This window comes from Opisthocomus hoazin, chromosome 10 (genome assembly GCF_030867145.1).
Source record: "Opisthocomus hoazin isolate bOpiHoa1 chromosome 10, bOpiHoa1.hap1, whole genome shotgun sequence".
NCBI classification, from domain to species: Eukaryota; Metazoa; Chordata; class Aves; order Opisthocomiformes; family Opisthocomidae; genus Opisthocomus; species Opisthocomus hoazin.
In genome coordinates, this window is record NC_134423.1 from 19,343,155 (window position 1) to 19,487,333 (window position 144,179).

Below are 144,179 nucleotides of genomic sequence, written 5' to 3' on the forward strand. Positions count from 1 at the left end.
AGAGATGCCAATATTCAAGTCTGCAAGCGGACCCCACCTGCAGCTCAGGAAGGCAAAGTGCAGACTTCATTCACTCTTTGCCCTGAGCTTACTGGATTAGCAGCTTCTTGTTAGGCATCCTGCAGTTTTTCCTCAAGTATTCAGTAAGCTTCACAAAACTCTTGTCAGTAAAGAATTGCTGGATCTCCACTGTGGCAGATGCTGTTTCCTATCTTTCAGCTCGTTTATACAGTTTATTGCTCCCTCAAAGCAAAAACTTTTTGCAATATGTTAAGATGGAAGCAATATAGAAAGTTACATTCATTTACTAAAACTAGGAATAAAAATTCAAAGCTAGACAGGAATTGGTATTTCCCTAGAGCTTGCAGGAACTCAGACCTAGCAGGCTCCTTCACGTCATCTCTAGCTCTGGTCCGAAGGAGGTCTGTGGTGGCACACAAACTAACAGGAACAAGGAGAGCTGAGAGTAAGGAAAAGGGAGCAGTGATTTTTCTTGAAGAGGCTGCTGAATTAGTTTTAGGCCTTGTATCTTTCTTAAATTGGGATTTGTATCTATTCCTTACAGGACAGTCATTTCTGTCATCAGTTAGTTTCAGCAGGACATTACCAGAGCTAGAATTAACTACTTTTCCAAAGGCCACCCTAGCTTCAAGCCCAGTTATATTTTATAATCCTACAGACAAAATTAATCCTTTTCTGCCAAAGGCCTGCTGTTGTGCTACCTTCGCCTGCCCAGCACGCACAGGACCAGGGTTCCTCGCGGAGCAGGTCCCAAGTGTGGCTGTCCGTGCCCTGCAGGCACCGCTCCTGGCAGCCGTGCGAGGCAGAGCCACGTCTCCCTGTCCTTCCCAGGAACGCCGCTGTGCTCGCGGGCTGGAGGAGCTCTGGGATGAGCATTGCGAGGTTGGTTGCTCCAGTTACATCTGCTTTTCCTGACAGAGAGCCGCACAGCGGTGCGAGGGAAGGAGCAGCTGTGCCAGCCTGAGCAAGCCAGAGCCGCAGCCTGGCAGAGAGCCGTGACCACGCGCCCTTCCCTTGGCGGCAGCGGGCACGCAGGCAGGTTCCAGCCCAGCAGCACCCTGGCCAGCCCATGGCTCCTCTCCTCGCTGGGAACCCTGCCGCACCCATCCTCGGCGTGGCACCCATCGGCACAGCCCGGCAGAGACACCCAGCCTGCCTCTTGCGCACAAGCTTCTCCCACAGGGAGGGTCTCGCGCCGCCATTACCCGCAGCGTAGGCTGCCTGCAGGAGGCCCGACCTCGCTGGCTGCGGCTCGGTGCAGGTCTCCGCGCCTTGCCTGCCGCACAAACACTCTTCACGGTGCCCCAAGGGCACAGTGCCAGGCCAGGAGAGACCTTAGTTTTTACTTCCGCGCCATCGTCCTCGGCTCTTCCAGTCCCATTTACCAACGCCCCCAGCGGGCGCTCACCCCTGCCCCAGGGAGGCTGCCTGTCATGGCCACAGGGCTGCTTGGGGCTGGCTGCGTCTCCTCAGCGGCGGCAGCTGCAGGCAGCCTGGCTTCTGCCCGAGCGCTGACTGAACGGGATTCCTTATCCCGGCAGCCTGGTGCAGCGTGGGCAAAAAGTTAGATCCCGTTGTGTTTAATTAATGCCTGCTCCTGGTTTTCGGGTAGATGGAGGTGGTGTTTCATAATCCCTAGGGATGCAGTGCCCGTTCTTAATGTAAGGGTAAAGTACTTGTAGAAATTGCTTCGCTGCGGGTCTGCAGGGTTCTGGCAGCCGTCGGCTGGCGAGAGGTGCTGGGTGCAGCCCCTGTGCAGGGCGCGGGGCAGAGCCCCAAGGACAGCGCTGCCTGGAGACAGGCTGCCTGAAACAATCAGGGTAATTCAGGACGGAGTTTTCCTACTCTCTCAGAAAGGGCTCTTCAGACTATGAGATAACAAATGTTTTAATATCTTTATCCATATTGTCATATTACTACTCAATAAAATCACAGTTTTTCCTGTGTATTTATATATATTTTTATACATTATCTGCTATATTTTGCTTTTCACACTGCCTTTATTCTTCCTACACTTGTAACTTCCATCTCTGTTTATATATGTCTACCAGTGCTAGAAGGTCTGGTCTAGGGCTGGAATAAGGCCATTTCGGGCAGAAGCAAAGCACGCAGCGCAGATAAAATTCCATGTCTTGCAGCTGTTCTGTGGTGGGGAACCTGCATGTTTGCAGTTTTGTTTTTACATAGTTCTTCAGCCAAAGCTTAAAAAGTCAAATCCTGGGTGGGCTTGGACTGGGACCTTTTTAGATGGAATATGGGACATATCTGATAAAAAGTTTCCACGTGGGACTCCTTTGTGAGGTGGCTGGAGGCTCCTAAACCCCTGTAAGCCCAGCTGACTCGGCCACCTCACGTGCACGGAGGGGCAGCCCCCTTCCTGTAGGCATGGCAATGCACTGCTATTGCTTCTTGGGGTGGGATGTCCTCAAAAAGCTGTGCAGAGAGTAGAAAAGATGCATTCTCTTCAACACACAAAAGCAGCCTCGTACTACTGTAGCTTGTAGTAAAGTGTTTAATCAAGTACAGTATCAGAAACAGTAGTATAATAGAAACGCTCAGAAGGTGAATACCGTATGTTTTGTACTTGTTACGTTTTCAGTGAAATGCAGGGAGTGAAAGGTTGCGGAAGGATCCAGCAGAGACACAAACATCACAGAAAATTATTTTTCTTAATGTAGAACCAGAGGTGTGCAGGTGTTGAAAACACCTTTCTCACCAGGAGAAAGGAAAGCACTGACAGAATGTGACTTACTACTAGGTACTAAACACCCTAGCAGTGGAGGGCCAGTGCTAATGTGCTCCGAGTGTCCCCTTCAGAAGGACTGATCTGCAGAGCAGGCTGCTCGCGTCACTCAGTCCGATTTCATTTAGCGTAAGTTACAGCCTTTTAGCAACGCAGGGTGAATCATCAGGCTGGCTGTGTTTTCGCTCTCTAGTTCTGGAAGGTGTGATGTACTCATTTGATGTACCAGCAATGAAACCAGTAACTGAAGCATGCAGGTAACGGGTGTAATGGGCGTGGGCAGGATGGGCAGTGACTGCAGTCTGAGGAGCGGTAGCTGCGGCTGCTCATCCACCCGTCAGAGGGCTTGCTCTGTTCTCAGCACGCCGTCAGTGGGGCGAACTGGCCTGCGTATGTACCCCAAGTGATGCACAGCAGCAGGGTATGCACAGAACAGGACCAAGAACGTGCGTGCTCTGAACTAGAACTGGGTCGTACCCATTGTTGGGCCTTTATTTTCCTAAACGGTTTCTTCTGTGCTTTGTTGAAGTTACAAAATTTGGAAAACGGAGAGGTTAAAAAGTACTGCACCAGCCGTTTTGTGGACACATACTGTTCATAATCAAGGCCGCTAGTTGATGACACCTTTCTGTTAGTACCAGACTCCTGAGAGGCCAAAGTAAGAACCTAAATTCCAGTGAAAATTAAAAATATTATTGTGCTATTCCTTATATTGTCAGGAGAAGAAAGTTGGGTTTTTTTTTCCAAGTAGCCCTTGGGAAAGGAACGTTTGTCCTTTCAGGTTCTGAAGTGCAGATCCTAGTTCAGTACCCCTGCCCCAGCTGTGACGGTCTGCGGTTAGTTATCTTTCTCCTGATGCCTTTTGTAAATGCAAATTTGGGAAACAGCCCACTGTTCCAGTGTGACAGCCACATAAGGAAGTCAGTCACGAGCTGTTGCAGAAAACAGCTGAGATCCATAGGGACTAGAAGAAATTCTGACCTTTGGGAACATTAGCAAATAACAATAAAAAAAATTAGAGGGTTTAGAAGAGAACAAATAAACTGATTCAAAATAACCAGCGTTCTTTTTTCCCAGTTATTTTCTCCAGCGGTTCTAAGGGACTGTATTTCAAACCGGAAGGTTACATTGACTGTGTTTCTGGATACAAGTTTTACCTTAAACAAGGGTCACCGTTAGTGACTGATACTGCAAGCCAACGATCTGTATCGGGACATGTATGAGCAGGCAGTGCCATACTTTTGGTGTGCCAGAGAGCATTCGTTGCCTTATGTGTCATCAGTTTTCAAACAGATACGCTCTTACACCTCATTGCTATCACACTCCTTTAATATTTGTTACCAATAGTGTTCTGTTGATAATTTACATTTTGCAGGGCTCCCAAAGTTTACTTCAGCTGGCTAAGCAGCATTGCTCAAGCCTCCCCCTCCTTAATCTCCAACTGTGCTGAGAACATGAGGAAGGAAATGATTTACGGAAATGATTTAACATGTACAGAACTTTGTGCTGTGCAGGCAGTGCTGTAAGTCAGTATCTCCCTTCACTGGCAGGCTGATACCAACCCCTGCATCAGCTAACATTTTTTGACTGTATCGATCTTGGAAGTATCATGAGTTTTTTAAAAAAATCAGAGGAGGGATAACCTACAATGAAGAACCTGGAAGTAAAGAGAACAGGGCTTTCCTGGAGTTCACTTAGACAAGTGACTGCTGCAGGATGTAAGTTTCAGGACTTACATCTTCTGCAACTCAGTTTGAAATTTACTTTTCTAAAAACTTCTGTGCCTTTGATCTTGCTTCATGAGTTCTTCATACATAAAATTATCCATTCATTTAAGTATAAAAGATTGCATAAACTATTCTTCAAAAAGTCTGTAAGTGGAGGAAGAAGAATGAGGGCAACATTTTTGTTTCCCTTTTTCATTCTTTGCGAGGTACCAAATTCTTGGCTAATGGTAGTGTATTTATGCAAAAAAAAAAAAAGGTTTTCCAAGATCCTACTGCTCAGCAGAGATGAGAAGTCAGTCAGCAGAGCACAGCCTTGATACTCAGGGATGCTGAGATACGATAGGTTAAGTCTGTCTGAAAAGCAGGGCCCCTGTTCCTAAAAACACCTCTAATTGCAAACTGCCCTTCCCATGCAGTGACGTGAATTGCTTTCCTTTTTTTATTCTTTAAAGAAACTAATGGCTATTTACACTTGTTATCAGGCTACTCACACCAGGAATTCAACTAATTATGCATGCACAATCATCAAATAGCGCACCAAAGAGAATGTTTATACATGCTGAATGAGGCAGCCATGGAGAGGATGCAGGTCTGCAATGTGGAAGGCAGCTGTAGCATGGACGATTTATCAGTTGGCTACGGACACCATAGTCCAACTTATAGAATACTACATAAAAAAGGGTCAAGGAAAAAAAAGGGTATTGGGATTTATGAACAAGATTTCTGGATATAAAATCATATTAAGATTAATGAAAACTTTAATAGGTAAATTATTTTCAAATATTTTATTTAGAGAACTATGAACTATCTTCTAATAATGCCCTTTACAGAGTTGCATCTACAGAAAGCTAGTGGGGTGAGAGCAGAAAGATGTAGCATTAAAAGAACTCTCCATCAGAAACGATTGGCTGATCTACAAAAGTAAACCAAACACAAACGATAAATCGAAGAGAGTGTTACATAAATATTTACCCTACCAAATAGAAATTCAGTGTCAGAATTTGGCGCTTAGGGTTGATTTGTGAGTGTCGGAAAATACAGTATGCAGTCAGTGTAGGGAGCGCTACAGCTCTTCATTTCTGTCTAGGAAGTTGTCGGTGCAATGTAAACAGAGCATTTCTAATGACATCCTCAAATTAACAGATCATAAGTCACTGAGCCGGGAGCGGGGGAAGCTACACTAGTTTTCTACATGTGTGGCAGCCACCGGCTTTTCACAGGCTGCCATATATGCGTTTAATTACATCAGCCTCTTCCTTGTCCAGGATGCCCTTGTCCACATAAGCATCAGCTTGCTGATCAATGAAATCTCTCAGCTTTGAAAGATCATAGTCTGAAAAACAAGAATTCATTTGCACACTGAGTCACTGCCATTTTACTGCTTCACCTAAGAGACAGCGTCGTTGGAAAGTTGGTCTGACAAATGCACTCCATCCAACATGAAGAGAATTCACTACAAGTGCAACTTGTGAAAGCAATTTAAAAAAAACTCAACTGCACAAAGTCTTTTTACACATCGTGGTGCTTTTAGTATTCAAGAGGAATAATCACCTCTTGCTCCTGACTGATTGCTGGCAAACGCTAAAGTAAGAATGTTTTCTGGTCCAGAGATTTGATATTCTAGTCTGCATGGCAAAAGCTGTTGTTAAAACCCTATTATTTTCACAACTGTCATGGACTCAAAGTATTAAATTGACTGTTCCCTGTTGAAATTCCAAGTAAAATTCAGACTTACTACAAACACCTGTAGTGAAAATTCAAGAAAGCAACTTCTGAAAATAAATCGCAATAATACAGTTATTTACCTTGACACAGAACATACTATCCTGACATGACAAACACTGCAGGGAGTATGTTAGTGTCAAAGTAGTCTTTGACAGTCTTGATACGTCAATCTGCAATAGAGTGCTGAAAGATCCTTCCTCCTTTTCCGATAGATGGGTGCATCTGTGCAGCACAATTCACACCATAGGCATTAAATAGGCTTTTCCTGTGGTGGAAAACTTCCCTGTCTTCCATGAAAAGAATTCTACTGCAGAGCGATCTTTCAAATAACATAAAAATGTAACGTATTGTGTAGTTGTAACTCTGGCAGCAGATCCATTGTATTCCCACATAATACAAGTTTCAGCTACATAATTTACTGCATAAAATGTAAAGCTTAATTTGTTAGAATCGTAAGTTAGTAGTCTGGAAAACATCAGTGTCTTAAGGGTTCATGCTAAGTTAAATTAATTAGTATCTTTCACAAAAACAGACACATCCTGAATTTTTCAGTATAAATCACTCCACAGACGGAACCGTCAGCATATATTACTAGTGGGTTTGTAATGGAGTCCAAGGCACATCATCACACAGCAGTAAGTGGAAGGACCTTCCTTCCAACTGCGCATTCCTAACAAAGCAGACAGTAACGACTTTCGGTCTTTTTATGGTTGAGTGACCAAAACTGGATAGAAATAGAAAGCCATTAAGAAGCAAATTAATGCTTGTGATCATTTTTATAACAGAATAAGGCAATTTCAAGTGAGTAGTACAGAAAATTGGTATTCAAAACTACCCACTCCTGCAGAGGTTTCCTCTCCACATCTGAGTTAATAGGAATTTTGCCATTTGCTGTACTGAGGCCACTATTTCACATCTGGTCTGTTACCGGCATTACTTCAGAGAAAGCAACCTGTTTGTCTCCCCATCCTAACCCAGTAATAGGGACAAATAGTACCTAGCAATTTAATAATAAGGTTGTGAGGTTTCATTCAGTCTCCAGTGAAAGACAGCATGAAGTGGAAATGAATGGAAGAACAAATATTAAATTATTATAATAGATATTATTCACATTAAAATTCCTGAGCTTATTTTTCTTCTAGGATAGTGTTTACGACTCCAAGATCATTACATGGAGATGTGAAGGTTTAAGTACTAAACATTCTGTACAAGATTACAGCCATTACGATAATATCCAATTCTGTCTAATTTGTATATCTCATGGCACTTTAATTAGATTTTTTTCTAGAAATTGGTAGCTGTTAATTTCTAATACTTATTTACAACCTATTAATTTGGACAAGTAATTAGAAAAATCAGCTTTGGTTTATATGTACCACAACAGCTGCAGCATTACACTGAACTGTGAAACTGCTACAGTAAATGATGTGAGGTCTTATTTGCATATTCAAATCAAGTCATTTGCCATTGCAGTTAATTACAGAATTTACTTTCATTCCTAAATGTCACTGTTAGTGTTACGAAACTATAAACTACCTAAGTATTTTGTGAAAAATCGGAACATGCTATTTGCACGTAGTAGTTAAATGACTCACAGTTCCGTTCTCTGGAGCTGCCTGCCGTAGTGTACCCAGCAGCCGACGTCTGCTGGCGGGAGTGATGTTTATCTACACAGGAGAGGAGCTGCTCTTAAAGAGCGCTGGTTTCAAAGATCAAGCCATGTCTAGGAGATACTAAAGACAGGTCCCACAGAGCCTAGAGATTTTTTATATGCAAAACAGACTTTGGACACAAAAGCCAGTCAGGCCAAAATCTAGGCTTTTGGTATGTATGTTTCTCTTTCAATTGTCCAGACCACTCAAGTTTACTTGCCTCCGTAACAGGCAATTGATATTTTTAAACTGGGAAAATGCAAATTAACATTTCCACGGTCACTAGTCACTGAATGAATAAAATAACAAAGTTAAAGATCTACAAACATTTGCCTGAAGAAAACCTATACCTCTTCAAGTATATTCAGTGAGTAAAACAATCCATGAATGGGGGTGGAAAAGACTGGCCATTTTAATACACAAATTACTTTGTGAATGACTTTTCTGCTAGCTGCCAGGTGCTAGCTGAAAATGGCGAAATGATTGATGAGCACATCAATACCACCTAATCTTGTACTGAAGAAACAGCGTGATGCATTCACGGTTAAATAAGCTTACCCTGACTGTACTTCCTTTAACATTATCCCAGGAGAACTGAATTAGCATTTTACAAAAATAAAAAGTATGGAAAGGCAAAATAAAGATAACGTATCAGAAGAGTAAGAACACTATTCCAATTTTGTCATAACTTACACTGACTTTAAGGCCCATTTCCATTGCCAGAGGACAATAAAGATATTTTAGTGCAAATAAAAATCCATCTCTGCAGAAAGCGTGTGTCTTACTGCATTCACAGGCAGATAAAATGCTATTGATCTGCAGTCACAGCCATTTTCAGGCTGCGGCAGTGCAGAGGAAAGGTTACTATGAAGAGGAGTGAGGGGCTGCCCAGTCAGTATGTGTGATGCAGAGAAATAATCACACATGACTGAGGTCTAATTACTATAATGAGTACACTGATAAACAGAAACATTCATTAGAATTGGCAGGAAAACTCTTGAGCAAATATGTATGCCTGCTGCTAAGGGCCATTGCTACCATTGTGTGGAAACGATTTTAGAGATGGAAAAAATTTTTAAAAAGTCCCTTCCTATTATGGAATTTATGTACAGGAAAATGGATGTGTTGGGCTGTAGGCATGCGCTCATCTCCGAAATGTAATTCCTACATGCTTCAACCCACAGAGAGAGCGGCTAGGTTGCCCAGGGCCAGTCTCAGCTCAGATCCCCCTCTGCCCCACTGGTGCAAGAAGGACCCTTCTCGCCAGGCGCCAGTCGTATCCCAGGGATGGATCACTCGGCTAGGAACCTTCACTTACAGAGCGGGTAACGGCAGAAGACCCAGCAATGGCAGACAGAGGGGATAGGAGGCTGGTCTTATGTAAGATTGTGAGGGCAAAAATGATATGGATAAATAAAGATCTGTGAAAAATAAGCTAGCTCCTGCTGCTGTTAGCTCCCTCCCTCCAGCTCTCATATAGGCCTGGCTCTGAGGAAGAGGCAAATGGCGGGGCAGCTGGTGAGCACACCCTGTGCAGCTGCTTTAGGCTCTGCTCCCCTTCTGCACAGCTTGGCGTGTGAGAGCTGCAAGTCATTAGAGTTGATTTGGGCTGTAATCCAATATCTTACAGTGGTAGTGACATAAGTTTGTATCTTAACTATTTATGGTTATGAAACAAAACTCACTGCTATTTGTGATGGCGTGCACAGGACTAGCCAGATGTGCTGAGCTTTTCTAGACACATCCAGACTTTTAAAATAGATTTACCTCATGTATAAAAGCATATTTAAAAGATACGTTGAACTAAGAAATGAAGCACTAGACAAAACTGACGTACTGTTAGCCAGTGACAGGCAGACCACCGTGACTATCTGGACAGCACATGACTAACTTCGAGCTGGTTAGTTAGTCACTGTGTGTTTCGTGGCCAATGGCTGTTCGAGCCAGTTTATGTGAATTTGCCTTAGTTTACTATTTTCATTCATTGACTTAAATTTCACATGACCTGTATTATTTAACACCATTGATTATCACTAGAAACCAGACAAGCACAGTTTTATATTACTATTACTTAACTTCTAACATAATGCTAAGTTATATAACACAATTTAAATTACTTGTTTTGTAGTGTATATGGTGCCCACCCCAGTGTCAAGGCTTTTTACTTCATACCTTCTTTGTTACCTTGTTTGTTGTGGTTTTTTAGCCATTCTATGTTCTTCCTGATTGCTTCCAAATACGCCTCAGCTTTCCCTAGAGGAAAGGATGAGAGAGAAATCAGGCGCTTACATCAGTGATTGATGCAGCTTGCTTAACTGGGTGAAGTTGGTCACAGCGAAGGCAGATTAAAACTATTCTTAGTTTCGGTTGAAACAGCTGAGTCCTGTCAACCTCAGTCAGGCAAAATTCCCACAGACGGCTAGCAGGTTTTCTCTGTGCAAGGTTAGTCATCCACAAACTTAGGATTATGGCTCTTTTGATCTTTATACATAACTTTTGGTGGTATCCCTAGATACTGCATATATGGATTAAAGGCAATCTGTAGCTTTTTGATCATAATAATTGTTCAGCAAAGATGAAGCTCTTAAGACAGCAAGGAATGACTTAAATAAGACTGAGACCTTTGAGTATCTGCTTATATACAAAGTGTCAGAAAACTCCTCCATACAGTAGTACTAAGCATACAGCAAATCTAAGATTGTGATATTTTGAAAAGATAAATTGAAATATAGCTACTAACATTTACTGAGAAAAAGGATGTATTAAAATTACCATGATAACTTCTTGTTACAGATGAAATTTTAAAGTGATGGCTATTTTTGGACCGAAAGCACACAGGACAGAATTAGTTCAAGGATTACCTAATAAGGCCCCTAAGGAAATACTCCAGCTAACAGATTCTGAATTCTCAACTTGGCTGGAGCTTTACTGATGTAATGTTCTTACATTTGTCAGGAAAAAAAAAAACCCTAGTGTGATTAGCATGTAGAAGGCTACTACTGCCAACTATGCCTGTCTGGTCCCATTAGTAAGTGCATACAGTATTAGAGATACTGTAATTTTTGAGCTGGGAGTGCAGAATTAGCTCTATAGTAAGTTACTCTGTGAAAGAGTAAAGGGCATTGCATCATGAGACAAAGAACTAAACACTGATCCAATTTAAATTTCTAAAAAGCTTTTGGGCTGAACATTTTTCTGAAGATAAAGGAAAATAACCTGAACCAATCTGAACAGACAAATCTTCAGCAGACAAGCGAAATATGTTATCCATCACTTCTCACGGGTATTGAGACAATTTTTCTTTACTGTGAAATTAGACAGCCATCTTGAAGCTATTTTCCTCTTCTATGCCCAAATAACCACTGCTGGAAAAAAAAGCCTCCTTCTAACTGTGAGGGGCTAATAGCTTATACGTCTGCACTGCCCACAGGGCTGAACCGGGTGACCAATGAACTACAATCTACTGTGGCAGAGGAGCGAACGAGGAGAGGTGTGCTGCTGGACCTTGTGCTGACAAATAGAGCAGGACTGGTTGAGGATGTGAAGGCTGGGGGCAGCCTTGGCTGCAGTGACCATGAGATGGTGGAGTTCAGGATCCTGCGTGGAGGAAGCAGGGCAATAAGTAGGATCACAGCCTTGGACTTCAAGAGAGCTAACTTTGGCCTCTTCAAGGACCTGCTTGGGGGAATTCCATGGATTAGGGCTCTAGAAGGTAACAGGGTCCAAGAGAGCCGGTCATTATTTAAGCATTACTTCCTCCATGCACAGTACTGGTGCACCCCCACGAGTAAGAAATCAAGCAAAGGAGGCAGGAGACCTGCATGGATGAGCAAGGAGCTTCTAGGAAAACTCAAATGGAAGAGGAAGGTCTACAGAATGTGGAAAGAGGGACAGGCCACTCGGCAGGAATACAGGAACGTTGTCAGAGCTTGCAGGGAAGCAACAAGTAAGGCTGAGGTCCACCTAGAATTAAATCTGGCAAGGGATGTCAAAAACAACAAGAAGGGCTTCTTCAAGTACATCAGTAGCAAACCAGGACTAGGGAAAACGTGGGGCCGCTGCTGAATGAGGTGGGTGCCCTGGTGGAGGATACAGAGAAGGCAGAGTTACTGAAGCCTTCTTGGCTTCAGTCTTTACTGCTAAGGCTGGCCCCCAGGCATCCCAGTCCCTGGAGAGAAGAGAAGAAGCCTGGAGAAAGAAAGACCTTTGCTTGGATCACTGTAGAGATCATTTAAGCAAACTGGACACCTACAAATCCATGGGACACACCCCTGAGTGCTGAGGGAGCTGGCAGATGTCATTGCTGAGCCACTCTCATCATCTTTGAAAGGTTCTGGAGAACAGGAGAAGTGCCTGAGGACTGGAGGAAAGCCAATGTCACTCCAGTCTTCAAAAAGGGCAAGAAGGAGGACCCAGGGAACTACAGGCCAGTCAGCCTCACCTCCATCCCTGGAAAGGTTATGGAACAGCTCATTCTGGATGTCACCTCTAAGCAAGTAGAGGAAAATAAGGTTATCAAGAGTAGTCAACACGGATTCACCAAGGGGAAATCATGCTTGATCTGATAGCCTTCCATGATGGCATGACAGAATCACAGAATCACAGAATAGTAGGGGTTGGAAGGGACCTCTGTGGGTCATCTAGTCCAACCCCCCCGCCGAAGCTGGGTAGAGCAGGGGATGAGGGGAGAGCAGTGGCTGTTGTCTACCTCGACTTCAGCAAGGCTTTTGACACTGTCTCCCATAACATCCTCATAGGGAAGCTCAGGAGGTGTGGGCTGGATAAGCAGACAGTGAGGTGGATTGAGAACTGGCTGAATGGCAGAGCTCAGAGGGTTGTCACCAGTGGTGCAGAGCCTGGTTGGAGGCCTGTAGCTAGTGGGGTTCCCCAGGGGTCAGTACTCGGCCCAGTCTTGTTCGATTTATTCATCCATGATCTGGATGAAGGGACAGAGTGTACCCTCAGCAAGTTTGCTGATGACACAAAACTGGGAGGAGTGGCTGATAACACCAGAAGGCTGTGCTGCCATTCAGTGAGACCTGGACAGGCTGGAGAGTTGGGTGGAGAGGAACTTCATGACAAGGGCAAGAAGTGCAGGGTTCTGCACCTGGGGAGGAACAACCCCATGCACCAGTACAGGCTTGGGGCGGACCTGCTGGAGAGCAGCTCTGTGGAGAGAGACCTGGGAGACCTGGTGGATGACAGGTTAACCACGAGCCAGCAGTGTGCCCTGGCTGCCAAGAAGGCCAGTGGGATCCTGGGGTGCATTAAGAAGAATGTGGCCAGCAGGTCAAGGGAGGTTCTCCTCCCCTTCTGCTCTGCCCTAGTGAGGCCCCATCTGGAGTCCTGTGTCCAGTTCTGGGCTCCCCAGTTCAAGAAAGGCGAGGAGCTACTGGAGAGTCCGGAGAAGGGCTATGAAGATGATGAGGGGACTGGAGCATCTCTCCTGTGAGGAAAGGCTGAGGGAGCTGGGCTTGTTTAGCCTGAAGAAGAGAAGGCTGCGAGGGGACCTTAGAAATGCTTTTAAATATCTTCAGGGTGGGTGTCGGGAGGATGGGCCCAGATTCTTTTCAGTGGTGCCCAGCAACAGGACAAGGGGCAACGGGCACAAACTGAAGCACAGGAAGTTCCAGCTGAACATGAGGAAGAATTTCTTCACTTTGAGGGTGACGGAGCACTGGAACAGGCTGCCCAGGGAGGTTGTGGAGTCTCCTTCTCTGGAGATATTCAAGACCCGCCTGGACAAGGTCCTGTGCAGCCTGCTGTAGGTGACCCTGCTTTGGCAGGAGGGTTGGACTAGATGACCCACAGAGGTCCCTTCCAACTCCTACTATTCTGTGATTCTGTGATTCTGAGATATTCAAAACCCACCTGGACGAGGTCCTGTGCAACCTGCTCCAGGTAAAGCTGCTTTAGCAGGGGTCAGACTAGATGATCTCCAGAGGTCCCTTCCAACCCCTACCATTCTGTGATTGCCTTGATTACTGCAGTACAGTACTGAGCATGTTTGGTGAGAACACATGCATCCAAAAAAGTACAAGCATAAAACAGCATCAGTGCAAACCAGACTATAAGGATTTTTTTTTTAACCAACTGACTGCAACATAGATGTTTGTGCTGGATCCTTAGCAGTAAGAACCCACTGACAGTTTTCTCCACCAACAAACATCCTCTTTCAAAAGTTCAGCATTGTAAGGAGACACATTGTCCTCTGCAGGTTTGTCTTGAGATATAGCAGCTGATTTGCACCCCATGGACAGAGCAACTTCAACTAGTACAGTAGCATGGCACATGGCATTATGTGTCATGCTGAGGCAGCTAGAAAAATAAAAGTGCTACTGTGCTACGTTTTCTTAATGAGACACTAACTTACTGTAATAGGTTTTCAAAGTTAGGTAAAACAGGTTAATTGCTGATGACCTTTAACCTCTGGCAGTGAGTAATGCAAATTGTTTCATTTTGCAGAACTTTTCAGTACCTTTCAGTACCAGCTTGTTCTAACACAGACTAGAGAAATCAATGGGCTCGCTCAGAATATTGAATATCCTGATGATCTGATTTCCCTGAAAAGCCACAGATGCAAAGAAGCAAAATCTCTCTGCATTACTGTTTCAAAATGCATTTCATATTGCTCTCAAAAGGGGCTATGAATTCTCTTGAAGATTATGGCCTTACTCTGCAAGGGATATAGTTTCATGTATTTAAAAGTAAGCAGATAAGTACACTTCTGAATCAAGCTGTTGTGCGTTGACTCCTGGTAACTATAAACTGAAGATATCTATGCTAACACAATGGAAAAACAATACCAAAGACAGGAAAAGATTCCAATCACTTAGAGCGTACATACGTAGCAAAAGTAACGGCTATTTTGTACCTCTGGGCTCTTCACTGTTTCCTGCTGCATTTTGTTCTTCATTTTTTGTAGAATCCTTTGAAATTTCATATTCCTTTTCCATTTTAGCTGCTTCTTCCTTCGTACTGTCTGCTTCTTCACTACTCTTGTCTAAAGAAATAACAATAAGAGCAATTTTTTTGTCTTCTACAAGCACTACAAGCTTGTAGAAGACAAAGCACATCTAAATCACAAGCACTTCTAAATTGCATCAATATGATCTTCAGGAAGTAAAACATTTTGACTGATTGAGGAAGAACCTCATTGGAGTATTGCTCAAAGCAGTTTCTAAAGGCCATCTCTACCCTAGACCTCTGGAAACAGGAATGCCTGCTTCTGCTTTTACAAATAGGTCACTAAAATGCAATAATATGTAGTTCATAAAGGCACATTCCTTTGTGCAGAGAAAAATTATAGGAAATTTGCATTCACTAGATCCAAAGTTGACAAAGAAAGATTTTTTAATTATTTAAGTCTTAAAAAGCATTGATACAGCTTGCTTTTGTATATGTGTAATGTCTGGACTCCACTGAAGAGAAGGACAGGGAATATACTTCTCAAAGATTGGACAATTAAGTAAAAATTCCTCTCTTGTTGTGCGTTTAGATATCCAAGCTGTCGCTACAAGTCCTTGAGGGACTGTATCTTTAACTAGCAGTCTAGCTTCTACAGCAATTAGCATGCTCTTAACAGAGTAAGTTAAAAAAATGTGTTATTCCAGGAGAGAAAATTGTAGAATAAGTACCTGCTGGTAGCTTTGTTCTGGTTTTAGTGGAAGGGTTCTCAAGCTTCTTCTTTGTCTGCTCAGCTATCATGGTATCTAAGTTTTCTAGAAATCAGGGCAAAACAAAACCAAACCCCAGTTATTCTTCAACAGATATGAAGTAGAATCTATACTATATTCTCTGCAACACCACTTTGAATGGTAAGTAGAAATCTAAAAGAACAGTCTTCATCCTTACCTCTGCAGAATTAGTGCAGAGCCAATACTAAAAGAACAAACAAATAGCTATGTGGAACTTTGATCAATCTTATAAAAAAAATTTAACAACTAAATCGTGACAATAGGTGTACCAAATAGACCCAATATTCACAAAGACAGTAAATGTGTGCATATATATGCTAATTATTTAAGTCACATCAGTCACAAAATGTAGTTAACAGTATTGTAGCAATTTATTCTGATGAAAGCAATGAAAGGCTTTAATTAACTTCATAAAGTATACAAGACTATGAAATATGTGCTTCATATTGGTAAGAAAATATTATCCTAAACCGCTTATCTGTCTGGATTTCATTGGAAAAGAAACCTAGTAAAATGTTTTAAATTGTATCTAGATGAAATAAATATGTAAATTGAACCGATTAAAACAAGTATTTTTTAAAGTTGCTGAAGTCAAGCATTTACTTGAAAACCCGTGACAGCCGTGGCCATCTATACAGCTCTAGAAGTCTAGAAAATGCTTTTCTATGCAAATTTCAGGGCTGAACTCACCTAATTTGAAAGTAAAAGCACCTTTTAATCAAGAGGAACATTTCAGATATAAACACTGTATGCTTAGGTTGGAAATAAAAATGTCCCTTTGTTACAACACTTAATAGATAGTCACAAATACAATCTGCATTTTTCCTCAGTCATATTATGGACGTGGTGTAGAATTTTCCTTCTTGTTATCAGCTTTTTTTAAAGCTTCAGTTCAACTTGGATCCAAAATTTGATAGATGTCAGCTAGGTGGTGGGGTATCTTTGAGACACTTGGTGTTGAACTGTCACTATTCCCTTTATACAAACAGCTGAAATACACAGTATGAGATGTGGTAACTGTGGCAGAATAGATATTATAGGGCTAGTAAACATTTTAGATCATATCTTCTGTGTAAGGCCAACATTTTATCCATCAGCCAGGAGCATCTTTTTCCATTGGAAAGATATTCAGCACTGAAACCTAAAGATTAGTTCTATAGCAAGCACATTTCTCTTCATGGCAGATCACCACAAGCAATTTTGCCTGCCATCTGATGAGAAATCACATAATCCTGTCTGCCTGAGTCCTCTATATTTTCTTATTTCCATAAAATTAAAATGTAAGCAGGTTTTTTTGGCAACTTGCCTGACTGCACCCTGTCAATTCTACATCACATTAGGGTTTTTCTGTGAAAACTTCTTCATTTGGTATGTCTCCTTTAATGTGATTTCTGACCTTGCCATACCAACAGGTTGGGGCTGGGTTACAAGCTGGATCAGACATACTGATGCAGAAAAAGCCAAGCTAGAATTATAGTGGTGGTATTGATGCCTCACTAATCATTTGATCCAAAGCTTATTGAAAGGACCGTAAACACTCCTTTTAGCTAAGCTTAAGATACTATTTTTTTATCCTGAATCAGTACCATACTAGTATTCCAGCAGGAATATATCAATTTCTCTGTTGCAAGAGGCACAGTTTTTAGGAGATTATACAACTAAGAACTTAAAAACCCTTTGTAAATTCAAGTGAATAGATTATTGTCCTTCACTAATTCATGCAGATGCAAAAATGTCACTGATTTTAGACCTTAAGCCAGCAAAATCCACTAAATTAGGTTTAATTTTAAGTGTAAACATAGTATTTTAAAATAAATAGGAGCATATAAATGTTTAAAATACCACACGTGAAGTGCATTGATTCACAAGTGCCCTTCATGTTCTGTCTTGAAAGTGCCTGCATTTAGGCACTGCTGCAGTAAGCTTGTATTAGCAGGCAACAAAAGGACTCTATCACAAGATGGATTTATAACCCACTTAGACATCTTTAGATTTAAATGTCTGCATACTGGTAATATTTCCAAATGTTTTTGTTGTTTCAAAGTTGTACACATATTCACATACACCATGTGCTACTTACTGAAGGCAATAGGATTTATACTCCTCCACCATTCAGTTACTTCTATAAATCCCATCATGAATTCTACAGTTTCTCTGAGTCTTTTGATTTGGCTAACAATTTCATTTGCGTTCAATATGTGAGTAATAAACAATATTTATTACTCCTCTGTCAAGTACGGTAACATGGTAATATGCATTGTTTTCCAGCTATATGCATTGAACAGCTACATCTGTATATGAAGGATAATCCACTAATGATCCAAGCTTTGCCACTAAAGCCAGACTGAATAGGATAATAACTATTCTCCATTTTCAAAGCTTTATTTTTCAGTAAAGATATGGACAAGTTTATATGACAGGTCTTTTAATCAGGACTACATTTTACAGGCGAAATATTGAAGCTAGCTTGCTAGCTGGATGGCACATCAACACAAATCTCAAGATTTCACAAGCAGCCCTATTTTCTGCATGACAGAGAAGAGTTAACTACGTAAGCCTGTTCATGTTTATGGGGATCATCTGGTGTACCTACGTATATATCACAGAGAGAATATTAGCAGAGAATCCCAGTTCTTCTTGAATGGGATTTATTGCCTTTTTCTCCCCCTTCAGAATTAATGTCTTTAACAGCTGGTGTTGTTTCAAAACATGTTTGTACTTGTCATATGTGGCTAGGCCAGGGCTGAACAATGTTTGCTCTGAGTTATACTGATGGAGTGAGTCATCTTCTCAACGGAGATGTGCCTGGCCAGCAGCTAAGCAACTGCATGTCATATGCGGAGGTCTAACAAGAACTAATTACTTTTCCGGTATCGTTTCCCTAGCAACATAACTTTTACAGAGGAAGAGTTTAGAAAGGTACTGACCTTTCCACAGAGCTGGCCACTTATTTGAAATGGCACTAATTAAAAAAACAGAACAATAACTACAGAGCTAATGGAAGTGACCTACGTTGGTAAAATAGGTCACTCCTCTGGCGGCTGGCTTTCCGCGGAGCAGTATAATCTCAGCACTCGAACCAGACCCCAGGAGTCAGAAGATCTGGTTTCTGCCTTGCCTCACGTTCTAACTTGCTCTTTGATCTGGGATGACTCACTGAAGCACTCATGCTGCAGGAGGGCTCCTATTTTGAGCAGGCATTCTGAGACATCCTAGGCCCAGTTTCTAAAGCAGCTACACACCAATAGATCCTATTAATTGCATCTGAAAATGCAAATTTCCAGCACTTTTTGAAACTCTGAAGTCCTTTGAGTTGGGCATTCAAAAATCGGAATCGTATAAAAGCAGAATGCTTATCTTTACTCTGGGAGAACGCACTGTGTTAATACCCTTTAAATCCATGAAAAAGGATAGTATGTGAAAAATACTGGAAATTAAATTACTTTGTTCTTATTAGAGAGGCAGAAACTAACATACTGTTGTAAGTATTTAACAGAATTGGTAATGGAAGCCTGAAATGGCCCCTTCTCTATAGACAGACAGATTCACAGTGTTTCCCGGGCTCTTGCAAATTTTCTTGTAAAGGTTTTTTTCATCTGCATAATTGTCTTGCACCCGGGAGGCAGTTTCACATTCTATCCTCATCAAATTGACTGAAGCTGACATTTCATGTCATTAGACTTCGACAGAAAGACCTGCTTTGCTGTTCTGTTTTCATACAGCATAGAAAGGCTGTGTTTATTAAAGGAGAAAAAGGGATAATCATGGTACCTGGAATCAATCTTAATGATAGCTAAAAAATGAGTTTACTTAATGAGTTCATATGCTACAGCAGACTCAGCTGGAAAGCTCTGTGCTGATGACTGCTTGTATGAGATGCATGTATTTCAGTCATTGGGCATTAAAAAAGCACAGATCTCCAAAGGCTCTTCTGTCTCCTGCAGCAGATGATCCTTAAGAGTCTGTAAGGCCTTTTTCCATCTGTGACAAAACTCGGGACATCTCAGCATTTGCCTGTGACTATTCTGCGGGCAATAGTGTACCTGATTAATTCTTTGGCCAAACTGTCCTTTTAGCTTACATGACTGCAGGTCCAAGAACTGTCAATATCCACCGGATTTTTTTTTTTGTAGCCAAAAGCAGAGTTTGACCTTTAGTGAGGTCACATATGTATCATGCATATGTCACATAAACTGCTTAAACTGTAACGAACAAGAGAAATCCCTCCATTGTGGAATTACAGATGGGTCTCTGCCTGACAAATCTCCTGTTCCTTTCTAAAACCCTACCTTACATCTCAAGATATGGCATTTTCTTTTTGAATCTTCCTGTTTGACTCCTTTGTCATGAGGATGTCTGAAGCCTGATGCTGCCATTAGGAATCACATGCCAGGTGACAAACACCAGGTAGTGGCATCACTTGTAAATGGGTTACAGGCAGGATGGTCAGAGTGATTTGAAATGAAACAGCAGCAGTGTGGCTTGGCAATAAGACTAAAAGCAACTCCAAAAGTAAAACACAATTAAACAGATTTGTTTTGAGGTCAACAAAGCTCTGACCAAGTCTCCTTTACTGCCCTTATTAAATTCCCTACCTCTTGGACTACCTCTCAGATTTATCTTTTCAATATTCTACAGGCCTTTCCTTTGCATTATTCCAGCTCTCCTAGAGCTGTGTGGTGCAGTCCTTTCCTAGCCCTTTCCCATCCTGAGGCTGCTAATGGCCTGCGCACACATTTTAGGTATTTTGATAGCATGCACTTTGTAAGCACGACGGTTTTGGACTGAAGCAGCACATAGCCGCCTCTACTGCAGGAGTGGGATGGAGCTTAGTTTTGAAAGTTCAGTGACACCCTGTTTACCCCGCACCCACATCATCATCTCAAATCATAACTCATGGTCTCAGTGCCCAGCTGTCAACAGAGAGATACTGAATTCAGAAGGTAAGGGGAGTTTATGCAACTATTAAATACAGTGAGAAAAAATAAAAGCATTGCTCTCCTTTCTTGAGAAACACAAACCACTCAGCAGGATGCAAAACCTAGATTCTCAGGAACTAAAGCAATATACTTGTCAAAAGAGACACTACAAGGAGATGAAGATTTCTTACAAAGTATCCAGTTGGGAAAGCATAGAGGAGGTAGTGAAGGGAAACAGAAGAAGAGGCAATATATTTGCAAGAAATAGCTGCAAATTTTAAGGTTAGATGACAGTGATAAGCAAAGGAAGGAACTGTAGTATATTCTTTTTGGTTCTTGTACGCATGATTTGATACTCATGTAATGTGATGGGAAAAAGAATTAGTAATATTAAAACTACTGGATCTCTCCCAAAAGATATCTGAGAAAATTTAGATCCTATGGATACTGGAAATACTATGCTCTCACATACATTGTCACCCTCAGGTGATGCCCATTTTACTGTAGCATGTAGTGGTCCTGTTTGTTAAGAACCACGAGGTTAGCTTTCGTAGACTTTTCACACCATAGCTATGCATTTTTTTTTTCCTATGCAGTAAGAGTCTGAATGGGCAAAAGAGGAGATAAGATCTCAGCAGGGGAGGCAAAAACCCATTCATGTGTTTGTGCAAAAGCAGAATTAGCATGGGACAGACATGGATGAGACGTGGGATGAGGCTACAGCAAAAAAAGCTATAAGGTTGCAGCCGGGGCTGTGATCAACATAATTCCTAGATTCCAGTCTTGTCTGGAACCATTGCACACTCTCTGTCCCCACATCCTTTTATCTTACCTCCATGCAAATTCATCTTGGGTTTAACTATTCACATATAGTTTACACTATCACTGCTGCTCCTCCGTATTTGGCCCACTGCCCCCACCTGAGGTACCCCTGATTTCTACTTTTCAGATATGTGAGAGTCCTTGATCTTCCTATGAACAGTACAGTACACTGGCATCTGTGTCACCTTAGCTCATCAGATACAAAATACAGAGCAGAGCAAAGAATGCTGCCTGAAATTAAGTAACTCCCACTGGCAGCTGTATGCATCAGTCATATGATTAAGTAATACTGGGCAAGGAAAATCACCAAAGGGAAATTCAGATAGGGCAAATCGATTAAAGATTTTAATGCTTATGAAGAAAACCTACAGTAGCAACAAAGACCCCTCTGAAAAAAAAAGGACATTGAAAAAGAAATTATTACGCATGAATAGTTCCCTGAATGAAATACTGTTAGTGCCCTTCATCTCCCAGGTCAAAATGAAGGAAAGAACAAAAGGTCCACACAACACTGCCCATCTATCACTTACAGCCTCTGGCACTGGTTTAGCCACACCTTCCCTCACCCCTTTGAAATCACAGTCTGCATCAGGGAGCATCTGCTTCTGGAGACAGCAAGTAGGGGAAGGACGATGCCAGTCAGTGCTGTGATCTGCTCTTTGCTTCACACTCTTGGCTCTGTGCCTGCTCTTGCCTAACTAAACAAATATCAGGATCAGACCTTTGGCCTGCAGCATCTGTGCTGATGAGAACATCAGGGATTTGTTGCAGTATTCAAACAAGTCCTCCTCTTCCAAGCAAAGGCTACGTTGTGCCTACTGCGCACTGGCCTATGCCGGGGAAACTGCAGAGCTCTGCCTTCATCAGAAGTGGAGCTGCAGAGGGTACTAAGCATGAATGTGAGGGGCAGAACAGCTATTCCATATTCCTTAGCATGGAGAGGCATGTTAAATATCAAGAGAGGACTTGCTGCCTCCACTAATTTCCCTGGATTTTTAACATGCAGCCTATGACTAAAAGAGAATATTATAGTAAAACAACAACCCAACAGTAACTTTAGAAAAGGACCAAACTAACGAGCGTACGTATACCTGGGCAATAGCTCACCAATGAACCACCCATCTCCCTGTTGCTAGCGTGTCTTGCAGTCTGGTCTTCTTTCCAGTTGTCCATGGAGAACAAATGATGAGTGGGCAGAAAAGGTAAACAGAGACATCTGTTCTACCCATCTCTAACCAACACAGTCTCCTACTCAGTCACGGGGGAGAGTGTGGATTCTGACAGTGAGTCAGAGCCAAAGGGAGGCGGTGTGAGAGGTGGCTTTGGTTTGGTCTGTGGAAGGAGACAGCTGTGACTCAAACACTGCATACTGATGAGGTGGAGTAATTTCTCTGTTTCCCTCCTAATTAAAAGGGGGTTTGCTCCCCAACTTGTCTGCTGTGGGCTGTGTGTTGTACACTGTGGCTCCAGTAAGCTAAATGCTCTACTACAAGGGGCTGAAAAGTCAGAACCCCCTCAGAAAGAGCAAAGCTACAGAGTGCTTAAACTTAATTTTCTTCCCACTCCTCTGCCTCTTTCTCTTCTCTGATATTGTTCAGTTGTGGAAGATTTAGAAGCCCTGATTTAGAAAATGAAAACAAAATGACCACCCTCAATCACAAGATGTGATAAAATATGCTTTGTATGCACCATCATGGTGAAGCTTCTATCTATCTGTGAGATAGAGAAGTACTGATGGCAAAAGTTTGTCCTACATGTACTAGTCAATAAATGAGAACTCCACACATGAATACAATGTGCATGTAACTAATCCACATTTCTAGGGTAATAGTTCATTGGATAACACAACTTTCATTTGGTTGGGGTGGCAATGGATAAATTTGCTACAAATCTACACTTGTAAGCAGTGTATAGCTTGAGAATGTAATCAATGTGTTGTGTAAAAAGAATTCATACATACACACTGGTGCCTCTTAAGAATTTGTCTATCATCTCTGAAAGCTCTATTTTTCTTATGGTCCACTAGGCTCTAATTACAAATATTTCCTAGAATGGTTCTAAATATCACTCATTATTTTGGTCTTATTAGTGGGAGATGATTTACAAATGTATTCGAACAAAGTGGCAGAAACCATTCGTTTCTGCTTCTAAGTTGACAACGATATTATTAAAATAAATGTATTACAAAACTATAGTCTACTTTACATAATTACTATCAATAGAGCTTTTACCAGGATGGTAGTGGACTGATATGCTTTTACTTTAAAATTGGCTAGATAGCCTGGCATATGCAGGAAAAGTCACTCAGCACACAAAAAATTAATCTTTTCTATATGGTATAGATGCAGCTTTTCCTTACTATTAATCTGGTCTGTGATAGATGGCTCTGATAAAACAGCTATGAATCTCCACCATGACAGTACTCAACAGACAGAAGGAAAATGAAGGAAAGTATGATATTATTCGCAAACTAATATTCAAACTGTACAAGTATCTATGCAATGCATTCCTTATTCTGCTCTGCTGAAATCAAAGTGAGTTTTGCTCTTGGCTCAAACAGCACCTTTTCATTTGAAGCACTCAGCACCACGAAGGATATAGTTCTTTCAGTTCTGCACAGAAAATTCAGTATCAGCTATTTATGCAACAGAAACAGTATGCATGCAATGAATAATGAAATGTTTTATGCTGAATCAGTCACAACTTCTCTGAAAGCTTCTTGCTGCCTTCCGCTGGTCATTACGTGGAGAGATTCCAACTCTTTCATTCCACTCTCTCACTGCACCCTTGCCAACAGCAATCGTTGTTTCAATAACTGACCTAAGTCCTTCCCAATGCTCAGCCTGCCCAGTGATAACAGCCTGTGCCTCCAGCAGGTTGGGGCAAGCAAGGAGAGTCCAGCTGTTTGGGGAGCATTTTCTGGATGCTGACAACCAACCCGTCGGTGGGTAAGTTGATACCACAGTTGGATCTAATTCACAAGCCACCCGTGTAACTGTAATCCTGTGTCATATGATTCATTACCTTATGCTTTCTGTACCAACGATGTTTGTCCATTCTTTAAACTGTGAAAATGATTTTAAAGCAGCTTTCACTCTTCAGAAGGCAGATAGGCTTTCTAGAAAGATTTCTGAACACCTTTGAACAGGCTAGAAACATAACACGAAGCTTTCACTCCACAGAGGAATTTGCTCCCAGTACATCAAAACACAGCATTCATAGTTAAGAAAGTAAAGAGTGATAGAAGATAGAGGCACTTTGCCACCAGCAGGTCAGTTATCAAATATGATGCATTTCAGCTGAATGCACATTTTACATCAGTTTGCTAAAACCTCTCTTCAATGCTTCCAGAGCTTTACTTTCTGATTACATACTGTAAAAGGTAGGCAGTACTTTTTCTCCTCTTTCACATGTATGAATACGTTGTTTTTGGTTTTCTGGGTTCTGTGTTACAGATTATATTTAGCATATGGAAAGCTTTTAAATATGTAATATCAAATATGTGTATTAAAACATGAACATCCTCTTCCTTACATTTGTATGTGTGTGCACGTGTGTTTATCTTGCACCCCACTGCAGCTAGATCCTTTATAACTTAAACCTAAACCTAATAACATCTTTCACTGCACAAGCAAGATACTTTCCCCTAGTCGGATACAATGACGATGACATAATGCTGTGGTTTCCAAATCCCAAACCAGCTGTTACCGGTATATGCACTCAAATTCACTGTCTCTGCATCTGTGTGAGAGGCACAAAAGCTTGTGACTTGATTCAGTAAATGATTTATTATTTCGAATGTATAATTCAAGGACATAGCTTACACATGGCTTCAGCCACAGAGTGGGGAAAAGTAATTTAGGCAGTTTCCTACTGTAATAAAACAGAGAAAGGATATAATCCACCTGCACAGACCCAGTAGGTATTTTCCACCAACTAGCATGAGTTCTGCTCACTAATTTTGGATTGAGGGAAAAAGTAAAACCTGCCAATTTTTTTAATTGTTTCTTCTCTCTAACAGACATTCATACTAATTCCTTTATCTGCCATAAATAAACACAGCTGGGCATCAATCCCCTAACCCAGACTGCTCTAAGAAACATGGTACCTATTCAAGCATTACTGGTTATATTACGTGATAAATTTTAGTTGAATAAGGGTGGCAATTAAAACTGCTGCCATGCTTATGGATACAGCAAGAAGCTAAGATTCTCCTGTGCTTGCTGTTCTGGAATATTTGAGAATATTATCTCAATAAATGAAGGTCAGCTTTAAAGTCATTTCTCAACAGCAAGTCTAAAAAAAGAATACCACAGAAGCAACTTGAGACCTATGAGAAAGCTTTTTCCACTACAGTAAGATGCTTCGATGGAGTACAAAATCTGTCTCTGCATAAATCACTCATTTGCAAGGCAGAGTCTGTATATATCAGTTGATAGTCTTACTTTAAATCCAGACTAAATCAGACCTCTGAAACTCTTAACCTAATCCTTGCCCTCTGTACTATGTCATCATGGCAATTTGTTTCCAGGGTTACAGTATTTATTTACTCAAAGTAAAGCCAATGTGAACAACTGCTCTGAATTTTAGTAGGAAAAATGCATCCCTAGTGTAATTCCATTATCTGAGTGGTCTTGCGTCAGGGATGAATTTAGCCTATTAACTTTTGGCACAACACTATCTGCGAGGACGATATCTGCTCAAGCCATATTATCTTCATTTGTAGAATGACTCTGAAACCACTGTGCTTGTAATCAACCATTTCTTTATGTGCATCTTTCTTTAAATGCACAGGCAGCCAGAGAAATTAAGAGCTGAACTGTAGCATAAGTTGTCCAAATATTCCAAAATTCAAGGACTTATTACAGAAAATAAAGGCATAAACTTGTTCAGGGATATAATGTATTCTTTAGAGAGGAGGTGCAGTCATGCATCATGAATCATGAATCATGATCCACTGGCTTTTTGTAGCCAAGTAATTGATTATCAGTCTGTACAGTTACAGTTGCATCAATCAATCACGCACCTGCAGTAGTCCATATCAAACAAGCCAGCAGAAGTCATGAAAGATCATTGCCAGTCCTATATCTGTGACAGGCTGATTTATTAAGCTAAGAAATTGCCCTGATGTAAACAAAAACTTTTCAGGCTAACCCAGACCAGGAGTACTTACGAAAAACGAAAAGGTTGTGCAGAGCTTATGCAGATAAGCCCTTTTTCTATAGCTCTGCTTGTTTAACTAGAAAGGCTATCAACGGTTAATATAAAAGAATTTCTAAAAGCCGAGAGAGGTGTGTGAGAAAACAAAACAAAAAGCCAAAACCAGGCTGTTCCAAAATCCCTCTTCAGAAAATTATAACAATTTTACAAAATCTGCATAGCCACAGACTCTAAAGTGCATTCAGGAAAGAGTGTTTCAAAAACTACTCCTGTGCCAAGATGTAACACTTTCCATAGATGGAAGGAGTTTTACTTGGCAGAAGACCATAGCACTAGATCCCGTCTACTCTACCTACTTTCAGATGACAGATTAAAGGTGCTGAAGTGCTGGATATTTTTTGGAAAATGCATGTACCTGATTCACCTCAACATAACTGAGCAAAACACTAATCCTCCTTTGACATAAAGCCATATAAAGACATAAAGTGGAAATCAAGCGTGCTTCACAGGTGTCAAAGCGGAATAGTCCTCTAAATACACATCTAACAAATAACCTTTCCTTCATTAGATGGAAATATTAAAGCACTGCAGAATTCAACATTACTATAATGAATGATCAATCATTTAGAAGGACAGCTTTAACAATTTGAATGAACAAATCTGAAATAGGACTCATAAGAACAAGGAAGATGAGAATATAATTATCACTTTTGGTAGAGTAAGACTTCACATTAATAACACTGATGCATAAAGTATGTACTCTCACCCAGATAGGAAACTCCCTCTTCTGGTGTGATTGTTCCATATTTAACCATCATCTTCACAAAATCAATCAGGGTTTTCATGATAGTTATCAAGGTCTCTTTCTCTTTTGCTTCTGTCTCTGTGTTAGGGGATAAAGCAAAACTAGTTAAAGACTTTAGGCAACTTGGAAAAACTCAGTTCTGCAAATTCTGCACAAACTTCATGCATAAAAAATGACCTATTCACTAAAAAGAAAATGCTGTGCTGGATTAGGAAAGAGAACTCCTATGTATGTTTCCCTTTAAACATACACAGCTGTATATACTTAAAGTATATACTTTAAGTACAGCTGAATATACTTTAAAACTTCAGGGTCTGGTTCACTTTTATAGCTTTTTTTCTTGAAGGTCTATGTTATGGACAGCAAATGATATTAATTCCATTTTACAGATAAGAACACTAAACACACTTAGATGAAGCAACTTGATGGAGTTCAAATTGCTGGTCAGAGGGCAGACACAGGCAGAGTTTTCTACAGTCTCTGTCTTTTTTATTTGTCTGCGAACTACTTAGCAGACTGGTCTAGCTCTGTATGAGGCAGATACTGCAGAAATCCCTTCTCCTACAAGATCCACGGGTTTCATGACGAAAATATAAAGTGTCTCAAATGAGACTGTTACCGTCCCCAAGACCATGACTGAGTCACTGGGAAAACGTAATGTTACATGGTTGGGAGGAGCATGACTCCAGAGTAGAATATGAACAATGAATTTTCATTATAAAAATCCACCTTTATTGCCTATAGCTATCTCTGACTATCTTCACGATCACTGCTTCTTAGCTTTCTTTCTCCACTGCATTTATCTGCTGAACAATATTACTGCTACTTCTGCATTAGCAGCACGAAACTCCCCCATCACAGTTACACAAGCTCTTCCCGCACCCCAGATTGTCACTGAAGGACCCAACAGAGCCAGAGGCACTGTCAGACAGGGACAGTCAGAAACACACTCCCAGCTCTGGCAGAAGGCCAGCCCCTTTAGAGAGCTGCTGAACAGCTTTTTTATTGCTGTCTGCAATTTAACACACTTCTGTAGGATGCAATTGAATCCCCCCTCCTCCAGCTCGAAACAAGCCAGCAGGTGAACAGCATAAACCAGAATTAGCATGCAAAACTACCATGGGAAAACAAAAAGAACAGAAAGAAGAATATGAAATTTGTAGACTGGACTTGAGCAAAATATGCCCTTGGGTTTTTCATTCTAGCTCTCCGCTCAGGTGTTTATGGGGACAGTTTGAAGCAAGATTAAGGCTCCTGCAGGACAAGGAATCTACTGAATAAATTGCCGCTGACTGTGCTGGAAAGAGCAGAAGATGTGCTGGCTGCAGAGAATGACAGTGGGTGTGTGGTACAGCATGCTGACAAAGGGGCTGTGGCGAGGTGCCACAATCTTGCCTGCAATAACTGGAAGGCAATGATGTCTAGCACCGGAATAGGAACAGACGTGCAGAGCTTTCATTGCAATAAACAGCAAACCTGTGGTTTGTGAAAAGGCTGGAAGGCTCAGACTCATTTACTGGTACCATCACTGTGAGGATTCTACTGTGGCTTACTTGTATCTCTGTTGGCTTAGAAGACATGCATGTTACTGGAAAGATCTCCAGAGGAAACAATTTGCCAGTTTTTCATCATGCCCTTACGGGAATGAAGAGAATTCAAGGCTACTGAATCGTACAGCACAAGATGGAAAGGGCTACCTGAGTGCTGTTCTTCCCAGTGTTTTGCCATACTCACTAAACAAATTAGTGTCTGCTATGCATCTTGGAGAATATTTTTAAAGCACATGGTCTCTTGCAACTAGGGAAGTTGTGGGGAAGGGAAAGGAGTAGGAGAAAACAGAGAGAATCCTAATTTTCTAATTTTTTTCCCCCAATATTCCTGTAAACACATGATAGGCTTACCTGAGTTAAGACTTTTTAGTAGTGCATAAAAGTTTGGAAAATACTGGAGGTCTTCAAAATTGTCTTCAGAAGGCAGCTCATTTCTTCTTTCCAAGATATTAGATGATGACCACGTGTTATCCAGTGTATCATCAGTTTCTCCATTAATGAAACTATCCTGATCAGCTTTGCTTAGTGTCTCCACAAAGGACATAAAAAAATAGTATCCTTAAGCACATTGCTTTTGGTGATAGAGTTAACAGAGCAATAAAAAGCATCATAATCTCATGCCAACGTTTTCCTAATTAGTTTGTGAAGACTATACTATTTTCTCAAAGTTATTTCAGTTTGGCATATGGCTTAAACCTCAAAGTAACTCATGATTCGTTTTTCTGTCTGATGGAATTTCTTTAACAACATTTTCAGTTTCCAGATTGAACTAATTATTCCCTAAAGCAAAGCAATGTATTGGTCTACTTGTACCATTTGGCAAGTGAGTCAAAATGATTAGCTAAGAAATTACCATTCTTTCCTGTTGCTTTTCTTTTGTATCACTGTCTGCTCTGCTTGGAGGGTAATCAAAATCTTCAGACTCTTTCTCACGATCCTTTGCTTCATTTGCAATTAGCTGTTGTAAAACCTCTGCCACTTCATCTTCCAGGGTATAGGCCTGACTCTCTGTGATCTGTTAAAATATTTGTGCAGAGACTTATAGAATACTGTGGTTTTCCTAGATTAAACATCAATATGAAACACGAGCTTTGTAAATAGGTTCCTTCAAATATATTTGCTTTAAAGTTGAGCACAGCCAAATTAGGTGTAATAAATGCCTTCACTGATATGTGTGTGTGTATACATGTACACAGACTTCTATACATGTCTATACTTATATAAATGTATAGATACACACATACAAACACACTTCAAATACGTGTGCACACATAAAAAACACTCACCCACACATCTAGCCTCCAATAGGAAAACAAACCGATACAGCACTTAATACGATAGAGTCCAGCTTGAAAGATGGAGCTGCATGTGGTATACCTATATGTGTGTACGTGTGTGTGTATATATATTCTGCAACATACCTATGCACAGCTGAATAACTACAACAGAAAACAGTGACACAGAAAGAGGAAAAGCAAATAGTTTTCTACAGGACCCTCAAAACATTTTCTCTTTGCTTTGTAACAGCTGTCACTTGAACAAGAACTCTACCACGCAGCTGTCCCACAGCTCCCTTTGTAATCAGCGAGATTCAGCATGAAATAGCTAATCACAAAATCTAGTGCAGAACAGAGAAGGTTAGTATTTTAAAATATAAGTATCCCATTCAGAAGTCAGAGACAAACCCAGTCTTGCTAAAAATCAGTAACAATGAGAAATGTATCCTCAACTAACCAGCATCATTATATGTCCGCTGATGACAATAATTAGTAGGTGGATAGGAATGAGCTCAGACCTTTCTCCATAAACATCCAAAAGAAAATGACAATACAAAAGAACTCAGTGAGAATCAGAAGAGAAATTAAAGGACAAATGAGGGCAGACATGGGAGGAGTAAAATCAGTGAATGTTTCCTCCACATCAGAAACATTCTGGAGTTTGGCCTATTTTGTTGCAAAGCAAACACAGCAACGACGCTATTGCAGAACTAAACCGATGTGCCCAGATGAGTCAAGAAGCTTGCCTAGAGCCTGAATCCCATTGATTTTCACTCAAGTCAGCATTCTTAGCTGGACACAGTGTTCACCCGAACTTCTTTTAAAAAGAGCATTAAACCAACCCACAAAATACCTAAATGAAGTATTAACAAGATACTTACTAGGCCCAGATTTAGAAGTTTTGAAACAATCTTGTCAAACACTCCTCTATCATTTTCCTCATAAATTCTTGCAGCAATTTTTTGAACAATGTCTTCAGCAGTCAAAGGAGTGCCATCTAGTTGATGGAGGCCATCTGGATCATCTAAAAGGATTACAGTTTAACTGTGTGCTGAATGTCCTTACTCATTTGGATTAGACATCTTGTAAAAAATATCTGCCCACATCTTTTTGTCTCCAGAACAAGGCCGCACTTTTAGACACATCAGGAATATACTTTGATACACACTTTGGAATCCACTACATCAGCCCAAATGAAAGGTTCTTCATGTCAATTTTCCACATCTGAAATACTTCTTTCTGACTGGCTCTACTGAAGAGCAGAGATGAATGTCAGGAGCATAGTCTCCTGTTTATTGGAAAATTTGTAAGAATGAGAGAACACTGTTCACATATCCACTTGTATGCATCTTCCTGGTATCTACTTTCATGGTACAATCACTTAGATCAAAACAGATCATGACAAACCACATACTATCTTCTTGTTTGGATTTCATCAAATGAAGTTATAATTATGTAACGATACCTATGGCAAATAATATCATCATGACCAATGGGAAAGTGAATATGCTGAGTAAGCTTTGGTCTGTGATCAGCATACTTTGATATAATTTAAAATATCCTGAGCTAAATGCTGCTTACAACTCTCAGAGGACTCGCTTAAACTACAAGTCAACTAACTACTCTTGTAGTAAAGGCAAGTATTCTTTGGCCTTTGGTAACTTGTCTTAGCTTTGTGATGAGGAGAATTATCTACATTGCACATAACATTTGGAAAAAATATATGTGATTTAGCTCTCTATAAAAGTGCTTCTTCCTTTTAAACCAGAATAAATGTATTCTCATTTAAAAACATGTCCCATTTTCTTCCATCAAATCTAAATTGCTAAAAAACATAATGCAGATTAAAGTTGGATTTTCCTCCACAGAAGACAACTGTGAAAATCAATAGCAATTCTTTTGTATTGCGTTTCAAAACCTAATTGTAATACCACAAGCTTCTACAACTGGAAATCATTGAAACTGCACTCCAGTAACAAGTAGAGCTCATGTTTAGTGGTGAGTACATTCATGACTGCATCAGTTTGCAAGAGAAGTCTAAACTAAAAGTCACTGAAAGAGCATCATAGAATACCTTGGAATTTATAATCCAGTCCACTTTTAGTGGAGTCATAGTCATCCACAAGCCTGCGGTTCTTGGTGGAGTCTGCATCATCAACGACCAGTTGCTGTTCATAGAAAGAGCTTCTAATTGACTCCCTCTCCTTTTCATTCCTCTCTCTTTCTGCTACTGATTTTAGCAGGTTCAGGTCATCAACAAAGGAATAATTCCTGAACTCTGGCTTATTTTCTGGAAAATATACCAATGAACACATGACATAAAATCTTACACTTCTTGGAATATCATTATGAATATTGCTATAAAACCAGGAAAGATGTTTTACCTGTGGAAGCTATTTTCCTATTCTTGTCTGCCTCAGCTTCAGCAATCTGATATACAAAACCAAAACAAACAAACAAACAAAACAACAAACAGGAAGAAGGAATAAATACACTAAAATGGGGGATCTCTTAATTTATCAGTATCAGCAGAAGCCTTAGCACCTGATCTTCACACTCAGTAAGAAGTTTGCCTTAATAAGTAGAAATGATCAAGTGCTTGGCACTTTTTGTCAGTACCACCGCATCCTCTGATCAGAATCAGACATTATAAGCAGCTGCAATACTTTACATTGAAAGACAAATGCCAGTTACTTTTTGCTTCTTCAATTCAAGCTCCTGCTATGTTCCCATAGGATGTGAATACGAGGGGACTACACACCTGTGAGCTGTTAGAGCTAATGACCTGCTTTTGGAATGCTGGACAGTAAAACTCTATATGTCATTTCTTAAAAATTATTTAAACTCTATTTTGTACCCAACCCCATCAATATTTACTGAAAAATATATTTTTTAATTAATTTGTTAAGCTATTAGGCTATTCATGGTTCTGGTACCTGAAGGCTCAAAATATTGTGAGAATACCAAACCCAAAAAACATTACAAATATTTTTTATTTCACTAACCTGTTCCTCCAAAGGTCTTTCTACACTCAGTTGTCTGTTGTGTACAGCTTTATCTAGAATAAACAAGCACACACATATATACTTAGTTATATGATACATGCAACTACAAAAAGACAGCACATTTTTTCTTAATTTAGTTTTCTCCCATAAAACATGGTGTATTCAATATAATGACAACTGCTAGTTCTTGTAAAAAAGTTCATTGTTCCTAGAAGAATGAGAACACAATTAAAAAGTCAAATATTTAAACAAAGCATGATTGTTTGGAGCAGAGGGAGAGATTCTGCAAAAGATGTAACAGAAATACGGACGCAGAGTCAGTAACCCCTTCCAATGAGAAAACTCACAAACAAATTGCAGGAAAAAATGCTACAAGAGATTGACTAAAATAGCAATAATCGGATTGGCACAACCAAGAGATTAAAAATCTCTTACATCCAGAATACCAGAGGAGACAGGAAGTGAGCGAGTGAGAGACTTGTGCAGAAACTGCTGTAGTATGGATGAAAACACTGCTTGGAATAGACTGAAAAAAATTCAGAGCTTTTCCCTCTACCAGCACCTATCTTTTCCCTTTAATACTAGATTGCAACTTCAGTGACCCAGCGTCTTGCGCCAGGAATATTGTTTCTTTAGGATCTAATTTCTTCCAGCCAAGCGGAAGGAAAGTTTTCGCTTTCCTTTACCCGTACCCTTCAAAACTTTCCCCACCTCGGAGAAAACGCGCTAACGACGGCGCCTACCTGTGCCCGCGGGTCTCGGGAAGCCGTGCACCCGGCTCGCCAGCAGCGACAGCACCTGCACCGCGACCGCCAGCCTGAGAAACATCCTGCTACTGCCCGGCCCCCGCCGAGGGCGAGCCCGGCCCAGCGACGGGGCCGCCACCCGCGGGGCTCCTGCCCGCGCCCCCCGTCCGCCTCGGCCCCGGGCCCGGCCCCGGCCCCGCGGGCGCTGTCCGCCGCCGCGGTGCTGAAGCTGGGGAAAGCTCGGCCCCTCGGCGCCGCGCCCGCAGAAATGGTCGAGGCCGTCCGCGCGGCCGGCCCCGGGCAGGGGGAGGAGACGGGGGAGGGCGGTGCCCGGCGGAGCATGCGCGCCCCGCCCCGCTCCGCGGCCCCGGCAGCCGCGGCGCCTTCGCTCCCGCTGCCGGGGAGGGGGTCGGACGCGGCAGCTCGGCGGCAAGGCGAGCTCGGGGGCAGGCGCGGGGAGAGGCGGCCGGCTGGGCCGCACACGCCGCAGGAGCCGTGGAAGCGGCGTTCGGCCCTGCGGAGGAGGCCTGCGAAGCACCCGTGTCTGTTCCGGCCCCTTGCAGGGCGCTGACCGCGCGGCAAAAGCACGGTCACCGATGACTCCTCTTACCACAGAGGGGACATCAAAACTTCAATTGCAGCACGTCTTCCTCTTCAAAATTTCGAGTTAAAAAAAGCAGTAGCACGAGTGACAATAAGCAGCATGTAAGCTAATTCTGATCATTTTCATAAATTAAAGTTTTGCCCTTGCAGACAGAGAACAGCAACAAATCCCTGGGGGTGGGAGGAAGGCGCTGTCACCGTTTTACGGCAGAACAAAGGACGGCAGCGGTAGCTCTCTCCAGAACTGTAGGGTCTGCTTCAAAACGGGAGATAAATCACAGTGGTTTTTTCTTCAAAAAAGACCTCATCATTTTGTAGCCATAAATGCATTCATGCAGGGTCAGCTGAAAATACTTCTAATGTTAGAAAACTCAATACTTACTAACTGCTAAAAAAGCCACCTAAAAACTATCTTTGAAGATACGGAGAGGATCAGTGCTTTTACAGCTGAAAACCCATAACACAGTGGAACTGTTCAATCCCTTATCAGTGTATAATATTATTACAGTATAAGCTGAGAAGAACACAAAAAAATAGGAGACTGATAATTAATTGGACCACAAGCACTAAAAAAATTGCAACCACTGTATTTAATACTCAAGCCTTTGCATATAATTTATATAAAATAGTGATAATAAAATCTGATGCTCTAGTTTACATCAGACTCACTTCCACAAATTAATGTGCCTGTGATCCACGGATCCAGAGCAATGAAAATAACTTTCAGGAATGCACTGATAACCCCAGAATCCTTACCTATAGCCAGGCTCCTATTCTTGGAGCTGTACCAGAGTTAGGAATTACAGGATATTTTGGATAAAAGCCTTTCAAGCATAGTTGCATGTAAGAACATAATAGCCTTATTTACACATTGCCTGGTAACTCACAAGGAAAATTATACTAAACAGAGCCTTCCCCTCACTCTAGAAGCACAGAAGACAAGCAGCTTCCACAAGAAAGCATAGAGTTACCTCTTCCCCTGCCATCTTTAGCATGTATACATCTACACCCCCCCCAATAAGGAACCTCAAAACTACACAATATTACTGATATAGAAAAACAAATGATCAATTCTTACTCCAACGTGGCTTACTATTCTATCCCAGTTTTATATTAATTCAACAGTTCATTGCCCATCTAATGTTCTCAACGTTCAAAAAATGTGTACTTTCTCTCCACCTACCCTTCCTGATGTTGACTTCTACACCACTTGAACGTTTCCTGCAATGCATTGTAAACGTGCATCCATTTATGGGACTCTACACATTTAGTCATTCAGACAAAAGTCACCATATAATACAAAAGCAGTAAATGTATTTTAAACATGCTGAAATCAAGATAACTGTAAAGCAGCGAGACCAGAAAAGGAACTCTAATTGGTGACAACTGTGCAAAGAAGTTGCTGGTTAAAAATACACCTATTTATGTGACATGTCTACATATGGCTTTTTGTGTATAATGATATGTCTAATTGTGTTCAAATATGTTTATTTTACACGATATGCTTATGCGATAAATGTTTCTATTTATGTGAAATCTTTTCTATACTATTTCCCGATTCCATACAGTTTGTTATTTCCTTAGTGCTAAATCTCCTCCTGCTTTGCCAAGCCTCTCTAACAAGCAATGATGCAGAAGGACTCTGTAGGGGCTGGGACCGATGGTGGGGAGAGAAAAGAACTCAAAACCTGCCATCATCAAAAGCGAGTATGACTGCAACAGCCACTCTAGTTCTTAAACTGCAAGCAAAAAAAAACCAAAAACATTCCAGGAAAGCCAAGCCTAAAACATCTGACACAAACCATTTCCCTGTTTGTGAATACTTCACACAGAGGCGACGGGCTCACAGACACCTGCTGTAACTGGCAAGCACAGAGCACACGGGCAATGCCCTGCTCTGCTTTTGCACATTTGGCCCAGTACCCCTTCCTAGTGCAGTGGTAAGCTTGTATGACACAAGTGACAGATAATACATAATCTCTGCTAATTATGATGAAATATGTTTAATCATCATGGAAAAATGACTGGGTAAAAGTGCCGCCTTTGTTTCTCACTACACCTCTGTTTTCATTTGGCATCGTTTACATCATCTACTACTGCACACTCCTCTTCCCAGCAGAGAGACAATACGGTGAAGAGCACAAGCTCTTCTATTTTGGATTCTATTTTGGCTCATACACAATCAACCCATTTTCTATTCTAGAACTATTTATTTCCAGTGATGATTCACGGACCAGAAAGAATACCACTTGCCTATCAGATGCCAAGGAGAACTTACAGGAATGGCAATTAGAACGTTTTTTATTGTGGTGAGTACAGCTGATATGGAGCCTAGAGGAATAACTGAAATGTAGCCTTTTGGTGCTATTTTTGTAGTTGTTGCATAACCACACTTCAAGGTTTTTCATCTAGCTGATCAAAACAGAAGGCAGATGAAAGCAGAAAAAACTGAACAACCCAACAACCCACCTTGCCAAGTTTATGCCTAGATGGTAGACACTCCTTACTTTTGTGGATTTGCTTTTTCTACTTTATCTCATGTTAAGCTAAATGATATACTAAATATTCCAGTGCTTACAAGGAAAAAAAATGTTGGAAGAGTTACTGGTGATTTTTATGCAAGGCATTAGATGTATCTATAATCATCTGACAATAAGTCACATATTTTGCACATGTGTACACTATGAACAGTCCTCTCAATTTCAATGCAGCCATCAACAGGATGAGAAAGTGATCACGCACAAGCTTGCAGGTTTGTGCTCTACAAGTCATTTTACATACAGCATTTATTTGTACACCACCTAAGGCAAAGAGAAGGACTTGAGACCCTGGAATCTATAAAAGAAAAAAGTCAATGCTATTCAGATATGAGCACTTCTTCAAGTTCCATCAGCTTTACCAGCAGCTTTTCCTATGCTTATTGAACTTCCATTTTCGGTCTGCTTAGAAGCTTTTCTAGCTTCTACAACATAGTATGATGTCTTTGCATGGGCAATTCTTAACTGAGATATTCTTAACAAATTCATTTTGTAAAACGAACTTTAAAAAATACCAGTCCAAATCCTTCAAATTAGCTTCAAGTAAATGCCAATTTTTAACACTTTTAAAACTACTGACCTCAGTTTGTTCCTATCTGGCTTTTTATTCTGACAATAAATCAATTTATAGCTTTGAACTTCAGCATATTTTCTGACCAGACATATGTTGGAGATGCAGGGATACTTCTTCCTTGGAAAGACATAGCTCAAAAGGGACTACTTCAGTTTCTTCCCCACCCTTTCTAGGAAAAAAAAAAAAATCACCTTTGAACTGAAATACAAACCAGAAAATGTCAAGAAATTTTGTTTCAGAAAAATACATGTAAGTGGAAAAGGTATTCGTGGGTTTCTAAAATGGAATTAAGCATCCAAACCCACACAGACACATTATTTTAGTCTGCTGTCTTTGGAGGGATGATTGGCTCAGATATTTAAGCGGGACTATGCTTTTTCCTTGTTCATAGGAAAAACAGTGAGAGAAAACCAATTCTGTTAAAAAAATACAGTAAAGGCTATCTGAATATATCCTGCTGCAATTGGCTGAAGATTTCATTATGCAAATTTGGAAAGGTGTATCCTAACAGATCAGGTAAAGATGATTGGGTTAGGTGCCCTTTCTCCTTTCTAGTGTGAAATATCTATGGAAGTTATCCGGCACCCTTCTTTCACGTGTTCATCTCATTGCTTTGCTGGTGAATGCCCAGTTTCATCCCGGGCACACAGCCCTGCGGCAGCCATGTGGGGACCAGCAGGCACGTCACAGTGTTTCAGAGCAGAGCTGGGATACGGCCGGTGTCTGACAAAGAAAGGACGAGCTTTTTCTGTTAATTGAAATCACTCCTCTGGGTACCAAATGACCAAAGTCACCAGGCTTCTGTTCATTTAGCATATATGCAACTACTCCTGTTCAGCTATGGCGACACAAAAGGAACATTCATTTGAAAGGCACAGTATTACAAAACGGCAGATATGGTATCTGGAGAGTCAGAAAACCCTGTAATCTTTAACCTTATAAATTCACACCTTCTTTTTCACGTGTAGGGAACCCTTTGTTTCGCAAGAGCCGTGAATGCAAAGGCAGTTCCCAGGAACTGCGGGATGAAAACCGTCCCCATCCGCCAAAGCCGCGCTGTCAGGGGAACGGGAATCGCCCCGGGAACTGCTCCGGCGGGAGCCTCTCTGCCAAGACCCATCTCTAGATGTTCCCACCCACACTGTTATATTTCTCATGAGCACCTACAAACCATCGCACTGCTCTCTCTTTCGAAACCCACCTTCAGAGGTCTTTGTTTTGTGGGGCGGACAAAGACCTCCCGCGGGCAGGCAGGCGGGCGGGCCGCTCCTGCTCCCGCACCCCTCGCCCGGGCAGTGCTCCCTCAGGGCCTTTATCTCCACGCGGCCCGTGACCGGGCAGGGGCTGCCGTGACGCCCCGCCGGGTGACCCGCTCTGAGCGCCGTGTTTTAGCTCCGCGGAGAGCGGAGACCGGCCGGCGCTCCCTCAGCCCCGGCAGGTCCAGCGCCCAGGCTGGCGGGCAGGCAGGCGAGGCCGGGCGCTGAGGGAGCGGCCGCTGAGGGAACGGCCCCGGGGCTCCCGCCTGCCGCGGCGCCATCACGGCGCCCCCTCGCGGGCTGGGGGCTACAGCGGGAGGGGCGGGGCGGCCACAGGCCGGGGAGCCTTTTCCGCCCCGCCCCGCCCCCCCAGCGGGCGGTGCAGCGCCCCCTGCCGCCCGGCGGGCGCTCCCCGTAGCCGGGGCGGCCCCGGAAGTGGGCGGCGGGGGCCGCGGCGCGGGCGGGTTCTTCCCTTCCGCTCGGTTCGGTTCGGTTCCGGGCGGCGGCGGGGAGCGGGCCGCGGCCGCCATGAGCGACGTGGTGGAGCGGACGCTGAGCGCGCTGCCCGGGCTGCTGGGGCATGAGCCGGGCGCCGGGCCGGGGGGAGCCGGCGGCCCTGGCAGGGTTTCGGCCACCTCGCGGCTCGGCAGCCTCATCCGGAGCATCACGGCGCTCACCTCCAAGCACGTACGGGCGGCGGCACGGGCCGGGCCGGGCCTCCTGCTCCCTTCCCGGCCTCCCTGAGGGGCCGTGAGGCGCGGCGCGGCCTGCTACGGACCCGCGGGCGGTGGCGGGGCGCCGGCGTCTTCCCTCGGCCGTGGGGCTGGGTCGTGCCGAGCTCCGGCAGCACACGCGTGGGGGCCGGGGGGGCCGTGTGGCGGGGCGGTGCCTGCAGGGCCGCCGCCGCCCCCGGGGCCCGCGCTGGGCCCGAGCGGGCTGCGGGGCGCTGCCGAATCGACGCGTCCTCTGTCGCCGCTGTTGCAGACGTTGCCTCCGACGTTTATTCGAGATGAAAATAGGAAGTTTAATTTTTCTAGGAAGAAGAGAAGTTAATCCAGCAGGAACTAACCAGTCTGAAAGCAGCAGTTTCTGCCCCCACCACAACACTTGTAAGTTCTGTTGGTGGCTGCAGGCTCTGGGAACAGCAGACCAGAGGTGAAGAAAAACAGTGTTCTCGCTCTTTTTCCTGGTGGAGTGTCCAGGTGACCTGCATTAGAGATATTTAATTCAGAGTGTCGAAAGGTACCAGCGTCTGTGGTTTTGCAGCACGGTTAAAATAGTGAGGACACTGTGATTCTCTTTGATGTGAATAAGCTGTAAGTGTATGGTGCCCAGAGTCTGTCGTTCTGTAGTTTCTGAAACAATGCAGACAAAAAAGCTAGGTGATAAACTGCTTCCATCAAATAATGTTCTTGGCATGCTGACGTTGTTATAGTTAATTTGCGCCGTATATGAAGCTGTGCATTGTTGTTTGCACATGCATTGCTCGTGTCTTGAGTTGCAGGAGTTGATATATTCTGGTTTGCGATAGTTAATGTGTATCTCAGTCCCACTAGTGAGAGTTTTCGAATAAAAAATTTTAACACATAGTGAAAACCCATCCTAGGTCCGTGTAGTGGTTGGCGAAAAATAATTTGCATTAGCAATGTGATCACCTAACACTTCAGATAATTCATACTCTTTGTGTTAGTTGTCACGTATCTACTGTTGATCACGTGCATGCTAATCAAAATAAGATAACATCTGTAAGGGTAGTATATGGGGAGTTCTGGTCTTACGGTCAAAATTTAATTCTGATTTGCAGAAAAGGTTCACAGCAAAGGAAAAATTACGAATACCCTGACTTTAGAAAATGTGTGCAAATGCACATAGACTTCTGTCAGATAAAGTGCTCTGCTTCATTAGAACAGCAAAGAAGAGCGTAAAACATTTCTGATGTACAATTCTCAATTTATTTTTGGTATTTCAGAGACTGATGAAAGAATGTATGGTGAGACTCATCTATTGTGAAATGCTGGGGTACGAGTCTTCCTTTGGATACATCCATGCAATCAAGCTTGCACAGCAAGGAAATCTTCTGGAGAAAAGAGTTGGTATGTGCATGGAGCTGTAGCCTTTATAATAATCTCAGATTGTATTTTTAAAGTTTCTTAGGATTTATAGTTAATGTAAAAATACAGCTTACTTAGTGTTTTTCTGCTTTCTTGGCCTTGTTTTCTAGTCTCTCACTCCTCTGAAAACAACTAAGTCTCTAGTCTGTGAGCTGCTCTGTATCTGCTTGTAGAACAGAAGCCAGGGGAAGTTAATTTATTTTAAATCATTAGTTCTTTCATTGTTTTGAATTGCGGCGCTAATAAAGAAGTAAGTTACAAGAAATTTTGTTAAAAAACCCACATCAAGCTGAAAATGAGTTTCTGTCAGAATCTGGTTTCTTTTTCAAGTACTGTAGTACAAGATTAGACAAAGATGTTACTGTCAGACGTTTGTCAGACAAATGTTTTCTGGTTTGGTGCTTGAAGGATTTTTTTAGTTTAGAAACAGCTGTAGCAAATGAGGCAAATAGGGAGATCCTTATAGCACAGGTGCAGAAGTTCCTGAGGAAATCTGAAAGGCTAGTTCATATTTCTTTGGAATTTCATGCCATTGAGATTTCCTTGCCTGCCAGTGTGGCAATTAACTTGTTTCCAGTAGATTTAGTTTGAAGTAGCTGTCAGTTGTCCAGCTGTCTCATCTGGAGAATTTCCTTGCAGTTGCTGATTCAACTGCCTAGTGAAGACATTTCTTCTTGTTTGCAGAGAAAATGGTTTAACTCCAAGCAATACTATGTCTGCATACACAGAAGGAAGGCAATGTCTTGCGGGATATGCTTGTTTGATATCCTTTGTTTGAATTTCATCCGGATCATCTACTCAAGTATTGGAGTTTCTGAGAGAATGCGTTACAAGTGATGATTTAAAGTTGCTTTATCCCCGAGTAATGAAAGCCAGTGCACAGATGCTCTGGTAGGGATTAAAAAGTTCTATCTTCACCAAACCTGGGAGGGCAGTTGGTAAGCTGTTTTGAAGAAAACTTTGTGACCTCTGTAAGTGTCAAGTACCAATGAGTCTTGTTACTAATTGGTTTGAGACCTTTCCATACTAGGGGTCTTTCTGAGAAGGCTTTGGTGAAGTAGCTTTTTTTTTTTTTTTTTTTTTTTTTAAAGTAGGTGGCTTAAAGTTCTCTGGACACAAAGTGCCCTTAAGCTTTGATCTGGTAAAAGGATGCTATCAAGAGTGTGTGTGTGGGTTTTGGGTTTCATTGTTGTTCTGCAGTTATATGTGAGATAGGAGGATGACCTTGTCTGTTCTTGGTGCACTATACCAAAGCTTGTATTAAGGCATTGTTGTCAGTTGATCCAGTCAAGATGGGTTGCTCTTTTACCCAGTGTGAGCCTCCAAGAATGAGAGCGAGCTACGTTACTGCAGGTATGCTAACCTGATCAAGTCCATAGTTTCACAAGCAGATAGATCAATCTGATAGCCCAGACAATACAGTTATTTGTATCAGAGTTGTTCATTTTGATCTCTAAGCCCTGAATGAACCAAGACCTTTCTTAAGATCATCTCTGTAATACAAATATTGTCATGAGTTGTGGCACACCCTCCCCCCCACATCCCAGTCCCTTAGTTTAAAAGGAAGAGGGGGTCTTGAAGGGAAAGGTTTCTGGCAGGTTTCTTTTCTGGGGTTCTCGATTTGTTTCCTCCTTGATAAGAAATAAGGGAGTTCTTGGCATAGGATGGTGAATTTACTTTTCCGTATTCCAAGCTGAATGTAAAATTTATTTGAAATGGAACTTTATTTTTTGAAAAAAGAGAAACAGATACAAGGCAGTGCAGTTGGGTTGTGTAGTCTAGAAGTAATATACTTTTCCCTGTTCAGAGATGGTGTTAGTTTTCCAGGAAGTGATTTCTCGTGGTGCTCTTGGCTGCTCTTCAGCTATAACAGTATTGTGATGTCTCTCATTTCTCACAGCTTATGAATTCTTAGCTGTTATTTGTTGAGCTTTACTGCAACTTAAATATAACTGGTTTGCCTGGAAATAAAAGAAAGTCTTGGTATTTAGAACATGAGCAACTGTCATCCAGCAGTAGGTGTTTTCTTGGGTTTTTGTAATTGTTTGAGTTAACTCTTTTTTGTATTACAGACAGTCTTAAGTTTTCTATCTTGAAGTTCCATGTTGCTTGAAAGTAGTAATGGAGGCTGCTTTCTTTTACAGGTTACTTGGCAGTTTCTTTATTTCTGCATGAAAATCATGAACTGCTACTTCTACTTGTGAACACAGTTGTGAAGGTACAGTGTTTTTGGAGGTCTGGAGGTAAACTAAATTTGGACCAGTTCTTTCTGGTTTATGTCACACAAAACCTAAGCTATGTACTCGTTAGTTCTGTCTTGCTCTCTGAGTTGCTGTTTCTTTGGTTAGCAATGAAAATTTGAAATGGCTTTCCCTGGCTTTTTAATTTAATCTTGGCATTCCTGCTGTTGCAGCCATGTTTTTAATTTTTTTCAAAGGAGATATGCCATAAAATTTCCTTTATAAATTTCCTTTACCAATTATATACATTCTCAGCTTCAGGAGGAGCCGTGCTTGCATATTTCAATGTAAACTTTTTCCTTTTAGCTGACAGCAAATATCTGTTGGCTTCTTTGAGTTCTTTTGGTAATTTTGATGGAAAATGGAAATATGCTTTGGAGTGACACTGAAAGTCTGTTATGTAATAATATTTTATAGGTGTCATTTTCTGTATTACTGCCTCTTACATGGAGCAATTGTGACATACTATAACTTGCTGTGTAATGATTACTTTTATATTACAGTAGGCCAAAGTCACATAAATTATAAACTGAAAGTGATGCTCATTTTGTTGTTGTGATTCGAAACTGTTTTATAATCTTTAAAGATCTGACTTGAAACTAGTGAGGATATAGAAAGAAGTAGAAAACGAGAGTCCACAAAAAACTAAACCAAAATGAGGGCTATAACAATGGCCAGAGCAAACAATGATGTGAGCTGGAAATCTTATACATTTCATTTGTATTGAAAAATAGTTCTAGTCTTATGTTTCATGAATTCATCCATCCTTTTTTGGTTTAAGGTTGCAGTGAGCTATTTCTACTATTTTTAATTGTATTTGGGACAGGCTGCGGATTTTTATTGTTACTTTTGTAGAACATTACGTATGATTTGCATTTGCTTCTTGGGGAGTAGGTAATGTCTTATTTTAGTGTACAAATATGTAACTGTCAGTATTATTGAGCTTGTTCGGGGTTTTTTTTTTTTTTTTTATTCTTTGGGCTGGATCAAAGGCACTAGGGAGAATACTGTTGAATTCTGTGAGAGGTGACTCATGCCAGTGATCCACCTGGGGACTCAGCATAGTTTTGCAATCATCAAACTTTCAGTAAACAAATTGATTGTTGCTTTATGTGTTAATCTTGCCTAAATTTAAAATAAGAATGTAGCTCTAACACGAGCTTGAGGAGCTGCTTGTTCCTTCTTCCTGTATAAGAGAAGAACCTGATTAGCTCAGTGAGAGGTGACACTTCTCAAACACGAGCAGACGACAGGATGGCTGGGAGCAGGATGCCTGCTGTAGGTGGGCTGTGTAGGTGGGCTAGATCCAGCCTGCTTGTAAAAGATTTGGGGTATGTCTGTGCAGAATTTAAGTCTAAATAAAAAAAATCACTGTCTTATTTCAATGATTGTGACAGGACTTACAGAGCACTAATCTAGTAGAGGTGTGCATGGCATTAACCATTGTCAGCCAGATCTTTCCACGAGAGATGATTCCAGCTGTTCTTCCCCTAATAGAAGACAAGCTCCAGCATGCTAAGTACGTATTCATTTATAGAATTTCAAGTAGCCTTGTATGGTTGAATGACTTAATGTTTTGGGTAGTCTTAGTAAACTGATAGTTTTTCTCTGAGCTGGTCTTTCTAATCATTGCCTTCAGAAATTGTTCCTCTACTAGTTTATCTCTTGGATTCGTGCCTCATTTATTTGTGGTCTTGACTGAGTATTGGATAGGTATTAGTTTTTTCGTAACCAATTTTGATAGGTAAATATAATTGAATTTATCTGCTGGAGTCCTTTTAATGAATACGCAGGTGAAGAAGTATTTGTAGAGTAAGTGGAGAAACAGATTAGGGTCTTTGAAGTACTTCACTGGTACTTTTTTTTTTGTAAAGCTCTTCATAGAAACTTTGTTGATAAAATGTATCTGCAGATACCAATACCCTTGAATTGTTTGATTCTTCATTTGTAATATCCCATACACAGAGGATAACATAATAAGTGTTGGGCTGATTACAAAGGGAACTGCATAATGAACTGACTCAGTAACTTCTAGACAGGTATTTTTTAAAGCTGCATGTGACTGCAGCATATTAGCAGTGGCCAATTTCATTGTTTATTTGATGGCCATTCTTTTGAATTATTGATCTGACATCAAGCCTGACCACACTTTTAGGTTTGCTTTGTCACTTCCTCACCTAAATGGTGTTGGCAAAGTCATTTGTTATCAAATATATAAAACATGGGTTCTCGCCTCGCTCCAAATCGTGATGTCCTGATGGCCGGCCACATAATTTTACATTGCTGTAGAAATAACAAGTGCAAGTTGTTTTTTCAAGTCAAGTACTTAAAATACACAAGCAGCTTCATTTTGTTTTATGTAAATCTGATTTCTCTTCAGGGAAATTATCCGAAGAAAAGCTGTTCAAGCTTTATATAAATTCTATCTTATTGCTCCTAACCAAGTTCAGCATATTCATGATAAGTTCCGGAAAGCCTTATGCGACAGGGATGCTGGAGTCATGGCTGCTTCTTTGCATATTTATCTTCAAATGATTAAGGTAGGCAAAGAATTAGAAGTACAACTGAACTTAGGAGCTATTTTTATATGTATATATATTTTTTTTTATTTTAAATACACAGTGTACTGTTCAGAAGTTTTGCAGAAAAAAGAACTTACTTGTTATCATTAGCAAAGTTAATTTGTGTGATCATACCTGTCATGTTTGTTTGTGCTAGCTCTCCATTTAGCTTGACAGATACACTTCCTGCATGATCCGAATGCTCAGCATCGTTGGCATTGTTAGCTAGATGATCTAACTTACACAGTGTGTTAAAGGGTTTGCTGAAATTTGCTTGTAATTTTTTTTCTGTTGCCTTCAAATTCCATTCACTCCCTTTGCAAATGTGTGAGAAAATAGGAGGTGTAAAGTGAAGAGCTTACAGGTGTTGGGGGATGAGAGTAGAAGTTTGATTTAAAGAAATGAGACCATTGCTGTGGGTATTTTGATCTTACTCAATTTGTGGATTGTTTTTACTTGTGAGATGCTGTATCAAAATACTTGAATTGTATTTCTTTTTCATTACGTAGGAAAACTCATCTGGATACAAGGACTTGACTGGGAGTTTTGTAAGCATCCTAAAGCAGGTAGTGGGAGGAAAGCTCCCTATTGACTTCAACTATCACAGCGTGCCAGCACCATGGTTACAAATTCAGCTTTTAAGAATATTGGGGCTGTTGGGAAAAGATGATCCAAGGTAACCAGATCTTTCTCTGTAATTAATATTTTGAAGGTATAAGGGATAGAATCATTAAGGCTGGAAAAGACCTCTAGAATCATCAAGTCCAACTGTCAGGATACAGTCATGACCTGTACTCATGGACAGCTTTCTGTTTGTTTTTTTTTTGGTTTTTTTTTTGTTTTTTGTAAGAGGATTTCGGTTGAACTTCTTATACATTTGTTATTAACCAATACAGTGAGCAGATACTTTTTAAAGTGAAAAATTAGTTACTTAACTTTTGGATTGGCTAAACGATTCTTGTGGAATATGTTTGAAATGTATTTTTGCTGGGACTTCTGTTACTAGGTTACGAAACAACTGTGTGAAAATCCGTAGTAAAGATATTTTTAAAATAAGTGGTGTCATTTTGTTACGACACAGTTGTCTGTGATCCTTTTGCTGTTGAGGTTTTATTTTTTTATACAAGCAGCAAGGGAAGTGGTTTTTATTCTTGTGTCTTTTGAAAGCTGCAAACATCTTGTTAGATGCCTTTTAGAAACATGTTATAGAGCTCTTCCATGTTAAAGCAAATCTGTGGATATGAATAATTTGTGTTACGGATTTCAGTACGAGTGTTTGAGCTGTTTGACAATAAGACTACGTGCTTGTTAGTGCTACAAATAATTTTTTTTCATGTTAAACAGGACAAGCGAATTGATGTATGATGTTCTAGATGAATCTTTAAGAAGAGCAGAGATAAATCACAATATTACATATGGTAGGTGAGGTTATTTTGTGTAACTATGAGTATTTGGAAAGATTTAAAATGTGAGTAGTTGATAGTGCTAAAATACTCAGTACTTATGAAAAATCTATGTTCTTAATGAACAGCAACTGTATTCTTGTGTCCAATTACTAAATTGTAAAAAAAAAATACATTGCTGTACAGTGCAGTTTTTTATAATTTACGTAAAACATTTTTATTACGGGGAATTCATCTTGACTCAAAAGCCTCTATCCTATGTTTGCATTGCCCTTAAAGATAGAAAGTCTGCTTCATCAAGAGAGCTCGTATTGAACATTGCTGAAGTGGAAATAACTGATAAGAGAAAAATCCTAGTGATACAGCTCTGTTTATTAGAAATGCTTAGGTCTTCTTTTCACTGCCCTGAGAAAGGCAATGAAAAGTGTGCAAGAGTGACAGCGTTGGTTCTTTACAGCTGTGTAGGGCTTTTCCTCTAGCCACAGTTAGTAAAAATGACACCTCCAGAGTTCAGTGATAGTGGTGCCTGTAAAAAGATGCTTTTGGCACACATTTCAATTTTAAATTTCTAGAACATGGTGGAAAGCTATGTTAACTTCTTTACTTCTCAGTAGAGAAAGCTGTATTTGTTGCTAGAATGAAGCAAAAGGAATAATTGCACTGTTAAGTGTTTTGTTTTGGTTTTTTTTCCCTAATAAAAAGCTGAGTAATTTATTTGGATTTTTCTTTGCCTTCCCCTCCCCAGGTCTTAATACCTCCCCAGACACCCAACTGTGATGTTCTAGAACCCTACATGAAGAGCTGTTTCACTATTAAAAAAAACTAAAGCCCACTTTGTTTTATTGTTAAAGGCTCATAGATGTTGCCAAAGTACCTGTGCTAATGGAATGGAAATAAAATTGAGACTTTTTTAAAATATCACTGAGGGGAAAAATAACAGAAAGTGGCCCAAAGCTCTAGATGTCTAACATCTGCTTGATACATATTTTGTAGAGCGTTGTGTAACCTTCACTTCCACTAAAAAGGGGAGCTTTGGGAAAGTATTCTTTTTTTAGTAAATTATAAATGAGGAAGTATCTGTCAGACATTTAGTGTATTCAGTTTATTGCTTCTATTCTCTTAAGCAAGAACATACAAGATATTGGGAGGTGTGTTGCCTTATAATATAGACAATGTGAACTTGCAGTTGCTAAGAGTTAAACATTAAATTTGTTTTAAGCACTTAAGGGGCAAAGTGGGCAGTTTACTACAACTTATATGTGGACGTAGAATTTAGGTATGTAGCTTTGTTCACGTATGATAAGCTTTTTATAAAACTTTAGTTGATGATCCTAGCAAAAGAAAAATGTAATTCTGAGTGATTATTCTTTCTTACAGAAGTCTTTGGATATTGCATGTTTCTTGCTTCTTGCAGCAGTTGAGTTGCTAATATGCTAGTCTTTTTCAGGTTTAGTTTTGTAATGCTTAAGAAGAGTAGGTGGTTGTCTATCGGACAATTCAGTTAGAGACTGAATTACAGGAACAGCTGAGAATTACCTCATGATTGTAAATGCCAGTTAACTTGGGGAGAATAACTTGGTCTGAATCTTTGCCCAAACTGCCACAAAAGATTAATCACTTTTTGTGTGTTATTCAGTTTACTTCTAGCTTTTTCTCAAACAACTATACAAAGTTTTGGGTTTTTTTTTAAATAAAAATGTTCTTGGGATGATTTTGGTTGTGGTAGTAGCTAAGAAATCATATGAATTATTGAAAAATGTTTTGTCTCAAATGCTTTGTAGTTGACTGTTGGCTTTCTAAAGACTGTCCCAGTCCAGTTCCTTGAGCAACTATAGGAGACTTCAAGGTTGGAAGGACTTTAAGGGCATAAAGTTCTATGCACAATAGCAAAGGCTAATAAAGGATATGTATATACACTAGAGGAGATAGTCTTTCATCCTCTTTTTACTTATGTCAGTAGGTACTCGGCAGTTAGCTGCAGTCGGGGGTGGGATAGCACTGCAGTTCCTTGATACAGTCAATAAGCTTGTTTGGTGGTTAAAAATTTTTGCATTCTAGAAGTATTTAATACACATTAATTATGTCTTTTTCTCCTCCCTGCAGCCATCTTGTTTGAATGTGTCCAAACAGTTTACACAATTTATCCCAAATCTGAACTACTTGAAAAAGCTGCCAAGTGCATTGGAAAATTTGTTTTGTCACCCAAAATTAATTTGAAATACTTAGGTAAGGATATCTGATTTCATTAAGATATTTTTAATTTGGTCATAGGAGTATAATTATATCACTTCCAATCACTTATATTCTAGGTTTAAAGGCTCTGACCTGTGTTATCCAGCAGGATCCTAATCTGGCACTTCAGCACCAGATGACAATAATTGAATGTCTGGACCATCCAGATCCCATTATTAAAAGGGAGGTCAGTGAATTTTTAAATGTCATCCACCTTAAAAATTAACTTAATTTTTGATAGGTCTTCTAAAAAGAGTAGTGTAAAAGGCATATTATGTCTCAGTTATTGTGAGAGAGCAGTTACAAACAATATTAATGTGACAAGCTATGTAGATAAGCAGTGTATTTCATTTAAGGCTTCCCAAATAAAGACAGTTGCTCAATTTGGCATCATACTAAAGTGTTTCTGTTTGCCTGCTTCCTTTTTTGAGTCATTAGAGCAAATTAATTATATTTTTTGCCTTCTCTTTCAGACTTTAGAGCTTCTCTATAGAATTACAAATGGACAGAATGTAGTAGTCATAGTTCAGAAGATGCTTGACTACTTGAAAGAAAGCAAAGAAGAATATGCTATCATCAACTTAGTAGGCAAAATAGCAGAACTAGCTGAGAAATATCCTTTTATTTTTCTGAAACTTTGGGATCAGAGCTCAGGCAAACGTAGCATTTGTACCTTTCAAAGCATCCTTCATGATCTTTTGAAGTAGGGAGTGTTATAGCTGTGCTTTCCACTCTTTCAAATGCATAAAAAATATGCAAAAGAAAATGCATACAAAAATGATTACAGTGTTTGTTGTATTTCACTGAGAGAGAGTAATGGCACTCAAAATACTTTATCTTGGCTTTGGAGAGCATCAAAACCTTGTGTTTTTAATTTGAAACTTTGCAGTTGTACACCACTGCATGGAGAGAGATGCCTCAGTGCTACATTGAGTGCTGTGCTGTAACTGTGGGAGTGATCTTACTGTCAGAGAACTCTTCGTTGTGTGGATTCTAGGAATAACACACTTCTGTAGAAATAAAGATTTCTTAGCTGTGCCAAAAAGATGGAAGTCACGATTAGGGATTTGGTGTGTGGTGGACATTGCTGTTAGACTTGCCATTGCCGGATTTTCTGTACGTATTCTTGTCTGATAATTTGATTTCAAGCTCTTCGTAACGGAGAGCTTACCTTACCATCCTATTTGTACACTGCTTAGTAGGCAGTAGTGTACAAAAAAAGCTGTTTTGTCATGCAGTATGCAAAAGTAAGACAATAATATAAATCTCTCTGTACTGTTGAAAATTTCCATTCAGAAAGTGTGCATTTTCAGGATTTACCTGAGAGAAGGCAGAAGGTGACTTCCAAAGTTAGCAAAGGCTGATCAGATTTTAAATATATAAAAAAAACAACGTTACTTTCTGTGGAGTACTTGTGTTTATTGTTTCCCAGTACGTTAACAGCAATACACTGCTGAAAAGAACAGCTAGTCTGTCATTGATCAAATGATACGGGGTAAACAAACTCAAAAGACTATGCTGGAACGCTAACATGGAACAAATGTGAACTTAAAATACAGTAGGACGGGTTTCCAAAGCTAAAGCCTTGTGTGAACCTGCCTGTTCCTACTGTATGAAGTCTACTTAAACTCTTATTTTTACTCGAACATTTCTTCGTGCACAACTTAAGATGTATTGATTGACAAGCCAGCAAACTGCACATTATGGATAGCTGTTAAGTTCACACGCAGCCCTTTTCAACAGGGCAGTAACTTAAGACTTCTCTACCTGACTGCCAGTTTTCATGAGTTTACAGGAAACACTTTATAAAAGATAGAGGAATATTTCCTCTTCAGTTACATTGAGCTGATATTTGACCATCAGGCCCCCAAATTATTGGGGAGAGCAAGACATGTAACTTGTTAGTGGAAAATTTGTTTCCTTAGGAAACACTCTAAAAAAAGAAAGAAAAAGTTATGCCTTAGCACTTCATTCCTTAACGTCTGGACACGTATGCCCCTGACAATGAGTGGTTTATCCAAACAATGAATGCTGTGTTTTCAGTTGGAGGTGATGTCGTGCATCCTGATATCCCAAACAACTTTCTGAGGCTGTTGGCTGTAGGTGAGTAACTCCCCGAATGCTCTGGAGAATTAGGCATGTCCCTTGATCATCTGGCTTTTTTCCTGAAGATGCACTTAGAAGTATTTGATGGGAGGTGTTATTTGCCTTTCAGGCAAAGTGTGTATTGTTTTCTGTCTAGGATTTGGTGATGGAAAAGAAGATGATCAGCTACGGATATATGCAGTACAGTCTTATTTAGCATTACTTGAAGAGGAAGATGCATTATATCCACAGAAATTCCTTCAAGTTATGAGTTGGGTAAGGTAGACAAATAGTCAAAATTGAATACACAGGTATGAGGAAACTGTCAAAGGTGGTGATGTTTTAATAAATATTTTTGGTTTATTTTTAGTTATGAATATTCTGTTTTTACTTGAAGTCAAGATAATATGCTGAAATGTATTTTAGTGACCTCTTTTGGTGCCCAAGGACTAGTTAGCTTGTAACAGTTTATGGAAAAGCTGACTTGCTCCCTTTAAGCAGGTGGCTGTTGGAATGGCTTGGGAGTCACATGAATCTGCATGCTGAGAGCCTTTCTGTCTGCATTAGAATTAGGCCAGATGTGGTTGTGAAATGGATTTTTGGCATTGCAGGTGACTGGCCAAATGCTGTGCTAATATTGTCTGGTACCTGGGTGAGCTTCAGCTTCCACCCAAGGAAGAGGCTGCAGTATGAGCAAATCGTGTTCTGTAAGGGCCTAATTGCTATGTTTAGCTTTCTTTTCAAGACAGCTATTTGATTTTTAAGAAGATAAAAGTTGGAGTCTGCTGAGGTGAACACAGAGATCATTTCAAGCCTTTGACATTTAAAACACAAAATGGTAAAGGAGTAATTTAGAACATGTTTAAATAATAGTTTCTTGAATGTGAGGTGGATTTTATTGTGCTGTTTAGTACTACATCCTAATTGTAAAACTGAAAGCACTGCTCTGTGTGACTGAATGCATATTTTGTCTGTTCTTTGTGAATAGGTGTTGGGGGAATATTCCAGCCTTGTTACAGCTGTTGATCCAGAAGCTATTTTGACAAAACTACACAGCCTGCTGAAAAAGACTTGGGTTACTTCCGAAACTAAAGTGTGGATAATGGCTGCAGTCACCAAGATAGCATCACATACCTCCTGTTCGAAAACAGTTGACAAACTAATCCAAGAATTCAGCAACTCTCTAGATACCTGCATGAGACAGTATGCCTTTGAATTGAAGCATCTGTGTGAAGACAAAGCTCTGATGAAAAGCTTGCTTCCGTTTGATGCTGGTTGCAGTGACATGGTGGTAAGACAACTGCCGTGTCTGTTCTTCATGAACCTCTTTGTGGTTAGGGGGTTGAATATTTTGGTGAAAAAGTGTTTTTGAAATAAATATTTGACAGTTCTGATTGGTGCCAGTATTTAGTCTGCTTACAGTGAATTTGCAGAAACATACTTTTTCAGGCACATGTGATGAATCATAACATTCTTTACTGAAAGATAAAGAACCATGATGTTCAGTAAGCTGGAGTATCTTTTAACAAAGTTATGGTTTCATATGCTGATTTTTTTTTTTGTTGTTGTCCTTTTTTAAAGACAAGTTAGGCCTGCTTTAGTGATACAGTACTGCTTGTTAATTCAAAGAGTTTGTATCCTATTTAGAAACTACTGATCTTGAGACTGAAATGGCCATATTAAATGATGGAAAATAATATTGATACTGCAGAGGTTTTTGAAGGGGTTTTTTTAAACTCTATTTTCATAGAACAGTAGGATCAGCCATTTTGGGAGACCTCCATTCTGCTTTTTTTTTTTTCTTGTTTAGGAAAAAAAATCAATAGCAGAAGAGTGAAGTTACAAATCTCTAGCTCAGAGTCTGTTTCAACATACTTGCTTAACAATTTCTGTTAATATAGCAGTTTTACTGGTGGATATGGGAGACATGAGATAGAAGATCCTAATTTGTTGAAAATACAATATCCTGTGGTAACATCGGGCTCAGGTATAGAAAATATTTTCATTGCTTTGTCACTTTCCTTAATTCTGTGTAGGTAGATGCTTCCTTGTCTTTTCTGGATGGGTTTGTGGCTGAGGGACTAGGTCGTGGTGCAGCACCTTATAAGCCTCATCACCAGAGACAAGAGGAGAAACTTTCTCAGGAAAAAGGTGACTGTTAGTTTACTGCATTTATTAGGTAGCTGGTAAATTACCTGATAAGTATTAACAAACAATCGAAGTGTACAGTTAATACTATTTATTAGAGTCATGTTATCTTAATACATCTCTTGTCCATAGACTTAGCTAAGTTCAACTTAGATTTTAGTTCCACTTCTGTCTGGCTGGTATATGTAACTGTTCATTAATCATAGGTTGCTGTTCTGCAGTCGAGAACGTTTTACTATGATCTCTACTGGTCTATGGGATTTGAAATTTATGAGGATTATTTAAGTGAAAGCAAAGGGTTCCTAACTTTACTGTACTGAGTACTTAATCTTGACTGTGGAGTTACAGTTTGCAATAATAATCATTGTGAACTTATTTTATGACACAAATCCTACATTTCTTACCTAGTGTAGGTACAGATAAGTATGTGCTTTTACTTGTTTAAAAATATCACAAAACTTTAGTGCATTTTTTTATTTTTACTTTTTTGCCACACTTTATTGTAACCAGTCATGATTTCTTTTAGACAATTCTGAATGATTCACTTTGAGGTTGGAAAGCTTTTCTAAAACCTTCCTCAGCTTTGCTTTACTTTTGAGGAGTTAGAAAAGTGAGTCTTGTACACTGCATTATCTACAATTATTTTTTTTAGAAGATGATTTTGACTGTGCAGGTTAATGTATACAATAAATAATATTGTCCATTTGGCTTGTATGCGTAGCTTGGCAGAATTGATCACTTTTCTGAGAAAATGATAAATTGACAGTATTGCCTCTACAGCCTCCATTTTAAGCCTGCTAGAAAATTCAAAATTTTGGTGGAGAAATGTTGAACAAGGTCAAATACCTGGAAACTGAATATTTTATACTGTTTTTTCTATGCAGGTAAAGCCCTGTGAGGGTTATAATCAGCTGTATGTCAGATTGAGCTCATAATAGTGCTTCATACTGAGGTGTTGAGAATGAAATTAGTGGTCTTTACTGATGAAGAACACCCGTTTAGCACTCTGTTTGCAGTGCTCTTAAAATATTTCAGGGAAGCCATTGTAGGAACAGAGTTATGAATGGCTGTTTTTTCCTCGATAATCACAAGTACTGATTAGTATCTTCCACTGGTTCGTAAATATGCTAGGAGGCAAGAGATAGGGGAGGTAGAATATTCAGAAATATTCTATAAGGGGAGTTTGCTGAAATTCTTTGTTTATAGATAACTAAACTTATGGTTTATTAGAGTTTGAGTGTCTTTATGTGGCTGTTGGTTATCACAAAGCCCCTTGGATCTCCATTCCTTCTTGCTGCTTTATGGGACAGGACACTTCCTTAGCACTGCCACCTCCTGTATCAGGAGACTTCTCTCATCCCAGATGCCCAGCAGCTTTGCTGCTTCACTTGGCTGGGAAGAAGAAAGTGCAAGGCTGGGGTGGAGATGAGGGGAAGGGACTGTACCCCTTGACAGTTCCAGGGCTGCGAAGGAGAGTCTGCGCTCTGCTTCGTACATAACAATGGCTGCTTGTGTTATAGTCCAAAACAAGTTTTAGAAGCTATTCAAACTACATTTTGATTCGTAAAGCATAGCTAAGGTGGCTGGTTCTGAATCCTGATTTGCAAGTCTTAATGAAAATGATTTATCACTCAAGGTGTCGAGCATGTTTGCAAAGCGAACAGTGATACATGGACATAGTGCTGTGGACTCAAAATGTTACTTATGTTCACGAACAAATGGAAAAGCTCACTTATTTAGATCCAATACAGTACTTCTGTCTACAGGTACTAAGCATCGGCAGATGTTTTAGGGATACACTGTAAAGTTGCTACTTCTGTTTTATTTCAGTATTTAAAACCAAATGCCAAATGAATACGTGTTTTAGATAAATCGCCTGTGTGTCTACAGAAAACTTACTTGAGAACAGAAACATCCATTTTTAATGAGGATAGGTTCCTGAATGGGAAGCCTGAGAAGCGCAGCAGCACAGTTTTCAGAAAATAGATTTCTTTTTTACCTTTTTATGCCTCATTGTAATTTTAAGATTCTGTCTGTCTTGCAGCTCTGAATTTTGAACCTTACGGATTGTCATTTGCTTCAAGCGTGTCCTCATCTGGCGTCACTGGCAGACAGTCCCCCACTGGTTTATCTTTTGGTTCTGATATGTCTGGTAATAGTGCTGAGACAGGGCATAAAGAGTGAGTTAATTTGCGTTTGAAATGTACTTCATTTAAGCTTCTGTCCTTGTCAGTATCATGTCTCTCTTTCTTCATTATGTGAAACTAAAAAGAATGCAGTTGAACTTGGAAACCACCATCATGTGAGAAGAAATTCGGATGGCACCTTCTTTGAAATAACTAGAAAAAAGCTAATGCAGTTAGACTGTTGTTCCATTTTCTTCACAAACTACAAATTAAGTGATAGCTAATGCAGTAAAATTGGGACAGGATTACCTGATGATTACATGATGAAGTATTTTTTTCTCTGGCTTCTTTCTTTTTTTTTACAGGCTACCCTTAGTTTTTATAGGTTTACAATAATGTGCCTTTTAAGGAAAATTCTTTAGATAAAAAAGAGGCTAAGATTTACAGTGTAAGATATTCCTTAAGTTTTAGGACACTGCAAATAAATTCCATATTCATAGTTTCATACAAATTAACAACTTCACTTATACTCTGGTAAATTGGTATGCAGGAAACCTTGGAAGCTTTTGCAGATTCTTTAACCAGCTTGTGTAAGAAAATTTGAGTGAGCTTTTAGGTGTAGGACTTGCAGCATTTAGCCTGTGTCTGTTGAATTAACTTCTGCTGTGGTTCAAGGTGTCTGAGAACATGAACACTTTTCATAAGAAATGATAATTTAAGTTAACGGAAGAGACTGAAAAGAGAGACGTAGAGAATATTTTTTTAAGGAATCAGCAATAGAACTATTTAAATATACTTGGAGATTCCCAGAATCATTCTCCTGGGGAGAAACATATATACCACGTTGCTTGCATTCGCTTTTTAAAAATTATTCAAATACATTATGAATGTAATCTGAAACTCTGGGTGGAGTTGACAAACTCAGTCTACTACTGGCTGCAGGTGTCTAATGCTGACTTAGTGTAGGTCTGTGCTTAGGACTATATGGCCTAGTCCAAGTTTACATTTGCAAGGTGTTTTAGAAGGAATGAATGACATTACTGACATAGAACTTCATGTTGATGCGAAAGTGTTCATTTATATTCCACTGCTCACTGTGCATATCGAAGTACCAGAGCTGTGAATGGTGTTTAGAGTGTTGGCACACTTTTATGAACGTGATGTTCATATGGTTGACCCTGCTTTGTTTTGTTTGCCTTTTTAGGACAAATACTCTGAAACTTGAGGGAGTGCGCAAGCTATGGGGAAAAGAAGGGTATCTTCCAAAGAAAGAAAACAAAGTAGGGAAAGAAAATGAGCCACAGACTGTTTCTTGTGGCGGTTTATTAGCAGGGCAGGTGGGTGATCCTCCCGCATTGCAGTCCGATCAAGTTGCCAGCCTCTCTGAAGAAGACAAAGAAAAGCAGCAGTTAGCATCAACTTTGTTTATTGGGCTAGGATCAAATGCTGGTGTCAGTCTGGTAAGTGGTTCTTTTGAGACTTACCAGTTTAAAGTTTATATATTGCCTTATTTACAGTTACAGATATTTATCTGCAAATGGAGATCAAATTAGCGTTGTGGTAAAACAAGGCAAAAAACTCATTGAGAGTCATTGAAAAACTTGAAAATTTCTTCTGTAATTTGATAGCTTGTTAAGAACCTGAAACGGGTTGGGTATTACTTGGTGAAGCAACCTCTGGAGCAGATCTGATTCAGTAACTAGAACTTCCCTCTGTTTACATGTTGTGCTTTGAGTTTTAGTCTGTTTTCCCTAACAGCTGTTCCTTGATCCAACTTTGCAGAGCTGTTGGCATTCTTCTGGCAGTAAGGCTAGAGTGTGATGCCCTGTGTCAAGACTATTTTTATTTATGTGCGGTAATATGTGGAACATGAAAGAATTCACCATTAGGTCATCTTTTTAAGACTGGTATTAGCATATTAGCCAGCTCAAATCTTGGCATTTATCGTTCGTTTAACCAGAACATGTTTACCTGTGCTTGCTTTTTAATAGGAGCTTTTAGTTTATGGTTTAGAGAACCTGGAATAATTCTTGCATTATAGGCTAATCCAATACCCTGTTAGAAATACACTAAAAGCCCGTTACTGGATCCATTAAAATGCTTGGAATCTGTTTGTATTTGTCATCTGAATTAATTCCTTGGTTATTATTTGTCCTTGCTCACTCTGTTTCATGCTGTTAACAGCAACACAGCTGCTTGTTAGAAACTTCCCCACCCAATTTGTTTTTCTTTTCCCTTTTCAGATGGGGAAAGCAGACACAGCTACTCAGAAGTTCAGAAGAAAATCGAAGATAAATAAAACTCAAAATAGTGAGGTGGTGTCAGACTTCCAAAATCATGCTGCTTCAGGTTTTAGTCCCTTACTTGATACAGTGCGTATTAACCTGGAAGACTGTGAGGAAAATTTACACACAATGTTAAGGAAAGCCTCCCTGTGTTCTTCAGATATAGTAGAAGATAATTTAGCATTTGAAACGCCTCAATCCCCCAAAAAATCTGCGCTGTATGACAGACTTTCAGATAGTAGGCTGTCACAGTCATCTTTGTTTGCTGATAGTAATATTGAAATTTTTCAGCCTTCTCAAAGTGCTCAGTGTGAAAGTGCCAGTAAAACACTATTGGACCCTTCCTTACCAGAAGAGCTAGAAGAGCTCACTCACTCTGAAGTAGTGGAACTTTGTTGGAGTGATGCCTTAGCTCTGTATTTATGTAAGATGTGGGCAGATGACTCTCTGGTGCTCACTGTTTTTGTTTCAAATAAAACCACTTCTGCACTTCACATTGTGAACTTAGTGTTGGAAGAAACAGAACATTTTCAGGTGAGAAACTTTGTTTCCTTTATGTTTCAAATTCACTTGGAACTTCTTGCATTTCACTTGCATTTAAGTGTCCGATGTTTGGTTTAGTGTAATCACTATGCCTTTTTCCCAAAGCATTCCCTTAAAACCTGTGGTATGGCTGTTACACAGATCCTAAAGGGTAGGGAAAGAAGTCTCAGTGCTAAACTTAGTGTCATTTGGTATAAAAGTTAACATCTCACTTTTTTAATTCACTTTGATTTTGTTTCCTACTGCTTGCCTCCATATAAGTATGATTTTTCAGTTCTGAATTCAGCTTCTTCCTGGTGTTGAAGACTGAGCGCAAACCTAAGCAGTCATACTCAGAATGGTATGACTCGAGTTGCCAAGGAAATCACTGTAACTGCTTTTGTCCAGGTGTGACTGTTGGGCTTGTGCATTCATTTGTATTTATCTGATAGGCAGACATGATGCAATTCCTTCCTTCACATAAGGTTTGTGTAAGCTTGCTTCAAGTTTTCTCTTTTTTTTTTTTTCCCCCAGAAGACATCAGTCATGTGTCATTCTTGTTCTCATGCATTTCGTTGGTGGGATGGAGTCGGTCAGTTTAGTTTTTGACACCGGCTACATCTGGGATTTAACTATGGTTGGTTAAAGCATGTGATAGTCTTGATTGAAGCTTCACTTAAACAATTGGAAAGCTATTTAGGAATTACCTATTGGTGTGACTATTCATGGATTTTGCTGAAAGAAACACAGAATTTTGAAACCTTGGAGACACAGCAAGTGATGACTGGATAAAGAGAAATAAGCAGAATGTTTCTTTTAGAATGGACTTCATCCAGGAACTGCTAATTGATGATGAAGTCTGCTTGCCATTTCTGGCTTGAATCAAATGTGCCATGGCATTGATAGAAAGTGGGCATCTTGTGTCTAGTTTTTCCTTTCGCTTAAGTTTCCACACAGACCACTATCATGTATAGAATCTTTATTAATAGTTTATTTGGAGAGGCCAGGGACTGCTGAGTAATCTTGAAATGGTCCTTGTTATTAGGGATGATTTCTCAACTTCTTGCTTTTAGCATATAGCTTGGGGTATGTTGCAGTGTTGCTTGCTCTTGTATATTAGTTTATTTTGGGACTAAACTACAGAGCTCAGGCCCTTGGTCATCAGTTCTTGGTCTCTCTGAGCAATCATTCAGGATGGGAAGCCAATTGGCAGAAAGAGATCAATTTCTCCAGTGTTTTAATTCTTGTAGAACTTTTGTCGATGTTAATTATTGATTTGTCTGTGATGAGAGCTGAGATGTAGTAGCTCTGTTCATTTGCCAGATAGTCCAAGAAAAACCAATTGAAATAAAAGGCACTTACACAATTTTATAGCTGTATCTTAGCCACTTAGACAACTTGACAGCAAGACTTATATTCTATATTCCTTTTAAAAAATTATATAGATTTTGGGGAGTCCCACATACCAGTTTCCTGTCATTGAAGCGCAAAGTGTGGAACGTTGCCAGAAATGTGTGTGGATGGAGAAAATCTGTACACAGGGAATTCTTTCTGGCTCCGTTAATTACCAGTCAGAGATGGAAACTCGCCTTGAATTTTCTGTAACTTTATCATTGTTGGACTTCATCAGGTAAACAAAATAAGCTGCACTTTTTTAAAACACATGTACTCAAATAAGTATGAGACGAGGGCAGGATGATTTGGGTATTGATTATGAAAATACAAGGCTTCATCTTGAGCAGCTAATTTTCATCCAGTTGAGATGACTGTTAAAGATAGTAAATGGTTATTTATACACTTAGAAAAAAGGGGTAAAGTTCCAGAAGGACTACAAGTTCCAGTGAGAATATTGACAGTAGCTGTAGATTATAATAGTCCTGAGCTGCACAATGTGTTTTTGAGGAGGCTCACAGAACTGAGCGAACAGAAGGGCATGCTGTTTTAAAAATGGCATAATATAAACATGTCAAACTGAAATAAGTGATTTGAGTACAGAGATCCATACGTTACATGAAAAGGCTGACAGCTTTTGCAGGGGAAGAAGAAAGCTTATTCTTTTCATCTTTGAACACTGCATTTATTTTTGGAGTAGAAAAAGCAAGTGTTCTTTTTCCAGTAGACTTTTCTGTTTTGTAGTTAAATCCACCTTGTTTTCCCTAATACAGTCTACCTCTCATTGAACCTTTTTTGTCTCTTTCAGTGGGCAAATATCTTAAGGCCATTCACTTTGGTCCTCCATTTACATAGAATAATGTGGGTTTTTTTAAATTTAGAAATCTAAAGCAAGGAATATGATTTTTTTTTTTTTTTTTTAATGTTGAGCTGGGAAGAGGAGGGGTTTGTTTAAACTAATCTGTATTTGCTTATTGCTTGCTGTCTTGTCCAGTTGCTTCCAGATACGATTTTTTGGGACACCAAATATATTCTTAACAATGTATCTTATTTTGCTAAGATATGTGGTGAACTTACTTTTAGGCCAATGGAAATGACTACAGAAGACTTTGGGAAGCTGTGGTTGTCCCTTGCCAATGATGTTAAACAGAATATAAAAATGCCATCTTCTCAGGATTCCCTTTCAGCAGCTCTGAATACGCTGCAACAGAAGCTGAAACTCCATATAGTTGACGTTATAGGTGAGTGGAAGTATACTGTAAGGTCACTTGCAACCTGTAATTTGTCCCAGGAAAGTCAGGTATCTTACAGTTTAAGGCAGGGAATGTTTAGGAGCTTAGTAATCACAGGAGCGTTGTCCTATGGACTTCATTTGCATTACTCAGGGGTCCATGTGAAGACTGATGTAAAGGTACACATAAATTTTACAAGGTAGCAAACTGTCACACTGTGAAGAGTTTTGGACAGGACAAAAAATGGGAATGATACGATATGACAAATACGAAGCTGGGATTGCAGGAGGCATGATTTTTGGTGATGTGTTAGAGGAGTTGGGGGAAGAGTAGAAGAGAACAGCAGAAATGGAGTTTGAGAGAGACTTTTTTTTGTGAACTATACTATAGCTGTTGTTAATTGTTGCTTCATTTTTTTCTGTGGCCTCTGTTTTAAGGTAATGAGGGAATACTGGCATGCCAGCTACTTCCATCGGTGCCCTGTCTGCTGCACTGTCGTACTTACTCAGGGATGCTGGCTTTGTGGTTCAGATCGCCTTGTTCTGCTCTTCCGGATGGTTTGCTTTACCAGTGTCAAAAGGTGATGGAGGAATCCTGATAACAGTAGTGCCTGCCTTAATCCATTTGGTGTGTGAAAAGCAAATCAAAGATTTATACAGTTGCACACATAATTACCAAAGCTAAATTAAGATACTGCTTCTCAGAAGTATTAAAAGTTTTCTTCCGGCTAGCATATATCACGTGGAGTTGTGAGGGAAGAATGATGACCTAAATTACACCTGCAAAAAAAGGCTCAGGACTGTACAGTGACTGACATGTAATCCACTAAAGTATTGTTACCTGTTTAAGTGAAATGTATATTTGTTAATTTTGTTGTAAATGACTGAAAATATTTATTTTTATTATGCTTTTATAGATGCCAACAACTATTCCTCATAGCAACTACTTAAATATGAGTTTAAAGAAAACATATCTGCATTATGAGGGCAGACTTGATCAGTTATCGGGATCACCTAATTTTATTTAGATATTTTTCTAAAGCTATTTTTAAGCACTGCTGTCAACAAGACCTGTGTTGGTGGTTGTATAACATAACTTAGGTAGCAACAAATGCACGTTTCAAAAATAGTTACAAGATTTTTAGTGAGCAACACACTTCCCATGCTCTTTGATATTTACCATTGAAGTGGTAACATCTTGATAGGTTTTTGGTGGGAGGCAGGCGTGTGAAATTGTGTGGAAGCACCTGCTGGGGGGTGAGCAGAGGCTCTTAGGGTTAGTTCCTGTCTGCAGCTCTTCCTGCCTCGTGTTTCAGTCATGTCCCCTTTCCTTAGGGGTCTGTCCCAGTCGCTGAATATTTGTGCCCATCGAAAGATAAGTTTCACATGGATCCAGTCGGAGATGACTGAGCTGGGGGCAGTTGGCTGTGGACACGTTGACTGCTTGGGAGTTGGCTAGTGGATAGGTTCATTGCTCCCCAGTCAATCCTGTAGATTTAATCTGGCCACTATCTCTGTCCATGAGAATTCACATGGAGGAAATATTCATTTATTTTTACTTCTCCCTATTTATAGCCTCAGTGTGACTCTTCAAGCCTGTGACTTGCACAGATGTGGCTGTGTTGTGTGTGCGTGGCTAGGAACTGCAGTCAGGCAGAGGGGATCTAAGTCAGAGCAGCATACGTGATAAACATGTCTGTCTAGATTGCCTCCTTTTCTTCCTGAAATAACCTCACAGTCTTGAAAATCCAGCATTTTTAATTTATTTAGATGATAAATGAAAACTTTAATACTGTTTAATATTATTTATAACTGGTCATGTTTTTTATTTAAAAACATCAAAGATTGTACACAGAGTTCAGACATTGTATAAATGGATTCTACAGTGGACTTCTCTCCTTTGTGTGTTTAATATTAGCAAGGAAATTCTATTTTATATTTCAGTGTTATTGATTCTCACCTAATAAGCACTGGTTGTAAAGGAAAATAAAGTATTCCGTTACTTTGTTAGTGTTTTGGTAAATGAAATCATAAGAATGTTTATGTGCTGATAGTTTAGTTTTTCTTGCTGTGTTCTTTTTGTGGTTTTTTTTTTTTTTAAGTCAAGCCTCTTGCGTTGTCACAAGTATAATCATATAAGCAAAGCTCATTTTTTATTACTGTTTCAGTACCCTCTTAGTGAGGAATTTAAAGTGCACTGAACCTGTAAATATACTTAATGTTCTGCATACTTTAATGTTTACTTGGCACTTCAAGACAGTTTATATAAATGAAAACTGATTTATAGTAGAATAATGTCCAGCAAACTATTTCCCTCCTGGTAAATCAGACTTGTGTTATGCAATTGGACTTTGGTAATCATATGAACCATCGTAGAAGTATCTGTTTGTGGCCTATGCATTTAAATCACTTCAGCAAGGAGATGTTCAATGCCCTAGTGTTTAAAAAGAATAGAAAAGACAATAATGCCTTCTGTTGTTCATGTAATGTTCTTTATAACCTTTTTCACTGTATGAATAGTGTATGTTAAGCTGTCAGTGTGCAGATTCAAAGAGCTTGATGGTAACATCGCATAAAGGAGTTTGCAGGGAATTGTACCTGTGTCAGTCTTTATTTTTAGATTGCCCAGCAAATATTTTTCTCAATCTATCGCCATCTTTGCATTTCTTGTAGTTTAATAAAATAGTTTCATTTAAAAAAAAACTGAGCTTGATACTTGTTTAATATTCTTTGCTACCACATGTAGCAGTGTTTCTGCATGTTAAGAACTAGGTTCTATTCTAATTGTTTCTCTTTGCATCTGAACAGTGATGAAGAATGTAACATTGCAGAAGTCTTGACCCCATTGGTCATTTAAATATCCTGCGTCTCATTTGGAGGTATAAGAAGAGTGAAAGATTACGCTTTAGATCTTCTGAACAGCGTTCTGTGTGCCAGCTCACACTATCCGATACTCTTTTTGGAATACTGCCAGATTGCGGGGTTTGTTTTTAGGCATCACAGGAGACTTTAGGGTCTCTTGTTATTCATAGTTGACAGCAATAACATTTTTTTAAGTCCAGTGCTGACATAACACACCATTTGCTATGGTATTGAGAAGGAGGTGGGAGTTTGGGAGGTTTGACGTAATTGCTGAATTGAAGGTGGCTGCAGCCCTGATCTAAATGATGAGCCTGTTGTGTGTGGCGTGGGTGTCCATGTGTAACCAGAGTGCATGCCACACGGCGGTTTGGGCTGAGATGAGGAGCCTAGGCCCTTCAGAACCTCAGCAGTTCAGTGCTGGGAATCCCTCTGATCTTCATCCGTCAGCCACTTGGCTCGAAAATGACATACAGCTGCACAAGTAATTATACAAAGGAATATTCTTTCATCTAGTTTGGTATTGAAAATCCTTTAGTGAGTATCTTCATCTTTGGTGTTCCCACTTACTTTTCTTTGTGACTTATTAGATCTTGAAGGGTTAACCTGTTTTCAGGGAAAAGGAAATAAGATGCATAGAAGTAGCCTAGAAGGAAGAGATATTTTCAGATATTTTTAATGAAACAAATACTTTGGTAGGAAAATGGAAGTGCAGCATGGCAGTATGGTGCAGTAAACTAAAACAAAAAAACTAAACATCGATCACATCTCCCATTGTGTTAGATTGCTTTCTGCTAGGTATCCCCAGCCCCTTCTCATCCTGGAAGGACCTGAGAGAATACATTTGTGTCATGGATGGCACTACCTTCAGGTTTTTCTGTACGTCCAAGTAGCTCAGAAATTACATTGCCTGATGGCTTCTAAATGCTGGAAAGGTAGTTACCCGCCTAAAGAGTCCCACTAGTAGTTTTTCAGCATAAAAAGCTATATTTTCTTTTCTATAGGGGTAAGACTGTGCATTGTCTTTTCCTGGCATTGAGGTATGTAAAAATGTAAGTAGACCTGCTTAAGTCACCCAGTTAAGACGTGTTTGCATTCCTGTTGCTGTGATAAGAGGTAATTGTGCTTTACCTCTTTGGTTCTCTTCAGGCTCAGCTATTTTTGTGCCTTTCTGTGAGAATGTTTCTCTGACACAAATAAGATTACATGTTCAGTGCGGTGTACTGTTCTGTGGTAGATGTACAATTTCATTAGGATGCCAGAAGTGGTCACTCCCTTGAGAGTTTCTTGAACATTAACATTTTTCTCTTTATGTAATAAAGTTGGCAGTGATGAAGCAAAGAATATTGTGTCCTGCCATGATATGATTCATAAAATGCACCTGACAGCAATGTTTTACCAGCAGTGTGGCTCGAAACACCACTTGGGAAGATTGCTTTAAACTTTTTTTTTAAGGTAGTTGGCACTTTTCTCTTTGTGCCAATCTTTAATTGCTTCCAGTATAATTGCCGTGTGAGTTGTTTGCAAATTCTGAGCTCTTTCAGCCAAAACAGTTTGTCTTTTCTGAGAGTAAGGATAGGAGCGTATATGCTTGCTGCTGTTCAAACATTGTGGTAGGTTCTGGCATCTCCGTATTTAGGGCAGGGATTTGAAATCTGTCAGGGATGTGTCTTCTGGCTACCTTAGCTCAGTTTAGCTAAATGTGATTTAAATACATCATGGAAAGCTTGCAAGAAGGTGCTTGGCAGAGAGCTGGATCTTGGCGTGTTACCCCTGCCCTGGCCCTGATGCAGGCTCCCCGTGCGCCTTCGAGGCACCGCGCTGGCTGCGCCTGGGGCCGTTTCCTCCGCGTGGCTTTGAGGGAGCATCTGAACCTGGTGACCGAGCTGCACTGCTAAATGCATTGAGTCAGCATCGTCTGGTAGCTCAAGTGTTTGAGAACTTTGTGGAAAACCAGCAGTTTCATTTGCTGCTGACGCGTGTTTGTGTTGCGTGTGTGATGCAACAGCAAGGTGGATTTCCAGTTTTCTTTTAAATCCTTAAACCATCCATCTGCTCACCTCCTACCTTCATAAAATCTGGTCCTCAAAGAGTACGAAGGCTGCAGAAGTTGAAGGTGACAAAACTTACAATACATTAATTCCCTCTTCTTATTGTTCAATGTCAGTTTACATTGGATGGTAGAATAAATAAATCAAAAAGAAACAGAAAGAGCAGTAATCACACATTTTTAATCCACAAATGTGATAATACAGAATATACTTAAGGTGACCTGAACATTGCCCCTATTTCAGCAATGTTATTACATACCAAGCTACAAGTACAAAAGTAAACAATGAATATACAGGATATGCAAGTATGAGAAATACTTGAAAACATTCTCTTTCCTTAAGGCTACTCAGATTTATAAATAAAACAACAGATGTTGAGCTGGTGTGTCTAAAATACCAGAATCTGAATATTGATACTTGCAACACACAAAAAGAAAGTCATAGAATATCCCTCTCCTTTGGACATCTTGAATAATCTCTCTTTTTCTGACTTTTGAAAAAAAGAACTTAAAGTTGTTTGCCACAAGTGAAACAAACACACAAAATCTGACATGTACACTGGGACAGGAGTGTTGGATACAATAAATACTGTTCGAAAGCATCAGTTGACAAGTACGTGCTTGGAAAAAATGCAGCTAACGGTGCTTGTGAATATGGCTCTGCAAATGGCTGAACTTGCAACCCCAGCTGTTGGTATTTCATCACTGTGCTGTGTTGCAAGGGAATTGTCCACCTCCGTTGCTAGCAAATAGACTTTTTATGGGTAAAGGAAATAATGTGGGGAAAACTTATGTTGTTACAAACTGCTCTGCTACTTCCTTGTGCTGCCATTTGTGCTGCACTCCAAAATGACTCTTCTGGGAACAGATAAAAATCCGTCTAGCACAGCCCAAGTGAATACATGATCTGGGTACGTGTATTCTCAACTGCGCAAAGGTGTGATAGTCAAAATTGCTCTTGCAAGAGGTAAAATATAGTTATTCTGGGGTGAGGAAAGACAGAAGAAGAAGAAAATTTTGAACATTTTTTTCTACCACTGTAGTATTGAAGAGTTTAAATGAGAAACAAATTTTTCTTACCCTAAAGTCATGAGTGATCAACACTGGAAGTTTTCCCTAGAGAGGAATGGCTTTCAAATGTATTTTCTTGTCTTTGTCAATTTTCAGGTACATGTGTCTGTATTATAATATCTGTGATACGGAAGGTGTTATCTCCAGATAATGGGATTGTCTGCTGTCTGTGCCAGCTGAGAGGAGGTGGTACCTGATAGTGCAGTGTCAGGAGACAGAGGTGAGCCTGGAGGAGAAGATGCGGAGGGCAAGGAGAGGAGAGATTCCCAGGCGCACTTCCTTTACATAGGGTCAGTCAGCACCTCTCCAGCTGCAAGGTTCTGTAGGCAGCAAGCTGGTGTATCTGCTCTGCTCCTGTTCGCCCTGAATTCTAACAACACTGTACAGAAACCAGTACTTCTTTGCAAAATGAAAAAAAAAAAAAAATCAGTGAAAACATTGTGAACAAAAAAAATCATTTGTGAAGCTCACCAAAGTTGCTGAGACTGTTCTCTTCAGAGGGCCATGGAGACGCGGCATACACTTGGATGGCACTGCAGGCGTCGTGGAGGGGGCTCCTTTTTTATCACACCTCTGTTCTACTGTAGGCACAGATTAACCTCATGGACACGTTAAACCGAGAGTTGTACCTAGGCTGAGGACAGGGGATGTAAACGTCGCTTTGTCGCTCCATTGGTGTCTTAGTTGTGTTCCACTTCACCAGTGCGATTGCCAAATCTTCTCAAAGAATATTTCGTTCTGCCAGGCAAACCAGTAAGAGCACCAAGACCAGCGCAACCTTCAGCCTATGCTCGCCTGATATTACCCAACACCCAAACCCTGAGAGCGGGGAAACTGATGTACTGCTTCGTCTAGTGTTCTGATTGCCTTTGAGCCTGAACCACTGAGCTGCTTTTCAAAATGAAAATGGCACCTGTTACTAGCAGGTATAAAACAAAATGCTCTGATGAAAATACTGCTTCATCGAGCAGTTCTTTAAATTTTCCCCCACTTCTATTCAGTTTGTATTATTTGTTATTCCCCTACTAGACTTAAATACTATGTAAAATTAGAGATGCCTTCTCAGATTGATTCCTGATCCTTTTGAAAGGAGTGAGCTTAATCCACTACAGCCCTACTTTCTGCCTAAGCCTTTTCAGTTAGCATGGAAATAATAAAAACATATGCACCAAGGGCCTGGGGGTAAATTCCATGTGTTGCTCTTTTGCCTTCACCTGTCTATTTTTACATAGCCATGCATTTGAGTTTACTTTCTTTTCACGCGTTCAGCCTTGAACACAAAGCTGGTAAGATCATGGTGTACAGCAGTCTGTTTCTGAACGACATATATCAGCAGCCTTGTTCACTCCGCTCCTTGGAAAAGACTGAATTATGGGAACAGAACATTAAAGTTGAAAGCTTTCTGGTGGAAGTTTTCCACCTCGTCATGAGCCTGGTGGGCACTTTCTGGCCCCTGCTGGAGACTGTGATAAGAGACCGGTGGGAAGGAAGCTCGCTTGCTCACCACGGCTCATGAAGGGTGGCCAGTTCTAGAGAGAAGTTTTTGGTTGGTTTCTTGGTTTTGAGCTTGGTTTCAAAGGACCTTCTCATCAAGTAGTTTGTTGATGCCATCGCAGATCTTTTTGAGGTATGGCCGACAATCGCCATCGAGACTGTACAGGGCGGTTAGAAATTCCACATCCGCAAAGTGATTGAAGACGTGGTTGATGCGCCCATGGGATCTCGGCGTCAGGTGTCGACCTACGAGTTCATGCACAAGGTCTTTACATTCATTCAGAAGTTCTGCAAGAACATTTCTGTCAAAAGTGTACTCTACCTCGTAGAAACTGACAATTGTCATGGCAGTTTGGTTCAGCTTCTTCCGGAACTTGTCGACAATTTCCAGCTCTTCTTGGTTGAACTGATTGTTTCGATAGAGGATCCCGATTTTTATTGCCACTTTGATCAGGTCTTTCATAATTTTATGGGCTTCCTTTTTGTTTCTTGTGTGTTCCTTCGTTACTTTGTACAGCTCATCGAAGATTTCACTGCTTGTGTCATCGATTAGCATGTTAGCCATGGTTTTGGTTGCCATTTTACTCAGGATCTTTTTCTGGGCTTGCAGCGCGAGATTCTTGGAACTGAAACAATCGGGACCTGTTTCGGGATAGCAGAAAAGAGGGAAAAAAGTTAATTTTACTTGGTGAATAAGTTTCACAGTCAGTTAAGTAGTACTTATGTGCTTAAGTGAGCTATTACATGTATTACTCATCATTACATATAGTCATGATTGCAGTAATGGGGACACTTCCAATGCTGTAGTTCTGAGTGTCCCTGGGGTCTCAGACAGCCATGTTTCAGTCTTGCTGTCACTGAGGTTTTTTGCTTACAGATAAAGAACAGAATATTCTGGCAGGGGATATCTATGCTGTTTCTTTGCTAGTCTTTTAATTTTGAAGTTAAAGCTCTCTTGGCAGAAGGATCCGTTGGTATGTTGTGGTGGAAATAATACGTAACCTGTCAGAGAATCAAAATGAGATACTGACAAATAAATACAGGAACCTGGAGGAGTTACCCATCTGGTCTTTGGGCGGCACTGTTGTTCCGCTGTTAGACCAAGCAGCCTCTCGGATGAGGGCTAGCAAAGCAGATTCATAAGCGTGGATTTATTTTGCTGTAATCTCTAGTAACGATGCTTTTCCCATTTGTTACCAATTTGCAAAATTATAGGATGTGACTTTTGCAAAACACTGGTGCTTCAGTGCGTGCAGTTCCTGCCAGATGAAAATACCTGAGCTTTTTGCTCTACGTTTATCAAATAAGTGGCTTGGATTTTTTATGTTTTACCCATCTGTGCAAGTTTGACTCAGTGTAGCACCTGAGCATGTGGCTGCTCCTGCTGGACTTTATCCAATAAGCTTCTATAATTATTGGTAGAGATTGACTGGACTTTCCTCCGTTTTTCACATTAATGGTGATTTTTAACTGACCCATTATGGCCAAAGGAAAGGAAATGGAAAGATGTCAGATGAAATAATCATCCAGTTTAATGCTGGGGTAGTGCCGTCTCTGTTGGGTCCCAGGGCATTTCACCGCTGTGGCCAAGCGCTGGTGAGCGTTTGTGTGCTGGGGCTGACAGCTGGCGAGGGCCAAGCGCTGGCAGAGCGGCCCCTGTGCTGGGGACACCTTCCTCGGCTGCCCACAGCATCTCCTCTCGGTGTCTGCTCACGCAGAGGAGGTGCTCGTTGTCCCCTGCCAGCTGGGGACCTTGCTCTGCGTGCCGGAGACCACCGCCTTGGCTGGCGCAAGGGGGATGCGGGTAACCAGGTCCTTCATCAGCTGCAGCGATATCAAACCACTAACGGATTAAAATTAACAACAAAAATCAAAGCTTCCAGTGCTGATTTGATTTTGGAGCCTGAGTGGGTCTTGGGCTAGTTGGGTGACGCCCTGGGCTCACCGCATGCAGCCTCCCCTCCCTCCCCACGCTCCCCACGTCCTCGTGTCGGGGAAAGGGGTGCTGGTGCCAGTGCTCACTCCGAATAAGTAATGCTGAATTTAAACAGGCTTATGTTTAAATCCTGGTTTTTGAGTTAACTAGAATATTAAAGTTGTCATCTTTCTTTGTGTGCCACAGCTGTACTACTGAGCAGTACGAGACAGTAACATCTAATTTCAACAGAACCACCACCTGGAAAAAGTAATTCAGTGTGCTTAAAAGAATTGCCTGTCATTTGGAGAGAAAATTGTGGGGCTGAGCTGCTGACTGGAGGGAATACAAAAACTGTGATTTAATCTAGAAATGATGAAACCAGGATGAAAGCATTGTTTTACTTAGCAGTGCGTGGGTATATAAATAGTATCTGTGATGAATAATTATGTGCATTTGACATAGTAAAGTGGAAGATTAATATTAGTGTCTATTTCTGTAGTCAGTGTTTACTATTAATCAAGTGGATGCAGTTGTTCGGTATCTGTTTCAATCAATAACTGAAAATAAATGCAGTAGATGTCTACAATATTTATTTTGCTGGTGTTCATGACGCTTTAGCCTCCGTGTCATCTTCACCAGGTGAGAGCCCAGCTGGCTCCCACCGTGCTCAGCTCCACTGCAGGGAAAGCTTTGCAGAGCCATCCCAATTCTGTGGCTTGGAGCAAAGCCAGCAGTCGCGGCGCATAGAAGGAGGTGGCTGGGAAAGTACCACGACCCCCACCACACGCCTGCGGGACGCCGGCACTGCTGTGCCGGGACCAGCACGACCCCCGGCACGCTCTCGGACGCACACGCACGCAGCTGCCCTCCCATCTGTGTGACTTCTGAGAGACAAAACTGGATGCTAAACTAGCACGTAAAACTTCCAATAAACTTAGCAGAAGTGAGGTTTGTCTGGCACAATCAAAAGTGGTTCCGAGGTCTGTTCCCGTATTCAAAGGCCTGGCTGTCATCCACAAAACTGAACAGAGTGTGATCTGCAAAGATGGGTTTTTCCCCCATGACAGCCCTGGGTTCGGTACCCCGAACGCCGGTGACACAGCTCCTAGCGAAAGGTGCAGCTATGGGGTGGGCAGCGCAGCCAGAGAGCATCAGGCCAAGTTCAGCTGAGTGTTAGGGCCGGAGCGTTTTTCCAGGGCAAGCCCAGGTGTGGGATCTGCTGTTTAACAGCATGAGACTGAGCTCCTCATCTTTCTAAACGTAAAATAAAGAAATCTGTTACTGCACTGGAGCTGCTCAGCTTTTCTCTAGAAGCTGTCCGCCCCTGCCCTCTATCCTTTCCTTTACCAGCCCCTAATGCTGTATTCTGCCCCTCCTCTCATGTCTCCTGGTCTCCTCTGCCCAAACCAGGCCCCAGTTTCATGCCTCCTGTCCCTGCCATGGCTGCCTTCACCCCCTCACGCTCCTGTCTCTCCGTGGCACCTCCAGCACCAAAGCCGTGCCAGCCACGAGCACTCAGAGCCCTCAGAAACCAGGCGCATCCAAACACCTTGTGCACGCTCCTTTGCCCCATCTCGTTCCACGATTCGTGCTGCTCTGTGTTGTCAAGTCTGCAACAGCTGGCAGTGGGTGTCACCACCGTGACTGCTGCGCGCTCTCCCAGCCGAGCCTACCAAGCAGGCACGGTCCCCGTGGGGAAGGGCAGCGCGTGGTGGGGACGCAGGACAAGCTCGGGCGCCTGTAGCACACCATGCTGCTCTATGTGAAACCCAGGAGCTGCAGCCTGCGCCTCAGGAGACTGCTGGGAAGCCCAGGGAGGAGGAAGAGGAGGAGGACAACGACAACCAGTGCACTCCAGCCGCAGGGCAAGCAGGGTCAGCAGGCTGCAGAGCCTTGGCCCCTGGGCCCCAGCCGCCCGGGCGCCTGCTCCTGGGGTCACCCAGCCTGCGTGCGACGAGGAGTGGGCAGGCAACAGCCACCAGCCCTTCCGTGCAGCCCGGGCCACGGCATGGGGGCTGTTTGCAACGGGCTCTGCCCAGCTTTGCAGCTTTGCAGCAGTGTTTGCTGGGAGGAGCGAGAGAGCCTGCTTGGATCCCTGCCTCCAAAGTCACGTAGTGCTCAGGCGCCAAGGTGATGCCTTTCGAAGCCCGCAAGTGGTTTGCCACATGATTAAATTCAGGCTGTCGTGGGGACTGCAGGTTTGCTGTGGCAGTCTTTTCTTGCTGCAGCACGTTGCTCGTTACGCAAAACACAGCATCTTCGCCTCCTACGCACAGCAATTCTATTTTCTGCTTTCTTTCATACAGCAAAACAAATCGGCAACATTATAGATGCTATTAGCTTTCAGGAGTATTACACCAAAGCTAAAAAAACAACCTCTGAGCACACTGCTTTTCTGGGTAATGATTAACTTCCATTACAGAAAGTCTGACATCTTAGTTTTTACTGAAGTAAGGACCAGCTCTGCCTTCAGATCTGCTCTCTCCTTCTCTCTCTCTGTCATCTAGTGGGTCATGTATGATAAAAGCTACTAACAGAGCCCCTTGCAATGTGATTGATCCCACAGCAATCTTCCATCCTTTAAAAAGTGCAGCTCTCCAGCCCGGTATTTCCACAGCTGAGGATGGGGATGGGGCTCACCTGGCCGCAGCCGTGACGATGGGGAGAGGCTTCCTGGGCCAGGCCATCCCGCCGTCAGGGTGCTGACAGACCAGTGCCACCAGCGACTGCCCAGCTGCTGGCACACGCCACTGAATGTGACAAGCATGTCCCGCATCCACCAAACTTAATAACAGCGTTGCTTAATAACAGAGTTGTGTAATAACACAAGTGTGGAAAAAGTTTGGCAGCTCCAGAGAGTAGATGCAAGAGTTTTATATTTTAAGAGTTTTTGAGCCTAAAATGCAAAAGCATCTGTAATACTCTCAAAATATTTTGATTCCATATGGCTGTACCAAGTACGAAATGGTTGGAACTAAATGTTCAGCAATACCATTTTCATGTAAATATCCGTTTAGCCACTCTGTACACAACACACGGCAGAACCAGTGAACCAGAACATGCTCCCACTGTGCCCAGGACAGCATGGGCGACATTTTCTGAAAGCAATTATGCGGACACGGAAGCAAACCCCCCCGAGCAGATGACTCCATTTCCCTCCCAGTTAGCCACTTCTTAGCCAGCGCCTTCATCGCGTTTTGCAGCCAGGATATTTCCTCCCCTGGCGAATGGCGGAGGCTTGCCGGGGTGAGCGCTGGGGCAGCGCTGCTTCACAGGTACGAACGGAGACAGCAGGAGGTCGTTTGCAGAGCTTCTGTGGAGTTTGCCCAGTGCATTTTCAATTGTAGTAGCAGGCTTGCTTAGAGAGAGAGGGGCTACAGAGCAATTTCTTCAGCTTTGTCGCACCTGTGGAGCTGTGTCTGATGCGGGGCGTTGGTACTGCAGTGCCTGCTGCAGCGTGTGCCGGTGAAGCGGTTCCCGCCACCACGGCCTCCACCTGCCCACCGTGACCCTCCCTCGGGGCCGCGGGCTTTAGCTCCCACTTAGGCTGTGAGCATAAGCCCAGCTCCTGGCAGCCGGCGGTGGGAAGCCACTGCCGAGCAGCAGCAGCGTCGGTGTGTGGGGTGGCACCCAGTGAGCCCGAGAGCATCCCGGGGAGGAGAGGAGAGGTGAGGTGAGGTGAGGTGAGGTGAGGTGAGGTGAGGTGAGGTGAGCTGCTCCAGGCCAAAGGACTGAGCTAAAATCATGAAGAGTGGGCTCCTGCAGCCTGGCAGGAAGGGGAGGTGGTGGAAATTGGAAGGGTCCCTGCATCTGGCCTCCAGCGGCACTGCAAGTAAGCAAAGGGCGGAATCTTCACTGAACAAGAGGGAAATGCATAGGAAAGCAAAGATGCTGAAGAGGCTGAAATATTTTTAATACTACTGAATCCTCAATTTTCAAATGCAGTGCAGCCTCTGCAGCAAAAGGCAGGCTTTAAGGAGTCAGCAGCGCTGCTGGAAACGTGGGCACCCCTCCAGCTGCTGGCAGCTGCTCAGGCTTGTGGGAGCTGGCCTAAGCCAAGGGATGGGCACACTCCGAGCCTGCTACAGCACCAGATCGTTGCATTGGGAAAGCTGTTGCAGGGATGTGCTGCTTTAATGACCTGTGTGACCCAGTTTGAATGCATCTGTGTATTTTAACTTAGTGGCACACCTGCCCCTGAGCCTGGAGAGTCTGAGCACGCCAGCGAGAAGGAACGAGGCAGCCGCAGCACAAAGCTCTTGCAGAGAGTTAAATGAGCAGTGAATGCCTGAACTGTTAATCCAGTGTCGCTGCTGGTGTCGACAACTTACTGGGCTGGCAGCTTGTTTCATTTTAACATGGAGTTACCTGTAATGTTTCTTTTGCTTGACATAAATAGTTAAGAAAGCATAAATAACCTTTGAGGAAAATAAGAGCAGGGACTTTTATAAGGCTCCTTATTAGGCTGTTATGTAAAGCTGTAAGAACAAGAAAAATCTAGTGCAGATTTGGAAAGGAGGATGTAGAAAAACCAACAACAAAAAATCTAGTTGCTTAATTTGCAGCATTCAGGCAAAATGTTTAGAGGTCATGAGCTGAAAATCTGTGTTTTATTTATTAAGTATCACTTATCTGTTGTAAGATTGATCAGAAAAGTGAACCGCAGAACCTGGGATTTCAAAATAGTCTAGAAGCAGACGGGAAGAAAAAGTGCACTGGAAGCACTTCTCCCATAGCATGTCAGTAGTGAGCAGCCAGGGAGCTAGCTGTAAGCGTGTGTATTACTCTTGGACAGCTACAGGATCACTGCAGAAGAAACATTCAGTGTTTCCAGTAACTTTAAGCCAAGAAAGCCAATAGACCAGATGGAATATATCAGCTTTCAGGGAGGGCCAATTTAAACATGTGTAAGCACCAGGGGCCTGGCGCTCAAACTTTTAACACTTCTAAATTGCCACTATGAACATAAAAGGGTTGCTCATTTCTGTAGTGGAATAGGAGATTACAGACTGATAAGTGTATGATCCTGGGAGATCGCACCAGTATCCAAATGTCTGAAGGCAAAACTTGGACACTCTGTAAGTGGCAGCAACGGCCCTGTACAGAGGGAACATGACCTAATGGAAAAAAGAGAAAGACCATTTTTCCTTTTAGAGCTTTATACAAGCAGCAATCATGCTGTAAAAAAGCACTGTCTGGGAATCTAGCGACTGGAGATTCTAATGATAGTCTTATTTCAGCGTCTGGCTTGTATTTGTCATTTGCTTTACTAATAATGTATTGCTGCTACACACTGGAGTGTGCCTTTCAATACCTGGCAGAGGTGGTGGTAGGCTGGGGAGCCCCTTCTGCAAAGAGAAGAGGAGCAAAGCAGAATGCGCAGTTAAACCGTTGTCCTCATCTCAGTAAAGCCTCCAGAGATGACAGCGAGGGGGGCAGAAGCTCAGCTGTGGTTTCCATCCACTCTGCTGGAGCTGCCAAGGAAGGGGCTGGCTGGGAACCGAACCACGCCGCCGGGTTCTTCTCCCCTGTCTAAAGGCAGCAGCTGGCAAGCGGTGTTTGGAGAACAGCACTGTCCCGTGGCTGCAACTGGCCCACCGTGTGGAAACCTTCACAAAAGCTCTCTGGTTATATGGCACAGCTGACGTGCTGACGGGATTTTGTATGGCTGCTGTTTGACGCTACCCATGAGACATTACACTTGGTCATATGCTGAAAGCTCACAGCCAGCCTGTGGGAGAGGAAACCACTCCCTGACAAAAGGCTTGGTGAGGACCACGTCCACGCTGCATGTCCCCGTGCCACGAACCACAACCGCTGTGCCAGCAACGCAGCCCGCGGCTCGCTCCGGCCTGCCGAGTACCAGCCAGGCACGTGCAAGCAGCAAAGTCGCCTCTCTGAAAGTGGTGATGGAAGCCCTTAATCTTTTTAATATGGTAACACGTATCAGAACCAAAACCTACACCAGGATGCAGCTCAGGGACCGCTATCTTCAAGGAGTGACTTTCAAGCGTTCAGGTTAGACTCTACACCTCCCATTTTGTACTCTGCAGGGAAGCTCTGCCAAGGCAGCCAACACATCTGGGTAACTTTTGGCAGTTGGTGGTGAGTATAAACAACACAGAGCTTGCTTACACAGCACCACACACACACACACACACGTGTACACACACACACACACGTACACACACACACACACACACACACACACACACAGAGCTTTGCTCTTATCTGCGAGTGCTCAGGTGTTACAGAAATGACAAATCTGTCAGGAGTGACAGTAAAATACTGTGGTGTTTGGGTTTTTAAAGCTTTACTATACAACTAAAAGGGCTTTTGATAAACTGACCACTGTATTTTGTAAACAGGTTTGCAGTCTTTCAATGTCAGCTCATTATGCTGATAGCAAGAGCAAAATACATTGAAAAGACTGACCATCCCTACCCCAGAACATACTGTTTGAACTCTGCCTGACACTGCACGACAAACGTTTGCACAGTGACACCAGATATCTGACAAGGGAGGTATCTGCAATAGATTGAGCCGTACCAGACCAAGGCATTGCCTGGGCTGACCTTTAGGGAATGGGAATGCAGGAGGGTTGGTTGATACCTGTTGTAATGACCTATTGATCCTGTTCCTGTATTTTGAGACAGATATTTATGATTATTATTATTAGTGGGTTTTTCTTTAAATGCTAGCTTTGGTCAAAAAAAGTCTTTCAGCGTGGTGGAGAGGCATGCTGATATATCCCAAACACTACAGCAGGATCTTAGGTAAGCAGGGATAGCTCATGAAACCCAGCAGAAAGTGCTCTGGTGGCAACCGGACACACCTTAAATTGGTTAGGATTTTTTGGCCTTCAAACTGCCTGTGATTCCCCCCCCCCAGTATATGTGATGTAGCAAATCCTGGGCAGTAAGTAATGAAGAGTTTAACTTCAGTCTCTGAAACATTTTGTGTTTAATCTCCTTTGTCTTCCTCACAATGACCACATTTCTTCCACCTTCATTTTAAAGACACTGCACTTAAAAATAAGGTATCGTGGTGACTATGTAGCAAAAATATCTAATTAGACAAATAATTATTGTCTCTATAGGAAAACTATCCTTGTTTTAATGTCTGGCCATGTCATTTTCACAACAGGACAGTAATGAGTTCTTTGCTATGTGCTGAGGAACTGTTTATTGCTTAGGTGGGACAGTCTCTGGGGGATCATCAGGCATATAATGAATGATAAACCAATTATCTTCTTAAGGAAAAAAGCCTCACAGGCTTCTTTAAAAGGAATCGACTGTCACATTCTTCCACACAAAAGTAACAATTACCTAGAAAAGATTTTCTTGCCAAAGTATTATTTGCCACTGACACTCTTAAAAACCATTAGAAACCTTGCAAGATCTTGCAACTATCCTGTTTTTATCCAGATGCAATTAATGCAGCAACTTCTCTTTGTAGATGATCTGGAGAACTTGCTTGCAGTGTTACTTTTCCAAACTGGCAGATTCTGTTTTGAGCAAAAACTTGAAGAGAAAAAAAAAAATTGCCAGCACTGAATAACAGAAAATCCAGTCTGTGTCATCCACGCATGGGGGATACAGCTACGCATCCTGGGAGCCAGCAGCTAGAATTGCCTCCCTTAAAGCTGCTGAGGTTTTCTGGTTTCAGTGCATACAATCTTTCTTGCTCCAGGAATGTCATAACAGCTCAGTCTCTCCCCTTGCCTCATTAAAACAAATAAACCCCCTCCCTGAAACCACACACCAAGAGAAAGCAGAGCCGGGACAGCCAGTGTCCAGCTCCCCTTCCACCCGTTACAGCTGTGCTTTAGCATTCCCTCGCAGTGGCCCAGAAGTGCATCTCCCGCTTCACCCTCTGGCTGCGTTCTCCTGGTGTCGATGGGGGATTCGGTGCCCTGGAGCAGCTATGCCCCTCTTCTGATGGTCGAATGTTTGATCACTGCTGCTCACAGCAGATCCCGGGGCATTCGAGTCCAATTCCATGAATAGCTCGGGTTCTTGATCAGGATGCAGAAGATTTTCTGCGTGTTTGTTCATAGCCTCCTCGGCAGGGTGAGGGGAAGAGCAGAGCTATGGAGGCTTCTGTGGGCTTGGTGCTTGGCAGTTACTGCGGGCATCACTCCCAGTTAACAGGAGGTGCAGATTTCCCTGTGCCTCTGTAGCTGAAATGGTTTCTGTTCCTTTCACAGGAGTGTCTTTAGCATGCAGGAGCCAGCTGCTCCCAGCAGGAACATAATAATGTGCTGTTACTAAAGGAAGGCCCGGCAGTATCAGCCCTAAATATTAAACAAGGCCTCTGTGCAATATGCGTGCTTTGAACAGATAAGTGCAGCTAAGAAACAGGCGGTTGGGTACTGGCTCACTGATCTCCTCTCTCCACCCCTCATCCCCCTTCTCATCCTCTCAGGAAGAAAATTCTGAGGGTTTATTTTTATGCCTTGAAGTTGCTTGTTGTGGCAGCACGCTGCTGCTTCTCCAGAGATGTAAAGTCCTTGCCTTTTACATAGAGTAATTCTATTTTTGACTCTAGTATATTAAGAATGACATGACAAATAACCACATCTGTGCTCTAGGGATATACAAACTTCCATGAGAAAGCAAGCAGTCGGGACCCCAAGGATAGCTGGTCCGAAGATGCTGTGAAATTCCAAGATGGTATTTCTCTGTAGCTTAATATGAGGCTGAGAAAAAATGGGGGAAAAAGTATTTCTGCTAAACCAGGTCAAGGTGAAAAACTTTCAAAAAACTCACAGTAGGCTGCAACTGCAGAAAGTGTCAAGGTGCTGCCGACCAAGCGCGCTCCCCAGCTGCGCTGGGCTGAGCTCTGCCACATCCCGAGGGAGAGGACCAGGGTCGACAGCTCCAGCTTCACATCCCTGCAGAACTAAACCAGCATCCCTGCAGAACTACACCAGCATCCCTGCAGGGCCTGCGGTTCTCTTCACCCTCCTCCAGCACATTGTTCAGATAGACCCAAAATCGTCCCACAGAGAGGGAGCGATTGGAAGCAAAATTGCAATTCACTCTTGTTGCATGTTTTTGTTTTATTTTTTAAAAACAAAAAACCCCACTGGCAATACTACTTAGCCTTCTTTACTTGCAATGCTCTGAGGACACCGACACAGTGCAAGTGCTGGATGGGTAGGGGTAGTGCTGAACAGGGGGTGTGTACACGAGAAGGGGCCAAGGGAAGTGGGAGGGTTGAGGGGAGACACAGGCTGTTTAAGCTTGGACTTGATTTAAGTTAATGGCATCTGTGTCTATGGCAGACGCGGAAGATATTTTTTATGAACACCATGAGCTATTGTTTTACTACCTCAGTATTTGCTTGTCTGACCACCAGGTTTTGAATTAAGAAGGTGATGGATAGGAGAGAAATAAAACAATGTCGGGGATCAGGCACATCTGGAAAAAATGTACTGTGGGTCCCTACATAAAACACCAGAGGAGCTGTTAATTTCCCTAATTAACTCCAGCCGTGCTTCTGAACTCTGTTTAAACCAGAGATACAGAATGAAGGGAAGACGAAGAGGACAATAGTGGCAAGAAGTGTCTGATAGCAGTTAACTTTTCGAAGTCTGGAGCAGACACTCTAGACTGACCCCAACATATTTAAAACTATTACGAAAATAAAGCTTAATTAACCTTATGCATAGACTATTTACTGTCTCATGTTTATTCTTTGTTCATATACTATAAAGGAGTCGATAAAAAGAAAAAAATATTTTGAAGATGCTGGTTAGTGCTTACAAATCAGCTATCAGTCCCAGGGCTGTGGGAGATGAGGGCTTCCAGGTTGTAACACGTCTGGACCTGCTGTTTGGCAGTCAACAACTAGGCACAGCTACGGCTATAATGCAGACGGAACAGTGGCACTCTGATATCACTAAAGAAAAAAAAGATGCTGCAACATGAGGGCTTGACAGGGCCATAAGGGAGTTTAAAATGCACCTTATCCCGTGACTGATGAATGTTCTTAAAAAATCAAACGAAACAAAACCAACAACCCCCCAAAACAAAAAAAAACCAAACTACTAAGAAAACAAACCAAAACTTTTGATAGAAGAGACTCTGCAGGTAAGTCAATCACTAAAGAAATATTCTTCTGACCCACACCTTGAGTCATGCCTATTTATAATTTTTGTATGTCACAGCATCACTACTTACAGGGTATGTGGGTGCTATCTATGTCTGTGTAGTTATAACAGTTTTAATTTCCTACATGAATGTGAAGGCCTAGATTTGTAAAGGCACCTAATGTATCACCAAGCGCAGTCCAAAATTTTAATTCCTAGTCTGACAATATTTGGGAGGGGGAAAAAGGACTGCAAAAAGTCTGGAAGAGTTATTGCAACTTTTAAAGTCTTTCGTGGTAAAGAAAATGCTCCCGATTAGTTCACCACTTGCCATACTAGTGACCCTCCTTCTGCCTCCCGGCTGCAGAGCATCCCCTGCTCTCTGCCCTACGTCCTTTGGCCCCAGCACGTGGTAGCCACGCACTGCGTCCTGCTCCCGGCCCCGCTGCAGGGTGGAGGGAGCACCAGCTATTCTGACCCAGGTTTTAAACTACTACACTTCGCTTGCTGCACTGGGTCACACGATAGAGGCCCATGCTCTGCCGCTCAAACATGGCAGTGAGCCGGTCATTGCCATTTGAAGCAGGCAATGGTGTTTCGCCCAGTTCCAATTAGCTGACGCTTTGTGCTGCAGCTTTACAACACGGGGGCAACACCAGATGGGAATGTTGCTTGTGCAAGTCCATAAAAGACCTGAGGGCACCCTCCCTTCTGAGCAAGAGCTGCTGATAATATCAATGTCTGAATGGTGCCAGCTCTGGTTTCTTTTAACTCATTTGAAGTATTTCCCCTCCCCACACACCTCCCCAAAAGTTTCAAGATTTCTTTGGAGAATTCTAACACACAATCCCTCTTTGGACTTGCTGTAACAAAACCTGTTTGCTTCTAACCATCAGAACTGATATTGTAGAATCCATCTTCAATGAGTTAGTTCAATGCTGTAGTTATAAATGAACCAATAATGTTACAAGTTTAAAAAAAATGTTTTTTTAAAAAATAATGTCATCTGCTTATCCTGGCTGACCAGCACACGAGTACATTCCTTTTCCTTGTAGTTTATGGTTTTTTTTTTTCCCTTCTTCAACAGAGAACAGATTGAGCACGTGCTATACCGAAATAGCTGCCCACGCACAAACACTGGTGCTCTGCATACCTTTATAAAAAAATATAAACTGAATGGGTCAGTACTGTTGATCCAGGGAGAAATCAATGTCTTGTTTTCAGTCTGAAAATGCTAGAAAAGTATTTCTTAACACCAGCAAAACTGAAACTGAAAAGGCAAAAGACATGAATACTTAAAAACAAAACCAGTCTGCTTATGCCTGTTAACTGTTGTTCCCAAAAGAGGACAACGAAACTAGAAGAGTCTCCCTTTACTTGTTGTTTTAAAGAACGCGCTACTGTTTGCCTGGTTATTTAAAAAAAAAAAAAAAAAAAAAAATTACAGTTGCAGAATATCAGGCTGTGTGGAATCCTTGACTTTTTTTTTCTTTTGTTCCCCCCCTGCCCCCGGCCTCTAGAGAAGGATTAGCTGCTGGGGAGATGGCCAACCCAGATTCTAAATGAAAAACTCCTGACCAAAGGAAAAATTAACACTGGTCAATGCAGCTGGGATTCATCATGGTCTCCGTCTCTTACAAGTTTTTGTGCATCTGGCTGGGGATTTATCGGTAGGAAGAAAGCACATGTTGCCTTATGCCTCAGATGTGATCTATAACCCTGTTTTCCTTTACAATGAAGCCTGATTTGGACTTTAAATATATCCTTTGGGTGATCTGCTCTGCACTGCTCATCTGCAGTGTTAGGTCAAGCATCTGATCAAGAAGCACAAAACACTAAGAATGGAATATGTGATGGCTTCCACCCGTGTGAAAAAAAGACACAGGCTAATACATATTTATCCATCCCACGTGAACTAGACCACCTACTGTATTCTCCATACTTGTTCTCTGTAATCCTGTTGTAAAGAATGACCGCTGTTCATCCAGCATTTTCTTTAATAAAAAGGAATAATTTTTAAACCATTAACACCTTAATATAGCCTAATGAAAATATAAGCTGAGTTTTATAGTAAGAGCAAAAAATTCTTTCCTGTGGAAGGATACAAAACTCAGTAAGGCGGGTTTGCAGGTCCATTCTGTTCCTTCTTTGTTCAAGATCTGCATAAATAATATCTGCCCAAAGTTACAGCGTCTTGCCATCTTTCTCTAACGAAAGAAAAAATCCTGAGGTTATACTGGAAAAAAGGGAGGAGAAACTAGACTAAAAATGATTGTTTCCTTATTACAGGTTTTGCACTCAAGCACTAAGCATGGCATCAATACTTTCACAGCCATGTAACTGACCCAAGCAGCGTAAGTAACATCTTACAGTCAAAGCTCCTGTAGAGGATAAATGCTGATGAAGATAACCTGGTTTGTACTCTAAGCTTGTTCACTGTGCGTATACATATTGCAAAACCTATCATGCCAGGAGGAATATCCTGATAAGAGGGACACTTCCTCTGTCATCGGGGAGTCTCTAACAACAGCTTGACAGCAGTAGCTGTAACCACCCATGATGTAGAAGTTCACTCTACGTGCAACTCTTTATTTCAGGAAGGCAGAAATGGAAAAGATGCTGGAAAAGTACTGAAATGGTCAAGACAGTTCTTAGGAGGTCTGTTTGATTATTCTGAGGCATGTGAGTAACTGCAGCATGTTGTGGGTTTTATATAGATGTATGTATGTATGTATCCTTATGATACGATATTGCAGCTATATGGAGTCAGGACTGAATTTGCAGAGGAAAAATCAAAAATTCACTACCTTTATGTTACCTAAAGAAACCCTGAAAGGACAAGCCTCAATGATAAGCACAGATAAGCAGAATGTGCCATCCCTCATGAGGTTTCAATTCCGTGAAATCTCTGAATACGTATGTACTGAGTTTATTTGTGCTGATACCTACACATGTTCTGAAAGCATCCAGCTTAATTATCCAGGATAATGCAGAAACGTTACCCCTGAATACAGCAGTCACAACAGTCTCTAGAGAGAGACTCCACGTGAACTGAATCAGGCCCAGCCTGATATTAAGAGAATGAAATGTAGCACAGCCCACTTGCTGTTATCATCTCGCAATTTCAGATGTCAGCAACACTGCTGCCTTGATACCCGGTTAATGGTAATAGAATATTAGACAATTCCACAGTTCTGCTAAAAAAATTGTGCTTAGGAACAAAGGTACATTCCACCAAACCAACTGCTACTTCTGAAGGAAATGCGGTCAATTTTGCCATTTCTTAATCTCAGGCACGAATTTTTAGAGTGTGTCTGGTACATGCTGAAGAAACAGAGCCACCAGCACGCCACTTTTCCTTCCGGAGCCATGCTGCGCATAGGCAGCTTCTTGAGGCTGATCAAGAAAGTTTCCAAAGGTGAGTTTAGGCCCATGTGATCTGTCCTGGATTTGACATGGTATCCAAAGAGTGAACGCACTGTGGAGCTTCCCCAGATAGTCTCGCAGTCACCTGAGGCGAAATACTGTTTAGTTTCCTCTTGTTGCTTTTTAGAACTTGGTAAGTCTTTCTTTCCTAGAGACTTAATCTTGCAGTTCTTTGTCCTGCTCTAAGGCTCTGCTGGGTTCAGTGCTCTTTCTGCCTGAAGAAGTGTGACAAACCCTACTTCTTGCTCAGCTCTCAGCAGTCCCATATGAATGAACTGGATTGTGCCCAACCTCATGTTTCCCATTCAAGTTTTTCTACTACGAAGAAAAACATTAATTCTTTTCTTGAAGGTTCAGTTCTGGTCTGTACTGCTGTGTACGGGCGACCCACCAGAGAGGACTTTGTCAGGTAGGAATGGGTCAGACCACTTGGACCCGAATTCTGATAACTGGTTTGATCCCCTTTAGCAGCAGGGTCTAACAATCCCTATCATATGCTTGTCTAGAGAAATAAGACTGCAATGCTCATGCATTTTGCAGAGTTCAGATTTTCCTGAAACAACATCTGTCTGTAGTTCCTGCTCCATGCTCCTGCAGTTGCCATAGCATAACCCAGGGACGTTCACACCTAATTACATCAACAAGGAGCAGAAAGCAATCACTGCCTCAGAGAGCCTTCAATCGAATGGTACATTTGTATGCTTTTACATGGAGACTGGAACCTTAAAAAGGAATATACTGTATATCTGTCATTCATTACTATTATTTCATACACCAAAATAATCTCAAGAGTTTCCTACGGGTTTGCACTATAAAGGCTAGAGAATGACAATCCAGTGTTTGTGCTCTGAATATGGATATTGCTATATTGCTCATCGGGAATAAACTGTTAGCAGGACCATTTAAATAAACTCTAACATCAAGTTGAATGATACTCCAAAATAAATCATTTAACTTCTGCTAACAGTCATTATTAATTTAATGAAACTTCCCAGGATGATTTAAGCTAACAGAGAGAAAGTTTGCATTCCTCCTCACAGAGACATTGCACATTACATATTCAACATGAAAGGTCTGGAAGAAGACCCCTTTTGTTTGTTCTTATTTCATTTTAATTAATGCTAATTTGAGCTGCTAGTGTTATGCTATTAAGCCCTACACAACAATATATTTGAAGCTTCCCTTGGCAAATAACTGAGCAGAAATTCAACTCAGTTGATCTCACCTTAGGGGAGCCATTTTTGCTGCCAAACTCAAGAGCTGGCATACTTTTTTTTTCCTTCCCCCCCCCTCTAGTCCAACAGTTTCTTTTGCAGCAATCTGTTCTGCTCCTCTGGGCCTGATGGTGCTGCCGAGGCCCCTTGGCACAGCATGAACCATTCCTGCCTTTGCCTTTGGGATGAACCTGCTCACCTGCGTTTCGGCAGCTTCGGCCAGCACTGGGCCCTCCCTACCTACAGGTCTCTCCAGGTTCGTCGTGGGAGCGATGCTACCAGCAGCTCCCCATCAGTCATAAAATCATAGAACCACTTAGGTTGGAAAAGGCCTTTAAAAGGAGTCAGCTGTCTGTCTGTCCTTTCTTCAAGCCTCAAGCCTGAAGGTGATATACCGCTCGCTGCTTTTCAATATTCTCTTCCCAAATATTAAATACTCTCATGCTTACAGAGAAAAAGCACGCAGAAGCTTTCCACACTGCTTTACCCTTCCAGCACATGTTTAACAACCATCGCTCCAATGCAAAGTACGCTCGTGATAAAATCACATTTTCTTACAGCAAATGGGCACCCCGGCGAGCCTCTCAGAGTAGCTTCCCACCATGTGAACTCCCAGCAAGTGCAGCGTAATGTTGCATCAGTTGACACTTATTTGACTTTAATATACACAGAAATCACTTGTGGAAAGCTTTTATCAAAGAAATAAAACCCCAAATGCCAGAACCCTGTCTTTATATAGTGAGAGACTGCACAGAAATCCAAGCAGTGTATTACAGCTTGCAAGATTTCTGACAAATGGAGACAGTGGGTAAAAAAAAAAAAAAGTCAGCTGTCATTCCCTATGTTTTGGTCACATGTTTGTGCTCAAAGCTGGCTGATGATTTTTCTTTCTGGAACTCACACAGAAAATACATCCTAAGACAGTAACTGAAGAGAGATTTTTATCCAGTGGCTTTTGGTTAACTGAGAATATTAAAATGCTATAAAAACAAGTCTATAAATGTGATGATACGCCACAAGAATTTATTCAGGACAGCACTGATTTTCTTAATCTAGATAGCTATAATAATTATACTGTTTTGTAAACTGGTCAAATGGAAGCTGATAAATCTCATTAACGTTGTATAGGTATAGTCTGTAAAATTCTAGAGATGCTCGACAATTCTGCAGCTATCTGCTTTATTCCACAATAAAAAACAGACCAACACCATAAAAGCAATGTGGCATATTCCAATATTTAAAAAAAATACACATGAATGTCTGAATTTGGATATGCCTGTAATGACTTCTAGTGTCATTTAATTACTTATTTTACTTTTGCATATAAAAGATCTTTATTTTTTAAAATCGAGTATTATTTAATACCTATGTATTGACAGAAGAATCAATGAATCTATATGCATTTGGAGGCAGCTCTCTATTTTCTTTCTAAAGAGAATTTTACGAAAAATGAAATAATGGCTAAGATGATGTGGTAAAAAAAAGTTAAGTATCTGCTCAGATAAACTACAGAAAACAAAATGTTAAAAGAAAATATTTACTCATTTTCTTTACAAAGGTAATGAAAGTGCTGCCTTGTAGAGGAGCATTTGCTGTATGAGGATCTGCCTCTGAAATACCTGTAGATCCTAAGGTTGCACATAAACAACGAGAGTTAGGACACAATTCTACCTCCTTTTGCATAGATCAGAATTCCTTTGCTATATACAGTGTTTCATGAAAGAAAGTGTTTACTGGTATCAGTAATAATGGCCTAAACTGGCCATGTAAAATTATGATGCCTACAATGACAATGAGATTGTTTTTCCAAAGACGCTTCCCTACTTTCTGTGATGTACTTAGGTTTGTCTCCAACCATTTTCTCATCCAAGGCTGACTTCATATCCAGCAGGTGCTCTTGCCTAATTCTTTCAGAGGGAACTTGCTATTTAAAGGGGACATGTTCCAATCAACATTTTTTTCTTGAGATTCCCTGCATCATGTTTCTCAGACGATGTTGTCTCTGTACAGGACATCTCGCATTACCGTTCCAACTTCCCACAGCTACAAGAGGATAACCATGCATCGAATGGTGGCTACTGCCTGAATCAATGTCCCAGGTACGAAAAGTTTGTCTTAGTCATACTCCAGCTCTCATCCTCCAGACTAGGGACCGGATCAGTAAATGCAGAGAAGGACTGTTTTCTGATTTCATTTAGTTATGTTTATTCTTCACTATAACAACTTCTCAAACAGAGAACAAGCTGAAATCTTACTGTGTCTGTTCTTGTCTCACTCCTCCTCCTTTTTTTTCATCGAATAATTATGCAACTCATCTGGAATATGGGGATATAAATTACTTGTGTCAATGGCTAGACTTAGGAGTGACTTTTAATGGCATTGTCATTGCTTTAGCTTCAGAAGTAAAGAGACCAAAGGCAAAGGTCACCAAAGCAGTAAATGAAAAAACAGCTTCAGGGATAGGAATGGAGAAATGTGTGATTAAAAATCCCCAGAGTTTTGAAATACTATAGGCTAATTCTACCAAGCTCTCATGATTTGTAAGATCTCTGGAACTCTTAGTTCTATGTTATTTCTTGGCTGTCATTCTTATCACATATGCTAGTTAATGTGTTTTGGCTAAATATGGGCAACTATAATCACAGACTGTTCTTCCATTCCTGCTTCTGTAATCTTTTCCCCTTTCTTTGTTATACAAGAAAAAATGGACTTTCCTCTTCAAATAAAAACCCAAACCCGTGCCAAAACCAGTTTAGACCTCTAACAACGTCTAGCATGGTCCAAATGATAAGAGGTATTTCTATGAAATCTGGTATTCTGCTAGGCAAGAAATTTAATTTTATTTACTTTCCTGGTTGATTATAGGACTACCTAGGTATCCATTTCACCTCGAAAATCTACAACATACCTCCACTTGGATGAAGAAAGATTAGACAGAGAGTGCTGACAAACACATAGTGCATTAGCTTCCTCTCTGTTGAGATGAATAGACGTTTTGTATTGCATTAATAGCATTAATAGCAGCATCTCCTGGTTTGTCCATCCTCTTTGCAAAACATACCTGGTTTATTTTCTTTAATGGCAAAGGTGCAAGCTAAATGGAGTCTTCCTTCCTCCCCAAAGCTTTCTACAAAATAATGTTTGTTCAGACATCTTATATCATAGTAATTGCTGGGTAGACACACAAACACCCCCCTTTTCTCCTCCCTGCTTCACAACAGGTTTATCTGTATGCCACTCACTACGCTAGCAGCAATGGTGCAGAGGTGGAAACTGTTCATCAAACACAGGACTCCAGTTAAGACACCACGGCTTCGACTCTTCCTGCCACAGGAGCGAGATGTGCTATCACTCTGGGGACCAAGGACAATTAATGTGGCCAGGAATTGCTTTGGGTAATGCTTGTTTAGCAGACACGTACAGGGCAGTATGAGGTTTCTCGATAAGGTGTCTTTCATAAGGACCTCCTTACGTCATTTAAGCACCACCCTCTTGGCTTCCTCAGGTAAGATACAATGCCTGCACAACATCTGACAAACGGGGCATTCTCTGCCCTTCTGTACCTCAGGAGCACTGACGCTGCACAGGAGCCACTCGCCTTGCTGGTCAGTAACCCGTGCAGAAACGTCAGCATGGGAAACAGGCTCAGAGATGCGACCCTCAGGAGAACACGGAAGTAAACCACCAAATTCAGAAGGGTCATCGCTTCCCTTTAACAACTGCATTTTTCTTTCTCATGCAATACAGAGAGCGTGGTATTTTCCAGCAAAAGTGTTCTGTAATTATAGCAATTCCCAAAGCGTCAGTTCTAATTGCTGCCTTTGCTGTATTTTTGGACTTGCAGCTTAAGATGGCCACTGTTGGCTTAACGTTTCAGACTTAATGTTTACTTGGGGAGTGGAAAATGCTTTGCTAAATTTTACGCTAACAGAAATGTTTACATGGAGCCTTTAAAAGATTCAGTGGAAAAAGTTTCCTCTGATTCCTTGCTGAATTTGCAACATTACATTGCAGCACAGTTAATGAATGAGTTCCAGGGAGTAAAGCTGTTTGGTTTGCTTTCCCTAATTGAGATGTACACAAATGAACTGAATGACCTGAGAGGTAAGCGGAGCAAAGCAATGCTTTTGAAGTCCTAACTAACTGCAAAAGCTTAGTAACACCAGCAAAGCCACCTCCATGTAAAAGTATAAAATCCTTATCCTTTGAACAGGTACAAGAATGGCCCTATTCTGCTCGGTTAGCCCTGATTAACCCAAGTTAGTGGTAAGTGGGAAGAAAAGGAATAAAAAGCCGTTTCTCTCCACATTGCCAGAGAACAGCTCTCAAAACAGCGCTTTTCAGCGGTACCCTGATTAGAATGGCTGGCGGCTCGGGGGACTCCCAGTTGCCAGCCTTGGCACCTCGCTGATTTTCAGCGCTGTTACTTTTTTTAAACCCAAAGCAAGTTGAAACTAATCAAAACACACTTCTTTAACAGCCAGGGATTTCACAGCCAAGCCCTAATTCAACTTATTCATGTAAATAGCTTTGTCATTTTATAGGGTATGTTCTGAGTAAAATGAAGAGTCCTTAGCGCGAAATTGAATTTAAAAATCTTGATTTTTTTCCTTACCCTCTCGTATCTTTCCAAATGTGTTGTAAATTTTTGCCTGCACTAAGCTAACCTTGTTCATGCAATCTAATGTTTAATAGCCATACTGAATAATATCCCAAAGATGAGTCAGAGTGTTGCTGAAATTTGCACGGAAGTCACAGAAAAACGTAACCCCTGAATCAAGAAGAATTTATGGTCTTTCCTCGGTCTCCTGTCCCAAGGTACAGATCCAGCCTCTGAAACTACTTGCTCTTTAAAATAAGAAGCTAAATCCTCTGGTGTACACTGGCATAGTTCCACCTGCACTGATAAACCGGTACAGTTCCGTACCAAGGGAGGGAGCACTCCCTTCATCAGATTTATTTTTAATAGATTGACTGAAGAACAATAATCACTCTGGACCTAAAGAGACTTAAGACTGGACAAATATTATGGCTATATCTACTTATGCAATTGAGAACAGGGAAATTAATGAATTGTGGGCTATCCGCAGCATTAATATAAGCCGGAAATGTTCTTATTAAGCTGTTTGGATGGAAAATGTTGACTGGTTGAACTACTGTTGAAATGTCTGTATTTTTGATAAAATTCTGCATGATTTCCTGTCAATCTCCCAGGTTGTCCTGTGCCTGACATTTGCATTAGCTTTGCTGCATAGATTTTGGCTGAAAAAGTGAGTTGTTCCTGTTGTGCAATAGGGAACCAGCTCTCTGCTCCTCTTCCAGCTAACTGACCTGATACTGACCTTGGTCTTGTAAACTCAGCGTCCTGCTGGAAAAAAAAATCAACCAAACAAGAACAAAACCACCCTGCCCCTCAAAAAACCCTGTGTGTGTATATATGCATAAATATATAAATATGTATATACATACATCTATTTTAAATTTTTCTCAGGAAATTTTTCACCATTAATGACAACACAGCGCCACTAGATTTTGCTAGTCTTTCAGCAGCGTGAAGACTGCCTTTTAATCAGGTCTAATCTTGCATACACTTATGTAGATTTCCCTAATGATACTGTAATTTCATCTCTGTGACACCACAGGACTGACAGTAATAATTGTTTCAGCATTTGTTATTACCTACTGTCCAAAGCCTTTGTCATTTCATAAAATACCAACTGCATTTATTGGGATACCATACTCTTAAAATACACAACGGAAAAATTATTGTTGTCATAAAATTTTCTAAATGTATGAAGCACAAAGTGAACAGCCCTATTTCTCACAAACTCTGCAGGATTAAATCACATACTTTGGGAGAACTGTTGCTTATTAAGGAATTATTTATGAGTTAAATTATATCACTTCTAAATATATAAAGAGTTGGGATGGTTTCCAACAATTACTCAAGAAGCCAGCCGAGTGATGCTTTCCAATTAAATCAGGCTTTTTTTTTTAACTTCTCTGTGTCCTGTGTTCTTTCTTCTGTTTTCCCTTGATTTGAGCAGATAATGTATTAACCTCATATAACTGGTCTCGCGCGTCTCCTCTTTCATGTGGCGGTGATCAGTAGGAGTCTCTCTGTAGGTACTCACTACATGAAAGGTTTCTTTCTTGTCCATATAACTGCTGCTGGTGATGCTTAAATTCTTGCTTTTATTCAGGACCAGTTGTTATACAGAGCTTCAAAGCTTGTAACTTCTGATGGCTCATTTATATTTGTATTGTTCATTCTTTGATAATGACTGTGTTAAAAAACCTGCAGAAAACAGTGCAGCACAGAAAACATTGACTTCCATGGTAGTGCCTACACTGTTTGAGTTATGCAAGGAGATAGATGTAACTCGATGACCTAATTTATTAGCAGGAGAATAAAGACAGATTAATTAAAACCAAAAATGCCAAACAAGAAAATCCACTAAACCATAAAGCATTCCTATTCCACTTATATTGGATGAAACTCAGACGTCTGCAGAAAGGTTATTCACCACCGCTCATGTGCTATTATATAGCACTTGTACCAGCTCTCTACAGAGCAAAAAATTTCCCAACTCTCCACAGAGGTTTGAGTTTATTTCCTTTATAGAAAGTACCGTCTAGCACTCAGCCTAGATATGTAAGACTTGGGTGGACATACCCAGACCAGAGCAGCCCATGAACTTTTTCTAAGATGCCTCTGAAAAAAGTAATAAGAAAACCTAGCCAATTATCTATAAGCTTAAATTTACTATGTAAGCACGCTGAACTGAATAAAAACTAAGTAATCTACAAAATGAAACAAAACACTGAAAAATCACTGCAGTATTGGGTGAGTGTTTATTCCTTGGCAGAGTAGCCTTCCCATAGCTGGCTATAGTCACTGCTGCTGCAGAGTTCACTTTGTTCTATGCTAAAGGAATATGGCTGCTCCCGAGTACATAGGGCCTGCCTTTATTGCTGGGATTGGAAGTTTGCCACTCAAAGAACTAATCAGAATTATTTATTTTTTCCAGCACTTTGAAGTAGATAGGAAGTTCATCTGGGTATCTGGCATATTTATTTAGCTCTGTTACTGGCTCACCTACTTACCGATGATAATTTACAAGATTTAAATAAAGGTTTCTCCTCCCTTAGTGCTGGAAAATGAAACCAGATTCTGTTACTTGGAAAAATGACTTAAAATGATGGAAATTATTCTTGTACTAGGAAGACAGAAATAGCCCAACACAAGCGTATTCCACAGTTGCCAGTTGAAACAGCAGCCTATTCTGTGCTACGCCTTTCACTGATTCATTTCTAGGGTTGTTGTCTAAAAAGACTCCACAGTTAGCGGGTCTGAACTGCTGCTTTCTGTCAAGTGGAAACCGAGTGGCTACTCCATAGCCTTTTTCCAAAAGCTCCTTTTGAAAACTGAAACACTGGGGCACAGAGATCTGCCAGGGAGTGCCACTGGGAATGCAGGAATGCGGTCCTTGCCTGGTGTCCCTATGTCCTGCCAGCTCCTCCCTTTCTGCTGCAACAATTCACATGCTGTAATGGTGACTATCGCTACTCGTGCCATACGTAGGAGTTTTAGCCAGAGGATTCATGAAGCCAAATCCATTTGTCATGCATCCGCATCTCCACCAGCCTCTACGAGAACTTCCCTGAAACAATGTTCAACAGTACTGGGGACTTGCAGGCAGAGTGCAGCTCGGCACAAACAGCTTTCCTTCCTGCAGAGTGGAATTACCCTGTCGTGCTGGTCCATCTGACCATCTATTATGGGGTTGGCACTCACAGAACTATCCACTGTTTTCAGTAAAGGCTGCTTTAGGTTGGCTTCAGGACCACAAGTTTTCTGGGCACAGAACTACCATCTGAACTGATGCTTTTAGGACTCTGCAGCCATCTCTGCGTGGGAGACAACACATTGGTAGTTCTTGCTGAGACTGGTAGAATTAAGGAAGTGAATGACGTGTCTTGGGTAGGGGGAGGACAGTTTCTGACTGTGTGCAGAACACCTCTGCTTTTCCTTTCTGTTGTATATGGGCAGCCAGAACCCTGGCTGCTCCCGGTAAATGCAGTTCTTACTCTAAAAGTCCTTAGGAGCAAGTCAAAAGAGAGGTAGTCTATGAGGCATTAGCCAAAGAGCGCTCACAAGACAAGGGACGAGTCTGTGACTATTACAGTCAAGCTACTCTAACTCATAGTTTTATTCACAGATTAATCTCATAAAAGGTAATTTAAAGCCACTCTGCTAGGCTCAGGTAAGGCTGTCAGTCCCTCAGGTAAAATTCCTTACAATCAAACGATGCATTAGATTTGGGAATGAGCAACAAAACTCGCCATCTCATGAAATTATACCACACCTCACTACATTTTCACAATGACATTCAAAGGGCAATGGCACACAAAAATACATGTTTATGTACTTTAAACACATGCCCTTAAACAGATCTTTGTGGAACATTCACCGTGCTTTTTAAAACTGCATTCTCACAAGCCAGCAGGCTTCTGTAAAACTCCCACCAACCACGATCAACCATGGATAACCTTTCAGGGCTACAACTGAAGATTTTTCTTAATACTGTGTTATCTGGGGGTAATGGGACATACAAAGAATCCCTGCAAAACTCTTCAAATAGCTTAAGGCCAACATAAACCCTTAGCAGTATCTGGATCTTATGTCCTTACTGAAGTCTATCTTACAGAGATCTTTTTCACCCATATGAATTTCACAGTCAGAGCTGGGATGGACCGTGGCAGGAGTGGGAGCAGGGAAAGCCGTGTTCCCCTTTCAGCCCCAGTTCTGCTCAATTCATTCATTTCGCTATGTGCTTGTGGCTGTACAACCTACCTTCTTCCTCTGGGTCAGGGCTGCGTCCATCCCTGCTGATCGTACACTCTAACCTTCTTCTGCCCCTTTGGTAACAGCTAGTTGTTCAACTCGCTTCCAAAACAGCACTTAGCTGCTCTCAAAATTACAGCAGCTTCTCTTTTAGGTCACAGCCAATGTGGCCTCTGTCAAACTGTTTATTTACAATACATCTTAAGAGCCCTCTGCCATCACAATCAGTAGGAAAATGAAATAATCATTGATTTCTTACAAGATGTATCAATATTTATACCATTATGGAGAGGAAGGAAAATAGAGGCTTGAGAAATAATACGAGTAATAACTTTTAAATCTCAGCCTGGAAACAGCAAGAAACACCCAAATATACACACTTCTTTATCAAATAAGGATTTTCAACACATTTTCTATATTTTTATAACTTGAAAACTCTCAAAGCATACTGAACACAAATATCTTTCACTTTTTGGTTGTAGAGTATATCCTGCTTAATACACCACCACCATGTAGCATGTTGGAATAACCACTAGAATGAAGGCTGTCAACAGAGTGTAGATCTAGCTGGCCATTAACGTTAACACCTAGCACCTATCTAGTCTATAAGAGTCTCTGCTCGGCGAGAACTGAGATGTCCACTGCATTTGTGTTAAAGGTCCCTATTTGGAAAAGAAAAAGGAAAAGATACTGAAGCAACTTTTTCTCTTCCTCTCCAAGCAGAAGTTATGAAAATCATCTCCATACAAAATTGCACAGAGAAGAAAAAAAAGGCTTTCACAGCAATCAGTTTCTAAGGTATTTAAAATTCCCTTGCTTCACTTGGTTCAAAAGTAGTATTACTGCTACCACAAATTTGCTGGAAAGATAATGACAGGTCTGTCCTGAGCTTCAAACAGCAGGCACTTGTTCATTGTTCCTTTCATAATGAAATACCAAATTTTCACTCATGTTTGGAAATCAAATGACAAAATCCTTTGACTACAGCTACATACAACAAGGGCACTAATTAGAAATTCCCTGGCAAATAACAAAGCCAAGACTTATTTCTGTTCAAGACCATGATGTTTAAACTTATTCAGGTAAAAAAAAAAAAAGCAGAAGACAAGGATAATCAGAGATATTTGTGTAACCTGAATGTTTTAATTTCCAAATAATCTGTACCAGATTCTTTTTATTAATTTCCATATGAAAAGTACACCTTCCAGCAGCAACTTTTACTTCCCACCTTCTCCTAAGCTGTAAATCTCTTCCTGCTGTATACGTTATCCACGTCAGAGAACAATTTCCATTTTTTTTTTTTAATTTATCCAATCACATAATCTTTCTCTTTGTACCCATCAGATTTCACACAAGCTGGGAATTTTCATTAATGTCTGCAAAAGGACAGCTTTTGGGACACAGCTAATCATGACTCCTTTATTCTACCCAAGTATTATAAAACATTCCGGGAAATGTAAACTTTCCAAAACTTGTTGCCATTTGAACATTTTGATTTAGAACAAATCCTCAGTTCTTCAGGTACATTGGTTTGTGCATTTAAACATAAACTTTATCTCTTTCCTCTCATGCTAGGAATCCCAGTTCACACATAGGCTAATTAACTACAACTTAGAACGGAGTAGGAATAATTACGTAATGCTGCTGTTTCTTAGCAACCGTGAAAGATATGGTGAAGGATGTGAAAGAGAGACCCAAATAACATCATTTCTAGATTGAGAACTTCCACCTAGACTAACCTGCTAGTGGGACAGTAAATTAATTTTAAATTTCCATTTGCCTGCTTCAGTGCTCTGTCTCTTGCCGGCTCTAACAGTGTGATTTTCACAGTCTAAGATGGCACTTGAGCATTTAATTTCTGCAGAGCTGATAATACCTGCTAGCTAATCTAAAAAATTTGTAAAATTTCATCAGAAAATTATTTTCCTGCTTCCTTCCCACATAATGACTTATGTCTAGCACTAACTCCTCACCTAGTGGGAGTTCTACCAAAGTAAAACTGGAAGGTTAGGCCTTGCATCAGTCTTCAACAATAAACAAGATTTATTTTATTAATAGCAAAATTGGTAACTATGGTTTTCCCCATAACGTTAATGAAGCATTTTGAATATTTAAATTGCTTTACTGTGCTCTGAAGATATTTATTTCATGTATTAACTGATTTTACACTGCAAGACAAACAATGCTGTTACTGATTTTCAAAAATATTAATAGAATTTTAAAAACAGTTGGAAAGCTGAAAGAGCAATTACAAATCAAATTGCTTTAATACTTGCAGAATCTTTTTATGCCTTGCTAGGCAGTCTCACTCTGCAGTTGCTACTTGCATGTGACATTGTCAATACTGCAGATTTAACTTTTGCTCAGGAAGGGATAGAAGACTGGTCTTTGTGATCTTACATTTTGCTTTTTGAGTATGGGAATGTCTGTAGCAGAAAACCACACGGCAGACTTCAAAGTACCAAAGTGAGGATAAAAATGAATTAATGACTCAAAATAACACAAACATTGTTGTCAGGTTTTGGTCTATGCATCTGAGACACATGGAACGTGCAGTCATGGGAGATGCGCATGGTAACATTGCTTATTGTCACAGCCTCTGGAGCTGGGAAAGCCCCAGCTGGAAGGGATGGAGGTCTGTGTCAGTACTGACAGTCTCATAGCTAACCTGAGGGTCACAACCCTATGGCTGTCCCCTCCCTGGCAGGGTTCAAGGCCAGGTTAGATGGGGCTTTGAGCAGCCTGGTCTGGTGGAAGGTGTCCCTGCCCATGGCTGGAGGGCTGGAACTAGACGATCTGTAAGGTCCCTTCCAACCCAAACCATTATGTGGTTCTGTGATTGACCCTCACTGTGTAAGATAGTGCTGCAGCCTGTCATGGGAAATGCATCTGGCACAGCATGAGGGAAGAACAGTGGTGCCAGGATGCAATGTGGTAATCTGCCAGCCTTTCTGCAGTGGGACCTCTCTTCCTAAGAGAGAGCCCAAGCCAAAGTGCCTTGCTGCTGTCTCTCCTGTAGCACAAGGTGCTCCTCATCAGCAACTCAGAGGTTTCACTAACCAGCAGCACCTGGTGCTTAAATGGGAGAGAGGTGGGAGGAGGCTGTGTTACCCGCTGTGGGGAGCATGGAGGAGGCAGTTGTGAAAGGTTGAAACATGGGAGGGTTGCAAAACTTGTGAGGTGGGTGTGTAGCTCCTTGGTATTGCTGGCGTGTCTTCTATCTTGGGAGGTCTTGGGGCTGTTATTTGTTGGAGACTGTAAGAAATCTTTGTGTTGGGTATTGCAATGTGCTCTGTTCTTCTTGTCTGTGTATTCACTGCTATGAGAGGTTGTGTACTGGGCTGGAAGGAGCCTTGGTCTGACTTGGTGACCATCCTGTGCAGCGTCCAATAGTATGCTGGGCCCTGTGTGGAAAATGTTTGCAGAAGACAGTAGCTTTTTTGTTGTGCTATGGAGTGTGTATAGGGTTTTTATGTTGTTCTGGCAGCAGGCACAGGTGGAACTAGGGTTTCCCTGGGTGGTCGCGATGGGTTTGTTTCATTATCTCATGGAACCGACAATGGACCCAACTGCTGCTGAAAGTTGTTTTTTTTGCTGAAAGAAGCCAAACTAAATATATATATATATATATATAAATCTGAAGCTGTAATTCTTTAGTTGTAAACTTATAGTGCTGTCTGGCAGGGCATTCTGCAAAGTCCTGAGTGAACCAAGGAGTTGCCTCTGATGGCCACTACTCTGTGTGGTAACGCATCCACCAGTCTGTCTAGTTACGTTTTTAAAGAACTCCTGTTTACTCTGCGGCTTTAATATTAAAGTTAGTTTGGCAGCGTTTGAATTTTTGCTTGTTTAGGTTGTGTGGTTTTTTGGGAGGTGTGTGTTTTGTTTATTTTTTAAAGCAAAGCTATTCTTTAGTACTCTGGAAGAAAGCAAAGAAACTGTTGGATTAACCAGTATAAGCGAGTATATGCTCCTTGCTCAAGTGGTGTTCACAGACAACGTGTTTTCTTGCTGTGTAAGCTCAAATGGTCCCTGGGAATACCATTTTACTATATTTTAACTGCTTTCTGTTAAGGTAATTTGTTTACATCTATGAGGTAGATGAATGTTTCACTCCTTTAACATTCAAATGAATACAATCAAGGCTTGATTAGTTTATTTCTGGCAGCGGATTAGCTGAATGTTATGCCAATTGCTTTCTGTAGTAGTCGTCTTCAAGTGTTGTATTTCAGTAATCTTGTTCTGATGTGTTTTCCTTGCATAGCCTGGAGTGACTTTTTAGCACACTCTTTGAGAGGAAAAATAACTTTTCCACTGTCTCCCCCTGTATGATCATACTTATGAAAACCTTTGTGCTCACGAGTTCCAAACTTGCTGCTCCTAAAGGCTGGCTTGCAGGGAAATGGAGGGCAAGACCATACTTGGTGCGGAGTCCTGCCTCCATAAGGCAGCCTGCATCTTTTTCTCCTTCTGTAGTCTGGAGCTGAAGAGAGCCTGTTTTCTTAGCTTTGCCATATTTCAAATTCATAAAAACTGAATGAAAGATTTGGTGCTCCTGGCTATAGACTTGATAGAGCAAGTCAAGAGCTCAACAGTGTTTGGCTGAGTGACCACCTGGAAGGCATCTCACTTCTCTTACTTTGCAGGGAAACCAAAGTCTGTAGGAGGAAGGCTGAAGTGTCTTAGGCCCTTCCCTTATGGGTCAGGATGAGGCTGGTACTCGCAATAGGACTCTGGAATACTCTATCTGTTAAGATATAACCTAAAACCTACCAAACCCTGTTTCTTTTGCCCATTCTTGTAAGTGAAAAAGTCTTCCTTTTTTCTCCTCCTTCAGTCTGCTTGGACTTTTCCAGGGAAAAGTTAGAGCACTATGACGAAAGGAGGAAGGCTAACTATAATTAATAGGTTCTAACATTCCTGCCTTTTTTTTTTTTTTTCCCCCCCTGGTTAAAAATCAGATTCCTAAGATAGATGGTCTGTTTAGTTTATCTGAGGTCACTTCAGGAACAGTTCTACTTTTGTAAGACTTCTTGTTTTCCTGCTATATATGGCTTTGTTATAACAAGATTAAAATAAAAGCCACAGATGTTCAATGCATAAAATTACATTGTCGGGTTTGCCAGAAAGTGTATCTGCTCCTCAGCAACTGCTCTTGGTATTAATGTACATATTAATGTAAATACAAGATATTATTGACAGCTCTCCAGGTATAGTTTGCTGATGACTTAGACTGGCTTTTTTTCTGCTTCCAAAGCCAGCTGGCCCAGAGGGTGGCTGCACCTGGCTTCTGGAAGGACATCGGCTTCGGGAGCCCTGAGGGCAGCCTGCAGTTCCCAGGGCAGTGCCTGCTGTAGCAATTAAGGATCAGCAACACCCGAGGTGGTGCTGGGAGGGATTAAGCTGAACTGAATCCAGGGAGACGAGACGGGGATTGTCAGTGTGATCTGATAGCATAAACTACACACAAGTGATGCACCCTGATCTTGTGGTTTAACACAAGTTATGGTTTTTCAGCTTGCTGCAGAGAAGAGAGAATAACAAGTGATTTTATTTTTTTCAGCTGTGTCTTTATGAGCCTCAGCAACTCAGCTGTCTGCATTTACCTTTTGGAAATTACTGTTTGTGTTAAATCACCTGTAACTTGGTGATTAGGTAACTCATCAATGAACAAGGCTCTGAAACTCTGAAGTTGCAGCCAGCAAGGGCTGTTTGGCTAATGTTTGGATCAGTGGGCTATCTAGGCAATCTACAGAGATATTAACTGATGTAATGACACACTCCAGAAAGGTTGCAGTTTATATCTAAAAGACTATCGGTGTTGAAAATGAGATGGAGTTAAGGGCAGATTTTTGACAAAGGTTATTCTGTCTGCTCACGTGGAAAGCAAAGTCAGGATAATAGTTTGGTTTGTAGAAAATTGTTTACATTGCTGAACTAAGCTTCAGATTGCTGTGTATTGTTTCATTGTCATAGAAACATGAGGTTGAAGGAATAAACTTTTTTATCAATCCTCTAATGACAGGACAAGGGGTAATGACTTTAAACCAAAAGAGGGTAGATTTAGATTAGATCTAAAAAGAAATTCTTCACTCTAGAGGTGCTGAGGCCCTGGCACAGGTTGCCCAGAGAAGCTGTGGCTGCCCTCTCCCTGGCAGGGTTCAAGGACAGGCTGGATGGGGCTTTGAGCAGCCTGGGTTGGTGGCAGGGTCCCAGCCTGTGGCTGGGGGCTGGAACTGGGTGACCTGTAAGGTCCCTTCCAGCCCAGACTGTTCTAGGATTCTAATCCATTCCTTTCTCTGAGATAAGACTAGCAGGCTAGAAGAGATACTTTACTAATCTGTTCCTAAAGAACAGCAATATCCCTTCACTGCTTAATGCATGCTTGCAACCCTTACAGTTAGAAAGATTTTCCTATGTCAGACTAAATCTCCCTGGCTGCAAATAGGCTGAGTGCTCCTTGTTCCGTCTCCAGCAATCGATCCCTGTGTGCATTAACTAACTACAGCAAACTTCCAGTGTGTGTGTGTGTAAAACACTGTCCTGTAGTGATTTCATTTCTAGATTAAACAAACTGATCTTGAGAAGTGAGAGAAGGAAAACAATATTATCCACTACAGCTGTTTACTTGTAAATCTTCATCCTGTGTTTCTACAGGCAAGATTACTGTCAGAGCTTTATTAATGAAAGGCTATGCCTTGGCTGGACCTGATTTTGGAGTTTGTTATATTTTGGGCCAGGTTTCATCTGGCTTTCTAAAATTTGAGGTTTATTGCCAGGTTACCAGATTTCGTAACCTTAGAACAGGATTTATTACTCCTTCCACTAAGGCATTGCCTGGGATGAGGCAACAGAGGGCAGATGGTTTTAAAGCACAAATTCACACCTCAGCCAGCCAGCTTCCTGCAGAGAAGTCTTAACAGACAGGATCGGAAAATGTCCATGTTCCTTGGCCTGCACACAAGAGAGCCTGGCAGCAAGCAATCTCTTGAGAAGATTATGGTGTATGTAGGTGGGTTATACATGTAAAGTCCACACAAACTGTTTTATGTGGAAGAACTGAAACTCGGGTTATGAAGAAAATAGAGTGACTCTACATGCTGTGGGGAATACTCTTCACTGTGACTTTCAGTGGGCTTCTTAGGGACTGTGGTCTTAGGCCACGGTGTGTGTATCACAGGCACGGAAGACAGCCTGTATCCTACCACTTGATCAGGGTGTCTTTCTGTGCTTGATCCCCCCCTCTATTTTGAAAGACTTGTATCAGAAAATACGCTAGCAGTCACAAGCATGTTAATTCTGCCCAACTTCTTTTGTTCTGGTAAATTCTCTTTGGGTGAAAGGCTTTCCTTGTCTCATTAAGAGGCTCATGTACTAAAGGGAAAAGCAAAACAAAGCAACACCTGATAGTTTGAAATTGTGGGTTCTATTTTTATTCTAAACAGGCTTTCACTGCCAGAGAGCTAGACAGTCAGACTCAGAAGCAAATGGAAAGATGGGGAGAAAAAAACCTAAGTTTGTTCTCTTTAGCTGAATTGCTAAAAAATATGAATTTTCTACTTCTGTTTGTAACATTCCTTTATTGTCTTACGATCTGCAGTAGCGCTTATTGGGAAAAAAAAATCATTGTAGTCGTCTGTATAGTATGACAAGTGAGGTGTGGTTAAGATAAATTAGTTCTCAAACTTCATCCTGTTATGAAAGACTTCTGAAATTCCATACTGAATGCATATGTATCTTTCATATTTAAGATATGTTAACTGCATTGGTGCAGCTTCTTTCTCAGGGATGGAAGTTCTTTCATAATATACCTATAAAAGTACCTGCAGTGACTGTGCACTGTATTGATATTACAATTTACTAGCTTTTAATAAAATGTCTTGTGGTTCTTACTGCACAGACTCATAATGAAAGATGCTCCTGACCTAAAAATAGTAAAGGTAAACAGACAAAGCAGACCAGGAATGGGAGGAGAAATAGATACAACTGAAATACTTGCTTAAGGCTGTGATTAAGACCCTGCTGTCAGTCCAGTACTTCACCATCAGATCCTGAAAGGATATTATATGGGAGGTTGCACAAAGAAATTGGACCAACATCTTTACAGTGTCCTTAAATTTCAAATCCTATTTGCTCTGAAATTCAGGAAGGCGTTACTTAACAGATATCTAAAGTGACAAAGCCTGTTTTAAAAGATATACAAATGGCAGATACCCAATGTATTGGTGGATAAACTGTTAACATGGAAGTCCAAGCTTAATATGAATACACTATTATTAGTACACATGCCTACTGGGATGTTACATGAAGAAAGGAATTCTGCCACTGTGTCTTGTGTATTGTTTTTTTAATGATGGAAAAACTGAAAAGAGAAGAAAAAAACCCTGGAAAGCCTTACTCGGATATTTTATCTTTTTCCAAAGCAGCATGTGGAAACATGGTGAAGCTTCTTAAATACTGCTATTTTCTGTTACTCTGCATGCATCTATCCCTGTGTACTCTGTTAGAACAGCTCTGAATTACATAAACCCCAAATCAGCATTCCATCTGTTGAAATCTGACATATCTGGGCATATCCTAGGAGAATGCTCCCTGTACCCTTTAACTACAGCCATCCAACACTTCCTCTGATGTCTGCTCTACCCGAGTAACTGTGCTATTGCAGATTCAGTCACCCTGCTTTCCCTGGCTCAGGTAGCACCATCCTGAGACTAATTTTTATTTGCTATTTCATTATAAATTGTTTTAGCCAAGCTAGCCTCTGTTTCCCCCCCTAACATCATGAAAGGGGTGTGTGTGTGTGTATATACGAGCCCAAAAGAAAGCAACTTTAAATACCAATTTTATGTGTGTCTGCATATGTAAATGTCATTTTGGAGTTGGGTTTTTTTGGTGGATCTGCTAAAGACAAATCAGAAAAATCCCAACAGAAGAACCTACTCCAACTCCTGGCACAATCCAGGTGTGCTACCCTTGAGGCCCGAGAAAGAGTTGCAAAGGGTCAAGATGCAGATTTTTCTTCCAGCGTAGCAGAAGCATTGTGTGCAGCTCTCCCTAGGGAGGGAGCTTCCCGGCCATGGTGCTTCCCAGGGGCAACTATGGGGAGGCAGAGATTGAGCTATCCCCAATACCAGTCTGCAGTTTTGATGGCACAAAAATGCCCTGTAGCATTCCTTTCTTCCCCAGAGATGTTATTCCACACCGTACCTGTCAAGAATTGCAGAGCCTGTACCTTCTATTACTTATTCAGGTCTTAGCATTTGTTACAAATATTTAAAACTTCACTTTAAAGTCTTACCTACCGGTGTGTGTGCACTTCCCATTCATGGTAACAGGGCATGATAATTATTAGAGCAAAAAATGTGCACCAACAGGATAATGACTTCCATTCGGCAGAATACTGTTCTCTTTACGTACTAAGCTGTTTCTGATATTCTGTGTATTCTTATGAAGGAAACTACTTTTATATTGTTTGTGGTACTTCTGCCTCTCTAGGGATGATGTCAAAAAACCTACGGAAGTCTATGGCTTAAAAGCATTTAGCTTTTCTTCTATATATAGCATTTCCTTACTTAAGGAAAATTACTTTCCTCCACTCCACATATATATATAAAAGGCTAGCTATATTCAATCACATGTTGTTTGTATATAAAAAAATTTTTCAGCTCAAAAAAATGTTAGACCAAGGCTAGTTCCAAACAAAGTGTATTCAAGTAGATGGCTGTAAAACTTTCAGCAATAAAATTGCCATGAGTTTTAGGAGCTTTATGATGTCATATGTATTTTTATCACTTTATCACGGTAAAGAAGCCACATTGCTTTAAAAGCAAGCTAAGTACTTATTTAAAGGTTCATTTTCAATCTTTTAATAATATATGATCTGTAGAGCAGACAGAATTTGTATTTTAGTCATTGATGAAATGACTAAGCATAGGCATCAACTGTCCCTAAATTATAATCCCTATTAAGAAGCATAACTACTGCTTTAATGTCTGTAGAAGTGAGGAAAGCAACAAATTAGTTGTTTAACATAATGGCACACATGCTATCTGAATTTCCATCAAATATGGCTATGAGGAAAAAGGAACTCTACAACTATAGAAAAGCTGTTCCAGTAACAAGTATATAATGAAAAAAAACTCTCACAGTCTGAGGTTGCCTGCATTGGTTATTTGGTATGTCCAGTCATACTTTATTTCAGTGCACAGCCAGAGGTATTTCACATGCACCTTTCTACCTGGTTGTCACTGACTGCCGTAACTTCAAGGAAATTAAATTCTGTTCTATGAAAATATGTAAAACATTGAATAATGGTTCCCCCCACCATCACTCTAAATTCTCGTCCTACACATCACTTCTTGCAGTCCTCATACTGCTCAGCTATTGCTAAGGCAGTATTTTGCTGGAGAAGTTCTAAAAGGTAAATACACAGAGCTGTAAGCAGTACAAGAGCAACTGTTACTCTTCTTCTGTACATTGATGGACAAGCGCAGACACTGCTCTTGAGAATTTGAAAGCTACACAGACATCTCAGCTGCAAAATCATGTAATGTGAGCATGTCTCTCCTGCTGTGCTGCACCGCGCAAACAGGGAAGGGCTGCACCAGGGTGGAGCTGTGCTCTCCCTGTCTGCTGTCCCTGTGTCCTCTTGTGTTCTTGCAGATCACACACAAGATGTTGCTGACTGAGGACAAATGAGTTGGGTCTGGCATTTTGGATTAGTGATCCAGAGAGATTCTGTGGTAGAAAATGGGGACCATGTTTCTAGCCACCCTGGTGGTGGAAGATGAAACCCAGGTGTCAGGGCGGCTGCTGGCCCTGCAAAGGGCAGACAGGGCTCTGATGCGAGTTTGATTTGGCTGAGCCAGGTCAGTGGTGGAGTGGAAAGGTGGATGCAGGTGCTGCATTGATGTTCTGGTGAACCTGCACCTTCTTGGTAATTCCTCTGCTTCAAGTCCCTTCCCTAAAGCCTCCCTTGGCATACTTCTGTGCTCTCACCCTCGTCTTGTTGGCAGGACAGTATCGAAAGAGGCATTCTTGTCCTAAGTGAAGAAGAGTTTAGTTTCTAGAAGCATCTCTCGCCTTCACGGCCTCTTCACAGCTGTTTAAAGCTTCCGCTTGCTTTTTAGAGGCAACCTCTGTGAATCCTCTTACAATATATTTTCATTAAAAATTATTAGAACTTCTAAGAAAATGTGTTGGTAAACTTGGATGGGGAAGATCTGCATACCACAGTTCATCACAATACTCTGCAAAAGGGCTAGGCTCTGTTTTCTTTTATTCCTTATAATCAAGCTATGTCATTAGAAAGCAGGGTCCTCCTCTGACTATTTGATCACTGACAGTCACAGGTGGCTGTGTCTGGAAAGAAACGCAATTCTCCCCTGGATCTGCTAGTCGAGTCCAATGATATGATCTTACAGGAGTGAGGATATACTGTTTCTCCAAGTAGTTGTTTGCTTAGGAATGCACTCTGGAAATAGCAGGGAAGCTCTTGTTATCTGCAGAAATGCTATTGTGTTCTCACTTGCTGGCAAATATTACATTTACCTGTTTTGCTATTCCAAAATCAAATTAACTTTCCTGTTCTTAGCATGCTTTACTAATCAAGATGACACCGATCTCATTTGCAAGCCCACTGCCTGCATTGTTTGCCAGAGGACGCAGGTTAGTTCCTCTGGCAAGGCAAATCTGTTCCTAATACTTCTCATTACAAAGACAAGACAATATCTTACTCCCATCAGTTTTCCCTTTTTATGAAATATAACCTGACAGCATTTACTCCCTTTCATAGTGGCAGAAATCATAAACACAAGAATATTTATGAAGAAATGAGTTAAGGAAGAAGAATCAGATCAATACTGGAAGAATTCATGCTTGCAAAAGAACAGCATAGTGGCTGAGGCACAGGGGAAATGAGATCAATTGCAGCTAGAAAGATGTGGGTATCTGGAGAAGGAACACCAAAAAAATGTTGGTGTTAAAGGTGAGGATGGATGGAAAGAGAAAAAACTGAAAAAGATTCTAGAGGTTAGACGATTGAGAACGTAGCCAAAATCTTGGTATCTGCATTCCTGCAAGGGACTTTGGCTCCTTTGGTAGCATGTGGCAGTCAGAGGGAGGGTGCAAGGAGGCTCTGACCTTCCTTGCCTTCTGCATGCCCCAGCACGCTGCATGTGCCAGGCCTTTTTTCAAAGCATGAGGCATTTCTGCATGTTCTCTCAGGGTGCAGCTCCATTCGCTGTTCTTGATGTAGTCAAAACATCAATTTTTACTGGCACAAGCTGTTGCACATAGCAACATAACACTGAAAGTGGCTATTTTCTGGCTCTTCATAACTGTGCTTTCAAACAACTAGCACTGAGTAAAACCAGTACAGGTTTCTCTTGAGCTTGTTGGAAGTGAACGATAGCAACTAGTTAAAAAACCCCACAGTTCACAGTTTGGAAATCGGCCTCAAAACTACAGGAGATCTCTTGGTCTGGAGGATAAACAGATATCAGCTGATTAACAACTAAGTATTGGGATTGCTTTAAGCCCTACGGATCTGATTTAATCAAAATTTTAAAGTTAAATCATGGAATTATGGAGAGCATTGGTATTCATCTGTCCTTAAGATGATTTGTTCTTGGCTTTCCATCAATTCTGTATGAATTCTGTAAGGGGAAGCGCTTTGTGGAGAAATGCCAGTGGTGACTGTTTTGGATGAATGTAGTTGTCTGAGGTTTTGTTGTTGTTTGTTTTTGATTTGTGTTTTTACTTAGGGTTTTTTTAATGGATGGGGGATGAGGCAAGGCAGGGGTGCATGCATGAGTGGAAACTTGGCCATATATGTTCCAAGCACACAAAGTGTTACGTCATTCCTCCTTATACAGGATAGTATCTGATAGCAACCTTTAAGAACTGATATGGAAATAAGATTCCTGAAAAACCAAATACAGGTAAGAGAGAAGCCAGAGACACCTCATAGCTGAGGTCAGGCCAGACTTATATGATAGAAGCTGGTGTCTGACAGATGAGGTTTAAACACTGAACAAAAACTTGCTCTTTTAGTTGCATAGAGCCTGGTATATTTAAAGGGTACCAGTTAGTCCAAGCTGGTAAGAACGGGGCATATTGGCACTCTACAAAGTTTGTGGAAGTGGTCTTTACATATACTTAGGCTTGAAATTTTTATCCCATTCCTAAATCTGTAATCCAAGTCAACATTTCCCTTCACTGATTCTTTATAATTTTCCAAGAAATCCAGTAGTTGTGCATCATAATGACTGTATTAATTATTTTTGCATCTACTACTAAACATTTCTCCTAACAGTGGAGATTGTTAATGAAATACTGTATCAAAATACTGATGAGTATTAAAATAGCGAGGCACCAACTATAACTTGCTTTGAAGTAAACATGAAGGTTGCTCTTGATACCTTTTAACCCACTTCCCTCTGACTTCTGGGAGTGAAGGGGAAACAATGCACAAATACACAAAGTTAAAGTTAAATGCAAGTAAACAAAACCCACAGACATTCAGCTGGTGTAACACTGTATGGCACAGAGGTTTTGTTGGAAAAATCATCTGAAAGATGGTTATCTTAATCAAAAAAAACCAAACAACTCAAAATGCCCTCGCTTTGAAAACTCCAAGAAACCTGTATCTGATCTGCACCTGTCAGTGATTTGACTGTGCAAACTACGTGCTCTAGAAGTAAACAGACAAGTTGGAAAGGAAACAGTAACACAATAATAGTGTTAATAATTTCTTCAAAGAGAAAGAGAGAAAATGTAGTTTTTCCTGTAACACAAGCTGCTTGTATAAACAAGTTAATGCCAGAAATTAGATGCTCACTGGTGGTAGTGAGGTATTGTGCTAATTTTTATTATTTGTGTTTCAGATATGTGTTTCATATTAAATTAGCACGAGTAAGAAGACCAAAGAAAATGTCTTCACCATCAGGTGTTTGTTTTGTATCATAGATGGAAATAATCTTCCTGCTCTATTTTCTTTTGTTACATCAACACACGTTAGCTAAAACCTGTATCTGCACAGACTGGTCACTCTTCCTCTATAGGAAGACTAGACAGAACCTAACTGATAAAACCTGACTTAGAACAGAATCACTACCAAGGAGAGATTACTGACCACTGAAAAAGACAGCAAAGTGACTTTTGCTCTTTCTCAGCCTTTTTCATTAAAGTTCATTAAAGATGGCTACCTTAAAAAGCAGAAAAACCACTGGCTACCAGCCAGTGTCTTGAACTCAGCTTGGCTTCTGAAGAAGATGCTTGAATCTTGGGTATAAAGTCATAATTATTGCAACAAGTTAGTCTCAGCTTCCCATGAGTCTCCTTCAGCTAGACTTGTCAGCCTGTAAGATGTCCTCCCATAATCGAACTGGCAGAGAAATTGCTGCAGACAAACAGCAAATAGCACACTTCTAATTGGGCAAGGCTCCAAACTCAGGTCTTGGCCCAAGGCAGCTACCCTGAGAGAGGTCCACAAGCAGTCCAACAGTCTGGACAGCCTTGAGCAGTGCACCAGAAGTCACAGTAATAGTGAAGAATCTCTGCACCCTGCTCTGTCCACAGGGTCTATGTAAATAAACTGGGACAGAGACTGTTGTACGTGCATCGTGCTGTCATCTGGATGCAAGCTGAATTCTTTCCCACACTCCAAATGTTGTTTAATTCACGCTGACCACTGTTATTCTCTGTCTCATGCCAGGACATTTTGTGGGAGGCTATCTGGCATAGGCTGAAACAGTGCCAGGAAGTATATTAATAGATAAACAGTTTAGAGGCTTGTGTACCACTGCTTGGGCCTGCAGCCAGGTCCTGCTTAGTTTACTAGAAAAGATAGTGAGTGCTCTTAGAAAGTTACAGGGTTCTCCCACTTTCCTGGGAGGGCTGGTCACCCCAAGGCTGATGCTGTGGGTAAAATGCAAATAGTAAAGGCTTCTTGGGCAGGACAGGTCTTCAGGAACTCCTCATTTATCTGACCTACTGTGTTCCATTTTACCTGGGCTTTATTCTTCCATTACTAACAAAATCAGGTGACTTGCTCTTCCAACTGTGACTTCTTAGTCTTTGGTGTAGATGAGAAGAAAGGGTAAGAGATTTATTTCTTCTAATGGTGGGAATTGTGAGGTTTTTGATGAAGTGAGCTCGTTGCCTTGTACAGGTCATCTACTATTGCCGAAACATCACATCAAGTTGAACCCACTCTCATCCCAGGCCTGTGGCAAGGCAGACGGGAATGGTCAATGATTGCTGTGTGGCAGGATATTGCTCCATATTCCTATTTATGAACTTCATCTGGCATCATAAATTCTTGCACCAAGGCTAGTCCATATCCACGTATTGGAAAAAGTAGAGGCTTTCCGTTCACTGACTGCTAGCAGCATCACAATTTCAGGTGGGAACAGCTCAGTTTGGGGCTACGCAGAGCCCCTTACAACCACCATTCACATAAATGTAAAACCAACCTCCCTGCTTGAGCAACAGGCTGGCTGTGACCTGACAAAATTCTGGCTGGCTTCTGCCTGCTATTTGTGTGTCTGGGTGGCACTAGCATACCCTGTCCTGAAAGTGAGTAGTTCTGATCAAGAATATCAAATAGTTATGCACTAAAATAACACAGTATCCCTTGCATGCCTGCTCTCCCTACCTGGGAGTCAGATTCTGCTTCACCAATGATGATAAATCATTCTGAAGTCACGTGTTTTAATGTGCCACCCTCTCAAAAGTAGGAAGAAACTATCAAAGCTACTGAAAAGAATGTTACGTCATATGCTGTTGCTTATTGCTGCTCAGCAGTCTCATTCACAGGTGTTGCTCTTGTACAAGAAAGGGAGCTTGGGCTTCAGTCCAGTGCTTTATGAAGTTCATATTTCTACCTGATTTAAAAAAATGAAAGCCTGAACAAGTTGACCTGTTCAGCCGTCTCTTCTGCTTGTCCAAGTTGCTTACTCAACTTGACAAAAGTAGGATTATTTACGATCTTTACTATCGTCCCAGAATGATTAGATTTTTTGCCTTTCAAAGTTTGGGGATTTTTGTGGTGTGGGGTGAGGTGTTTTTTTGTGGTTTTTTTTTTTTTTTTTCAGTTGGACGAGGCTCCCAATCTGACAGTGACTGTGCTAAAGAAGGGTTTGTGTGTAAATCGGCAGCTCAGGTGTTTCCTGGAGGGAACAGTAGAGACATCCAAAAAAATTCACCCAGCTCGGCTCTTGGCTCACATGCCTGCCCTGGCTGCTGCTCTTACAGGCAGTTGCTGCCTGCTCATCCTGAAGTGTCTTTTGCTCGTGCTGTCTTGGCAGAGGAACTTGGACATATGCTTGCCTCAGTTTGCAGCATGATCCAAAAAGCCCTGTAAGAGAGACTGGAGCATGGGTTCCCATGACATGCTAGTTTGTGTCTGTTGTCTGTCCATCTTTTTTCAACTAGCTTTGTTTTTCCTTTGTTTTCCAGCACAAGGGAAGGGAGAGCCCTTTATTAGACAGGTGCTAGAAGGCACTTTGTAACAGAAGCATCCAGCAGAGTCTGCACCTTCCACTCAAAATAGTTTTGGTTTTGTGGGGTCTTTTTTTCTAGCTTCCATACTTACAACATGCTGTTATCTACCACTTCTGCTGGCTTGTCTGAAGTCCAATAAATATTATTGCATATCTGACTTTGAACTGTCTATGTAGAATCAAAATAAGGCTTTGTTAAATCAAAACTCTGCTTGTTCAAATACACTAGTGTTCCCTGGGGCAAAGTATACCTTTTGTCAGGGTAAACATTGTTCAAATGACCACTGTGATACTGCAAAAAAGAGTTATAAAATCCCTACTTGCCCTTTGTATCACATAAGCATGTTACTGATGCCTTGGATAATTAAGTGCTAAGTACCTTACAGTACACTTTCTAATTTATTTTATATTTACAAGAATAATTTAGCTCTTGAATGGCATTTAACTTGGTAAAACGATTAAAATATGTAACAGGCTTAAAAGATTAATATCGCAGAAGTACAGGCAGTTCACGTAGCATGATAAATAATATGCAGAAAAAATTATTTGCTAAGCACTGCAAATCAAATAATATTATCGTTCCGGAAAAATTACTCTTGTCTGTCAGGGCTGTTTTACAACAGTAAACAATGTCTAAACCTATTGTTGTTTTTACTAAGTATATATTTATTGTTCCAGGGTAGAATTCAGATAATTTATCAAATAATTTTAAATGTATTAATATTTTGTCAGGAGTTGCAGGGTAAAATCTTGGCCCTATTGAAGACAATAATAAGACTCCCACTGCCCTTATAAATGCAAGCCTGGTGATAAGGTTGTTTTTATTTTGTTATTCCTGGCATCATACAAAGTTGTAGGCTCCATAGCACTAACGTTTAAAAAAAAAACAAAAAAACACCCCAAAAAACACCCCAAAACACCAACCCAAAAAAACCCACAAAACAAACAACCTGTCACCAGTTTAGACCTCTAGTTGGAGTGCAAGCTACTCTCTTTCCTAGGCCAAATGTCTTTTGACTTCAGTGGGAGAAAAGCCAGAGAAGGGACCAGCAACATTTCACTCTCCAGGGTTACGTTAAACTTCATAAAAATAATCTGTGTTGTTTCAAATGCCTTGAAGGCATTTTAGCCTCTAGTTATCGTATGCTAATAGAGTAATGTAATAGTTCCACTGAAATAAACATGAATTTCCATATTCTGACTTAGTAGCTTGTAGAAAGGCTTAAATCTGTATCGCATAAAAGCTATATAGTCAAATTCTTGCCTATTTTAGCCAGGGAACTACACCCAGAATCTCCAAATCCGCTGCAAAATCATTGCTGATCATTTGGTGATGACCTGGATTTTTGTGAAATGTTACTCTGAAAGATGGCACAGAGGATCATACTTTCGTGTGGTAGGCTGCCTATGAAAGAGCTGGGGAAAAAGTAGTCCATTGCTCTACTGAAGAGAGTTTTTAAAAAAAACAACCTCTCAGTAGGTGGACATTAAAAAATAGAACTTTGTTCTCATTTTAAGATTACCTGTTCAGTTCTCAGAAGGCTATCTACAGGCCAAGAAAAGAAATGTAACTAGTCTCATGTGCAGTAAAACTCAAGAAATTTCACTGAGGGCAGTGTTAGTAAGCAGGTAACTTTTTTCTTTTGTATTACAATATAGAATTTTTTCAGAATTGCGAAGACCTGTTTAATGCTCTTAATAGTGATCTGTCTCATGAGTAACTTTTTTTGTGGCGGTGGAGGACACCAACCCCAAACCCCCCTTTTTGACCATATAGAAAACTGAAATGTGAATCAGTAATGGATGGGTGTGAGGAGACTTGTGGAAGCCAAGGCTGTGGAGCTGGATGCTTTTGTGCGTGGAGGTGTGGTGCTTTTACACTAGTTGCATATAAGGAGCTTTTTGTTTGCACCAAGGAAATATGAAGATGCTATCGTGACAACACAGTCAGAACAAATACAGGGAAAAATACTTCTGCCTCCTTGGAGACTCAGCTTTAAGTGGGCTATTAAAGGAAACGAGGCTGCTGGGATCTCGGAGTCAGACTCCAGCTGGCTCTTGGAAGCCAAGCGTGCGCGGCAGATGGTGGGGACATAGAAGGTAGTCTCCTCTCCTGTCCCGTGCACTCCCACGTCAGTCCCAGGAATGGCAGGGCTGCTGTGCCACCGGGACAGAGCAAAAGGCTGAACAGCTATTGCAGGAGCAGTACAAACCCTTAAATGGGATATGTTTTAAACATCTGTATTGCATTAGTATCATGGAGCTGTAGTGATAAAGTAAACTGTATCATGCTGGGCACGAACAGTCAGACAACCTAAGAAGAGGGCAATGGCTACAAGGAGTTTTAACTGTGCAAGCTGAAGTCATTGCTTTACAAATGTGGAAGTCCAAAGACTGGTAATGAAAGGAGTAACCTAAACATTCAAGTTGGTGTCACTTTCAGTACAGAATCCTAGCTGTTCTAAAATCAGTGGCCAAAACTGGACCATTACTATAGGACTTCAGCCCACATCCTTCTCTGAGGCACTTGGCTTGCCCTGTAAAGGGAAGGCAGAAAGCCCCTGGTCCCTGGGATCTGTGGGGACCTCCCTGATCCACTGTAACCCCTCAGCTCCGGTGCCTGCAACAGTGACTGACAGCGTGACTACTGAACATCCACATACAGAGAGATGCTGTGCTGTACATATGGCAGAGTACAGAAAAAAGACCAAATGAAATCTAGCAAAAATGTGTTTTTTCAGAAGAGGATGAGGGATACAAACAGCAAGTAATTCTTTAGTGCAGGAAAAAAAGGATTGCAACTGGTTAAGACAAAACCACCAAATTTTCACTCTACTCCAGTTTTATTCTACTGCATAGGCATCTGCCATGTATGGTCAAAATACCAGATTTTTCTTCTCTTAGATAGTACAAAGAAGGAATAGAGAAGAGGAGAGGAGACTGATGAACATCAACTCTTGGCAGCTAGCAAGCGATGACATAAAAAGCACTTATGGCAATCTCTAAGCTTAGTTATTTTTAATTTATTTAAAAGAAAATCCTATTCAGAACAGGAGTAAGTTGTTGGCAGGAGCTGTCTTACATTAACTCATCTATAAAAGTAATGTTTGTAACTTGTACTTCATGCACTGCTTTGAATATTTAGATGTAAAAGTATAGCTGTTGGTGGTCTTTATAAGTTCAGCCTAATGGACCTTTATGAATATAAGGAGCTCTATGACCTGTTGCTAGCCTTATTTCATTCTCTCGATCTCAAGTAAGAAAATACAAAGCAAGACATCAAGAGGAAATACCCCTAAGATTTAAAACTGAATTGGGTTTAAGACTGCTATAAAATCTTTTTCTGCTGGGAGACCAGACAAGGTAACAAGTATTTATCTTATGATTTCCTACTGTTGTTCATCACTACTGTATTAGCAGGACAGTTAAAATATTTCACAACATATCTGGTATTTTTTTCCTCTTGACTTAAAATACTATGTTGAAACCTTTCTTTTGGGGGGGGTGCTAGCTGTGATAAAGACATGTCTAAACTGGACAGATCATGGTAAAAAACTCTTCTTGAAGAAGAACTTGTAACATGGTAACTTTTCTATTTGAGCTTACGATGATCTGTAGGACAATTTCAGACCTCACTCCATTGCGCTTCCTCGTGCCTGATGCCAGTCAAATGGCTTCAGAGGGGGTGCCTGTGACTTCCACCATGGCAGCTGGAGGCCGGACAGGTCCCCTCGGCACCGAGCGCCAGCCACGCGCGTGACACTGCCGCGGCCAGCTCTGCCGAGGGCCGGTGCCACCAGACCCGGTGGGGTGGCCCGGAGCCGGCAGCAGTTCCCCGCAGAGCGGCGATGGGACGCGTGCCGGGCTGGCAGAGCAAACCCACCTCTGCGTGTGCTGGGCTTCACGCGAGTTCCCTGTCCTCGCCCGCCGCTCGTGCAGGTCAGCCTTCGGTTGCGGCACACCAGCCAGGGGTGGTTTTGCGTGGGGCACAGGGATGTGGAGATTTGGAAACGGCAGGAGAGATTTTGGTTTGGTTTTTGATTTTTTTTTTTTTTTTTTTTTTCCTTCTGTCTCATCTCGGAACTATGTGGGCTGCAGCAGCTCGACAGCAGCGTTTTTATGTTTTTTTTTCGTGACAAGTTCTGACCTGAAAACAAAAGCGCAGCGGCCCGAGGGCCTGCGTGCCGGCCGCTGAGGGGGGTCGGGGTCTCGGGGCGAGCTGCCGCGGTCCTGGGGCGGCAGCCAGATAACCCTGACCGAACCCAGAGAACTTCGCGGCCTCCGGGCACGCCGCACAACGCACCGGACCGACGTCAGCACCGCTGATTTAACGGGCTGTCACGGCGCGGGTGAACGCAGCTCCCCCGCGGAGCTCTCACCCCCCCACCCCGGGCAGAGCGGGCCGGGGCCGGGCCGCCCCCTCCTCCCGCTCCCGCCGGAGGAGCCGGTGGCGGGGGGCTCCCCGCGCCTCAGTCTGCGCTGCCCTCCCGCGGTGTCCCCTCAGCGCCGAGCGTCGCGGCCCTGCCCCGGGGGCAGCGAGCGGGGCACCCCCTCCTTCCCGCCATCGGCACCGGGTCCGTCGGGCAGCACCCCCCCCCCCCCCCCCCCCCCCCCCCCCTCTTACCTGCAGGAGAGACCAGCTCGCCTTCGCTGAGATCCCCGGAGTCCGAGTCCATGGCGCAGGTGCCGGCGGGGCGGAGGGGCCGACGGGCAGCGCGGGGCCGGCCGCCGCTGGCGGGAGGAGCGCCCGGAGCCGGGGAGCGGGAGCCGGGAGCGAGCGGAGCCTGCTACCTCCTCCTCTGCTCCCAGCCCGGGCGCTGGGTCCGCGCCACCACATGCAGCCACCTCGCTCAGTGCCATTGGCTGCAAAGGAGGAGCGGGGACGGGCGGGCTCCGGCGAGGGGCGGAGGGAGCGGGGGCGCGGCGGGCTCTCCCCGAGCCCGTTACACAAGTTCTCTGGCAGCCGGCTGCACCGCCCCGGCCGCCCGATCCGGCCGCGGGGGAAGGGGAGCGGGGCGGGGGCCGGGGAGGGGGCCGGGACCCCGGGCGGGCAGCTCCGGCCTCCCCGCGGGGCTCGGTGCGCTCCCGAGGCAGAGCTGAGGAGCGCGGCGGGGGCCGAGGCGACGGCCCTGTGCGTCGTGTGCCGCTGCGTCTCCCGTTTGCTTTGTCTTTTCCTTCTTCTGCTGGCTTGTGGGCATCTCCCCTGACCGTCCGTCGTCGCTTTGTCTCTGTTCACCGGCTCCCTCTCCCTAACGATCAATTTCTTCAAAACCCAGTCATTAGAGCAGCGGGGAAGTGTCAGTTCTTACTGGGTGTGGGTACCCGGAAGAGTATTGAAGGAGCGAGTTTTGCTGCTGCCCGTTTGCACGTTAATTGCAGGCTCAGGCAGACGGGGCAATGTCACAGAATGACAGAATGGTGGGGGCTGGAAGTGACCTCTGTGGGTCATCCAGTCCAACCCCCCTGCCGAAGCAGGGTCACCTACAGCAGGCTGCACAGGACCTTGTCCAGGCGGGTTTTGAGTATCTCCGGAGAAGGAGACTCTATAGCCTCTCTGGGCACCCTGTTCCAGTGCTCCGTCACCCTCAGACTGAAGAAGTTCTTCCTCGTGTTCAGCTGGAACTTCCTGTGTTTTAGTTTGTGCCTGTTGCCCCTTGTCCTGTCGCTGGCCACCACTGAAAAGAGTCTGGCCCCATCCTCCCGACACCCACCCTGAAGATTTTTATAAGCATTTCTAAGGTCCCCTCTCAGCCTTCTCTTCTTCAGGCTGAACGAGCCCAGCTCCCTCAGCCCTTCCTCATAGGACAGATGCTCCAGTCCCCTCATCATCCTCATAGCCCTCCGCTGGACTCTCTCCAGCAGCTCCTCATCTTTCTTGAAGTGGGGAGCCTAGAACTGGACACAGTACTCCAGATGGGGCCTCACTAGGGCAGAGTAGAGGGGAAGGAGAACCTCCCTCGACCTGCTGGCCACACTCCTCTTAATGCACCCCAGGATCCCATTGGCCTTCTTGGCAGCCAGGGCACACTGCTGGCTCATGGTCAACCTGTCGTCCACCAGCACACCCAGGTCCCTCTCCGCAGAGCTGCTTTCCAGCAGGTCCGCCCCAAGCCTGTACTGATGCATGTGGTTGTTCCCCCCCAGGTGCAGGACCCTGCACTTGCCCTTGTTGAACTTCATCAAGTTCCTCTCTACTCAGCTCTCCAGCCTGTCTAGGTGTCAGTGAATGGCAACACAGCCTTTTGGTGTATCCACCACTCCTCCCAGTTTGGTGTCATCAGCAAACTTGCTGAGGGTACATTCTAACTCTTCATCCAGGTCGTTGATGAGTAAGTTAAACAAGACTGGGCCGAGTACTGACCCTGGGGAACCCCACTAGCTACAGGCCTCCAACTAGACTCAGCACCGCTGATGACAACCCTCTGAGCTCTGCCATTCAGCCAGTTCTCAATCCACCTCACTGACCACTCATCCAGCCCCCACTTCCTGAGCTTCCCTAGGAGGATGTTATGGGAGACTGTGTCAAAAGTCTTGCTGAAGTCAATGTCTGGTAAATGAAGACTATGTCCAAAGATTGTTTGGAACTCTTCGGTCTGAAAACTTTGTAGCTTGAAGTCTGCAGATTTTGCCTGTGTCCTACAGGCTACTGCTGCCCTGAGCCATCCCTGAATTCGGATGGTTGAAGCCACTTGTTGGGCTCTGAGGTTAGGTAGATCTTTCTTTCCTTTAGCTTTTACTGCTTTCTACTTTTTCTTGCAGTTACAGGCCAAAGACTGCTTTAATAGTAGCACAAAAATACCAGGAAGGTAGTAGCAAGAACACTTTTCTAAGTAGAAGCCAAATGCCATTGTAAAACCAACGTCGTAGATCTATCTGATCATTAGATATGTCACATCCCAAGAGCCAGCTGAGTGCCTTCAACGCTTACCTGCAGATTAGTGCAATCTCCAGCCAGATGTTTAAGCTTGTTGCTGTAGGTCACAGATGTCTCTTGCTTGACTCTGTAATTCGCTGCCCTGAAGCCACGCGGATCCTCATGTTGCTGGAGAAAGCGATGCCTGGATGCTGCTTTGAAGCTGCGTATATGAAGTTATCTGTTGTCACCAGACTATGCCAAAAACTCTTGATAAATTTGAAGGCTTTCTCTGTTGGTGTATACAGTGACATTTAAAAAATATTAAGAAGAAAAGGAGGATTTGTTCTAAACTTGGAAGGCTCTGTCAAATCCTTTCCAGTGATGGCTCATTCTGTGCAATGCTGAGTGTAATAACTACAATAGTAAAAATGAAGCTAGAGTTTGCCTTATGTTCTAGGATGAATCCTAGCACGCTCCCCAGCCTTCAAATCCGGTTGAGCCTGAAGAGATAGCAGACCTCAAGCTTTCTGGCCCTGGGAATACCTGCATTGATATGTTGAATTTGGACCCAAAATTCTTCAACCTCTAGAGTGAAAAGTTAGGCGTCAAGTGATTTGGCATGTTGCTGTCATACCCTGGGTCTGTAGTGTTAAGACACGCTTATTTTTTATTCCATGGAAACAAATTCTGACTTTTGTTTATAATTGCTTTCATTAAACTTAAAATTATTTTCCAAATACTGCTGATTACAACCCCAGAAATTATTATCATATAAGGAAAAACATCTAAATTGAAGTGATTCTATGATTCTATTGTGAGGAGCCAATCAGCAAAATCTGAATGTGTGTACACGCATTGCACAGATTAACAGAAGATGTGGGAAATCTACAAGCATGATATAAACAACATAGCAACAGAAAAATGCCAAGACTAAGTCATGAAATTTAATCCCAGATACCACACCAAGAACAGAATTTGAGAGGTGGAAAGAGTGGGCCTTTTTTTCGCTGAGCGCATAACCTGTACTATAGTTGCAATTAAATGTTAAACTGTGAATAGTCACACTTCTCTGCTGCTGAGCATAGTTCAGTTGGTAAAAGGACAGATTATTTTTCGTGATCCTCTGAGAGACAAAAGTCTTGGCATGGAATAGTTAAAATGAAAACTGAATCCCACTTATTTTAATTCTTGTCATTTTTTTTATCCTTCTATAACCACGATAATAAATGTTATGATGGAAACAGTGTAATTTAATCAGTATTGTATTGCATCAGACTTGTGATATATATTGGGTATTCTCATTGCTGTGCTGTAATTACTTTCTATTCCACAGTAAATGCTATTTCAAGATTACTTTCCCTCTTTATTGCTGCTAACTGTAAAGCAGTTCTTAAAGTTTTCAGCTGTAACAAAATGAGCATATTGTTTCATTTCAAAACATATGGTTAGAATTCAGTGTTTTCCTTCTTAATGTGCTCTGCCCAGCAGAGTCCAGCAGTTGGTTTAACATGTGACCTGGAAAATTCCATATGCTTAGAGCTCTGAACTTCATAGTTTCCACTCGTTACAGTACTGGTGCAAAGAAAAGCACAAAAGGTTTATTAACAGCAATATACGCACCAGCTAGATGCATATTAAATGAAACTCCACATGAAGAAAGTTGGCATTTCATGACTTATTTATTTTTGCATGTAGTACAAATAGTATGACACATATATCACAACAATATTGTTGTGAGCTAAAGCTCTGTGACTGTTTCCTTTATGACTAGAGTAGACCTAAAGATTATTTGGATATTTAGAAACTGGAAGGGTTTTTCTTAAGGCTCAGTCAACATGTTTGCCTGCAAATCTCTACAAATAAGAATTACCGGGGAGCTGGTAACACAGCCGATTGGATCTGCTCTATCTGTTGCATGTATTCCCAATTATATGATGCTGTCTGTAGTGGCTACACCACTGTACAGCTCCTCCATTCACAATTCAGCTACATCTGGTCTTGATCTTCGTTCCATACGGAACTTATCTGAAATCCTCCTCTGTCTACTTGCTGTATGCGAGTGCTGTATGGAGTGCTGTATGCGAGTGCATGTGAGAGCTTTTAGGATTCATGCTTTTTCACTGTTCTATCTGCAAATCATGCTTACATGTTCACACAAATACGATTTTATTGTATTCTAAGTACTTAGGTAGCCCAGCTACTGTAGCATCTATGTCTAGTATATTTATCCATACAGGACTACTGTGAAATAAGGATAATAGTATTTCTGCCTTTCAGAGAGAGGGGAAATGAGGTACTGAGAAGCTGCAATTGAAAGTCAAATGTGAAGCACAGACTTTCACCTGTACCTCTTGAGCTGTACCTGAATTGTTAGGTTATCCATTTCAGCTAAATAAAAGATTGGCAACCTGCCTCTGCTTTGCTTCTCAAGCTTTACTCCTTCAAAGTGATCCTTAAAACCTATCCCAGGAACCAGTCTCTCTTTTCTTTCCTTTATTAAACCTAATGGAATCCCCTCTGCACTACCCTCGTAGTGTCTGACTTGTCAGGTTGAGACTGTAAACGCACATGGGTAGGATTGCATCTTCTTTTCGTGTAATTTTTTTTTTTTTTCCTCACAAATAATTTTTTTAACATTATTTAGGTGGGGTCTACCCTAGGATGTACAAACACTCTTTATATTTGATTTAAATTCAAATAATGAACAAGATGTCTGCTTTACTGTAATTCTTATACATGTGCTAGTAGATATTCAAAGATCTAGATTTTTGTAATACCTGGTTTAGGCAGTGCATGTACATCCTATGTTGGGAGGACAAATATGGAAGAGTGCGGTATTTTTTGCCCCTTCCCACCCCACCCCTTTTTTAAGTTACTGTTAAGAGATGTAGGCCGTCTGTTCTGAATACCTACCACAGTATGGATGTATTTTTAGCCATTGGACTTGCTGAATTGTGTCCTGTCTTTGTCTGGTGTTGACTTTTCTTAAAGAGCTGAGAAAGCAGTTACAGACTGAGACTGCAGCCTGGTACCGGTGCTAAACTATGCTATGATGGTTTTGAAATATCAGATTTTTAAAGCTAGGACTGAGACTTGGCTTCAATCCCCTTGAAGAGTCTTGTGAGGTGCTCTTATGAGATTTTAATCCCAAATGAAATAAAATAGATGAGAAAAATATTGTACTTTTGTGCAACTTACATCATGCTGAACTGCATTACTCTTGGTAGGTTATCAGAAAGGATAATTTTGTCAGAAATTGGTATTTTCACCTGCTTAAATAGGCTGGGACTGTGGGTTGACTAGCCCAGGAAAAGTTGAATAACGTTAAGTAGTTGGTCTGATCCAAATTCTGACTGCTCATACTAAGAAAGGAAGAAGGAACGACAAATATCTTTTCCCTTGAGCTGATGCAACACTGAACAAGAGCGGCAACTTTTAAAGAAGGAACAGTTACACTGGAAGGAGTGCTTCCTTGCATGTATGCTTACAGACACAGCAAAACAGCACAGCCGGAGTAATGCCCACTGTCTGTGTGGTTTCTGTGGGGTTTTTGTGTGTCCCCCCCAAGCAGCAACTTGTCCTATTTCCTCTTACTTTGTCGAAACAAGACTCTTGGGAGAGCTGAACGGCGTAAATGTTCATTTCCGTTTTTTGGCTGTGAGGATGTTGTTACTTTTCTGTTCACTTAAAGTAGGATTTTACTCATTGAATAAGTTTTTCTATATTAGACTGTAATTTGAATTGTCTGGGCATTTCATAGTTTTGTACTACTTTAGGGATAGTTGTTTTATTTTTTTAAAGATGCTTTAGCATTCTTTTTTCGAGTGGTGGTTGGTCCTGTGCTTAGAAGAATGCCTATTTTGCAAATTATGTGTGCAATTTGCTGTAGATTGGCAAGCTCATGCATTCATAACCTTGCATTCTACGTAATTAAAGAAATAAAAGCTACCTTCCCAAACTGAAAATGCAGCTGGTAATTCTGTTGTTGGAAAATTTCTTTTGAGGAATTCTGTGTGGAATTTGTATTGGTTAAGCCATGAATCTCACTTGTTTTTATGAGCAGGGAGTTAGATATTATTATTTTAAAGCCCTAATAATCAGATACTTATTTTACTTGCAATTTTAAATTTTGTTACGGGTGCGATGCTAATAATAATAAAGGATAAGACTGATTAGCCAAATCTTGAACTTTGTTTCTGCTTTCTCTGTTCTGGGGTTGGAAAAATAAACTTTTAAAGAATTTTTCTCAAGGGAATCACTGTAAAGTACAGGATAAAGCAGGGGATTGTCTTTTGTCCCCATTCTGATGCTGTCTAGAGAAAGCTAGGGGACAGCTGCCAGTCAAAGCCATTTTCCTGTCTGCCACTGCCTTTGGGAATTATTTTTAATTCTGGTGGTAGTCACTGAAGTCATTTTAAAATAATATGTCACATTCCTGACTTTCCTTGTGTTTGACTTACACCCTGCATTACGAGTATTGATTAGCTGATGGCTACATTTAGGCCTTTGACCATGTCTAAGATGCAAGTAAAATACAATGAAACCATCAACAGATTCTGCTTGTTACAGAGCTGGGTTTCAGCAAGCTTTTAAACCGTTTTGTGCTTCTAGTCTGGAAGATGGGTCATCCTTGTTTTCATCCCTGATTTCAAATTGTGTGTAGGAGGAGGATTCCACAACTTCATGATACTCTGAGAAAGCAGAGAAAATTTTGTTGCTAGGAAACTATAGAGGACCTACACTGTACTGTCTTTTCCAGAATATTTCATGGTTAGCATCCGTTGTTTCGTTAACTTTTCTCATCTTGGTCTTTATGCAAACATCCACATTTTTTCCTATATTCCTGATGTTTGTTACACACTTATGTATACTAGAAAATACATTGTGGTTATTTCTGTGTTACTTTCTTCTATTCTTCAGCACACAAAAAACAACCCACCAAACATTTCAGATGATGTTGTGTTTTGAAGGCTAATTATTTATTCACATGATAGTGTTGCCTAGACATCCTGAATTGTTAGGATTTGGTAGGTTATGCTTTCCCTCAAAAGACAAATGCTGAGATCCAGAGAGTTGCACATCTTACGCAGAAAGTTAATAACATTTTTCAATTTCGATATTATCAGGGAAAGTCTTCAAGCATATGGTGTTTTGCAGCTGACTAGGTCTGGTTGCTCCTTTATGCTGGATGCTGAGAGTCCGATTTCACAGCCATAAGATGTGTCTGCATATTAGCAAGTGATGGAATCAGTGCTGTGGATTTCGGTCCAGGAGTGATGCACCTGTGACTGAAATAGGGATGCAACAGCTGAAGTCAGTCTTGGTACAGAATTTCTGCTAAGAAGTGTAGCACTCTTTGGACTAAAGGGAATCATAATCTCTGAGGCAATCGTAGAGACAGAAAACAATTTTTTGTAGAGCAATTGACTAACATCCACAGACTTTGCTCAAATGGCGGAATGTTAATATGCTCGTTTGTGGTTTCTGAAGAGCTTGATGTGATTTTTAGAACAGTGTGGAAACATCATCTTCATCTGACAGTGCGTGGGCATTACTTCATGACCATTTCTAAGAGCATGGCAAAAGGCCCTCTGCTACCCACCTATCTATAAATAACTAAATATCATTAACCCAGGCATAAAATTGCATTTTATGGGTAGTCTTAGGAACATGCAACATAGGCAATTAGATTACATGTAGTCCTACAACAATCCCAGTAAAGAGAATGAAATTACCTAGAAACTTGCCGTCCAGACTTTCAGGTGAATTATTTCTCTTGCGCATACTGAGGGACTTGGAGTACCCATAAATACAATGTATGAGTGACCTGATTTCAACTTGGACAATACGAATTTGTCTGTAGGTAGGTAGGTCTAGAGCCTTTACTTCTGTATGACTAAATTTTGGGATTGTACATCTTGGATCTTCTTGGTAGCTAAGGTATGTGGGAGGGCTAGAGAATATATATAAAGGCCCTTTTTAATACTGGTGGAATCAATGGGAAACCTATGCCTGTACAAGATGTGGCCTTCAAACCAGGATTTTTTGAAATAAAGCCCCTCCTGCAATCTTGATGGCTGTGTGACTTGAGGCAGAATCCTTTGTTCAGCTGCCAACTCCTGTCTTCTCCCAAAAAGAAGAATTTCTGGAAAAACTTGGATAAGAATCTTAACTAGTTCCATCTTCCATCCTCCATGCCGCCACCCCCAGGAAAAACACTGTAGATTGTTTAACGGTTTCATTGAGCATTAGAATTGATGCAATCATTATCAATGTTTCAATGTTCTGCAGGTGTGGGGAGGAAGATACTATCTCCTTGAGAAGGATTGTAAGGTTTGGGACTGGGGAAAAAGAGTGCAAGCAAGTTGCAGTCATGAACTACTTTTTGTTACTTTCCTATTGGATCTCAAGAAGCACAGGTTCACAGTCCTCGTTTGCTTGACTGAAAATGAATAATCAAACCTATCTATCTTACATCATGTGAAGCGTTTATGAGTTGTTCTGATTATTGCATGTATATATAGTTATTCAAAGTGAATAGTTCTAGCAAGAGTGGTTCAAGCTAGGCTACAGACGTAAATCAGTTGTTCTCTTGATAAATAGTACCGAGGCTAGCTGCTGAGATCAGCACTGTGGGATGTGTCTGTCTAATGATGTCTGCTCAATGATTTCATGTAAATTCTGCCTATTTCCAGCATATACAGGGGTAGAGTAATGTTGAGAAGAGAGAAAAGTGTGCCAGCTAAAGCATAACAAAGGGTTAAGAAGGAAAAATGCTTATTAACACACCTGGTATTGTGTGATTTGAAATATCTTTGCATAAATATATTTGCAGTGATTTTCTGAAAAGTGCTTAACACCTTAATACTGATATGCTGATATAGAATTACCTGTGGCTAGCAAGTCAGCAGATGTGCTTTTCTCCTTGAAGGTACAGATTTCAGAATTGTGAGGAGAAATGTTGGAAGCTAGAACCAGGAGTGTTGCGTTAATGTGCCTGTTTTTAGCTTGCTAAGAAAACAAGCTCAGGATGTCTCTGTCTTTGCCTGAAGAACTTTTAGTGCAACTAGCCAGTTTCAAAAAGTCAGAAGAGGAAAGCATGCTTCAAAAATGATTCATTTTGTACAAACTGTGAAAATTGGGTCCTCCTCCTTTACTCAGCAACAAAACTGGTGTCCCTGCTAAAGGAAAAGCTGGGAGAACTCATCTGTTGTTTGTTTGGCAGCAACTGGCTGGACAGTTGTTATGCATTAGCTCAGATTTATCGTATCACATGCTGTTGCTTTGATAGGCCTTTTGGAAGGTAAATTGTGACTTACTGTGGTGTGGGGAAGAAAACAGGAGTGTCTTAAGAGCTGAGGGGTCCACACTACAGGAAAGGTATGTTAATTTCTGTGCACGTGAAACAACATATTTGAAAGTGGAATTACAGTTGTACTAGTGCAGAAAATCACTGTTGGGACTCACTATCATTCATTCCATTTTTATTCTGACCAGGAGGCAGCTGGTTGCAAAAAAAAATATATACACAAGAAGAAATCCATGATGTTGAACATTGTACTGAGACAAATTAGTAATATGCTTCAATCATTAAACTAGAGTGTCAGGCAGATCAAGAGAGTACAAAATGCAGGCAATCTAAAAATTACGGTGGGTATGACTGAGTAAAATGTCTGATCTTTGAGATTATTGATTTTTGTTGTTGTTGGTTTATGTTAGAAAGTCAAGTTGTAAAGGTGGTACAAGACATCTGTGGCTCAACTCTGTAGAAGGGCCTGTTGTCAGCCGGTATATGAAATTAATGATGTGAGGATCAGGGGAAAGGAGGGTGGTCAGATTTTTCAAGGCAACTTAGTATTAATTCAGCTGAAGCTTGAACTAGTGCAGATATCATAGAGGATGAAAATATTACATTAATATGCATATTCGATGGCATACTTACCCAAGGGCAATTGATGGTATACTTTCAAGCCTTCCTGTGTAAGATTTAAAAAGCCAAGCAGAAACTACTTGTAATTTTTTAAGTGTCATTTTTTTGTATATCTTGTAAAAAGAAAAAAAAAAAGTGGTGTTCATAAACTGTAGTGAGAAATGATGACAAGGTTGTTTCTTAAAGAAAAATTAATTCTGAAATTGTAGAAGACATTGAGAGACAAATGTAAAGTCTGTGCTGTAATGTGAGTTGAATATGAAAAAATACACATTTTTATCAAACTGTAAAGCAAAACTTCAGAGCCTTTCAGCATAAAGTGAATCATTTTATGGGTGAAATCCCGGTATCTAAAATCAATGGAAATACGGATAGTTCAGTAAGGCCTCCATTTCATTTCAGAGGTGTAAAAGTGACACAAAGATGACTTCATGTTGTCCAAGTAGGGCTAATGAAGTCCGTTTCCTCACCCTTCATGCGTTCTTCTGTAGGAGCGCTAGGAGAGATGATCTCTTATTTTTTGCGAATCTGATCAGCTGAGACAAATAAGAAGGAATGGTCTGCTGGGTCACATTGTCACATCATCATCTGGGTCAGAGGTGATGAAGTGATAGGGAAGGTCTCAAAGCAAGACTTGCTGGGAATTTGCTTGATATCAAGGCTCCTTCGAGTATAGAACTTTATTGTGAAGCCCTTAGTCTGAGAGAAACACTGCACTCTCTTACATTGGCCCCTTCTTTGCAGTTATCAGCTGTGTCTGGCTTACAAATACGGGAGGAGCAGGCAGAATAAGTTGCCTGCATGTGGAATTCACTGGACGACTCCCAGTGCATTTTGCAGAGTGGTGTAGCTGGGAGGGCAGAACACTGAGTCAATCTCAACTCATGTGGACATGTCCATGGCAGAGTGCATCCTAGGGAACGGTATTTGGTTATAACTCAGTGAACTCTCACAGCTTCAGTAGGTGAGACTGCTCTTGGGAGGCAGGTATCAGACTAGGACAAGTATTGTAAAACTTGTATTTGCTTATGGAAGTAGAAGAATAACATCAGCTATATTGACCACTTACTTGGACAGAGAAATCTTGACTGCTGCATCTTGCTCGGGGAATTGTCATCTTCTACTGATGTCTGTGTGGGATGGGGAAAAAAGAGAAATGTTTGTTTCTCTGCTGCTACAAGGCAAGTGGGTAGAAATGGAGGCTCAGCATCTCACAGGAAGCGCTGAGCACCACAAAGGGATTGGACTATGACAGGGGAACTGAGTGCTGGTGTGAAGGATGCTAGTGTGGGATGGTTTGATCAGCAGCATGTGGAGAAAAACCTGAAGAGGAGACAGCACTACGTGTTTCAGAATGTGAGAATCCAAGTCCTCTTTCTCTGTGCATGGCTGAGAAGCTCAGCTCATTACAGAGAACAGAAGTAAACTGACAGATTTCGGGTAGTATCCCTGGACTGGTTATACAACAGCACTTTCAGCTCTGTATCAACACTTGCAATGAATAGCAAGCTGAGTCACTGCAGAGATTCACCATGGATATCACAAGCCCAAAGGCAGATCAACTCCCGCAGCAGGTGTTATAATGAAAGAATTTGAAGAATGATAGAGAGCCATCACAAAGTCTGCAAACTGAAATGCTACAGGAGAACATCATGGTACTAAAGCAAGCATGCTATTTCATTAGATGAAGAAATGAGATAAGGTTCCCACCATTTTGAAGGATGATGATCTCTGACTCTACCCCATAATTAACAAGAAATCATCCCCAACAAACAGCAGTCCTATTGAGACCACGTGTCCCTAGACAGAGCGTTCAGAGCTTTGTTGAAGTCAGCCAGGTACCATGATTTTCTGACAGTGTACTTAGAATTTCAAGAGAAGGATCTAAAGTACTTAGTAGCTGATGTCATTCTGGAGATAAAAATGTCTTTTCTGGGGTAAACCTGGGCCTGGCTACTCATGTCTTTGCTGAAGGACAATATTCTTTGTTCTAATGATTTCTAGGAGTTTAAGAGTTGTAATGAGCTGTGTTTAACACTGTGAAGGAGGCACGGGTCCTGTGGTGTTGCTGTCGCCTCCTCACAGCATCATACAGTAAGAATGAGGACTGATTCAAATATTCACAGCTGAGGCACCATTGCAATCAAATCATGATGTGAACTACTGGAACTGTTGGAAAGGGTGATCCTTAGTTAACTGATTATGTAACTTCTAAAATTTTTTCCAAGTCAAGAATAGATTTATTTAGTTTCATTTCTACCTCTTAAAAGAAGTACAAAGATATATACAATGAGCACTACAGCACATACAATATCACGCTGAACACTAGCCAAACCTGCTTTGGGATAACAGATTCAGTTTCAGAAATGGACTTTTGTTTAAAATGAGATGCTCGATATTGAAAAATGCTGTATGAAAGGCAACCTTACAAAGCATCGGACAAAGCATATGTGGGTTGGATTTAAGCAGTCCATTTGTTATATCCCTCTCACATGCTATGATAAAATGAATCCTGAAATACCTTGTGTAATGACTCATCTGATATTAAGATGTGTCAGTGTTCATAAACAATGCTGTTCATCTTCTGTGTGTATGTGCATGTGTAAGAAGTGTAGGTGGAAGCTGAAGTTTTAGTTGTGATGACTCAGCCTTTATTCACTGTTTCTCTTATTTCTGATTTATGAAAAAATTTTCTTCTTTCCTGTGCACTTGGGTGAAGTTCCAGGGCTCAGTGAGGAATGTAATATGTTTGTTTCCTGTAACAGTCCTGAGATCTTTATGTCTCGGATATTGGACTGTTAAAAAATCAGCCTCCTCTGTAGGCAGTGATCTGGTTTTTTGGCCCTCGTTTCTTCACTCCCTTTCTTGGTAGTCTACTCAATTTAATGGGGAAGTTTTATCTACCCTCTTCTCTCTCAGATTTTACATTAAATTGCTTTTGTAGGTAAAACTTTTTAAGAGAAATATGCCTTTTATGAACTTCATGTTCTCAAAGTAAGTATTCTCATTTTGTAATCTTGCCAGACCATTTGGTAAGCCAGTGACCAATTAGGATACAATACAGAATGTTTATGCAAAAATTGTGGGGAAAAGAACAAATAGTTTTGACAGTGATTCGGTCTTGATTGGTAAATAGGTGAAATAGTCGATTCAACTATCCAGTGTGTTTTTTTTCTTATTAGGATTTGAATAGTTATAGGTTTTAAAATCTCCGTGAATAAAGTGTAAAGAAGGTGACGTGTCTTGTAATAGGACCAAGTTCTGACTGAGAGTTCCGACTTAAAATTTTGTATTAGTGATTTGCAAGCCGCATACACCAAGTGTAGCCAGCAGATGGAGGGCTGTACTAGCTGCTTAAAATTGTACTTGTTTGGCTATCCATGGCACACACATTGCAAACTGTCTGAAAGCTGTCACAGTTTTGATGCTTCATATTTCTTACAAAGTAAGAATCTATGTTTTAAAAGATGGACCCTATTATAATTATTTGCACTATCTTTTCTTCACAATAATGTATAGTTCCATCTGTGAACATTTTAAACCTTTGTGGATGGGAATGGCACTTGGAAACCAGGTGATCATTGCAAAGCCGGAACATATGTGCATACATACACATACATATGCACACACACATATATGTACATGCAAGAGTGGGGGGAGGTTGACTGCATTTCTTTTTAACACCATGAAAACTCCAAGGTCTGTAGTAGAAATGTACCTGCCAATCTTGATACACTGCAATGCTATGTGGGCTTTTCTGTTTCCTTTTTTTGGTAAATGTTGACCAGTGTAATTTACCACACTAAAAGAGGTTTCGTTATAGAGCGTATCAGGATATGGCTTGGTAATAGAGCTAAGCTGTCCTCATGTCAGTTGAAACGGGCGGGCCTGCTTCTCCTCTCTTTTCCCTCTCTGTAAATGCTGGCACTCTAGCCATTGTTGTCACAACACTGTCCAACCTACCTGCTGTCTCTTCCCAAGAGCCAGTGAAGGGAGTTAAACTGGCAGAAAAATAGCTTGCCAAAATAAAAGTGAATAGTTTTCTACTGATTTAGTTCCTTGAAAACTTTAACATGAAATCACACGTGTCAGTGAGGAAGGGGCAGACATTTGTGGTGAGGGTAAGGAAAATAGGACCTCCTGTTTTAGTTTTCTACATGCATAAAAGGTGCCATCAGTATAGCTCAGAATTAATGATAGTTTATGAGGTTGCAGGAGCAATGTAAGTACATAAATATACACCAGTTGCAGTTCTCCCACAATGAAGGGTAGCTGTTGACTGAAGCCGTTGTTCTATATGTTCTTGTGACACCTGGTCAAATGGACACAATACTTGTTGATATGGTAATCCCTTCTTTTAAGGCATGCTCAACCTGGGACTTTCTCTTATATCTGTATTTTGTTACTTGCTTACTCCTTGAATGGCTAAAGCAACTTCAGTATGAAAACTTATGGAAACTGTGGCAGCCTATGCAGTGACAATAACAGAGAGGAAAGAGGCAGTAGTGCCACATATCGTTGGTATGTGAATTGACCAAAGCTGCCATTTTCTTTGCCAATTTCCACTTTGTTCCTTGCACTTCAGGGAATAGGGGCAGTGGCAACAAAAGCAAGCTGTGTATGATTCACACCCCCCCCACCCCCCCCCGCCCCAAGTTTTCGCCTCCTCTCCTCCACAATGGGTCTGCTGGATCATCTCCCTCTCTGTTTTAGCTGGTCAGCCAACCCAGGATGACTTTTACTTGGCTGTCTACCATCTGCCTGTAGGCTCTCTTCTCCTTTTGTTCCTCTTTAAAGCTCACTCCTGTGAGGCACTGAGAGTCTGCAGTGAGATGCTAAGCATACACATTGCCTGCTGATGTTTAGGGCAAATGGTAGCTTGGAACCGGAACAAGTTGCAAGAGTTAGCATCTAGAGACAAGGTATCGTGACTCGTAAAAAGGACACACCAGCAATGGTAGCTCAGCCTGAGCCATGTTTTTCATAGCCTTGTAATGATGTCCTAATGAATATTTATCATTATTTGTGAGACCCTATTTTCAGCAGTTGTGTATTATAGTAACAGCTGACAAAATGTTCATTTTGGTTTGTAATGAAATAGTCTCTGTTTTAGCTGATTATTATGATGGGGATGTAACTCCCATACCATTGTGTCTGCCATTGTAACACAGCTGGATTATTGGCAGGCTAGCAAGCTTAAAGGCATATCTGATTAGTTTGTTTCTTGTCCAGATGAGGGTCTCTGGGTGGAAGTGTTAACTCTTTGCACTGTGCATTTGTCTTGTAGCAGAAGTGAACAAAGTCCAGTCAGGCTTGACAGGTTTTTTTTAGCATAAGAGAACTCTTCCATAACTTTCCAAGCTTTTGCTTTTAGTAACAGTCACTAAAATAAAACTCCTCCAGTAAGAAGCAATACCAAAGAGTGTCCACTGATAAAGTAAATTCAATTGAATTAGGCTTTTATCAACTTTAAATCAGTTGGAACAGACTATAATGTAAGTATTGCAGTAAGGAATGCTTGTTAGGTTTGTGCTACAAGAAAGCTGTGTATGCCTTTTGGCAACTGTAATTAAGTAGTATTTTATTTTGAACAATAACCGAGCCCTTAGCTTCTGTGTCAGACTTTGTACTTCACCTTTGCTGTATCGTTGCTACACTGGACTGATCCATGCAGAGATGTTTGCGATGGAGAAGATTAGCACTCATTCTGTACATACATGGTCCATAGTTCTTGGTTGTCTAGTACTCTTCCTTTAGACTCAGCCAGTGCATTTATTCAATGAAATTACAGGGCCTAGAATACATTCCCCAGTTTTATACTTGTTAAAAAATGTATTTGAATCAAATAAAAGCTTTCAACTTCTTTTGTTCCTGACATTTTAAAGTAACTTGTTATGTTTTCTTTCAATCGTATCAGACTTTAAAACAAAAAAAACAAAAATAATTTTGGGTAAATCTCTCTTATGTGAAAATAAGTGTCCACAGAGAGTGTTCATTAGTAATAGGTATTGTACTTTGAAGCCATACCCACTTCAAGCCAGCATGCTGCATTGGCTTTGCTGCCACATTTTTATCATATCTGGCATAATAGTATAAAAGTATGTTTTTATCATTTGGGAAGTACTGATAGAGGCTTGAGGCTTTGCAACACATAAAACAAGGCCTGACTCCTCTGCCAAAGAGCTGGCAATCTAATTCAGTGGAATATTGGCCAATTCTGCACTGAGTTTTCTGAAGAAAAAAACACCACGAACTTTTCAATGTAATGATGTCTCTTTTCCTTGTAGTTATTCATTCTTTTGGCCTGAGTATAAGACAAGGCTTTATCGGAAGGTAAAATCTGAAATAATATTGCTTTCCTTGTTCCTCAGAGTAACACTCAAGGATAGCAAAGGTTTTGTTGCCTGATACCAAATTTATTGTAAAAAGCACCGCTGCTCATAGTTTTTGGTGCCAGCACAAAGTTCTCTTGATGCCTAAGCTGGAATGAGCGGCAATAATTTGGCAAAACTGCTTAAAGTGTTTATCAAGTTTCTTTTAAAAACCCCAATGGCTATTCTGATAAAGACAGCAGCAGGAGCTTCTGGTGGAGCTGCTCCTGGAATCCAGGACCTGTTTGAAGTATTGGTCTGACAGAAAGGTAGGAAGACTGTGACTTGCTGTAGGTCCAAAAAGCAGTGAAGAGCCTTCTAGCCCTCTCACTAAACACTGTTGAAGTTCAGAGGTGAAAAACAACTTGTAAGCAGTGGTAGCGTGCTGTGAGAGAAGTAAGCTGTAGGGCAGCAGTAGAGGCGAGAGGTGAGTGGGGTGGTAGGGCAACTTGAACTGGAGCATTAAGATCGCTGCTGTCAGGAGACCTGATGCGAGGTGACCTCTGATGTAGCAGGTCACTTGACCTGGGCATCATGGGCACATGTAGCACTGTGCTCTGCCTGCCCCTCTGAGGGTCCCAATCATTCAGCACCTGACAAAAACAGGGTAACCGGTTAAATCTGGCACTAGGCATTGGGGCACGGTAGCAGCGATGTATGAAGAGCAGCCAGGGGATTGAGCTGTAGCATGAGCAGCCAGGGAAGTGAGTAACACAGCACGGAGAGTCACCAAGGGTGATTGTGGGAATGTGCACGGTGGTGTAGTGGGGAGAAAAAGATCAGGTCTGGAGCTAGAAAGAGGCTGAGGAAAGCAGGCTGGAGAGGAGGTTCCCTACCGCATTGGACAGCATGGTTTTAATGCAGAGTTTGTTGGTTTGTTTCAGTTCTAAAACATGGGATCACTTTTGCATTTGTGACCTTATTATTAGGCCAACACAGTAATCCAGAGCCTGATTCCTATAACACGGACAATGCAGACTTACGTATGTTTTTGTCTGTACATTCTTTCTTTCACTGCATAGGTGAGTTGACACAGAAGGTATGTATCTAAGGAATCTAAAGAAAGATGTTTTGGCAGCTAGGACCTTTATTTTCTTACCTGCCCTGATCCATTCACCTGATGGCTTTAGTAATGCATTGGTAATAAACCCTGAACCTATTTAACCTGGCACACAGCCTTGGGCTTTGGCTACCAATGTGATTCTTCTAGATCTCATCAGTGAAAGATATTTGCAATCTTACATTGACATTTAGGAATCTGGTCAAAAAGCTTTGTCATTGTTTTCCCTGATGTAAGTTTTAGCACAATCCACGCTAGTCTGAAAACCTTTTTATAGTGTAAATTTTTTAAACTATGAAACAAAAGAGCATGGAAAAGCTCATTAGAGTAGAGACTTCAATCTAAGTTTCTGCCAACAGAGAGAACAGCTTTAAATAAACCAATCTTACTTTTGTGATTACTGTCTCCCTTTTCTCAAATAATGCTGTTGTTCTGAGGATGCTCAGTTCAGGCAAATGACATTTTCAGATAAAAATCTACTTTATTAGAAATTGACAACTAGCTCTAACTTAATGCTGTATGATGAATGAAACCATAAGGTTATCTTTGCAGTGTTAATTGTGAATCCTCAGTCAGAGGCTGGTTTGGGTTCAGCCTCAATTATGCAAACTGAAATTCATTGACATTCGAGTGGAAAAGGAATCTGGATGATTGATTTGGCCAATCTTCCTTTCACTAAAAATTGAGAACAAATGGGGCTGATTTTGCTGTAGAAAAGCATACTGCAGTTGGGTTTTGGCTCTTAAAAAAGAACCTGGAATGATTTGGAGCTGGATCCCATTTGTTGTTCACGAATTCCAAGAACTTAGCAGGGAGAAAGCATCTCTTCATTGTTCTGTATAACGCAGACCATTAAGAACCTAAGTTTGTCACTGCAGCACATATTGCACTACATCTGGTTTCTTCTTACATCCTTAATTTAGAAATAGAAATTCAGCTGTTACCATAATGAAAGGAGAGAGCTGTGCTGGCATTTTAATTTTTAAAAAGCACTTTCTAGAATACTTAAGTTCAAGGAGGAACATTCTTTAAAAATGATTGTCTGTGTTCCTGTATGTGGAAAGTGTTAATAATATAACACAGCACACAAGAACAGATGTCCCATGGCAAAGTTTAAATAAAATTGGAAGAAATTAACACCCAATTTGCTAATGCACAGCAATGGAAACTTTGTTCTACATATGGGGGCTCAAGCTTGGATGCCTGCGTCCCCTCCCCTTCATTATTGAACAAAGAGGCAAATAGGAACACAATAAAAATAGAATCTGATAAAAAAAAAAGCTCAATCGATGTGTTCATTTTTATCCTGTAGTGGAGTTTCATTTGTTGATCTGTTTTCTTTGCATAATTGCCAATGAATTGAGCTCACCTTCAATCTCTGAAGCACAACTCTTAATTGCATAAATGCAATATATAAAAGCATGCAATATAATCCCAGTTCCAGAATGCTGTTACTTTGATCTTCCTTTGAGCCATTATCTTATTAATTTTTTATCTCTATAAAATTGTTTGAGCTCAACAAAAGTTGGAAAATTAGGAAGTTTAAATAAATTATTTCAGGTTTGGTCTGTCCTGTTTCAAGTAGAGATGAGGGAAGATCAGTATCAGATTGAATGAAGTCCACTGTATCCAATTCCTGAAAAATTGTGAGTAGTTTTACATATGGTAGCTTTGTAAATTCACAGGTTTTTGTCTTCCTTACAGTTCAGAAATAAATTTATATAGATGCTTATTATCCAAATCTCTTCTTCCTCATTTTGTATTGAACTCTCAGGCCAGCAATATCGCATCACAGTGCTTAAAAGCAAACTGTGCAGAAAGCCTTTTTTAATGTGTAGATCTTTGCTGACTTTTTGGGGGTTTTGTTTTTATGCTGTGACAATAAGCCAATGACCGCTCACAGGTGAGAGCTGTCTTTGAAATGCAGGAAAACTCTCTCACACAAATGTTATTCTTCCATGTGAATGAACCAAATATATATTGCTAAATTATTCCCAACTGTTCAAACTGATTGTTGAATACCAGTCCTTTATAGGATTTACAGAGTCGAGGAAGTGTGATTAATTTTGCTCATCAGAATAAACTTATTTACGTATAACAGTCCAGGATGTCAGAATTTTACAGCTTGACCCATGCTTTATGGGTTGTCTGATGACATGTTAGTCTGAGAAGCTGGCATTTCTACTATGTTTGGTAGGTGGCAAAATGCTGTAGTAGCTGTGTTGTGATGACTGACCAGCAAAGAAACAATTTTAAGAGGATTATTCAGAATGCAATTTAAAGCTTTTTCTTCCTTTTTCTTTCTTTAATTGATTTCATAAAGATTGTGTTCCTTTAACAAGGTTTATTGCAGTCTTACCCTTCAGTCTCTCAAAAATTATAATTCCTTTTGTAAGTGTCAAGCATTAGCTATTGTTCTTTCTCATCCAGAAAACAATACATCAATTTAATCAATCAATTTAATCCTATGCCTCTGCTCCTCCATTTCTAATAAAACTTAATTATCAAAAGACGCAATACTCCTTTTATAGCAGTTGCATTAATTAGACTTTCTCCTGGATATAATAATTCTGAGCACTTCTGTGCTTTCAGTTTGATAATTCATTAGATTCAGGCAGAGATTGTGGAGCTATGTTAGCATCATTATGTTTATTTTACTTTGTCACAAAGAAGTTTCAAATTTTATCGTTTCAGCGTTATTGAACATCCACCTGAAAAAAAGAATTTGACATATTGAGTTTTTGGATTATCTGGTCTTCATTTGTCCAGAGACTATCTGAATGTTTCCATTTCTGTAACCTGTTGTAAGAAATAGATTCAAGTCCCTCCCTTCATTATGCCCGAGTGTTGGAGAACCCCTGTTGAATAGGCCTTGGGAAGTAATATCTGTGATATCCTTCTCTTCTGTAACTTCTGCCATATGTCCAAAATACTTTTTTTTTTTTTTTTTTTTTTTTATGTCTCCAAGATGACTGCAAGATTGGCTCCAAGAATTTAGCTGCAATTATTGCAATACCATGTTCAAACTACCAGGTCCTGCTGAGATTAGGGTTGGTTGTGGAGCTAATGAAATTGCGTAATTCCCTCCCAGTTTAGAACCACGGGCAAAGCATGCTCCACCTGCCTTCCAAACACCTTGTAGAGATTAATGTAAAGAATACGCAGTTTATTTTAAAGGTTTTCACCCAGTAATTTAATGAAGTGAACCAAGTCTAGAACAACCCCCTACTGTATGATTTATACTAAAGTTTTAAGTCCTATTCATTATTGTACTGATTTTATGTATTAATTTGTAAAAAGAGTATTTGAATGTGTATTAGTCAAGGATCTGGACAAGGAAAATCCTCTGCTTTTTACTTCTGGAAGAACTCCTACTGAAATATTAGTCTTCTCAGTGTATCATATGCAAATGTCGTTTGCACTGAATACAGCTGCAATATTTGACATTTATGGAGCACTGGAAATACAGCAGGCAACCAAGTATGTATTGATCCACTGTTTAACCATTAGAGACAACCCTAATATAAGTGCAAAATGGCTTAAAGCATAATACAACTGTTAATTTGTTTTTCTGGGAAAAAAATAGTGCTGAGTCATTGTGGAGTAGTTTATATACATGGAGTACTGGGAAGAAGAGAGATGTAGTTAGTACAGCCTTTATACTGTGATAATATGTACATGATATTGTTCTATAGGGGAACAACAGAACAGAAAAATAAATTAGCCTGTAAGCCTTCACAGCTGCAAGAGGTTTGGATTCTTACAGTGTCCTGTTCTCCTAGAATAACTAGAATGTGGTTAAAAAATAAAAATCTTCTCTAGCATTTGGTAATATAGGATAGGAGATTTGAAAGAAAGAAAAGCATCAAACTCCCAGGAAAAATTCAATAACATTTCAGTGAAACTGCACCGGACTAATGATTGAATTCCTCACCAGTAAAACTTGCTGAATTTACTAAAGTATGTTTTAGTGTTAGTTATTTATGAAAATGCAGTGTGTGGTATTTTTGACAGAAAGTTTATATTCTACACTATGGAAACTCTCTGTGACTTTAGGGCAAAATACTTCTATATTATGACAGAAATACATTGACACAGGTGGCAGAGAGAGAGAGAGAACCTATTGATGGCTATATACTTGTTTTAGCAAGATTTTCTGTAGTCTAATCAATCAGTTTTATGGATTTTACTGGTCTTGTCTACTGAACTGTATAGAATTTTACATCTAGTTTAAGTGAACCACACCTGAGAATTATGTGAAAGCTCATTTATTAATGGTTGCTGTGATGGGAGATCTGAGGTTTGATGGGAGACAAAAGATTTTAGAACCGTCATACAGCAGTTTTGATGAAAAGCCAGGGGAAGGAGTAGAGCCTGTGAAAAGTCATCAAGGGACAGACTAGGACTGGTCACTCAGGAGAGAAGGGATTTTTTTTTTTTTTTTAAATTGAGACATTGTTCCAGTAGGACTCATAAGGGATGTCTTTTAATAATTTTGATGAAAGAACCTTTCACAACTTGGTATGGTGATACAATAGCTCTGAGTGCCGTCTGACTTTGAGATCTGTACAATATGTCCTATATAATACCTAGTTTTAAGAACTGCAGTGTCTGAAATGTCTAAGTAGCAAAAGGGAGAACTTTGATAAGAGGGGAAAGAGAACACTCCACAAGATTTCCTAGTACTGTTGAAAGCCAGCCATTGTCTGCTGGCTGCTAGCTGGCTTGGACAAAGCAAAGTAATAAGTTATGTCCTAGCTATAGACCCTCAGGTTTCTGTGTGTCAACAGGATGTGTTAAATGGGAAAAGATCATGATTTCTGAGACCGTAGGTAGGGAAGACAGAGAGGTGCAAGCTTTTACAAAGAAAAGCAAGGACATCCTTGCAAGACTTTTTGATAGCAAAAAATGTAAGTTACTGCTGACTGATTCTTCAGCTGTCCACTGTGATGGAACCAGTCTCATTTGATGAAGATAGTATTTCTGCTCTGGTTTTTATCATTGACAAGCACGGTAAAGCTGTTAAAATTTTAGAATAAAACCATACTATTTCCAAAGAATATTATTAAATGGGGCCAAGCTCTTTTCAGTGGTGCCCAGTGAAAGGACAAGGGGCAATGGGCACAAACTGAGGCACAGGAAGTTCCGTCTGAACATGAGGAAGAACTTCTTCCCTCTGAGGGTGACGGAGCACTGGAACAGGCTGCCCAGGGAGGTTGTGGAGTCTCCTTCTCTGGAGATATTCAAGACCGGCCTGGACAAGGTCCTGTGCAGCCTGCTGTAGGTGACCCTGCTTCGGCAGGAGGGTTGGACTAGATGACCCACAGAGGTCCCTTCCAACCCCTACTGGGATGGCTTGTGAGGAGGGCCTGTCTGTCCTAGTGATCCAGAGAGCAATGCCTGACCATGTTATAACTCTTAATCAGGGCTACCTTAGACAAGTCAACAACTAGAGAGGAGGTGAAAATTAGACTGCTGGTTGTCAAAACTAACAGCTGAGCAAACAGGAGAGCAACTCATTCCTGGAACCAAACCATGCTGCTATGTCAGCTTCTGCAAGGAACATGGTAGTCATAGTGGAACCTTGTGCAGGCTTTTTAAGCAGCATTTGGCAGTGAAGGAAATGTCTGCAATCTGGTATGATGTTTTCCCATTGTTCCTTCACCCTGTCACTCATCGGTCTTCTTATTTTTATAGAGTATACAGAGCTTGAGCTAAAGTGTGCAAAAGGGAAAGCTTCATGTGCCTTCAGTGAGCTTCGTGCAACCCCTGTTGTAAGCAGTATTTGATTATTAAGGACAAGGATTGTTAGAGATAGAATTTATGATCTCTGGTTGTTCTAGTGAAGATATTTTCTAGTAAGCTTTTTGCTTTTACTCAGGGATATGTTTCACGTAACTTTTTTTTTCTGTTTTCAGCTAAAGAGGATAACAAAGTACGCCTGTCTATTTGCTGTGAACTTATTGTGCTCTTGTAGGCATGGAGATGAAACATTAATTTGTATAAGAATTGTACGAAATGTTCACTTTTTCCATGGAAATGTATTCCATTTTGTTTTTGTAAAATATAAGAACACCTCCCCCCCCCCCCCCCCCCCCCCCCAATGGCAATCATTTTGGAAAGCCAGAACATGACATACTGCTTTACTAGTGAATGGCTTTCAGTTGTTGTGCTTGCTGTGTTCTGTGCATCAGAACAGTGAAAGACAGGAAAGCAGTGATATCTGCTGATGTTACTGCACCTGATCTCTAGTTTGGAAAGTTTCTCAAAAGCTTTAATGGCTTTAGAATCTCTTGTGGATTTATGCTAGGCCATAGTAGTAGAACTAGCTAGCTAAGTCTGAGTTCTATAAAGATGAAGGTAAGAGTATCCTTTTCTAATGTTGTTTTGAAGCAACTGCTGCTACTAGTCAGCCTCAAATCAGGATGCAGAGTGGCTGAAAGACAGTAATTAAAAAATGTGATTCCAAATATTAGCCCAAAAGAAGTTAAATGTATTTATCCTGTAATGGCATTACCAGGCTGACCAGATAAAGCAAAATAAACAAAATAAGTCATGTACCTCACAGCACAACACGTTAGTGCTGGGGGAAAATGAGCTTCGATGCCGAAAATCTTGCTGTGGTATACTGTTGCTTCCCTATTTTACAAAAACAAGAGAATAATTCAGGACCATGTTGGGAGTCTGATAAAACTGAGTGTCAAGAATCCTCTCACATCCATTCCAGATGGTTTAGACTTTCCTTGGAACTGAATGTCTCAAGTAAAATTAGCTCCATGTTTATTCTCAGTTAATAACAGTTGCAAAGGTGAAAAGAAGATTAATCTAGCAGAAAAGACATGAGAACTGCAAGATGTCTTTCTTGTAAAATAGTTAATATTGAAAGATACAATTCCGGTATACAAGCAGAAGGATAGGACTGCAAATAAGCAATGTGATTTACTACATGTATTCAAACATATGATGGCATGCAAAGAAAAAGAATCTTTCCTAGTAAGGAAAGACTTGGTTTCGTTTCAAAAGGAGGGGTGGGAGGGGGAAATATTCCTGACTGGAAGGAGAAATCCTGAATAAATTTTGGAACTTCTGTATTTTTTCCAGTTCTTAATCTCAAATAAATCTTTGCCTTTCATTCCGAGACCTGTATGAGCGGAGTCTGATAATCATACAGATCTTTCTGTCCTAACTGCAATTGAGGGTTAAATAATTGAACTTAATGTAGCAGGCAATATTAGACATTACATACCAATAAAGAAATGCAAATTCATCTAACATTCCATCTTTACAAGCTATAAAAGGATCCTACATGTGTTTTTCTGTGCACTGTGCCTGTGGTAAATATTGTGGTCTAATGTTACTTGTTTTCCTTTTAAAATGTGTGACTTTTTTTCCTTCAAAATCCATCTCAACACACGATTTGAAGTATGTTCTACTGGTGGTAGAATCTATGGATTTGAGTTTGCGTAACTGCATTTACAACAATAAATCTTTCCTTGTCCACAGGCGAGTTGAACTTTTGCTGTGCAGATTAAAAAAAACAAAAACAAGCCCCACCACTCACATGCCAACCCCCCCCCCCCCCAAAAGAAAAAGTTCCTAATTTCACGCTGTCATTCTCTTTAATGTGTTAAAAAACTAGTTAAAGTTAGTTTCCTCTGACAAAGCATCAACTGGAACTGAGTGAAGTCCAGCGTGCAATATTACCACATTGGAGCAAAGCAAAATCAGTCTTGCTGTCTGTTTTTTTTCCTCTCTTCCCTCTCACAAATATCGGACATCAAAACATTTAAAACTTCCTATAAAACAACGTTCCCTGTTTTGAATTCTCTGTATCCGTGTGTATCCAGATGTCTTAGATAGTCTGGTCTGACTTCTTGTTGTGAGGCAAAACTCCTATTGCATCTTTAAAAACTTTTTTTGAGACTGTGTTTTTTTCCAGTGTTTTTGTGCAATAATGAGTGGGAAAGTTTGGGTGTTTTTCCAGAGGATTTTTGTTGTGAGTGTCCTGACAAAGCATTCAGTGAAGTCTGACAGGGTTTTGCCATTGACTGTAATAGTTACATAAAAAGCGTACTAACTTTCATATACATGCACACACTTAAAATAATCACCACTCCGTAATAATCAGTCCTCTGACATTTTTTAATAATAACCTAACAGTATAGTTGTCGTGGTCAACTCTGTTGCTTATCAGCTGTATATCTTATGCACAAGCATTAGTCTACACAAAAATAATTATTTTTATGAGTCATTGTTCAAGTTCCAAAGATGATATGCTCACTTGGCAAAAACATATTGCTATTAATATATGAAATCTGCTCTGAAAAATAATTTAAGCCATTTTGCAATGATTGCTTTGTTCCTGTTGTTTGTCTTTAAAAGGTGTTTAATTCTAAAGAGATATTGGAGGCTGGGGATTTCAGATAGATGTGACAGAACTTTTTCCCTAATTAATTTTAAAAATTCTTCATGTAGCTTCTTTTGTATAGTTAATGTTGAATGCACAATTGGCCCTACTTTACAGTCTAGATTTATTGTCTGATATTTTTACTACTGAGGGATTATTAAACTGAAGATTGTTTGGGAAGTGTATTGTCTAAGCATGACTCTTGATGTCTGTCTTTTATCCACATGGCTCTCTGTCATCTTCTAGGGGATAACAGATGGGTTGAAATGTCCATCCAGTTTGTTCTCAATAGAAGCAATTCCTTTAGCTTGAGAAGTTCAGTGGTTTAGATCTAGCTATCCCACTTTAGTCTTTGCTGCTCTTTGAAGTTTACAAAGCCAGTTTCTCTCCCTAGTACGTGACTGCCTAAGAGCTGGAAGGAAGACACAGAAGTTGTTTGGTGAAACCAAATAGATAGTTCTGTGGTACCAGGACTAGGAAAGTCTGTTTTTATTTCTTGAGCTTTCTTGTGTTTTATGAGCTGTGAGCACCAAAGTTGGATTTATGTAAGAAGGCTCCATCACATGTCCATTAGACATGTTCTGATGTCCAATAAACTAAGAGTGATTTTTTTTTTCAGTTACAACATTTGTGTCTTCTAGCTTGCTGCATGTTTTATAAAACTTATAGAATTTAAAATATTTTTAAAATTTTCTTCCCTTCCTCTTTTACTTTTTTTAGTGCAAAATTTTTTTGGGAGAGAACACACGAATAAAATGAATGCATGACTGTATAATCTTTATTTCTGGAGTAAATGTGATTAACAATGTGTGTATACTTCTTTGATTTCCACACTTATATATGCATATAGTAGACTAAAAAAAAATCCATATTTCTCCATTTCAATATCCTACTAGGTTATATACAAAAGATGCAATGCATCAAATTTCTAGAAGAAGCATCATTAGTAAGGGAAGGGCAATTATTTCTCTTCATTAAGCTTCTAAGTGCTTATTTTAAAGTAATCAGGAGACAATATGCTTTATAGTCTTTGTATAGCTGATACTTATCCATTTTTGCATATTCTGTAAAACCAAAGCTAAAAATTATGCTGAAGGTTTAGAAGGTCATGTGGTGGTTTCACAAACGGCTGTTAAAGACGTGTTAATTAAACTCTTAGATACATGTTTTAAATTTTAAACAGAGATGAATATAGATATGTGGCCAACACAGGAACCTGTACAAATGTGTCACTGAACATTAACCCGAAGTTAGATCTCCAAGAGTTGAAAAGGCTTAAATGTTCTTTTTTGTTTGTTTTATCCACTGGAAATGGATTTGCAGCCAATATCAAGTATGAGTGCCTTTTTCTCAAAGGGAGTTCAGAACCTGAACCCATTTTACATGCTAATTTTAAATCCAATTGCTACTCCAACCAAAACTAAAGAAAATTAACTAGCCTTATATAGAAAGGCTTGGGGTTTATTGGGTTTTATTTCTTCTCTCAGCAGGCCGTTTAAATGTAATTCAGCAGAGGGAGAAAGAAAAGCTTGGTAAACTGTCATGAATTCCATTGGAAATGGACTTCATTCCTAAGGGCAACGAAACACTTTTTAAAATCTTCAAAATACGTATTTATTTCTTATCATCACATGTTCTTCCTGATGAATTCTATGGTTTCTTCCATACGTAATGCATTATATGACTCTGAATGTTCGAAGGTGTTTATTTGTGCATTAGTAACTCCCTGATTTTAGGACTTGTCTGCTGCTAAACGAGAGGGTTAAGGAACGAGCTTGAACACTAAAGCTCTTGTTTGCCTATGCTGTAGTAATGTTAGAGTGTCCCTTGGCTGTATTTTGGAGAGCTTCAACTAGGTCTCTCCAGGACCCCACGTTGGGTGCCAAATTGATTCACAGTCACACAATATTAACCCGGAGTTACTGCAATCCGAACCGTTTACCAGAATCGTAGTCAATTTCCAGAATAATGATCTGTATATCAGTCAAGACCGCGTCCAGTGGGGACTCAAACCCCTACAAGTGGGGTCTTTAACCCCTGTATACCTCTAAGGCGCTAGCAGCCCGGTGTACTCTCCCTGCGTAATTAAATTATGACTTAGGGGACTCGAACCCCGTTCGTAGTAAAGAGTAGTAAAAGAATACCTTTTCTCATGGGTGGTCCTTGTCTGTTCCCGCGGTGATCCAGAGAAGGTGAGGAGCCCCTTTGGGAAAAGGCTCCCGAGGGCCCAAGGGGGTCCTCTTCTTACTGGGTCCCGCAGCCAAACAGAGAGAGTCCCATCTGGGATGCCAAATTGATTTGAAGATCCGGTAGGAAAAATCCAACAGTACAATGTATACTGTTAAGCAGCTATTCTTTATTGCGGCGCCAGGCACACGGGGGATTTCTCCTCCAAACGTGCGCACCAGACACCCTGTTGATTCAGGTTAAATACAATCACACATGTAAATATTCATTATATTTCTAAGAACTAATTAGCATATGTAAATATCCTACACACCTGTCTGTTAGCATCTTTGGGTGGTCTTCGGGGGTCCCAAGATGAAGGCCCATCCTCTTCATCACGCTGTTCACTGATTGGCATTTGTTTCTGCGCAAACTCAGTTCTAGGATCACATATATCATGTCCTTCAGGTTGTTTGGCTCTAGTCTTGTTGCTCTCTTGGTGCCTCCTTGTCTCTGTAGCTTGGCGCGTTTGCCCTCCCAAGGCCGAGCTGTCTGGAGTAGAATTATTTAGGAGTCTCTTTTATCCCACAATTATCCCAATTATTTGCTGAGAACCAAGACCACTTTTGTTTCACTTGATTATTTTGTCTAACAACTAAGTGATAGCTTGTGCCCATGTCCTTCCACTACATTCCTTAATGAGAAAACAGGGATTAGTGTAACAGTTACATTGTTAGATCACTGTGCATGCAG

General features: G+C 41.1%; 3 protein-coding genes across 6 annotated transcripts; 1 reads left to right on the forward strand and 2 right to left on the reverse strand.

The window, feature by feature from the left end:
* Positions 1-4,734: 4,734 nt before the first annotated feature.
* On the reverse strand, positions 4,735-34,086 carry SCG3 (secretogranin III). Of its 2 annotated transcripts, none has more exons than XM_075431407.1 (12): positions 33,847-34,086; positions 33,104-33,156; positions 32,483-32,528; positions 32,173-32,388; positions 30,980-31,122; positions 29,675-29,836; positions 29,173-29,350; positions 27,233-27,349; positions 15,506-15,589; positions 14,743-14,871; positions 10,053-10,121; positions 4,735-5,824 (listed from the first exon to the last, which is right to left on the reverse strand). In XM_075431407.1, exons 1-12 carry the CDS (start codon positions 33,929-33,931, stop codon positions 5,706-5,708), a joined length of 1,401 nt encoding a protein of 466 aa, XP_075287522.1. In that variant the 5' UTR covers positions 33,932-34,086; the 3' UTR covers positions 4,735-5,705. The 2 variants fall into 2 exon arrangements, with proteins under 2 accessions (XP_075287522.1, XP_009938589.2); XM_009940287.2 differs by having other exon boundaries at positions 10,041-10,121; positions 33,847-34,084.
* A 5,192-nt stretch (positions 34,087-39,278) lies between these two features.
* On the forward strand, positions 39,279-63,165 carry AP4E1 (adaptor related protein complex 4 subunit epsilon 1). Of its 3 annotated transcripts, XM_075431403.1 has the most exons (21): positions 39,279-39,506; positions 39,857-39,928; positions 40,789-40,912; positions 43,075-43,148; positions 44,568-44,689; positions 45,551-45,710; positions 46,241-46,407; positions 47,076-47,149; positions 49,238-49,360; positions 49,444-49,553; positions 49,840-49,979; positions 51,357-51,469; positions 51,609-51,727; positions 52,440-52,742; positions 53,488-53,602; positions 55,644-55,779; positions 56,930-57,185; positions 57,969-58,544; positions 59,978-60,162; positions 61,008-61,165; positions 61,594-63,165. In XM_075431403.1, exons 1-21 carry the CDS (start codon positions 39,348-39,350, stop codon positions 61,752-61,754), a joined length of 3,447 nt encoding a protein of 1,148 aa, XP_075287518.1. In that variant the 5' UTR covers positions 39,279-39,347; the 3' UTR covers positions 61,755-63,165. The 3 variants fall into 3 exon arrangements, with proteins under 3 accessions (XP_075287518.1, XP_075287519.1, XP_075287521.1); XM_075431404.1 differs by lacking the exons at positions 39,279-39,506; positions 39,857-39,928 and adding an exon at positions 41,615-42,283 and having other exon boundaries at positions 40,832-40,912; XM_075431406.1 differs by lacking the exons at positions 39,279-39,506; positions 39,857-39,928 and adding an exon at positions 41,615-41,868 and having other exon boundaries at positions 40,832-40,912.
* Positions 63,166-66,229: 3,064 nt separating this feature from the next.
* On the reverse strand, positions 66,230-115,511 carry TNFAIP8L3 (TNF alpha induced protein 8 like 3). The gene is made up of 2 exons (XM_075431408.1): positions 115,261-115,511; positions 66,230-69,271 (listed from the first exon to the last, which is right to left on the reverse strand). Exons 1-2 carry the CDS (start codon positions 115,310-115,312, stop codon positions 68,709-68,711), a joined length of 615 nt encoding a protein of 204 aa, XP_075287523.1. The 5' UTR covers positions 115,313-115,511; the 3' UTR covers positions 66,230-68,708.
* Positions 115,512-144,179: the final 28,668 nt, after the last annotated feature.

Bases quoted from the DNA above. Each gene is read 5' to 3' on its own strand.
- AP4E1 (XM_075431403.1), top strand. From the start codon at position 39,348: ATGAGCGACGTGGTGGAGCGGACGCTGAGCGCGCTGCCCGGGCTGCTG. The intron at 45,711-46,240 runs GTAGGCAAAGAA...TTCATTACGTAG, and splicing joins TTTATCTTCAAATGATTAAG to GAAAACTCATCTGGATACAA. The intron at 61,166-61,593 runs GTGAGTGGAAGT...CTCTGTTTTAAG, and splicing joins CCATATAGTTGACGTTATAG to GTAATGAGGGAATACTGGCA.
- SCG3 (XM_009940287.2), bottom strand. From the start codon at position 33,931: ATGTTTCTCAGGCTGGCGGTCGCGGTGCAGGTGCTGTCGCTGCTGGCG. The intron at 32,529-33,103 runs GTTAGTGAAATA...TTTGTATATCAG, and splicing joins AAAGACCTTTGGAGGAACAG to ATTGCTGAAGCTGAGGCAGA. The intron at 15,590-27,232 runs GTGAGAGTACAT...CCTGATTTCTAG, and splicing joins AGAGGGAGTTTCCTATCTGG to AAAACTTAGATACCATGATA.
- TNFAIP8L3 (XM_075431408.1), bottom strand. From the start codon at position 115,312: ATGGACTCGGACTCCGGGGATCTCAGCGAAGGCGAGCTGGTCTCTCCT. The intron at 69,272-115,260 runs GTAAGAGGGGGG...ATCCCGAAACAG, and splicing joins CGAGCTGGTCTCTCCTGCAG to GTCCCGATTGTTTCAGTTCC.